This window comes from Rhinolophus sinicus, chromosome 1 (genome assembly GCF_057876585.1).
Source record: "Rhinolophus sinicus isolate RSI-liver-muscle chromosome 1, RSI-T2T, whole genome shotgun sequence".
In the NCBI taxonomy this organism is placed as follows: Eukaryota; Metazoa; Chordata; class Mammalia; order Chiroptera; family Rhinolophidae; genus Rhinolophus; species Rhinolophus sinicus.
The window spans coordinates 23,749,055-23,893,233 of record NC_142501.1 but is presented as its reverse complement, the minus strand read 5'-3'; the positions used below and the strand labels follow the sequence as shown (position 1 = coordinate 23,893,233).

The 144,179-nt window shown below is 38.0% G+C and overlaps 1 protein-coding gene, 1 long non-coding RNA gene and 2 pseudogenes across 3 annotated transcripts; 1 reads left to right on the top strand and 3 right to left on the bottom strand.

Annotated features, from left to right (window-relative positions):
- Window positions 1–32,074: 32,074 nt before the first annotated feature.
- NTN4 (netrin 4) lies at window positions 32,075–127,107 on the bottom strand. Of its 2 annotated transcripts, none has more exons than XM_019732200.3 (10): window positions 126,599–127,107; window positions 123,291–123,820; window positions 89,313–89,591; window positions 65,338–65,464; window positions 63,203–63,391; window positions 48,180–48,393; window positions 47,707–47,822; window positions 41,341–41,409; window positions 38,668–38,838; window positions 32,075–33,510 (listed from the first exon to the last, which is right to left on the bottom strand). In XM_019732200.3, exons 1-10 carry the CDS (start codon window positions 126,651–126,653, stop codon window positions 33,374–33,376), a joined length of 1,887 nt encoding a protein of 628 aa, XP_019587759.2. In that variant the 5' UTR covers window positions 126,654–127,107; the 3' UTR covers window positions 32,075–33,373. The 2 variants fall into 2 exon arrangements, with proteins under 2 accessions (XP_019587759.2, XP_019587760.2); XM_019732201.3 differs by having other exon boundaries at window positions 47,707–47,819.
- LOC141570153 (uncharacterized) lies at window positions 50,999–92,550 on the top strand. The gene is made up of 3 exons (XR_012494065.2): window positions 50,999–51,130; window positions 82,035–82,103; window positions 92,421–92,550. It is a non-coding gene; the product is annotated as an uncharacterized LOC141570153 (long non-coding RNA).
- Window positions 83,794–86,189, bottom strand: LOC109447582 (aspartate aminotransferase, mitochondrial pseudogene; annotated as a pseudogene).
- On the bottom strand, window positions 86,183–88,725 carry LOC109447581 (small ribosomal subunit protein RACK1 pseudogene; annotated as a pseudogene).
- Window positions 127,108–144,179: the final 17,072 nt, after the last annotated feature.

Here is a 144,179-nt window from a genome sequence, read left to right as displayed (position 1 = left end):
TTATTTACAAAAGCGGGTGACCTGCCTATTGACTATAGTTTATTTACCCCTGCCCTAGTGGAACAATGACACATGTGAAATTTGGGTCCTTGGATGACCTCATGGAAGAAAGCCACCCTACACTCCACTTCATCTACCAGCTCAGACTTATATGAAGAAGAAACAATTTTTCATTCTTTTTTAAGTGACTGCTATGTTGGATTCTGTTAAGGTGTTCAAACCGGCCAATATTTTAATGCAACTTATGTTACTGTGACAAATCCCTAAATATTTATGATGATCATGATCCACTGGAAACATCATTAGTTTAATCAATAATCTATTTCTAGAAAAAGGAGCAATGATTGGGAAAGTAACTTTCTCAAAATCCCGTGGTAAGTCTGATGGTGTTGAAAATGCTCTCATTTCCCTTGGTTTTGAAGATGCCAGTGAGAAGTAACAACTAAAGATAAAGTGTTTTTAACCAGAAATCATGGTGAAAGTGGTTAGGAGATGTCAAATGACCTCCGAGCCACTTATTTAGGAGTAAGGATACTATAATGAATAACATTTCATTAAATGTATGCTAGTTGCAGGTAAAGCATAAGTATCTCAAAGGCAGCACACTTGTAAAGGAAATTCCAATAGGTTGCACCACATATGCACATTTTACCCATCATTCGAGGCATCATCATATGTACTATTATCAACTTCCTTAACCACCTTTTTATTCATAATCAGTAGGAAATTGAGAATAGTGAAATACTTCCTTTCATATTGCTGACAGCCTACTGTTTTCTGAAGAACAAGATAATCAAAACAAAATGACTGGTCATTTTGAAAAAGAAAATTTACTAAATGAAGCAGGCAATTGAAGGGAATAGATTATGATTACTTTTGAGAAAGTCTGCATCAATTGTTCATGTTAAAAAGTTGATCTTCAAAGTATTCTTTTCTCTGTTTTACTTGCTTCAGTGAAGACATCTGCATGTACTCTCTTCATGTTCTTATCTCTGTAGTAAAGACCTTCATTCATTTACCTAATTTCATCTTTGGCTCCATGGTTTTAAAAGTGCCAAGTGATGTTTATATGACCAGTTTGAAGTTTTGTAGTAGTAGGTATAATTGCCTTATAAAAGCTCTTTTGATATAGGGAATGTCATGTTCCTTATTTGTGTGTTATTTTCTAAAGATATTCAAGGCAGCACCTCCTGAGACAGCTGTGACAATAATGCCCCACCATGACAACAGAGGAACAGTGCCAAAGCTTAGCAAAAAAAAATTTACTTGGCAGAGGAGCGAGAATAGAGGCTTTTCACAGCTCTTTGGAAATGCTAATAAGGTCTCAACCTTGAACCATGTTTGCTTTTTATCTGGGGGAAGACTTTCCAGTTACGATACCATCTGTATAAGTAGAAGGAAGAAATTCCAAGTTGGGATTTTATACAGTAGCAGATTTATGAGAAGGGCTAATCCAAAATCCAGGTGCTTTCTTTTCACCTAGAAGAAGAGTGCATTTGGGGACGTTTTAAAGCCCCAAGTTAAGGGTCCTTAAACTTGAGAGAGTCTGGAGCTTGGCAGCCATCACCACCAGCGGTGGTGGTGTGTTAAAGAGGATGAAATATATTTGCAATGTGTAAACAGTTGACTCAGCTCAGATTTTGTTCCTGTGAATAGCTCTTTTAAGCTTCCCTGCCCTTTTTGTCCTACGTTGCACAGTTGGAGAAAAATATTATTATTTGATAGCCCAATTTAAAGATCCACACTAAACCAACTAAACTCGGCCTTCACACTCACAGCCTTTCTCCAATATCTGCCACTCATCTTTTCAATAACTTGTCAGAGGAATACTGTTTTGTGGGTATGTTAAGACTGGCAGTACTGTTATGTCCCAACAACACATGAAGGTTTAAAGCTGGGTTGCTGGGTGGAAGCTCTCCCCTCCCTTTCTCTGCCTCATCCTCATTGGAATAATTAGATGGATGGTGCTTTTCTGCTGTGATTTATGTTTTCAATGGCATAAACTCCATGAAGAGATGAGCTATTAAGAATTCCAAAAGTCAACACTTTAAAATATGTGTGAACACTTCTATTCCTTCTTTGATGTTTATAAAAGTCTTAGAACCTTGAGGAGTTATAAGAAATAAGCTGTTATAACTCCCCTTTTGATCGTTTTTAGAGTTGGTAATTTATAGCCCAAAGAATTATATAAGCTGACACTCTTTAATATAAAGATAGATAATATAGGATTATGGGAAACCTGAGTTGAATCATTGCATAGCAAAAGTTATATATTGATTATAATTAACTGTCTTAAAATTTGTCTTTTCCAACAGAAGAAACAATATTATTATTAGCAGGCCCATTTGAATACTCATTATTATTATTCTTTAGTACTGGATGTCAGCTAATATTTTTCTCTTTATTATTTTCACGTATACTCAAATAATAAGAAAAGCAGATGGGATAAAAACAACATAGCAATATTATTTATGTGTCTATGCAAATGAATAAGGCTTAAATAAACATTTTATGATAATTAAGTTAGTAATGTGAATAATATGTACACACTGAGTAGTCTCCATAATAAAATGTTGAAAGGGAGGTTTATATTGATTTTCAAATTAAAGTAATTTGGGGACCAAAGCATACTTTCATAATAAAATCATTTTTTAGTGTTTCAATAAACCAATATATACATGTGTATCTGTATCTACAAAAATGCTTATTGTAGACAATTTGGAAAAATTTCACCTGAAGTGTTATCAGAAATAATTACCAATATTTTGTCATACTCATATATCTTTCCAGTCTTTTAAAAGAAATTCACACAAGCATTTTCTCTTTTACAGAATTGATATCAAAATCTGTAGAAATCCAACCGTGTTTTACTATCTGTTTTTCCTCTCACCACATGATATTTTATACATTTTGCTATTTCTTTAAATATTATTTGGTAACATGATTTTAAAGCTTAACCAAATGGACATACCACAATTTTTTAAACAAAATTCCTATTATTGGACATTTAGAGTGGGCTCAATTTTTATAGTCACATTCAGCAGAATACCATTGAACATAAATCTTTATATGTATCTTTATTATTTCCTTAAGACAAATTCCTAAATTTAAGATTAATGAGTCCAAAGTTATTAGTCGCCTCCGTTTTAATGGATAAAATAATTTAAAAACTTGTTATTTTCAAGTCTAGTTTCTTGTAGTTTCTATATGTGAAAAATGAATTTGCTAAGAAAATAATCTTTTTTTTTTTTTTTTTTTAAATGAGGAAAGTAGTTTTGGTTTGTCCAACAAATGAAACTTTACCAGTGGCTATGTGTATGTGATTCTGTAAGCACTGCAAATGTGTTTAGTGAACAAAAAGGCTTGGAGTCCCCTCCTGCCATGAGTGCCCCATTGCTCCCTTCACAGCAATCCATGTGCAGCTATAGGCCTGATATTATCACTGCTGTCATTTGGACAGGTGTTTTTTTGAGGGTGGAGGTAGAAACAAAGACTGGTAACCAAAGACAAATTAGAAATTAGTACCAAATCAAGCAAGAAGGACTTAAGTAAATGGTGAGGCTGGTCAGAGTGGGTCAGAAAACCAGAGTAAATACTTTAATCTATTTTAATGAATGTTAATCATCTGGCTTAGTGAAAATCTCTTCTTGATATGTCAAAACACAATGGCTTAAGCAAACATTTGATAAACTATTCTCCAGTGTGGATACAGTTTTGTCATTAAGACGTGGCCCTGGAAACGGATTGCACAGTTGTATTCTCAGTCATTTACAGTACACACACGTAGCTGTGCAAATCAAACTAATTATTAAAAATATTTATTTCAGAGGTGGTGGTGTTTTCAGTGTAAATGTGACCCAAAGGTAGTGGACAAGAAATAATTTAAGACTTTTCTGCACTGAGCGCAGTGAGACGCTCTTAGAGCTATTTTGTGTTTGCACTGCTACCAGGGAAAGAAGGGGGTAGCAGATCAGCCCCCTGAGGAAGTTGTCTGTTGTTCCCTGGGACAGTCTTCCTAGACATAAAATCCTTTAGAGACTGTATTCTCTTCCATCTGAAACCAAAGAGTAGGGATAAATGATACCTCCTCCCAAAACAGAGCGGAGATCAGAAACATAATTGGAATCTGTGAGCCAGAGTGTATCAGGGAGACGAGATGGTCAGGGACGAGCCCCGTCAAGGCGAGGCCGTAATGTTAGTACCAAACAGCTGTGATCACTGTGGTTACTGGCTCTGTGGGCCTTTGGCCAGGGTTGGGTCTCTTAGAGCAATGGTTTCCATAGCACCAACCACACCTGGGGCATTAACCTGTTCTAAGTCAGAATCTTTGGGAGTGGGGCTTGAGATTCTATCTTTTTAAAAAAGTTTTCAGCTCAGCCAGGTTAGGAGCTGCTGTCTTGAAGATTTATCATTTTTACATTTTGAGATCGCTGACTCTGGCCATTGGGCCTCGTGAGAGTTTCTTAGAGATTGTCCCCAAAGCAGGGATGCTGAAAGAAAATATTAGAAATATTTATACATTTATCTTTTGAAAATCTCATTTTAAAAGAGGTATACTTTTTTTCGTGAGATATTTGATATATGAGGACATATTATATGATATAATTTGTAAATATTTGTATAGTAGGACTTGTGCTCAAAATGTGTTACTGATTAAGTTGAAAAGTCAAAACAAAACTTGGGAACCACTGCTGTAGAGGGCTGGGAAAATGGAAATTTACCCTTAAAAGGCAGGTATCCAAAAAGAATGTTTGGCTTTTAGAAGCAGATATAATGGACACTTCTAGAGTCACTGGTATCTTAGAAAATGACTAATCCACACAGGACAAGGGTAAAATGCCAGGAAAGGAGGAAACCTGGACAGGAATTTGGGTTCTGACCACTGATAGCTCAAGAGGCAGCATGAGGTAGTCAAAAGAGAATAGGCTTAGGAGTCAGCAGATCTGACCTAAACTTTCAGTTCTGCCACCTCATGGCTATGTTAGCCCATCTCTCAGTCCCAGTTTTCCCGTCTCTAAACAGGGATAGAAATGCTTAACTTGCAGGAATGCTTCGAGGATTAAGTAAGACAATGCATGTACGTAACAGAGTTCAGCACATAGTAAGTGCGCTATAAAATGAAAGCTATTGTTATGAATAGCTTTTGTTAACTGTACCATTTATAGAGGCCGCGTAAGATAGTGGTTAATGGTATGGGCTCTCAAGTTGATTTGCCTGAGTTGGAATCCTGGCATTTCCACTCATTAACTGTGTTACATTGGACTAGCTGATGGTAAAATAATAGTAATAATAATAATAATACCACCACCATCTCCTGGGGGTGGTTTTGAGCTTTTAAAGGGATTATAAGTGTAGAGCATGTAGCATGATATTTGATTCATAGTATACGCTTAATAAATATTAACTATTATCATCATTGCACCAGTTTTTGTTTTAGATGAGGAGGTAAATGCTTTATTAACCCATTGTAACCATGTGGTTTCAATTCCATAATTAATAACCAAGTAAAATGACCATTAAATCTGCTGGTCTGGATCTTAAAAGTTTGTACGTTAAAATCATCTATGGGGCTTATGAATACCATAGCTGGGTCTCAGTTCAGACTTTCTGAATCAGAATTTTTACACGGGATCCAAAGCAGCTGTGTTTGCTACAAGACACACGGATAATTCTGATTCATAAGAAGTCTGGGAACCACTGATTATAGTATCCTCCTCTTAATAGTTTTAGTTCTCAATTACTTCAATTTTTCCCGAGCCCTAAGAAGCTCATTTAGATAATATTAAGTTAGAAATACCTCCATGATCCAGTTGACCATCTGGTGTCTAGATAAACTGTACTCCAGATTTAGACTATTAGGCCACTGGTTGGGAGTTCTAAAATGTTTGCCTTTCTTTTAGAGGTTACGTTTTACTTTTTATTTTCACTGACCACCATCTTACTATATACTTCATTGTTAAAGATAAATGAACACATTCATAGTCAAACTGGGAGGAAATTTAGAGATTAACTAATCCAGTGTCCAGATGTTATTGATCATGAGACTATACTTTTCTCTATGTATAGTTAGTAGCAAAGCCAAAATTAAAATTCAATTTCTTTCTTTTCTTTTTTAAGATTTTATTGGGGAAGGGGAACAGGACTTTACTGGGGAACAGTGTGTACTTCCAGGCCTTTTTTTCCAAGTCAAGTTGTTGTCCTTTCAATCTTAGACGTGGAGGGTGCCGTTCAGCTTCAAGTTGTTGTCCTTTCAGTCTTTTAGTGTTTTTTTTTAATTTATTGGGGTGACAATTGTTAGTAAAATTACATAGATTTCAGGTGTACAATTCTGTATTACATCATCTATAAATCCCATTGTGTGTTCACCACCCAGAGTCAATTCTCCTTCCATCACCATATATTTGATCCCCCTTACCCTCATCTCCCACTTCCCACCCCCCATTACCCTCTGGTAACCCCTAAACTATTGTCTGTGTCTATGAGTTTCTGTTTCTCATTTGTTTGTCTTGTTCTTTTGTTGTTTTTGGTTTATATACCACATATCAGTGAAATCACATGGTTCTCTGCTTTTTCTGTCTGACTTATTTCGCCTTTCGGTCTTAATTGTGGAGGGTGCAGCTCAGCTCCAGGTCCAGTTGCCATTGCTAGTTGCAGGGGGCGCTGCCCACCATCCCTTGCAGGAGTTGAACCGGCAACCTTGTGGTTGAGAGGACGCACTCCAACCAACTGAGCCATCCAGGAGTTCAGTGGCAGCTCAGCTCAAGGTGCCGTGTTCAATCTTAGTTGCAGGGGGCGCTGCCCACCATCCCTTATGGGACTCGAGGAGTTGAACTGGCAACCTTGTGGTTGAGAGCCCCCTGGCCCATGTGGGAATCGAACTGGCAGCCTTAGGAATTAGGAGCACGGAGCTCTAACCGCCTGAGCCACCAGGCCGCCCCAAAAATTCAGTTTCTTGATTTCTGACTTTGTGGTCTTTTCCTACAACACCCTGCCTCGAACAATTGAAGGATTTAATCTGTCACTGAAAAAAAAGGCAGCATTTTCACCGTTTGGAACTCTATTTCTTTCAAGTCACTAAAAGCATCATTTAAAAAATTATCTCTCCTAAATCTTCAAAGCTATGAAAGGACTAGTGCTTTCAAAGTGAGAAGAGTACTCCTAAAGAAAAACTAATATGAAGTTTTCTTTTACTAGTTCTCAATTTTAAGCTTTGTTGTTAAATGAAAATAATGGAAAATTACTTTCCTTTATCACTGAACTCGGTTGAAATGATCAATATGCTCGAAATACCTAATGAATTATGCTGATGCTTTAAAATACTACATCACAGGGAACGTTTGACTTACTTGCATTTATCTACTTGGAGTAAGTCTCATCTACAGTGAAAGACAAAGCTAACATTATCAATTATACATGAGTTGTCTTCAAGTTCTGTTTTACTATCTTACAGTCTTTCCCCTTTATAAAATTATAAAATATTTTAAGCATATAAAGTTTAGAAAATAATATGACGAATAATATGTACCCACTGCCCAGCTTTAAAAAATATTGGCATCTTACCATATATCTTTTAGAACTTTTTGTTTCTTCTTTTGAAATAAGAGTACCAAAGAGTAAGATATAGTTGAAATACCCTGTGTACCCTACTCGGTCCCTCTCCTGTGATAACCACTATCCTGAGTTTGGTGTTTATCATTCCCATGCCTGGTTGTTTGTTTTTGTTTTGCTTTATTTTGCCTGTTTTGTATTCTTTTATTATATGAATTATGCATCCATAAACAATAGGTAGGCTTGTTTGCACAATTTTAAACTTTATATAAGTGGTATACTGTACCTATAGTCTGTAAATTGCTTTTCTCTTTTGCTTAACGTAAAAGATTTATCCATGTTGATAGATAAGCTCTAACACATTCACTTCAAGTGCTGCATAGTGTTCCCTTGTTTAATATACCATAGTTTATCTATTTTTTTGTTGGTTGATGTTTAGAGTTTTACTTGATATGTTTCCTTATGGACATATGAGAGCTTTAAAAGTGGGATGTACCTTTAACTTAATTAGATACCGCCAAATTGCTCATTGTACAAATTATAGTGCACTAGAGTTCCTATTTTTTCAATAACACTGGGTATTTTCAGACTTCTTAATTTATATCAATCTGATGCTATCTCATTCAGTGTTTAAATTTACATTTCTCTGATTGCTAGTGAGGTTGAATATCTCTTCAGATGCTTATTGATCATTCTTCTAAATCCTATATTTTTTATAAGTTGAAGTTTTGCTTTTCATATTTAAATCTTTAAACTTTCTGGAAGTGATTTTGGTGTGAGTTGTTTTTTCTAGATATAAAACTACTGATCCTTGTTCTGTATGTTAAAAAATAGCTCCTAGCTCCTTTATAGTGCAAGTAGAGTTTTATCTTTGCAGGGTTTTTCTTCCCCTTTTACATTTTAAGGATTCTGAAATTACCAACTGGCCATCAGAGCTATGCATCAAAAGAAATTTTTACATAGTTACCATTTTATATGTACATGGAAAGTTAGCCCGGTATAGAAATTTCTATCATCTATTGTCACTTTAGTTGAGTTATTTGCATAATACCATAAACATTTAAATTTAGATTTGGGTCCCTTAGTTTCACTTAAAATAACTTCAAAAAGATTATACCTTAATGTAGCACTGAAAAGAAAAGTCACTGTGCATTCAAAAGGGCATGACAATAGATCTATGGGATATAATTTCTTTTTTTTTATGAGGGAACAAAAATTTGTTATTCTAAGACTAGCTTGCTGTCCCTATTTTCTTCATTAGCAGAGCCCACATGCTTTACAGGTTCCAAGAAGGGAAGCCACCCACAAATACTTTATTTGCTTTTGTCACTGTGACACATAAAAAGGGTTATGTGTTGTGGGCCTGGCAATGCAATGAAAAGCAGTGGAAATTGCTAAACACAGGAGAGAGTGATATGACTGATTCACACATCATGAAAGACCCAGGCACTAAAAACATGCCAAAATTTCCTGGGTAATACTCAAGGAAAACTGTCCGACTTCCAGTCATATATAATTCAACTAAGAAAATAAAAACAAATGCAGAGTGTAGAATATATCCTGGTCTTCTTTAATTAATATGCTTTGAAATTATCCTGTTAATCCTAGAAGTGGTAAAGAGGGTCAGCAAGTGTTATGCTGAACGAAGGTCGCTGTTTGATGCCACGTACCATGATTTGGAAGTTAAAGAACAGGAAAAGACTCAAACTTTGAGTGTAATACTGCATAAGAAAATATAATATAATTGTATGGATAATTATATGCTGTTGTTGATTAGTAAAACATTTCTGTGTACATTTAATATATTCTTTTTTTGAATAAAACTGCATTATATTTATGGCTTGACAATTGATGGCGTTTTAGAATCAAAGATTTGCAATGCCTCTTTTCCAGGCGTAGATCAAGACTTTTCTGTCTGCTACTTCTTGGTTTTTCTTGGGGAGATCTGTTGTGTTCTAGTTAAGCAGATTCACCACATAGTCTAAGCCAGGACCAAGAGAACTGTAGGAAAGGGGTATAGACATTATCTTACAAGGAAAGATGTATAAAGAGAGGAAAGACTATGAGAACTGGATTGGACTTGGTGAAGCGCAACTTGGACAGTTAATGCCTGAGCCGTGGTTGTTATTTGGGAAAGGAATGACCCAGGCTTTTGGACATGGATTGAAGTGATTGTCCTTGAGACTCTCGGAGCAAGATCATACCTTTGTGGATTGGGGGTGGTGGTTTCCATAATGATAGTGGGAATTTCCCTGTTAGTCATCTCAGAAGCAGTTCCTATGACTGGGAACAAGGCAGGACTAGTATGAGTCTTAGACTGAGAATGAGAGGAGAATTCTTTTGTCTCGCTGGACCTTTTGGCATTTTGTCTGGGCTTTGCTTTATGGACATGCCATACACTACCAGTGGTGGGGGCAATCCAACGCTTGGCACATGAATGCAGGTTGGAATCTAGGCATGGAGGTGCCCTAGGGTCCCCAGTGTTGGTTCCTTGTCCTGGAGGCTCTTAGGAGTCTCATCTTACAGCAGTTGCAAATCGCTTTCCAGGCCAGTGATTCAAATATTACTGTGCAAATAGATCTCCTGGGGAGCTTGTCACATATGCAGGTATCTGAGACCCACTTCCAGAAATTCTAAGTGTTAAGGGGGACCTTTAATCTTGTTTATGACGAACACTCCACATAATTCTAATGCACTTAATTCACGTTTTAGGAGATAATCTTAGGATGCCTTCTAGTTGGTTACTTTGGACCCTTTGTTAAAGTCTCGTTGTAGGTGGTAGTCTGTTGTGAAGCATTATCAGAAGGGCCTCTTGAATGCTTTAAAAGGTGTGGCAAAGGGGAGGGAGGTGCTGTACCCCAAGGCCAGAGCAGTGGGAGCAGTGGTGGGGACCAAGCTGAAAAAGGCTACGCTTAGTAGAATGGCTGTCCCATTTGGGACCTCATGCGAGGTAGCAGCCTCAGTCAGGTTTCTGGAGAGGTGGCAAAGTTGAAGTCTCCAAAGCTTTTTCAGGCGAATAAATCAGAAGAAATAGTTTTAGAGTCAAGGATCCAGACAATTTAGGATAAAAGGGCTCAAGAGCACAGAGTGGTTTCCAAAAGAAGGAAAGACCATCTTTTCTCCCTTTCCACTCTACCCGTAGCTATTAAGTTGCCAGTAAAGACAGACTTCAGTTTCCCTCAAGGGTGACAAAGAAGAAGGGAAGGCAGGGCTTGCCACGACTGCTCTTGGAACCATTCTTGTCAACCAGGGCTTCCTTGGTAGCTCCCAGTGGTGCTGGTGGTCTGGGGTCTTTCTCAGTTTTAGAGTTTGGTAAGCCCTCCTACCCCCAATCTCCCCAAGCATCCTCAAGCAGCACTGTAACTGGAAACCTCAGCATCACCTCTAGAGGGCGCTTGAGTCTCTACCAAAATCCTCAGTGGCCTCACTGGTTTGGGATTCCTTTTATCTTTCAAGAAATTCCTTTTTAAGGGTTACCCAGGAGGGGCAGCAGGCCTGTGGAGTTCTAATCGGTGTCTCGCACTTTCTGTCTTCTTCAATGTCAGGTTCAGGGCAAGGTTCCCTCTCTCCCCCTGGACTCAGGAAACATTCTTGAATTTTCCACAGATATCCCCTTCTGGATGTTCCCCCTACAATGCAGGGTGTTGATGGTAGAGCCCATCACTTTCCCCTGACAAGAGCCATTCTCAAGGGTCTGATGGTTTTGGCAACAGCCCTAATTACCTCTTTCTGTGTTGCTCCAACTAGGGCATAGAACCAGAGAAGGCAGACCTGGCTCAGCTTCTGCTGTAGGGAAAGATCACAGAGAACCTTACGGTAGAGTTGCAAACTTAACCTTGAAAATCACCCCCAGGAAGCACCAATAATGTCAATTTCCAGGCAAATGTATGTCAACCCCAAAGAAAGGCAGTTTTGACCTTTTGTCCTCAATAGATTGTTTGCTTGAAGTAAAAACTGTTCACCTGCAATAGCTGTCGTTAACATGGGTGATCTAAAGGTTAATATAGCCCAGGGAATGCTTTTCATTGTCCTGTGTTATTTATTTCCCTTTTGTGAAATTCTGTGGCCAGGGAACTGCATAGTTTCAGTATGCGGTCCAGTAGCACATAACTAATTGCATTCTTTAAAATACAGATTTATGTTGGATTGTTTGGCCGTACCAGGAGAGAAACCAATGTAGGGGGTTATAAAGCATCAAGGTTATAAACTTCATGGGGCTTACAGGCAGATGAGGAATTTTTATTAATTCTTTAAATGCAAATGTCCAGTAATGTGTACACTTGTCACACCCCCTGCAGCGCTCCAGGTAGGAAAGGATTGCAATCTGCTCAGTTGGGGGCCAAGTAGAAAAGAAGAAAAAAATCTGATTATTCAGAGGCTCTCTGTTGTCAAATAGTATACCTGAATATAAAAGACCCTCATTTTCCCCTGACTCCTTTCCTAAAAGGACATATATCAAATACAGATGCAAAACTGAAGAATCCTTCTCATTTGTAGTCTCTGGCAGGACACGTTTTAGAATGAAATCAGCAAGTATCTTGGCAGGCACCCAAGATATCAGGTAAATTGTTAACTATCTGACTATTCTTTTACAACACCAAAATTGAATGTGATATTAAAGCAAAGCCTCTTTATTTTAAACTAGTAGTTCATAGTCCTAGTTTGGATGCCCATAAATAATCCTTCCTAAGAACTGTAAAAAGTGTGCTTTCCCCCACCCCCTTTTTGTACAATAGGAGCAAAAGTGCAAACCTAGAATGGCAAATTAACATGTATCAATCACCTTCATATTCCAGTCAAGGGCATATTGGGTTACTATGGAAAAGATCCTAAAACCGTGTTCTTGTGACCAAGTCAGCATTGGATGAACTTTTCACACCTTATCACATTACCTGTAGCTGAGTATTATTCCTGACCTGTGTTTTTGTTTATGATGGTCAAAGAAGGAGATTGCTTTATACTAGTAGTGCTTAACTTGTGGGCTGAGGGCTCCTAAGAAACTGGACAGTGAGAGACAGGGTTCTCCAATCAACGTGTGAACCAGCATTGTTTGTAGATCAATGCATAACAAGTCTTGCATATGTATTTGTTTGATGGTCGGGTACCATATTGGTTTTTACTCATGTTTGTATCTTCAGTGTCTGCCTCATTGCTGGATCACATTAGGCATTTTGTAAATAAATGATAAAGGAAATAATGAATATGGTTTTCCTAACATATGTAAGTGCTGTTATAATAAATAAAATATAAATTTATTTAAAAAGCATTACTAAATTGATATTTTTGTCATCATGATTTCTTTTTTTATTGTGGTAAACTATTTATAACATAAACTTTACCATTTTAACCTTTTTTTTTTTTTAAGATTTTATTGGGGCAGGGGAACAGGACTTTATTGGGGAACAGTGTGCACTTCCAGGACTTTTTCTCCAAGTCAAGTTGTTGTCCTTTCAATCTTAGTTGTGGAGGGTGCTGTTCAGCTTCAAGTTGTTGTTCTTTCAGTCTTAATTGTGGAGGGCGCAGCTCAGCTCCAGTTGCCGTTGCTAGTTGCAGGGGGCGCTGCCCACCATCCCTTGCGGGAGTCGAAGAATTGAACTGGCAACCTTGTGGTTGAGAGCCCACTGGCCCATGTGGGAATCGAACCAGCAGCCTTCGGAGTTAGGAGCACGGAGCTCTAACCGCCTGAGCCACCGGGCCGGCCCCCCATTTTAACCATTTTTAAGTGGACAGTTCTGTGGCATTAGTTATCATGGTTTCTTAATATAATACTAAGAGCACAAATGCTAACTTAGGGGAGTTCTAACTAAACCTAAAAGGGGTCCTCATACCTACAAAGGTTGGAAACCACTCATATTCAGTTTTCCTGGGTGAAGCCATCTAATCTTGACTATGTCCAGCATCTTGCAGCTCATCTCTTCAAGGGGCTGACATCTCTTTATGTTTCATGATTGGCTGATAAAGGTGTTAAAATGTTCTTGCTTGTCTTGAGTTGAAATCTGTCTCCCTGTATTTTCCTGTTAGTCTTATTGATTCTAGTTTGAAGAAACAGAATCAAAACATTATGCCTTCTTCCAAGGAACAGACCTTATCAGTTGCCAGGTTTTCTTTTTTGTTTGTGTGTTTGTTTTTAAGGCAACTTATTATAGAGTCTTGGTCAAATATAACCCAAATTCCTCCTATTGAAATTTAAAATCGAGAAGTTTAAAAATGTTGCTGCTTTCTATCAATTTGGGGACTTAAAGGACATAGACAGTAATATAAAAAGTATATGTAGGTTGAATGGGCTGGGCATATGTTCTCCATGCCCCAAAGACCAAGGCCCAGTGGGACAGCTCAGGCCTTTGCACATGCAGGGGAGGCCTTACCCAAGACAGAGCTTCACTTACTCCTCTTGGCATTTGTACTGATGACGCACATGCTGTGTCACCCTGGCTCTCTGCCACTCTTCCCCACAGCCAGCCCAGCGTGGAGGAGACTTGAAGTTTTACCTCACAATCCTAAGTGTCCCAACTTTTAAAAACATCTTTGAACCCAAAACTGTCGCTATAATTTCTTGTCCTTCATTTTCCTCCCTTTCTTCTACTTTTCTTTTTATCAGATATTTGGGATAGTGAAACTAAAAAATAAAAACGTTCTTTCTTCTTCTTCTATATTTTTCTCCCGTCACCCTTTTCTCTCCATCACTCTGCCTTAGTGTCCCTTAGACAACTGGTTTCCTTCTGTGATTGATTTGCCAAAATGTCTTTCTGAATTATCCATCTTAATTAAAAGTGAATGTCAGTGTTCAACCAGACTCCTGGCTTCACGTTTTGATGAAGAATTATTATGCTCAGAACACAGTGGGCTTAGTACTATGTCACATTCTAATGAAGGCCGAAGGAAGGTTGAGTATTGAGTGAAAGACAAAATAACAAAACAAGCTTGTTGGAGCTGCCAGTCCATACTTGGCTGCCTCCTGTGTTTCCCTGATTACCAATGCCTGAATTAGCTGTGAGTGGGAGACCATGCTTTCTTTTTCCACCTCCCACCCCATGTTGACTCACATGGACATTTCAAAAGGATCCCTAAGACCAAGATAATTTGCAATAACTAAAAATACTTCATTTCTAATTTTGGCCTTCTATTAAGATCTGTAAAGGTGTTTTGTACTTGATGGTTAAATAAAGTATATGGGAACCAATATCTCAATTTAAGTTTAGACTTGCTTCTAGAAGTGAATTCTTGGACAAGATCTTGAAAGTGTAGCACCTCAGTAGTTATTTCCACGAGTGATCCTCCTTATACCAGGATGTGGAATCAACAGGGACCACCTTTATCCGGTTTTCTTTTCTCTCATCTCAAAAAAAAAAAAAAGAAAACTTCTGCTCAATCAGAATTTATCAGTATCCCTTTAGTTCTTTTGGGTCTTGTTCTAAAGTATTACCTGAAAGAACTGAGAAAGTCAACCAGCTCTCTGTATGACACCAGAGTTGAATTTAGCTAAACCAACCCAACTGGGCCATCAATTCTAAGGGCAATATAGGCCTTCCATAGCAATAACTGACCTGTCCGGTTTTCACTAGAACAGGAAATACTCTTGTCATTTCTTACCATCAAGGAAAAATTTCTGATTGCTCTTTAACAGAAGACAAGAAATTCTGCTGGTCATTATCCCTTGGTGATCATCCAAATACATATCTAATGATGGGTTCCAGAGAATGCTAGGCCTGGAAGGAAACCTTCCAATAATATGGTCTGTTCCCATGACAGTCCTTTATATCCGTGTTAAAAGAGTCTAAGTCTGCTCTTGGCCATCTCTTCACCATATTAAGTGGCATTTCCTCTACAAGAATTGATAGTGTTAATCTCCTCTCTTGGAAGCAGAAAATATTCCTCTCACTCCTCTCTGAAAGCACTTGGAGTGTGTCTACAGTACAATATGTTGGTTCTTTGCACATGGAGGCAGCATTACTAACCTGCCATTAATGGAGCATATTATTCAAATGACAATTTCTTCAAAAATAGAAATCGTGGTGGGGGGTGTAGGGGGAGAAACTGTCACAGATAACAGGAGACTTGAAGGCCATACCAGCCTGGTTTAGATCCTGATTTGAAGCAAGACAATTGTAAAAAGATACTTTTGAGACAGCTGGGGAATTTGGCTATTAATTGGGCACTAGATGATATTAAGAAATGATTGTTAGTTTTGTTATATATGATCATTATATTGAAGTTATGCTTAAAAAAAGTTTTTTGTTAGGGACACAAATTGAAGTATTTATAGTTGAAATGATAATATTTTTGGGGTTTGCTTTAAACATTCCAGAAGGGGCCGGCCCACTGGCGGTTAGAGCTCCATGCTCCTAACCCCGAAGGCTGCCGGTTTGATTCCCACATGGGCCAGTGTGCTCTCAGCCACAAGGTTGCCAGTTCAATCCCTTGAGTCCTACAAGGGATGGTGGGCTCCTCACCCTGCAGCTAAGATTGAACACGGCACCTTGAGCTGAGCTGCCACTGAACTCCTGGATGGCTCAGTTGGTTGGAGCACATCCTCTCAACCACAAGGTTGCCGGTTCAACTCCCGCAAGGGATGGTGGGCTGCGCCCCCTGCAACTAGCAACGGGCAACTGGACCTGGAGCTGAGCTGCGCCCTCCACGACTAAGACTGAAAGGACAACAACTTGAAGCTGAACAGCACCCTCCACAACTAAGATTGAAAGGACAACAACTTGACTTGGAAAAAAGGCCTGGAAGTACACACTGTTCCCCAATAAAGTCCTGTTCCCCTTTCCCAATAAAAAATCTTAAAAAAAAAAAAAAATTCCATTAAAAAAAAAAATTCCAGAAAAATAAGATTATATAAGATTGGATAAATACTAATTATTGACACTGTATACATGGAGATTCATTAGATTCTTGCTTTAATTTTGTATATGTTTAGAAATTTCCCAAAATACAAAGTTTTTTTCCAAGAGAGAGAAAGAGCACATCTTTTATGGTTCCCACTATTAATTTGTTATTGTTGTTATTTTAGTAGCAGAGAAGAAATATTGTTCAATCCAGGTCTTGACTGTATTATTTGTAATAATGATAAAATAACCCAACAATTAATCACTAAATTAAATAACTACAATGGCTGATTATTGTTATTTTTTTAGTGCTAACTGCTGTATTTCAGGTGCTTTGCAAATATCTCATTTAATTAATAACTCTGTAGAGTAGGTTATATTATTCTCCTTTGGGACTTGAGAAAACTGAGGTTCAGAGAGGAAACTGAGGTTCAAAAAACTATGTAAGGTTAATAAAGCCAGCAGGTGATGGTGCCTGAGGTTTGGACACAGATCTGTCTAATTCCAAACCCTATATTCTTTACATGGCTCCTACTTCTCATTCTATTTGTAGTTTGGGGCCTTGCTGTCCGGTGGCAGCCAAGTCAACTGGCTAATTAAGAGTGATTCTCTTAAAGCACACCAGAGCATGTCACTCCTCCACTGAAAATCTCCCAAAGACTCCCATCTTACCTAAACTGAAATCTAAAGTGTTTACAGAATCTACAGGGCCCTTCATGATCACCTCCCTTTCCATCTCATCTCTTTCGACTCTCCCCTTTGCTTACTCTGCTGCAGCCAGGCTGGCATTCTCAGTGTTTCTCCTTAAATGTACGAAGCATCCTGCTTAGGCCTGTCACTTGGTGTGCCTTCTGCCTGAAATGCTCTTTCCTCAGATAGCACATGATTTTCTTCCTTCACTTTCCCCTCATTTCCTTCAGTCTGCTCAAATGTCTTCTTATCAGAGAGGATTTCCCTGGCTGTTTAAGTAGAATAGCACCCCTACTAAAATTCTGTCTTTTCTTTTACCCATCTTTCTTTTTCTTTGTACAACTTCTTACTTCCATGGTGTTATTTCGTACATATTTGTCTGTCTGTTTCCCTGAGTATAATGTGAACAGTGAGGACAGGGACTTTGTCCATTTATTCACGGCTGTACCCCCAGCACCCAGAACAGTGCCTGGCACATAGTAGTTTCTCAGTAATATTTGTTGAATCACTGAATCACACTGGGCCTCCTCACCACAGTCATGAGTCACCAGATGACTCATGCCCAGACTAGGCAGCCTATGGGACTAAACTGGAATCACTGGTGATGACCAACAGTGCCCTCTGATATCCTTCCTGTTTTATGATGTGAACATTGTGGAAAGGTTAGCATTCCAGATCCATCATTTCCTAGCTGCCTACCTATAAGCAAGTTTCTTAACTCTTTTTTAGTCTTAGTTTCCTCATATGTAAAATGAGATAATAATTATTAGATAATTAGATGATTGTTAGATATCATTAGATACTCATGTAGCATACTGAGCAAGTTGTCCAGTTCATCTTCTTTTTATGGTAAAGCAGAAGTTCCTCCCTCAGCTCCAAAAACTTTCTTTGCTTTCATAGTTCCAGACATCAGATCGGGCAGCCAAGAGCTCTGAAAGGCCTTTGGCTGGAAACTGAGGATTTATTAAAGCCAATGTGCTCTCCCTCTTGTTTGAGCATGTAGATGACATGGAATAACCCCTCTGATTTATTTAATTCGCTTTTCCAGTGTAGTTTATGCTGCCAGATGATCACTACTCAATTTGATAAAAATCACTTCATTATGGGGATTAGATGGTACAAAAATGACAGTGGTCTCTGCTGGATCTGTTACCTTTGTTTTTTTTTTTTAACCAAAAATCTCTATCATGCCAAAAGTTTCTACAAAGACTTATTGTTGTTACAATTTTCCAGGACTTAATAAATTAGCCATTGTTATGAGATAACCTCAAAACATTAAGACTCCTGACTAAGAGGTTTAAAAAAATCATTTTAAAATGGAGCAAAGTATGAACCATTGGTTAAAATTTTTTAAATCCCACGTATTTTTTCAAGTTTGAGTGGAAAGTGGTATAACCACAGGAATGTACATTAACAAAAGCAATAAGCTAATTAAATAACACACAAATGTTGTATTGTCTGGGCATTAATGGTTGAAGGTCATGTCTTAGTTTACAATGGCGAAGAGAATTTATTAAGGGAGGGTTATTTGACAGGAATATTTTTGCCCGACAAGTTATGTGCAGATTAAGATAATCAACAACTTTTTTTTCTATGCGTAGAACCATAAAGAAGAGAAATCTCTGCCTCATATACTTCTTGCTTATTAAATGATGTTTAGCCCACAGGATCTTGGGAAGAGAAGAAAAAAAAAATGAAGAGAGGAGGAAAACACACTTTGGGCATTAAGCTGGGGTTAGTGTTCTAGTCAGTTGGCTATATAGTAAGGGAGACTGAGACTTGCACAGGTTTCTGGGGTTTAATACCTAACAGAGCAGGAAGCAAATGAGCACTGAGCCATGTGGCGCCTTTTCCTTGCCATTCTAAACAAACATAGCGATAGTCCAAACGCACAAAGGTGGGTCCGGCACATGGAACTGCGTTTCCTGGTGCCTTTATCTCTGTCTTAGCATTCGGTCTGTGTTTACAGTCTATGCAACAGATATGAGGTAATGAAGCAAAGGAGGGAAGTACAAAATAATGACCATAACATAAAGGTATTGTTTACTCTCTGGGTTTTGGAGGATAGAGAAAGGATGAAGGAGTCAGCTGTATTATATCTACCTTTGGTTCATCTATGGCCCAGACTTGCTCCATTCAACACTCCACAGTTAGCCAGTATTGCACCATAGCTACTGGAGGGCAATGAGGGCTGTGAAAAGCATGTGATGTAATCACACTTTCAAGGAAACCTGTCGGGACTAGTGATAATAGCTGCTGCCAAGAACTTCTTAGTACTGAACATAAAGAAGGTGCTCAATAAATATTTGAAGGGACTTGACTGACACAGGCCCTAGTCACAGACTCCATTGCTTTACCAGTATAACCCACAGTGTTGTGGGTCTGTGTTAGGGAAACTAAGAAATACTCAAGGCTAGTTTTGCTCACGTGTCGCTGTTTCATCTGGGGCTGGTAGGAGTCATGGAGGAAAAGCCAAGAACATACTCAAAGACATGAGGCTAAAGAGAGTCAGTGGGCTCATGTCCTGCCTCAAAGACCCACATGACAGTGTCAAGTGAGAGCTTTGAATGTGATTGCTGTGTGTTCCTTTAGTTAGCTTCCCTACTATAATTTTTTTAGGGCCTCACACAAGTTTCACTCAAAAGGGTTTTTTGGAAAGAGGTATGAGATAGGATCGATGCAAGCAATATAGATACTCAGTGGTAAAACTGATATGAGCTCCCTTTGACAAAGGTATTACAGAGTCACTCCAAGAAGAGCAACGAATTCCTTTTGTTTTTTTACATTTTTTATTAGTTTCAGGTGCACAAAACAATGTAATAGTTAAACATTTATCATTTATATCCCTCACACAGTGATAACCCCCCTCCCCCATCTACTACCCCTCTGACATCGCACACAGCCATTACATTTCCACTGTTTCTATTGCTAATGCTGTACTCTGCTTCTTGTAACTACATATATATATATATATATATATATATATAAAATTGTAGTTGACATTCATTATTGTTCAGCTTCAGCTTCAGGTATACAGTGTAGTGATCAGGCACCTACATCATCCCTGAGGTGGTCTCCCTAATGAGACAAGTATCCATCTAAATCTCTTAAGGCAACAAAAGATATTAAAGTATATGAGAGCTTTGCCCCTGTGGGAGCCACGGCTGAAGGGAGCATCGCGGAGCATCACACTGAAGAGACTGGTCCCTACCAAACAAGAGTCATTCAGTTTGGGTATCACACAAAATCTGAAGTAAATCAAGGAGTGAAATTATCTGAAGCAGAGCCCGGAGTTAAAGCTCTTTCTGAAGATGCCTAATGTAATGAGAACAAGGACACTCTGAATGGCTCTGTCATCAGATAGATAACATAGTTACTCTTTGCCTTATTTGCAGAGCAAAGCATGAAGGAAGAGGCAGAGACCACAAAAGGATTCTGTGGCAAGGAAATACAGCTAGAACCCAGGAATGGTGGAATCCAAGAGTTCATTTGTCACTGGAAATTTCCCATTGAGCACCACAGCCAAAGGAAGTACAATTCAGTTCAGGTAAACACATTTTTACTCAATGGTAGTGACCAGGAAAAGTTAGACGTCTCCTATTTTGCCAAATTCAATCCTTTTGTTAATAGTGTAAACCAGGATTATAGCAGATTATTTGTTTTCACCTTGTCTTTTTGTGATGTCATTTACTCCCTAATTGCCAGTTTTATGATTCTCTGCATTCCCCACTAGGACTAGTCAGCTAAAGACTATTTGGTTAGCAGACAACAGGAAAATACCATGCATAGCAACTGAAGATGTTTGTGTTATATATAAAAAAAATCATGGCCTTATAAAATCAACAAGGACAATCCTAGCACATATCCAATAATGACTTCTCATTTTTAATGATAGCTCATTTTAAGTAATCTTTGTGGTCTAGAAACAACACCATCTCATCTTTCCGGAGATCTGTTGGAAGCCCCGGTGTAAGAATGTAGGAAAAATTCTCCAAGCCAAACTACTACGTGATACGAATGGTAGTATTTCACTATGTGAGACATTTGGTGGTGTATTTGCCTTTTAATCTCGTTGGAACACGGTGCAGATTGAGCCACACAGTGGTCAGAGTGGCTCCTTTTCAGGATCATTGCTTGGTCGCACCTTCTTCTCCTCTCCTTCCCCTGCTAAGAGTCACTAGGGGCCAAGGGGGCCTTGAAGTGGGAGCAGCACTTGCACCAGGTGGGAACTCTAAGACATCAGGCCTGAGGGGACGAGGACTAGAGAAGGAAGAATAGAGCCTGTGCCCGCAAACTGGGGGCTGTCACCATGTCCGAGCTCCGCGACATCCAGTGTCTTGTGAGCTCTCTGGGAGAACGGACAGGGATAGGCCTGGGGAAGGAGAGCAGCAGGGGCTGGGGACAAGTCTGAGCTGCTGCCTGGAATCACGAACCTGGCCTCCCAGGCGGGGCTGTGGTCCGTGCTGCTGGGTGTTCGTGCCCAGAAGCTCGGTCATTCTCCGTTCTCCTTTCCTTCACCTGCCTCATGCCATCCATTAGCAAGCTCTGTGGGGTTTCCGACAGATCCTGCACTTAAATCCAGACTCTTCTCTCTGCCTTCATCAACATACCGCCTCTTGTTTGGAAAAACCGTGAGAACCTTTTCATTGGTCTTTCTGCCTTCACTTTTGTCCCTTCTTGAATCCACTCCCCACATATCAGCCAGAGGGATCTTTTAAAAGAGCAAAATTGCCCCTTCCTTCCAATGGCTACTTATCATTATCTGGGATATTATCTAGACTCTTGCAAGATTCTCATGTTCTGGCCCCTGTACCTGCCTCTTCGTACCTCACTTTGTACCACTCTTCAGGCCTGACTGGTCTTCATGCATTTTGAACACTCCCAGCTTGGTCTGACCTGGGGGACACTGAACTGGATATTTCCTTCAGTAAAAAGGCTTTCTCCCATCTGTTTGTATGTCTGCTGCCTCCTCACTGTTTGGCCATCTGCCTAAATATCACCTCCTCAGAAAGGCCTTCCATGACCGCTTTATTTTAGGTAGTGATACCCCCCGCTTCCTGCCTCCCGCCATTGTATTTGCTGGGTGGAATGCATACTGTGTTGTGCTGCTCCATGTCCCCTCATCGGGGGCCCTGCTGTCCCTGCAGCTCTGAGTGCAGCTGGCAGTCTGCAGCTGTCAGCCCCTGGAAGAGCTGCTGCCGTGCAGAGAGCAAGGCCATGCACCTTGTAGGATGGCCCATATCCAGTGCAGTATATAAAAGTCTGGCCACCTCAGCCCAGCTCAGGACAACCATGAAGGGTCGCCCTACTCCAGCGTTCCTCGTGGGGTGGGCTGAGGCTGTCGTGGGGCCTGCTTTGCAGTGTGACCTCCCTCTGCCCACTTCTGATTCCTTCCCCTCCCGCCCAGGACCCTCCTTAGTAAACATTCTGCATGCCACATTCTCCCCCAGTGTCGGTTTCTCTATACCAGAGAAGCGTTATTTCCTTTATAGCATTTAAAACTATTTGCAATTATTGTACTAATTTTGTTTGTAGGTTTACTGTTTATTTCTCCTACTAGAATGTAAGTTACACGTACACCGAGACTGTCTGACTTCTTCACTGTTGTTTTTCCTGTGTCCTAAAATGTGGTTCATTATCATCATCATCATCATCACAAACACCCAGTACTTATTACATGGCAGGTGCTATCTGAATACTTCACCTATATTAATTCACTTCATCCTCACAACAACTTTGTAAGGTAGGTGCTATTATTTCCCCCATTTCACACGCTGAGAAACTGAAATACAGAAAGGTTAGTTGGCTCGCCCCAGGGTCACACAGCTAGTAAGTGACAAGAGCCAGTATTTGAATCCAGGCAATTATGGTCTGGATTCGGTGTACTTAACCACTCCATTATGCTGGGGGCTTTTTTTTTTTTTTTCTTTTTTTTTTTTTCAGCAGTTGTTCAATAAATGTTGAATGATTGAATAAAGAAAAGGGAGTTATTTTATATGCTTTTCTAATTTGGGGATATCACCTATTTATTCATTGGATAAATATTTCCTGAGCATTTATTATATATACCAGGCACTCTGGTACTATGCACAAGGGATACAATGTGAAAAAAAACAAAACAAGACATATGCGATCGCTGTCCTCAAAACGCTTGTACAATCTACGAATTGTCACTTTCTTTCCTAAGGTGGTGGTCTAGAAGTGGAACCACCATCATTGTTATTTTGGTTTCCTTTTCAATCAGATGTTTGGTTTCCTTTTCAGACAAACAGTACCATTCATACCTGTTCAATAGGATATACTAGTAGGTAACGGGGCTGTGATGACATCATTTCCTACACTCAGTGATTTATTTTTTTCAAAGATTGTGGTGCAGTCATCATTTCTCAACCTTAGTAGGGAGAAGAGAGTGGAGATGCTGAAGCTTTTATTGATGGTGGATGCCTAGCTGTAGGAAGAGTCACCTGGTTCACTGTCTCAGGACTTACTTCCTGAGTCCTTCTGGCAAATGGTCCATAGGACCAGAAGGAAGAGAGAGATGCCGGGAGAGCCAGAGCAGTCGGCTTCCTCTGCAGACTGAGAAGGCACATGTTAAGGAGGCAGTGCCATAGTGATGACAAAGAGCTCAGACTGGGGCTCCACCTGGGCTTGTATGTGTCGCTCTGTCACTTACTGCCTGTAAAATGATGGCCGATGGCTGAATTTCTTACTTGAGCTTCCTTTTTCATGAGTAAAATGGGAATAATAATAGCAGCTGCCTCAGAGGTTAGCGTCAAGTTGTGGTGAAGATAATGCATATGAAGCAGGCCTCAGTGACAGGAGTACTTGGCTTTCAGGGGAGTCTGGGCATTAGAGTCATCCCAGTTGTTACAAGCCACAATGAAAGCCTGACCCTTTGCCTAGTGGAATCTGAAAGCTGAGAAGTGGCTGATAGACCTAGTTCAAATCACCTTCTCTATAATGTCTTCCACAGTCTCTCATTCCGGGCTTCCTCACCACTACTAATTTGTATAGTTCATTAATAACACTTCTCCCGGTGTGACATACTATTGCTTATTTGTGTTATCTCCTGAATTAGACCTCTATTTGCTAGTGTTTGAATCGTATTCTCCCTCTTCCACCTCTCCATTATTAGAATGAGGGCACATGCATTCTGTATTGAAGGGAATACATGCTGAGTCTGTGGCATAGTGAAGAAATGGATTCTCTTTTCTGAGTGTAACAATTGTCCCTGCCATGTTATCAAGGTCAGTGTTTTTGACTCCTGGTATCAGTAACCTAAATTTGTACTAGTTGAAGCTGCTCAGGGACACTCCTTAATGATGGGAGATTTTTTTTTTTTTCCCTCGGAAAAAACTGGAGCGACTTTTTCTGTTTTTCTGTTTATTTTTCTCCCTTCCTTCATAGAGGAAGAAATATGCACAACAGAATTAGGAGGTAAGCCGGAAGTGAGTCTTTGTAAATAGAATCACAGGTGAGAATGTAATTTGCAGGGGAGATTCAAGCAGGGTGATTTGGGAGATCAGTTGTGCCTAGAAAAGGACACACGAATATTTGACTTTCTGGACCTCGAAAGGAGTGGAGACTTCTCCTTACAACAGACATAAGTAGTCATGGATGTGGATTTCCAAAGCTTAAGGGATAAAATATTTTGGAAAAACATTCAGGTCCCTGATGATTGGCAAAATGTCTGGAATAGCTATGCTTTATGTAGAGAATCTTCAAATCTCTGAAATCTGTCACTGCCCAAAGCCTGAGGATAATTCGCCAAATTCCAAATTGACCTCCCCTATCGAATCAGCTTGCAGTTCATGATAAAAAATGCAGGGAGAGAATTTGTAGAGTTAATTACTAGGCCTTGGTGTATTAAATATACAAAACACACAGGGATGGCGCTGGAACTTGGACATGAGTGGAGGGACTTAAATTCTTTCGTAGCTGGAATGTGCTGGAAGTTCCCAACGGCTTGAAAGAATGCCTAGAATTTCTTTTTCTATTATGGTCACTGTTATTTCTCATAGAGGCAAGTGAATCTTCCCCAGCTACCATGACTCTAGTGGATGGGCCCCCAGTAGGCTTGTGGGGAGCCAAGTTGGCCAGTGCTCCGTGGCTTGGGCACAGGGGGACCCCTGTGTTTCTCACGCATGGGTGTCGACAGCGCTGTTGTAAATCTTTAAAGCCAACAGGAAAATTAATGAGCAGTGCACAGAGCAGGACCTTGTCAACTGCATAATGGGCGGTGGGAGGAAGAATTCTGCTCTTTCCCTCCAGGCATTTAGTGTAACTCAAAAAACGCCTGCTTTGTGGTCATTAGCCAATTATAACAGCTTTCCACTCTGAAGAATTTAGTCATTTATTGCTTTCATTTCATCAGGAGGAAAACAGTGTTCAATACAATCCAGGTGATGGGGTCTGTTGCATTGAATTTTTCCTTTAGTGGTGGAAAAAGAATATTTCTCTTAAATAATTTAGGCCATTGAGTGCTCGGTAAAGAAGCCCTACAATCTGGACAAAGAGCAGGGACTATTATAGCTATCTTGTGAGGTCCTCCCACTAGAATGCAAGCTCTATGAGAGTAGGGGTTTTGTTTTGTTCACTGCTCAGTCCCCAGGGCCCAGAACAGTGCCCCCTGGATAGGACGGTCATAGGAAATCGTTGGTAAATTCATGCGTGAAGATTTACAATCTAACAACTGATGTTGAGAAAGGAGCTCATAGCTTTAAGACAGCATGATGCACTTGAAGGAACATAGAATTTGGAATAAGATAGACCCCTATTTTGAATATTTGGCTCAGCTAGTCACTGGCCCTGGGCAAGTTACTCCACTCCTCATAATTTCACATTCCCCATCTGTAAAATGAGATAATAACACTTACTTCAAAAGATTGCTCTGAGGATTAATTGAGATAATGATTTCAATGGTTTTTGGCACAGAAAATGCTGTTCCTGCCCACTACCCTTCCATAAGTCCTGTTAGCAATTTACAGAATGGACTACCTACTCAATGGGAGAGTAAGACAAGGCAGGCATCTATTTGTTGCCATGAAAATGGGTTATAAAGAACTTCTCATGTTGTAGAGCATTTATTGTTCTGTTTCCACACATGCGTTATTTTATTTCTGCTTAAGAAAAGAAAATACATTTCATAAAGATATTGGAGTCCTGAAAAATCAACCATGGCCAATATGAAGCTTTCAACACCACTTCTCAAAAACCTTTTATCTAATCCTCGTAGGATAACATTGGGGGGCACGTGAAAACTTGGACGGGGGTCTTTCCTAAAGTTAATCTTCTTTCTTGATACATTTGGTGAAACCTGTAAAATTTTGGAGGATGCTAATTAAGTGTACTTATAAATACTGCATTTAAAAAAATGTGTTCACTGTGTTTTTGTTTCAAACTGCTTGGTGTAACTTTTATCAAAGGCAGAGAACACAGAGTTGTGCATTCTCAATTGTCATACACAGCTCTCTTAGTTGCTGAAGGTCACTGCTGGGCAAGTCTCCATGGTTAGGAGGTTGGAACATGAAAGTGTGTATAACATGAGTGTTTCTAAGGTTAAGGAATTCCATTGGTTAGGATGCAAGCAGTGTACATCTCCTTGATTTTTCCTCCTCATACCTATCAAGGAAAATGTTATCCTGAATTTTAATTCTCATTTACAGGAATGGGAAAGAAAAATGTGAAATATGTGTGGATTATTATTATATTTGTGACTTGAATCTTCATTTCTGAGAGGGTCAGCTAGGCCATCCCCCATATTTTCCTTTCCCAATGTCACTGCTTTTTCACCCTTCTCCTTACTTCTTAAGCCTCTGAGTGGAGTACAACTGAACATGTGAGCAGGACTGGCACTGCCTAAAGGGAAATTAGGAAGCTGCCTAAACAGTCTGATTTGTGAGGCATCGAAAGGTTCAGTCGACTGAAAATACCTCCATCGCTGGCCTGCCATCAGTGCCTGAAATTTCCAGGATACGAGTCAATCACTCATTGAAAGTTTTCTGCAGACACGCATGGTTTATTTGGGTCAATGAAGCATTGTGTAAGGGAGAAGGAAGGGAACCGGGAGAGTATCTCGTTAGAATGATTTATTGTGTCTTATCAATCTGTCAGTCTCTTGGTGAAGAGCAGCATCTTGACAGGGAAGTTGGGAGTTTATAGAGTTTGTATAGTGTCTTCGTGTAGACTCTGAGCCATGCGAAGCCAAAGCACCTGCGAGGGTGTTGCCCAACGTGGATTGAGGAGCTAAGATATCAAAGACCAATTTAGGTATTTCACAATTCTGTGTAAGGCCAGGTTAGGAAGCAGGGTCCATACAAACTGGAGGGATCCACTGTTCCACTGTTTAGTTCTTGGATAACCATAACTTGTTCAATGATTCTGTTATTCATAAAATAATATTTTTATGAAGGCCAACTAGATGTATGACCAGAGGGAGATAGATACATTTGCAGAAGCAGAGCTAATGAAGAATTCTGTGATACTCTTGGGACTATTCTGTAGGGGTGTCTACAGCAGCGCTTCTTTAAGTTTTGTCTATGAGACCACCTGTATGTGGGTGCTCACCCAGACCTTCTGAAATAGGCGTTCTGAGGTAGGGGCCTGGACTCTGCATTTTAACCACCATGTCTGCTGATTTTTCTAAGCATGTTGTTTGAGAATGATTGGTATAGAGGTTTCAGTAGATCATAGAGGTCAAAAGTATGAGTTCTAGAGGTAGGCAAATCAGGGTTCCAATTCTAGCTTTGCTGCTTCTTTGCTTTGTGACATTAGACAAATTGTTTAAGTTCCCCGGCCCTCAGTTTCCACCTAATAATAGTGCAGGCTTCGTAAGGAGGTAAGTCGTGTAGAGCTTAGCACAGCACCTGGTACCTAGGACGGCAAAAGCAATAACCACTCTTATGATGAGTACACATATTGAAAAACACTCTTAGGCAATGCTATTGATAGTAAATATTTTGTTGACTATGTATTTTGTAAAATATAACTTTAAAATTTCATTTCAATAAGTGGCAAAACCATTTTTTTCTTAAATTTTCTAAAATTAAATTGAGAGCATCAATTTGAAATGCTGTTGAGTTTATTCAGGGTCACTATTTATAAATGCAAAATCAGACCTCATGCCTACATGGAGTTCAGGAAACCCGACCAAGAGGAAAAAAGCAAAGGTAACAAATGGACTGTTACTCTTTCATCTTAGCATAAATTATGGTAAGCAGTATTATCCTAATGGCAATGTAATAATGAGAAAGATAGTAGAAAATTATGTAATCACAGAATAGACTATTAGGATACATTATAATATGGAGTATGGAGAAGGACAGTGGGAGAAATGCTGACCTTTGGTGCTCTTCCCTCAAATATGATCTAAAAGAAACAGCCAATGAGGAAAATGTCATAGTTGGCACCACCTCACCTGGATTCCTTTCTCAATGCCAGAATTCCCTTTTAGTGGAAATATGAACTCTGAGAGTTAGAATGCTCAGGTGCAAATCCAGTTTCCACAATTAGTATTAGCTGAGTGTCCTTGGACAATTTAGTTAGTCTCTCTGTGCCTCAGTTTCCTCATCTGGGAAATGGACATAATAATAGCATGCACTTCAAGGGTGCTTAGGAGGATCAAATGAGAATAATACATGTAAAACACTTTAAAAAGTACATAGCTTGTGGTAAACTCTTAATTATTGTTTGCTATTGATGTTATTATCTTTCTTATTTCTTATTCACCGAGTTTGAAATCCTAGGTGGTGTCCTGGCTGAGATGGATGTGTCCAGGGAGTTTCTGAGCAGACCATTTTGCCCATATTGTGAAAATTTGCTGACAGTGGTTATTTTTCTTTCAGGAAAGTAAGGATCCCTGCCTGGCTGTCAATCCTCTTTGTTCAAATAAGCGCACTATGATTTGATCATTCCTAATAAATCTTAGCTATCCTTGGGTTTATAAATTCATTACTAGTGATCATACTTCAGAACATGGTCACTCACCTGTGAGTACATATTAAGAAATTGGAGCTGTATTCAGCATTTACAAATACCCTCTTCTTACAGAATATGCATCTCACAGTTTGAAAATACCTATTTGGCCCAGTGCATATTTCTTTCTTTCTCGTGACTAACATTCTGCTTTTTAAAAAATTGTTCAGTATGAGCTGACTAATAATAAATCAGAGAATTTTTCATTAAAAAAATTGCAGTTCTCAAACATGGTCAGTAATGCTCAAAAAGTAGAAAAATGCTTCAATTCCTTTAGTGAAAGGGTAGGAAAACAGGGACGAGGGCATCATTTTTTAAAAATAAGTATTCTCAGGGCCGGCCCGGTGGCTCAGGCGGTTAGAGCTCCATGCTCCTAACTCCGAAGGCTGCCAGTTCGATTCCCACATGGGCCAGTGGGCTCTCAACTACAAGGCTGCTGGTTCAACTCCTTGAATCCCGCAAGGGATGGTGGGCTCTGCCCCCTGCAACTAAGATTGAACACAGCACCTTGAGCTGAGCTGCCTCCCAGATGGCTCAGTTGGTTGGAGCGCATCCTCTCAACCACAAGGTTGCCAGTTCGACTCCCACAAGGGATGGTGGGCTGTGCCCCTGGCAACTGGACCTGGAGCTGAGCTGCGCCCTCCACAACTAAGATGGAAAGGACAGCAACTTGACTTGTAAAAAAAGGCCTGGAAGTACACACTGTTCCCCAATAAAGTCCTGTTCCCCTTCCCCAATAAAATCTTAATAAATAAATAAATAAATAAATAAATAAATAAATAAATAAAAGTATTCTCAGATAAATCATTCTCTGAGAGACTTAAAAAAAAACATCAGTCATCCAAGGCACACCCCTTTGCTTCTATTCCATTTTTATCATACCAATCTCCCTTGCAAAATTGAGGTTATTCATAAATATTTTCCTTCCAAGCTGTGGGAAATAATTCTTGAGTAACTTTGGCTCTTTGATAAAGTTAGGTTAGGAGACTGCTTATCATTGAAACAATGAACAGAAAAACAGCTCAGTCCTGGGGCCTCTGGAAAACTCCCCAGCAGCCCAGGCGGGGCTCACGCTTCTTGTTTGTAGGCATTCCAGGGGAGTGACAAAGGGACAGCAGCACAGGAATTTTCAAGGTTCTTTTTCCCACCCTTTAGAGTTGATAAGTCTCTGATCATTCAGAAAAGGGTTTGTTTTGCCAGAATCCAAAGCATCCCAAAGAGCTATGTTTACCCATAATAGGCCTTGCTCTCTGTTTAATATAGCCAGATGGATGCTGCCTTTTGGACTCATGGTCACATCCCCACAGATTTGACCTCATTTAGTGGACACTATTAAAAGATTATCCTATTATTGAGAATTTCCATTGCATCAAATACTAAATATTAGTAACATTCCTCTATGGGGAAAGTGATGTAATGAGAGGGCACCGAAGGGGTTGACCTCAGGCAAATTTTACAGAGAGGTATGTGGAGATTATGCAACTAATCTGTTGACTAATAAGCCCCATGGCACAGGGCGTAAAGCTCTGGGGGCAGAGACTTTCCCAGTAGCTCTTGAAGGAAGTGTTCAGGTTTGTACGCAGCCATAGATGGAAGTTTTATTTGACTCTGTTGCCTTGGTATCAAGACGGTTATTTTGAAAGATGCCAAAGAGGAAAAAGTGTATATAGGAGTGTGGCAGAATGATGGAATTATGGAATGGAAATGGGGTCATGGGACGGCTAGCTTGCACTCCATTTCGTTGTTTACTCTTACAAATGGGAAACACAGGATTTTCTTTTCTTTTCTTTTTTTTTTTTTTTCACTTTGGAAGCCAAATGATGCTCATAAGAAATGAAAACTGCAGTGGAAGGGCTGGAACTGATTTGAGAATCAAGACCTTAAGAAATGAGTATATACCAGTGACCTTAAGACGTGATTATACCAATGATTATATATTCTTGGAATGTTGTCAGAAAAGGTGCTGGAAAGAGCAACTAGGAGATTCTAGTCCAGGAGGACTGGAAAGACATATGAGGCCCAACAATTTGGTAAACTAGACAAAATTAAACTTTATAATTTTTCTTGAACATGCTTTTATAACAATTGATTGCATTTTAATTGTTCTAAAAAACAAGTTACAAATGTAGTACATGATCAACAAAAAAAGTCAAGCAGTACAGATATATGCAAAATAAAAAGGGAAAATCTCCCTCTCTCTTTCCCCTCTCAGGGCAAATACCGCTATAATCTGTCTACCTTTCAGAACAGTTAAAACACTGTGTATATTACAAATGTGTTTTTGGAGTGGGGCTAATGCTGTTTGTATTGTTCTGCACTTTTTTTCCCCCCACTTATTATGTCATGGACATCTTTCTACTCCTAAAAAAAGACATTATTTGAATTTTTAATGGGTAATAGTTGTTTTAGATAAAGTGAAATGGAAGAGAAGGCAACTTGGCAATTTTGACATGTAAGAAAATCCTATATTTGATGTATTTAAAATATTTTTGGGGGTATGATTTACTTACCAACATGTTTTATAAGTTGCTTGTAAATCATTCCCTACTAGATAGCATTCCACCTGCTAGGATAAGACAGGACTAGGTAAGAAGCTGAGGAACATGCTACAGGTGGTAAATGTGGGTTTCATAAGAAAATGTATAATTCTAATTCTATAGAAGGTATGTATACGCATAGAAAACAGTCTACAACATAGACACTAAAATGTTAACAGCTGTTATCACAGGATGGTTGGAATATAGGTGTTTTTTTCCCCATTATGGTTTTTTGTGTTTTCAACAATGAACATTTCTTACTTTTAAAATTAGTTAAAAAGTAAATGCAATATAAAAAATAAATTCAGTGCATGTGATGAAAAAGGCTACAGAAGCTAAACTCTTTTGAATTAGTATCTTTTCCAACCCCAAACCCCAGAGTAACAGTAGAAACACTAGTCCCTTGTTTGATTTTCTTAATTTAAGGAATTAGATTTGAGTTCCCTCATTAAAACCTTTAGCATCACTGAAAGAGTTGATCAGGAAATGAGACAAAAATCAGGAGATAATATTTCTTTATTACATATAAAAAAATTAACAAAGCAATATATATATATTTTTTGCAAGTCCACAGGACCTCAGGAAAAAAATATGTTCTGAATATGAAGTTAATCTTATGGCACTGTGGTTCATGTTTTGTATATTCAAGTACAGAAGAAAATATGTAGAGTGATTATGCATGGGAACAGAAGAGGAATAATAATGAAAAACTGTAATTTGGTGAACTATCACAACATACATTGTGTCAAAAATATGAGTAAATATAAATGACCATATACTGTAAATAAAGAAAAGGAGGAAACTGTTTCAATATTCAGGTTTAAATACTAAACACACAAATAAAACAAATTCTGTGTCTATAATAATTTTTGAAGTGTATACAAGTGCATTGCAAATAAATGAGCTTTTTAAAATTTAAAGTCCATTTCCTCTTTACCAAAGCATATTTCTACACTTACGATTTCTTTTCTCTTATTTTAAAACCTCTTTTTCTTCAGTTTTTTAAAAAGTTTCATCATGGCCGGTATATGTGGAATCTAACCTCTAGCCTGAACCTGGACTTCATGCAAACATATTCTTTAAGGTTGCATCTGCGCATACTTTGTCCAAGTGTTCAGAGTTAAATAGTACCACTTCCTTTGTACAGTCACTTTTGTTCACATGTAGTGGCAATGCTTCTGTTTCAGCAGGTTTTCTTACACACCCTTTTCTTTTCTTTTCTTTCTGTCCACAGCAGTCTCCAAACTTTCGTAACACAAGTGGTAGGTATTAAAGTGCTTTATACAAAGAAACACTACATGCATGTGGAGAGGTTCCATTTAACACCCCACAGACCAATGTTCACACACATCACGCAAGAGAAGGCTCTTTTTAAGAAACACCTTTTCTGATAGAAGAGTTGGGGATTCCTTAAAATCTCATTAATTACTTTAAGTAGTACAAATGTAAGTAGTAACATATCTGAAGCTGGGAAGAGTCCTTGTTACATGTTTTGCCTTTAATGGATTATTGCTAAATATACTGCTATTAAAATATTCTTAATAGTTATGAATTTCACAATCAGTTCCATAGAAAACAGGTATCAGCACAGGATTTTTCATTCCTCTTCATGCAAAAAAATATTTTTAAACATGGGCCCAAAAGAGAAAGAGAAAGGTTAGACAAGACCCATGCATTGGAACATTTCTATACATTTTGGCACTTAAAAACAATTCCAGTTTCATTTTTGAGGTCTCCTTTCCATTGTTTGTAGTTTCTACGTAGAGAAGTGCCATTATGTGCTATACACCTTTATTGCTACTTGCACTCTCTTTTTAAAATATCCATGACTTTTCTTCCAAGAGATGGTTTCCAGAGCTGGACAAAACTTTTCATATTCACAACTAGTTTCCCTGTTCTTACATCCTCATGTCCTGCTACAAGGTACTCCAAACCTAAAAGAGAACAAAAGGGATTATATAGTATCATAATTTATTGAAGCGGGGAGATGTGACTTCAGCAGTTTTATATATTCATGGTTCATGGTTTTATATATTTATGGTCCAGACAGGGAGTAACAGACAATACCAGCTGGCATTTACTAAGCGTGTACTAATTGCTTTACATGTATTATCTCATTAATCTTGAAAATAACCTTATGAAATAGGTATTGTTTTTCTTCTTGTTTTATAAATGAGGAAACTCAAGTCTTGGCAAGATGAAGAAGCTTGTTTAGTGTCTCTCAGTAGTAGCAGGACTTTAACTCAAGCTCGGGTCTGTCTGATTTTAGAACTTTATACTGGACCACCCTCTATGGTAAAGAAGTAAGGATTCCATGGGACTTAGCAGTTGACTACTACACATCAGTGTTCCTTGGGAACTCACTAAGTATTGTAGTACAGATTAAGGAGGGTTTTATAAAAGTTTAACAACCATTTGGGAAAACATATTGGAAAAGAACTGTGGATTATATAAAATAACACATATTCTCTATGTAAAGTTGATTATGTTTTTAAGAATATAGGATGTTTGTTTTACATTTGAAAAAAAAGTGGTAAGACTTGACCAGACTTTGTAATTCAAAATTCTTCTAAGGCTTCAAATTAAAAAACATTTTGGCTAACAAACACATGCACAAAATGAAAAGACAGTCTCATTATCTATATATTAATAAAAAGAAATGTGATAATCTCCCTCGGGAGATGTTTGTAGTGATATTAATATTGGTGTTTTGAAACAATTTTTATTAATATTATAGGATAGGGCAAATAAGTAATTATGTTTATAAAATTAAAATTTCCAGTGTAAGATAAAGAGATATATTTTTATTGTTTTTTTGGGGGGTACTGGAAACTATTATTTTTAAGTTATTTTTTTTCAGTTATAGTTGATAGTCAATATTATTTTATATTAGTTTCAGGTGTACAACACAGTGGTTAGACATGTATATATAATTTATGCAGTGATCCCCCCATTAGTCTAGTATGCACCTGGCACTATGCATAGTTGTTGCAACATTATTGACTATATTCTCTATGCTGAACTTTAAAGAGACATATACTTTTAAATTCAAATGAAGAGAAAACACTAGATGTTAAAATTCAATAGAAAATATCCATTTAAACTCCTGGTTTGTATGTGTATATATATATATATATACACATACATATATATATATAATTATATTATATTTACATATAATATATATATTCTTGTTTATTCACTGAATGACCTAGAAAAAAATGTCATCCCAGTAGTAATGAACTTCTGTAAGAGACATACTGTGGTCTCTAATAACAAATCTCACTAAAAACAAAAAAAACAAGGCTTCTTGGAGAATGGCTTATTCCAGGTCCAGGGCAGGAAGATACAAGGAAGGCATGGGATATCTGATTGAACAAGGAAGCTTTCAAATATTAATGAGGATCATTTTAAAAGGATACCAGAGTCAGCAAGAAGAGGTTATAACTTATTGAAGTCGGGATAATTTGAGCACCAAGAAACATAATGGTGTGTATTGAAACACACCAAATCAACAAAAATCCATAATTCCAAAATGATATTCAAAAAAGAAAATTTCAGAGAAAAATTAATTTGTCGTCTTTTGAGGCAGGTCTTTAAAACCACTCCTTACTTTGAAATAGAAATTAAAAGGAAAGAATTTAGCATTTATCCGGCCTTTACAATAGAATTGTATTTCATGGTAACATAATAGCCCAGCTTGGAAAAGAATGTCAATTTACAGAAGAATGTCAACTAATAAATGAAGGGAATTAGAATAGAAAAACATCATTTCTCAAACTCTAATGAAATTATTGGTTCAGGAAGGGATTACCAATGGTGATAAAATCATTAAGTGAATAGTTAATGGGAAACTTGATGTTTGTATAGTGACTAAAGTAACACCACACTCATTATTTTGTAGTCTCAAAAGGGAAAACAAAACTGCCCAATGGAGAGACCATCGTTATCACTCTAACCCAAGGGTCAAGTTTAGCAACCCTGATGGTGGGTCGTTCAGGTACTATATATCTTCTAATGTGATTTAACATGAAGTACACAACATGAAATATACAACATGAAGTGGAAAGAATTCTAGTCAAAATGTTTATCTTGAATCAATCGAACTTTTCTTTAGAGATTATAGGAAATATAGGAGGCAGAGGGACAAGCTAAATGACAGCACAAGGAACCAACCAGACAAACATAGAAGGGTAGGATAAACTACAGGACAGCTGGCCCGGTTTCTTCAACAATATGTCTTCAACAACAATGAAAAGGGAACTGTACTTGAATAAAAGATATTTGAGGGACTTAAAAACCAGATACAATGTGTGGTCCTGGATTGACTACTGGCAAGGACAAACCAGCTCTATGAAACACTTTGGAATCAGTTGGGAAATTGGAACATGGTCTGTGTATTAGTGACAATAAACTAAAATTGAAGGTAAAGATCATTAACTGAATAAAGTGGGTTACAGAATGGAACATATACTAAGATTTCATTTTGGTTAAAAAATACAATATATATGTGCACAGAGAAAGGTATGGAAGGATTTGCACTAAGTAATGTTAACATCTTGGGGAGCAGAAATGTGAATTAAATTTCCCCCTAAATTTCTATAACATGCATATATTGCTTCTATAATAATAAAAAGGTTATTTAAAAGGTTATTAAAATAAATCAATCCTAAATTTAAAGATAGCTATGATGGTGTTTTCCAAAGAAGAGAACTAAAAGGAAAATATAATAATGACGTAAAGAGGTTTAACCACTGGAGAGCACAAATGTCAGATGGATTAAAAGGTATTTTAAATTCTTTAAAGGGTAACTTTAGCTCTGCATGAAAATGAATCCCAATATTTAATTAACAGACTAGTTAAAATATAATGTTCTTGATATTGTTTGTTTCATCTCTGAAATAGTAAAATTCTCATTAAAAATACAATAAATAATTTTTAGGAAACTTCAATGTTAAGTCTAGTATTTTAAATGAATTTACTTTGAAACTATAAAAAAAACAAATGTTATAGGAATTTGCCATTAATTTAAAGTATAAATATAAATTGAACTCATAAAAATGATACTGAATAAATCCATAAAATATGGAGCAGCATCAAGCCGAAAATTATCATGGAAAGCAATGTTATCTGTTGCATTGCTTCTTAGCATTTACAATTTATTTTCCTATCTCTATGCTTCCGACATCTACTTTGCTACATGCTTGAGGGCACAAATTTTATTTTATACCCATAAAAAAAGAAAATATAATATTTCAGTGCTGGTCTTGACATTCTAAAATATATGATTGATGAATGAGTAAAAGTGTGTATGAATGTAGGAACGAATGAATTTGCAGGGATGCCCATTTAGATCGCTCCTTTTCAAAAGTAGCAAAGGAAGCAAGTTGATGTGTAAGGTTTCAGAATTTTCTTATCAGCTTTCTTTGGCCTTAGCTATTGAACTTGTAAAAATGAAAAAAACAAAGTGAAATGAAAGAGTGTCTGGTTTTGCTTTGGCAGGTTCCAGTCTTTTCTTCAAAGCAAGTAAACATGTTTTCAAGAATTCTTTGAATAATTACGTTTATGTTTTCAATTGTGATGAAATCAGTTGATTCTTTGACTGTTTGGCAGGAATCTGATTAGGAAGTATAGTTCACTTCCTGGAGGGTGGCTCAGATGGTCAAAGCTTTTGTTTTTAATGTCTTGCTAAAAAACTGGGCAGATTTTTTTTTTTTTTCTTTTTCTTTTGCCAAGATAGTAGAAAGTGCTTTATAGAAAGAGCCTCTGTACACAGATGGTTGGGAAAACGAACGCAGATTAATGACTATTTCCCGTATTCAAAATCTAAGATTCTGATGACCTCATTTGTTTTTTGAAACTTTATTTATTTTTAAATGACTTGTTTTCTTTTCTTTATTAACATTTAAATTGATTAAAATACTGAAGGGGTATAAAAAGGTGGGAAAAATTAGTTAATAGTAGAACTAAAATCAAGAGTTTGTATATCATTGTTCAGGTGGTTTAGGTTGGGGGGATATTCAATTGATAGTTTTTCTTTTTCTCTCTCATTGATCTGTTTGTTTCTCTCAAATTTATTTATCAAAGACCACAAGTGACTTCTTACTAATATGACTGTGGTTTCCTGGACTTATATATGGAAGGCTTTATATCCAGAAGAGAAATCATGCACCTGTTTCAACAGTGCCATTAAGACACAGATGGCAACTACAGGAACAGGGAAATAGGGGATTTTTAAAAATATTATTTGTTTGCTAGAACTTACTATCTGGGAACTATGTTACTATTATTTGGGTACTAATGGTAGGTACTGGGACACTATGGTCAAAAATCTAAATCCCATCCTTAAATTTAAGGAGGGAGACAGAAAAGTAAGCAGCTTATGACACAGTATGAAGAGTATACTTGTAGAGTGTAAAGGTATGGATTCCATGCTTACTTGCTTGTCTCTACCTCTGCCATAACATTTTGAGGTGCAAATTTCACTCCATTCCAAGTTTCTCTAAGAGTCTAAAGGGTTGTTTTTTTGCTTTTTTTCTTTTCCTTTGCTTGTTTGTTTATTTCTGCTGTTTCTAGTTTGAAACCAGAATGATCATTTAATGAAAAACAAGATGATGAGAACTTGAGAGTTGTTTTCTCTCCAGGAGAAACAGATGCTTCTCATACAATAGTAAAAATGAATTCAATATTATTTGCACAGATGAAATTTTGCATTTGAACTTCCTTTGGGAGCAACTTCTACCCAGGGCACGGTAATAGGACCTAGCTTTCAGATAAAGTGTTAGTGGCAGATAAATTCATGAAAGTGCTTTCTGTGCTACTGACACCTGGAACCAATCTGAGACTTCTCTTTCAGGACAGAGGATATTATATTGCTGGATTTTAAAATATACTTTAATAGAGCACCTGGAAGAGAAATAATTTTTTGATGTCAGTTCAAAGAATTCCATTTGGGTTTTCCCCAGAATTCAGATGTGAAAAGGAGAGATGCTCTTGCTGAGTTTATTTAAGTTGTGGTTCAGAGAATGTAAGACAAACAGCAAATCAGCAGAGACAAGGTAGTTTAATAACTAGAAAAGTCGAATGCTCACCAGGATTGAGGATTGGACAAGTGCAGCCTCTGTTAGTCCATGATTCTGGATATAATGTTCGCTTTCCTCGTAAAATTTTCAATTTGGTAGATTTTAAGACTTTTTTTATCTTCACATTGACCTCAGCATGAGATCCTTTATCATGAGCTGATAGAATCTTTATTTTTATCACTGTAACAACACAATTTCAAAAGTCAAAATGCATAGAATTTCGTATTACCTTCATATTATCTTTTCGCGGTTTGAACAACTTAAATATGCATTTCAGAGTACAATGGAAAAATGAATTAATGATGATGAGAATGTGGAAATTTGCTTTAACAATCATCGATTTTGCACTGGCTTCACCTCATTAATATTAATTATACTCTTCCTTCTTAGACATTTTCAACTGCTACTCATCGCCATTTGCCTACTGCAAATATAATCTTCAACACATTCAGCTATCAAATCAACATAGAAAGAAGGTGCATAGGGAGTAGAATTATATCCTGATTTTTATTTAGATTCTAACTATATTATACTCTTCTGCCTAACTGTGTATAACGTTATGACGAAGGGCAAATATTACTCCCAGGATATATTTTAAATATTCTCAAGAGATTAAATAATACTATTGATTACTTAAGCTTCCACTGGTGTAAAATGCAAGCGGAGTGGGGTTAGGGAGGCAGTTCCACGTGAGGGCAAAGCTCCAGTGTTCTATATGACTCACGAGTCTATTGTGCTCTAACATCTATGAAATGGATGCTGGGGGCGGGAATTAAGTAATGGAATAAGTTGGGGTGGGGAAGAAAGTAGACCTAAGGAACACTGGATGCACTATTCTATATTAGTAAGAGAGTTCTTATTGTCTCATCTATATCTTGATGGAAGATGGTGTGTAATGATAGAACCCTATCCTAGCTGGTCCCATATCCTGAGAACATGGCTGTCAGACAGCTGTCTTCATGGGATCACCAAATGTTAGACTTCTAAGGGGTCTTAAGAGCTCATCCAGTTTTGTTTTATGTATAAGGAGGCAAGTTTTAAGAAATGAAGTGAACTGCTCAAGTTTGCATGCCTGGTTGACTAGAGGTAGAGTTTGGATTAGAATCCTGATGAGAGCTGCATGAAGGGTACATAGCCTAGTGCCTCACACGTGGCCAAGGCTCAAGAAGTACGTTTTCTTCACTAGACTATAAGCTCAAAGAGAGCAGGGACAGTGTCTCTTCATTACGATAGCGCAGTTAAGTATTTGCTAAAGGAATAATCAAATAAATCAAGTTTTTTCCTTTAAGCCAGAGAAAGGGAGAGTGAAGGAGAAATCTTTTATCTCCAAGTCTGTAGGTATGTTGCACTTAATAAGACCAAAGTATTTCATTACATTATTAAGAGCATTCAAGTTCTCGTAAGCAGAAAATAATATCATTACATTAAAAGATGCCCATGTGGTTGTTTGTAAGTTCAGTCAGAGACCTACTGAACTACGTGATAATGAAAACCAGTTGATATTTCCACTGGACCGACTGACTTTGAACTAACTGGTCATTTTTTTTTTTTTTTCTGTAGATAGTAAATACCATTCCTTCTAAACGGATTTTTCTTTATTAGGTACTATGCATTTCATAAGTTTTTTTCTATTATTTAGTCAAGTTGGCAGGTTAAAGGAGGGAAATATGCACGTAATTTTAGATAAGATTTATGAGGTTTTTAACATTTACTTTTTTATCTCTTATGAGATGAAATACAATGTTATCAAGAACGTAAACACTTGGTTTTAGAAATCATGACTTAAAATTTTCTCTTCATTGTAATGCATATTTCAGGCCCTATAAAGTATGGAACAAATAAAAAGCCTAGACACAAGGATATGTTGGCAAGATAGGGTATCTTTAATACACTTAATAGCAAACATAAAGCTATTTAGAATTTGAAGATAGCAACAGTATTTAAGGAAGTGATAGTTTTCTTTGTCTATGTGCTACATTTTCCTGTTATTTGAGAGAGAGAGCAGTTTCTAGACAGAGAGGACAGGGAAGAAACTCAGGCAGACAGCTCCTCTCAGTACCTCAAAAATATATATCCTTTGCTCCCTCCCAACCATTTACTGAGCATTTAGTACATGCAAGGTAATGTGCTATGTGCTTTTCCAAAATCGCATTTCATGGGGAAGGTGACATCGTCCGTATTTTACAGATAAGGAAGTCTGGAGAGGTTAAGTTACCCACTCACTAAACCAAAAATCAGACCCGTATAGGTCTGAGACCGATGCCTGAGCGCTTAATCTCTATGAAATACTGCTTTCAACTGATTTCTGCTTAGTGTTACCTGATAAACTGCCACAGGAATCATTCAAGTGACTAGAGACTTCCCTTTTAGATAGATTACTGAGATAAGAAGCATCTATCAGAAAGGTTTATGTACCATGGATTTTTCTTTTTGTTCTTTGCTTCTTCTCCTCATAGGAGGATACCCTTGCCTTTGCTCTACAAGCCTCTTGCCCTCACCAATCAATGCCATCTGTATTAGGAAAATCTAGGCCAAGGCCAGATTACTGTGTTTAGTATTATTGTATAAGACTAATGCTTTGATTTAGTGGGGATGTTATACACTAGGTGTTCCATTTCCTAGAACACTCTTTGTACTTAGTCTGAATAGAATCTTAGAGGCATTCAAAGACTTCAGACTTACCATATGAATATTTCATTCCACAGAATGCCTTGGAGTTTCCTAACACTTGCTCCTTGCATTCACATTTACCTACAGAAATTAAATGAAAAAAGGTGTTAGTTATTTAAAGGAACAATAACAAAAAAAGAAACAGCAAGTAAATCTAGGTAGCATAACGCTTTAAGGCTTGAGTGAGTCATATAATTCATACCTACTAAGGAAGCATGAAAAGTCATTAAAGAGATAGAGTCACTTTCTGAATTGAACTATCTATTATCCAATAAAGTATTGACCTAAGAGAAATATAGAAATGTAGAAACAGTGATATATTTTAATGCTTGTAATTGATGTTGTGATATAGTCCAGTATTAGTAGCCCATGCTAATGGAAAGGAACAACTGAATGGATTACCTATGGAAGAGACAATTATCTTTTTATAATTTTTATAATGTTCACCAAAGTAAAATAACTGGGCAGTCCTTTGAAGGTAATGCCATCTAATTTAAAAGTATTTATGAGCACCTATGGTATGCAGGACATGATGCTATGTACTTCAGAGTATATAAAGATGAACAAGACACAATTCTTGTCTTAAGGGTTACAATTCAGTAAGATGAGGACAGCAAGTACATAAACAGTGGTAAGGGTTCTAAGACAGGTACAATACACTTGGGTGGGAAAGTCACATGCTTGGGGGGATGGGAAAAGTCTTCATGGCTGAAGAAGGATTTGAAATGGACTTTGAAGAATAAGTAGGATACTTTATACCAACAGTTAAAATCATGTATTACAAATATGTGTGAGAGATTTGCCAGACCTTGTGGAAGACTTTCAAAATGCCTCTGTACATAGTCTATATATAGTATTCTCATATTTATGTATCTGTTTCCTCTCTAGTCTGTGATCCTTGAGGACACTGGTTATGTCTTATTCACCTTTATATTCCTAGAGCCCAGAATGGATAGGATTTTGATTCTTACTGATTTAACAGTTAGATATAATTCCCTCACCCATCCCCTCTTGCCTGCATGCATTGCATTTCACAGGCACTGAGTGGTAATAATGGCAGGTAACATGTACTGAGTATTTACTGTATGTCAGGCACTATTTTAACTGTTTTATATTTATTTACTCATATAAGATTCTAACATAGTAGAAATTTGACAGGAATATGGAGATAAAAGAGTGAGCAAACAAATATAAGAGAGAAAAAGCAGAGTGTATTCATGGAAGAGTCAGCGATTCTGTTTATCCTGGATACAGATTGAATAATGAATAGTAGAAGGTATCATGGGGACCTTGAGTGAGAAGCAATTAGGGCCTGAATTTAATTTGTTAAATAAAGGGGAATTTTCAAAGCTATTATCTTAAAGAAGTTACATGAATTAAAAAATATACATATATATGAAAATTAATCTGGCATTACCATATCAAAAGTATTGGAATGGAGAGAAAATGGAGGCAGGGATCAATTACAAAACCAGTGAAACTGATAACAGCAACAGGAACCAAACTGAGTGTCAACTACAGACCATAATCCATATAAGGAATTTTATCCCTATAATCTTTAATATTTATAATAACTGTATGAGGTAGGTAGTATTTAAAAATGAAGGCTCAGAGCAGTTTATTAGCTTGTTCAAGGTAGCATTGCTAACAAGTAGAAAAGCCAGTTTTTAAGCCTGGGTTTGGGAGAATCTGAAGCCCCTGCTCTTTCCCCTACACTGTCTCTCTAAGACAGATGGATTGTGGGTCTGAGAGGTGGCTACGGATCTAGATAGGGAGAAATATCAAGGGAAGCTGGAGAGTTTGGGTCTACAAATTTTGTCAATGGATTGGATGAGGTCAAGGGAAGAGGAAACACAAAAATGGACTTGAAGTTTTCAGCTCAGATGACAGAAGATTTAGCATCACTAACAGAAATTGGGAAGTTAGGAGGAGAGCATTCAGGGGTGTATAATTTAAGGGTTTTTTTGGTAGCAATCAGTTGTCTCACTTAATTATTGAAAGGATATGGAGTAGCTCATAGAAAGGAGAAGAAGCTAAGGAACCGGAACTCTGAAAGCACAAGAATCAGGAGAGCGCCAGAGATCTAGGAACTATTGGGTCGTCTCTTTCATGGCTTTCCCCGCTGGAATCATGAACGCCAATCATTTTCAGACTTTGTCACTTTAAGCTCAAGATTTAAATTCCAGGGACAGAACACCTGATTGGCCTCTCCAAAACTATTAAATTGGGGAAGAACGGTTCCTCAAAGAACACATTGGGTTGAGTTGCCACAGAAATAGCAGGAAAGAAGAGGAAATGGGTCTGATCAGGCAAAAACACACCAGAGGTCTAGTACGAGGAGAATATAATGGATTAGAGATGCTGACAGAACATCCAAATGGAAATGAGAGTATGATCCTGGTGAGACTGGATAGGTAGACATAGCAATGTGGGAAACAGTGACATATTGGCTCTAACGAAAGCTTGTCTAGAAATCAGAGAATGAGATTTGCAAGTAGAAAAATCACAGTGGAATTAGGTAGTGAGAAAGAGAAATCAAAGGTACTTAAAATGAGATGTTGTGTGATCTGTTAAATAATATTGCTTATAATCTAAACATAGCAGAGAGGATTACTCAATCAGAAATTGTAGTAACTTAAGTGGAGAGCTCACTGCCTTGGAAAGTTCCACTAAAGCAGGAGAGCATGGCCAATACCATGCTGTAAAACTTAATGAAACTCCACATGGCATATATTGTTCCTCAGTGTAATGTTCTTCTCTTTAGTCCTTCATCCTGTAAGAACATACGTAGGTCTGTTATTGGAAGACCTTTCTTTGGCTGCTTTCCAGTGCTCTCTTTTCATAAGAAATCAGATATTAAAATTTGTTTTTGAATGGATCTTTGTTGATCAGGCTACAGCCCAGATGTGTTTTGTTAAAAGAAATCTGAAAGAGGAGGAAAACCTGTTTAGAGACACTGGGTATTAGGATGAGAGAGAGAGAGAGAGAGAGAGAGAGAGAGAGAGAGAGAGAGAGAGAGAGAGAGAGAATTGTTTACAGTTCTTTGGTACTAGTTAGAGCCAGTTTTGTTGTATAAGAAGTGAAATTGTACATCTGATGTTCTCTACCTCACAAGAAGTGATAGGAACTAAGAGTATCTTATTGGTATAGGATATTACCTTCCTAGTCATGGAAATGTGTGGTAGGGAAATAGGTAGGTAGGCACATGTATTTGAGAATGCACCCCGGTGCTTAGGAAACTGATTATCACTTTTTTGTTGAAAAGAGGGGCCCAGGAGTACTATTCTCCACCCAGTGAGAGTATTGCTGTTTAGAAGGAAACTGAACAATGTCTTCCTCGATCTGGAGCTCACCCAGATTAATTTCAGCGGCTCTCCGGGGACATCACAGACCTAACAGCTGCTGTGTACGTGAGAGTCTGGAGTCATTCTGCTGCCAGCACGTTATGGGCTTAATTCGTGTGCTGCCAGCTCCCTGGTAACATGATGCCTGGCTCAACGAAGGTCCTAAAAACTTGATTTTTATAGATTGGCTTAGCAGACAAAGTTGGAGAATTATGAAAATCATTGTTTTAGAAAAATAGAAGGAAACTTGCAAAAGTGGTTATTAATATCGTAGAATTCAGATAATGTAGCATGGAACCCAAAAAATTAATGGGAAAGATTTTTTCTTTTCCGAGTATGCAAAAGATAAATATGATAATGTCACATTGCCTTATTTCCCACCTTATTTCTGTTGTGAATTAAAATGAAACCATTAGGAAAATGGTCATAAGACTATGTTAAGTGAAAAAAAACAACAACAACCCCATGATATGGAATTACAAATGCCAGTGTTTATCAGATTTGGGTTTCTGATTCTTGAAGGGTCCATAAGTTCTTTAAGAGAATGTATTTAAATTGTGGTTTCTTACTCTGCTCTAGCCACACTGGGCTCCTTGCTGTTTCCTGAATAAGCCAGGCCTAGTCCCACTTCAGGGCTTTTGTACTTGATGTGTCTTCTGCCTAAACTCTCTTCCCTCTGTTATCTGTAAGCTCACCCCCTTACCTCCTTCAGGCATTGTTCTCAAATGTCACCTAGGACTTTCCCTGATCCCCCTATTTAAAAGTATGGCCCTCCTAAGCACTTCTTATTCCCAACCCCTGCTTTATTTCTCTATTACACTAAACATCATTACATTTTTAAAAATATTTTTCTTACTTGTTTATTACCTGCCTTCCTCTGCAAGAATATAGACTCCTGAAAGCTCAGATTTTTGTCTGTTTTGCTCAGGTATTACATTTACAGCACTGGCACACCGTATGGGTACTCAACAAATGTTTGTTGGATTAATGAATTAATTCATAAAGAACTTCTACAAATTAGTAAGAAAATTGCAAATAGGAAGTTCACAAAAAAAAGGAAAACTGACTGGCTAAGAAACCATGAAAAGTTACCAAACCTGTTAATAATCAGGAAAATGCAATTTTAAATGGCGCGATACTATTTTATACCCACCAGGTTAGTAAAAATTGACAAGTTTGATAACATTAACTTTAGAAGTCCAATAACTATTAAATGAGTTAAACTGTGGCTGGGTTGATGAGGTAGAATAGTGAGTGTTTGGCCCGTTGTATGTGCTATATAAAAGTTTGTTAAGTAAATACAGAGTATTAATGAGGATGTGGAGAAACAGAATGTCATACTTTGCTGGTGGAATGCAAATCTGTACAACCACTTCAAGGAGCTATTTGGCAATATGTGGTAAATTGACAATAAGCACACCCGTGACCCAGCAGTGTCTAGGTTGTACCTTACGGCAAAGGTCGGTGAACATTTTCTGTAAAGGGACAGATGATAAATATTTTAGGCTTCGTGAGCCAAGAGACCAAATTAAAGATGTTATGCAGGTGCTTATATAACCATTTAAAGTGTAATCATTTAACCCTTAGAGCAGGTAGCTTGCAGGCTGTAACAAAACAGATGGCAGGCCAGATTTGGCTTGAGGACCTCAGTTTGCCAGCCTCTGCTCTAGCGACACTCCTCAAGAGCTCAGTCACATAAGAGAACATTCATGGTAGCATTACATATAACAGTGAAAAACTGGGAATTGGAAATATCCTAAATGGCAAACAACAAGATAAAAAAAGTTTATTCATAGAACGGATAAACTAAAAAATGTACATATTCAGATCAAAAAATAATTTTGAAAGGGTAGGTAAGTCATTATGTTAATGACATTAAAATATATATATACCGTAAGACCAAGGAAGGGAATGATAAACACCAAAATTCAGGTTAGTGGTTATTCTATGGAGTAGGGGAGACTAGTAAGCTTGTGGATTGGTGCACTGGGGGCTCAATTGTATCTGTTAACACTTTAAAATTTAAATCAGAATATGAAACAATATGTCAAAGTGTAAGATTTGGTAACTCTAGAAGGTGTGTATATGGGTTTTCATATAACATTTTTGGCATTTGTAATGTTTAATAATAAAACATATTTTAAACTTATTTTCAGTTTAATTTGGATTATTTTAGTGAGCACTTTACAACCAAACACTGACACAAGATTCTATGCCCACATCTATGTTTGTGTTAAGAAGCAAATTGGTGCTAAATAGAACCATGTGATTTTCCTACAAGCAAAGAATAGAGTCAGGGTGAACACAGAAATTGTGTTCCCACCAATATCATGCCAGGTTCTTCAAATAAAACAACAGATAAACGTCATAGGAAAATTGAGTCAGAGGAAACAGTAGTATAGACTGGGAAATTCAAAGAACCATATTTTTGTGTTTTGGCTTCAGTGAAAAACTTATTTTTCATATTTAATTAACGTTAATTTGAATTTTATTAGTTTTTATCATTTGGTTTATATTTAGTTTGTAAAGTTATTTTTGTTTTCTAGTAGTGAAAAAGGTATAAAACCTAAGGAGTTCACAGCTAGCTTTTACTTTGTACATATTAAGTTACACTAGGTAAGGATATTTGTCCTTTAAATGGATCTGTGCATTTCCTAATCTGATACCCTCAGTTAGCTCTCAATTGTGTAAAACAGTATATTTTAGGGAAAAGGAAACACACCAAAGTAGTAACAGTGAGGTAATGAGATTTGGGTGACATTTGTTTTTTTTAATGTGATGTTTTGCATTTTCCAAATTTTCTATACTAATTACTTATGTTACTCTAATAATAAAAAAATAAACAAAAGTTTGTTAAAATACCCCTTAGTTATGTTTAACAGTTTTCTATTTACAGGGGTCATTACTTCATTAAACCTCAGAACTTAAGAGTTCCCATGTTAGAATCCAAAAGCTGTTCTATGGTTTGTTATGAATCACAGTCAGCCAGGACCAGCCCCGGAAACACGAGACCCGGTGACACCTATACTCTCACCTGAATGTCGAAGCGCAGAAAACCCTTGCTCGTCTTCCCACTCCCAGGTCGGCTTGCTCTCATTGTGCGTGGAATGGAAGTCAGGGATTTCATGGTACCATTCTAGGTCTGTGCTGCTAATAAAACAGAAAACGATGAAGAACTCAAGGAGTTTCTCAGCTCTTCAATGAGACGGATTTATTTATTGAGATTTAAGCCTTATCAGTCACCTTCCCATCCTTTCACATTTCAGCGTTTTAAGGGCCTATTGTCAAGAAGAATAATTTATTTTGCAAAATGAACTAGATCATTTCTAGAATCTTGCAAGAACAAAGGACTTGACTCTCCAACGTGACAAAAATTCTTTAAAAAGATGTGCAAAAGACATCTTTGCTCCACCAATGGCACGGTACGTAAGGTTTTCCAAATCACTATCAGATCTCCAAAAAGAATCTGAAAGGCACATCCCTGAGCAAAGAGCCATGCGCACTCACCTGCTGATGCAGTCTCCTGTGAGAGGGTCGCAGCTCCCTGCGCAGTCACAGGGCCTGCAGCCGTAGTCGCCAAAGCCCCAGTATCCCACCATACACCTGTCACAACGTGGCCCTGCCACCCCAGGCTTGCAAGGGCAGTCACCATTGCTGGGGTCACAGAAAGTCACTGAGCTGAAAGGTAGGACAGCTGATCCAACCGGATGGCAGGAGCACACTACAACAGAGAGAACACACAAGAGCTGATGAGTTACTAGATTACCTGTGGGGATGCAGCCTGGCAATCCCAAAGTTGCTTCCCTTCACCACACGGCGTATCTCTGAGGCTCCTCCATTAGCCAGTTGGTACATGCTTGGAGAATCAATGTCAGTTTATAGATGCGAAGATAAAACCAGAAAAGCCTATCTGCTGTAAAATGAACCACACAATTTATTCTAAAATTGAAGGCACTAAACATGAATGGATTTTGGTTGGGATGATTAGAACAAATCAGCAAAGAAGACAAAGAAGGAGCAATTTGTGAGAAAGGAAAAAATCATGAGTGTGTTATTCTGGAAGCCAAAGTTTCAAAGAGATAGGACAACATCAACTGTGTCAAACGCTGAGAGGGCCAAGGTGAGGAATGGGAGTGGATTATTGCGTTTGACAGCACGAAGGCCACTGGTGTCCTGGATAGAAACAGTCCCAGTGTGATATTAGTGGCAAACCTAACTGAAGAGGACTTGGGTGAGAATGGTCGTAGACGAAGTTGAGCATAAGAACAGACAGCTCTTCTGAGATTTTTCCATCAGGGCATAGAAATGTGGTGGCAGCTAAAACTGAGTGGGGATATGAACTTGAGTGAAGGTTTGAGTTTTGTTATAAGACGGGAGAATTTACAGCATGTTCGATGTTTGATGTTGATAGAAATGATTCAGCAGAAAGGGAAAGATTGATGACCAAAAGAAATGGGAGAATTGTTAGAGGAATACTTGGGCATACTTGAGAGAGGAAGAAAGGACGGGATCTGGTGTAGAAGTGGAGGCGCTGGCCTTGGGTAGGAGCGTGATCAGTTCATAGTAACAGGATGGAAAGCAGAGTATTTGGACACAGATGCAGGTGAGTGGACACGTGCAGTGGTGGGAGCTGGGGGTGATGAGATCGATGCCCGGATAAGGGGATGAAGAGGGCAGCGCTCTTTCCTCTGTGAAGGATGTGAGGCTACAACAGAAGTCAGCAGTCCGCCCCAGAAGGACTTTCACCAGAAGCCAACCACGCTGGCAGCATGATCCCAGACATCCAGCCTCCTGAACTGTGAGAAATAAATGTTTATTGTTTAAGCCACGCAGTCTGTGGTATTTTGTTATGTAGCATATGTTGCTGCTCACAGGCTGGGACTCCCTAACACTTTCTTTGTTCCTGGGATAGCAAAAATAGTTGAACAAAGTAAAAATAATGTGCTTATTGGATTCGTCACAAATTTGTATACCCTAACCTCAGTTGGGTTCCTTAACTGATGCTCATGAACCCTATTTATTCAATTTTACCTCGCCTCTCAAAAAAAAAAAAAAATTCTCACAGTGGCTGTCCCAAAATATCCCTTTTTAATTCACACTAACCACTTGGTCTGGAATTTCTAATTAATTGATAATGTCCTCTGGATAATCTTTTCTCCACCTCAAAAATCTCTTTATTTTTCCAGTCTTCTCTAAGAATCACATGAAAAATGTCTCAACTAACTCCTTCCTTTATTCCCTTGGAAACTTCTTTCATTGATTATTTTCTTTGTCATTAAAATCTCAGTTTGGCTTCAATCTGTCTTCAGAGCTCAACTACTAACTGTATGACTTTTGGCAAGATACCTAGACTCTCATTTTCTCAGTGTTCTTGTCTGTAAAGTGGAAATGAGAACAATATTTACCCACATAACAGTTGTTAGGATGAAAGGAGATTATGTATGTAAAACAGTGTGGTGTCTGGCACATGGTTAATTAATAGTGAATTAACTAACTAATTCAATAAATCTTGTAGAGATATAGGATCTATGTTTGCATAAGTAATGATGCCAGCCCTCAAGGAATGCATACTCTTGTTGGGGAAACAGAAACATACACAAAAAATTTCCATACACTGATAAGTACTCCAATAGAGGTCTACATAAAGTGCTACAGGAGCAGAGGAAGGGAAAACGGACTGAGGGAATCACATAAGACCCACAGAGGAGGGGTCATATAGACCTTCGAGCTGATCCTAAAAGATGAGTAGGAGTTTGCAAGTTGACAAGGAGGGGAAGATAGGCGGTTGCTTATTTCAGCCTAGGGAGATACTCTCCCCATTGCATTTCTTTTAAATAATTTTTTAAAAATGTAATTGTGGTTAAAAAAACCCCACATACCATAAAATGTACCATCTTAACCAATTTTAAGTGTACAGTTCATCCCCATTGCACTGTATGTGGAAGCACTTGCTGTTTCCTGAAGATGTGAAGGTCTTTCCTCCCTCGGTTCCCTTGGCTGTGCCTGCGTTGCCTTTCCCCACCGTGTCCGTCTGGACCCTGACATGTTTCTTGTCCCACTCCCTCCAGACCACTGTCTCCTTTATGCTGCCTCTGGTCTTTGTATATATTTCTATTTTGTGTATATATCACAGTCCATCATTATTATTTGTTTATATGCCTGTCTCCCTTACTGCTAGACTCTGAACTTATTGACAGAAGGATCTTTGTCTTATACTGTTGTTTTCTAGGCCCCTGAAGGACATTCCAGGCTGTGGGAATCATACGTGAAAGGGCCTGGCCATTTGGAGACTGAAACGTTTAGTGTGTCTGGAGTGTACATTGAGTGGAAAACTGAAGACTGAAGTTTATTATACATTTGGAGAGAATGTATAATATGTAACATGAATGTATCAAAGCGCAATGAGAAGACTTTAAAGGAAATCACATAATCCAATATAAACATTTCAGTATTGTGAGGTGAGTAAACCAACAGTTACTGTATCACTCAGTTCAGTCAATTTGGTTTTTGACAGCAGATAGGGGAACTAGAAGAAAGACATTGTAGGACCCACATTTAATGTAATATATGGTATTCTACCACCACTATTATCTTTTCCTTTAATACAAAATTCAAGCCTTTCTAAGATTTGACCTCTCTCTACTACCATATATCTTAAAATGTACACACATTTCTGGAATGGCCAGAGAAGAATGTGATTCTATCACATGTGCTAGTGGATTTCTGTCAATGTGACTTTTTACATAATTAAGAGATAAAAATACCATTTGGAAACTATGCAGAACTAGCTCCAGGCAGAAGGCCCTGACACCTTTCACGGCATACTTTTTCAGACTTCACACTGAGGCTTGCCTTGCATACCTATCTCCTGAAGATTGTGTAGCAGACAATATCTGACACACACAATCTGCATTTCTTATTTTCTTCCAAAATGCAAATATATTTTCTTCTTGCTTGGGGAAAAATATGGTTCTTCTTAGATTGTGGTTCAGGTTCTGATTCGCCAGCGTATATTCCTTATTGATTGTTGAGTCTAAAATGTAACCCAAGCATTTACTTTTGCATGTTCCTTGTGATGAATGTCAAAGTCACAACCCAATTGGACTGATATAAATCCCTCAGTTTTATCTTCTTCTTGTTAGACATAAAACCCAATAGTAAACATTTGCCCTAAGCTGCTATCACAACCAAATTAGTAAGACAAAATTATTTAAAATGTCATTTCTAATTCCTAACTATTGTCACAAGATTTCTTTAAGAATGCAAATGACTAATTTAAAATAGTGTATTCTCTACTGATATGTCCTGTTATGAGAAAAGCTGAAATAGTAATATAAAACATTCAAAACAGATGAGATAGGGGAAATTGATACTTTTACAAATGATCTCACAATAGGTTCCCTTCAAATAATGAATTTAGATAATTGCTAAAGGCTATATAAAGTTTACTTACAAATATACAGTTGCAGCAAGACATCTGTGATATGAAGCACGTCCCTCTACAGAGCATTAGAGAAAAGTCTTAGGACAATAGGCTGCTCTGGAGTATCTTCCACCAGGAAACATAATTGTTAATGAAACAATGAATGAAAACGTTTTAAAATAGCCTAGTGCATCTGTAAGGCTCTAAAACTAATATTTATTTCAACCATAAAGGCTGACAATAAATACAGCTGTTTGGAAATTACCTGTAGTATCTTAGGAAGACAGAAAATAAAACAAGGGCAGTATAATAGAGTTGGTAAGGGCACAGGCTTAGGAGTCAGACTAGATGAGTTCAAATTCTGTTTATGACACTTATTCCTTACAAGTCTTTGTGAAACTAACCACCTCAAGTCTCAATTTTCTCATCATTGAAGTAAGAAATAATACCTATGTCATAGGGTTGTGTGAGGATTAAATGATAGATTGTATGTATGTATCAATGTATCAGGCATTTAGTGGCACCAAATGCTGAAAGAGTAACTATCATTATTATCTGGATAAAACATACTACCTTAAAAATGCCCACCATTCATTCATTCATTCATTCATTCATTCACACCCTTCATCAAAGAGTTGTTGAACTTTAGTGGTAACATAAAGTATGCCAGGGGCTGAAGATACACAGATGAAGACAGGGTCACTAGCTCTTCAGTGAGGGAAGAGAGATATGCCAATCATTACAGGGCAGTAAATGTTATAAAGAGGTAGTGCAGGGGGCATGGGAGTGCAGAGGAAAGAGCAGTAACTGCCTCATTGCAGATATGGGTTGTTTTTAAAGGAAATTAATGATCTAACTGGCTTTCATAATTGTCTGAAATTCCTTGCTTTGCACCTGGGAAGAATTACTCTCCTTTTGTGGATCAGAGTATGCTGCAAAGAAGTAGGGTATGATCTATGATCTTGCTGCTTATAGGAAGGTACCCTACAAAGTAATGTAGGACAACAGTCACAGATGGCAACCTATGTGAACATAATAAGTATGTAAATATGAATGCAAAATGGCCAGGAACTAATAGGAGAGTTACGGCTTCCTTTATTCTGATGGGGTTGCTACCACCTTTGGTTGTGGAGTCAGAGGAAACCACTGCTGCCGTTTCATTTTTATTCCCACCTTCAATAGAACTCTAGGCGTCTGTTTGCACACCTTTCTCTCAGCGAGTGACCCATGATGCCAAGCGTGCTGTAGAAAGAATCAGCTGAGTTCAGCATCTCACCCCTTCTGAATTGCCAGGACTCCTTAGCATTACCTTATGGCTCTAGCTTTTGCTCTGCTGTTAGTAAAAGCTACACTGGGAGCAAAATACCCTGCAAGTATTTGCTCCTGATTTAGCCTTTCTAAAAACAGAACTCAAAGTTCAAGGCCCTCAGCTGGGAAAGGCTGCCTGTCCAGCCCTTTCACCAAGGCCCCGTGGCCACTCCTTCAGTGCACAGCCCAGGCTCCCAACATTGTTTTCTCCCGAAAAGGCCAAGGCCCTACAGAACTTCTGATGGGGGATTTTTAATATCAAAGCTATTTCAAAAGCTGCGCAGCTGCCTGGGGAAGTTCTCAGAGGAATTCAGGGAGATGACTTGGAGAAGCTGCTCTTAACAGAAAGAAGACAAAATGAACTGTTATGACTATATTAAGTGTGAAGTTAAATGTTAGATAAAACAAAGTCTTCTACCTTTTTTGGTACTGTTTTTTCCTTTCCTTCTACTGTCAACTCTTTTTGCTAGTGGATGAATAGTTATAAAAAACATACAGGATAAGCTGTAAACAAACTGACTCTGTGACAGGCAATACGATTTACCCGTTTACTATCCCAGGGAGCAGTTTTCCAGTCGTCCTTTAAATGTTATGTGCATTGTGTTCAAAGAGAGCTAGTTCCACACTATTCAAGGTATATGTTAATTTCACACAAAATTATGCTAGAATAAATCTAATAATAATCTAAATTAAGACTCGCCTGTCCCTTACTGAAATGCAGTGTCTCCTAAGTTATTACTGTACCTCCCACCCAATAGAAGGAGATCCATTTATACATGAAATATAGCCATTCCTGCCTCTATTTAATGCTTTAACAAATACATGTAAGGTATTTTTTACATATTTTAATTACATATTTACTTGGGTACATTTATTTATCGCCTGTTTCCGTGGGGTTAGGGACTGTTTTATTGTATATACAGTGACGTATACTTACTATCTGTCTTATATAAACTTTTAAATGAGCAATGCAAACAAATACAAAAGTCATACCCTTTATATCTAACGCTTCATTGTGTGAGCTCTGTGCAGACCCTCAATTTGATTTCTGTATCATCCTGTCCTCTTTACAGGTTGTAATAGAGCTAGTTACGATTTATTCCTGGGTATAGCTAAGAGATCTTAGATAGCTAAATAGCCAGCTTTATATTCCTGGGGTGCTACTTCAGTCAAAACAGAAGAAAAGTACTTTCGAGTGTACAGATTTTATTATGGAAAAACTTTTTGGTTTAATTTTGGACACTGTATTTTGCTTTGAAGAATTTGGTTATATCACACACCATTACTTTGTTGTTGAAGAAATCCTCCTGTAGTGCCAATCCTCTCAGGCACCATCCTCCCAGGAACCTAACCAGGAATTGTGGTCTTCCCTAGCTCCTTTTTCCTTTGGAGAAAGAGCCCTTATTTATGCCATCTGTCTTAGATATCTCTTGGAACTGATGTCACGAGTCCCTGCTATAACCTGTCATGGTACTCTTCTCTTCATAACACTTAATGGCAGTTTTTAATTACATATTTACTTGGGCACATTTATTTATCATCTGTTTCTGTGGGGTTAGGGACTGTTTTATTGTATATACAGTGACTATGACAGGCCTGCCACATGGTAGGCCCTGAGTAAATCTATGTTGAGATTTTAATAATAGATGAATTATAGTCAGTAAGTATTTCTTAATGATTAAGGGTCTTCTGGCATCCAATGTAATCTCGTTATGATTTTCTGCCTCACTGCTGTCTCTGTAGGACCCTGTGAAGGCCTAGAAGGTAGGAACCACATCTTTCCATCTCTGTATCCTCAAAACTTAGGACCATAACTGACCCATTTTAGGGACTCACTCAATCTCTCTCTCTTGAATGAATGTGCCTCTCAATAAGCAACAACCATGAAATGATTTTATGTTTTGATGAACCTCCTAAAAGGCTCATACTATTTCTTTATAGGTTTTTAGTATCTTTGCACCACAGCATTTGTAGTACTAAGATACTAGGAACAGAAAAACAAAGCAAAATAGGAAATCCATAGACAACTGAAATGGTAAAGTAGGACAGATTTATTCTTAATTTTGCCAGTGAAAGACTGTTCCCTACATGAGTGCAAGACTACTTCCTACATTTAATGCTTCACTAAGTTGAGTTTTATTATTTATTGTTTGTAATAAAAGTTTTTTAATTCTAACTCTGTAGGAGACATTCCTTACCTATAAATGCCTCTCACTGGCAGCAAAATTTTTTGTCACATCAATCAATCTGAAATTCCTTTCCTCACTTTCATCCAATTATATCTAATTATGACTCTTTGTTCTAGGGAAGTAAATTATTTTTTGCCACTCCCTATATCCCGTTACATCTTTTGAGTATGTGTAGAAAGTTATATTCTCTCCGAGAAGTTTCTTTCCTAGTTGGTCTGAGAGTATTTATCCTTTTTTCATATTTATTCATTAGTATCTCTCTTTTCTTGATTGTTTTGCTGGTCTATCTGGAACACTCTCCAGTTACTTTCATCTTTCTTGTACCAAGATTCCTTAAGATAAATGCAGTTCTCTATATTTACATTTTACATGGCTATTTATCAGTAAGCAGGGTCTCACTCAAAACCCAAAGCCATAATTTAAAAAAAAAAAATTCTAAGTTCTTTAATAATTATTTTTGACTCTATATGTCTGATTATTTCCACCTTTGTTAGTTCATTTTGTTTTCATCATCTAGGTCAGAATGTGGAATCAAGTTTTTTGGATCTTTGTAGGTCTTTGGATCAAAGTCTTTGGGGTCAGACAAACCTGGGTTCAAATCCCAGCCCTTCCAAGTTCAGCTGTGTGAACTTGGACAAATTATGTAATCAAATGAAGTCTCAGTGTCCTCATTTATAAAGTATAAAAGATACCACCTACCTCATAAAAGTGGCTAAAAGAGAGAACTTATGTAAATTGCCCAGTACAGTGTCTGGCCCAGAGTAGCCACTCAACAAATGCTACTTCTCCTTTTTATACCCCGTCTAATTTTGTCCAGACTTTCTGAGGGTTTCAGTGTTTTATAACAATTTGCTTGATTATTGAATGCTTGTCCTCCTCAAATGCAGAATGACATATTATTTATTTATTCAGTGAACTACTTTCTGTTTTGGAAACTTTTTAGAGAATTCCATGAACTCTGCTCTTCCCCAGTTTGACTGACTTTTATTATTCATCAATTCATAAAATTTCTCCTTTTTGGATGAACTCTAATATGTGTTATTTAATCTTTTAAAAGGATAGTCCTACTATGAATATTAGATTATGACATGTATGTTTTCTCTATCTTTTCCACTTCTTAACCCTCTGGTCTTATATCCTAGATTTTTTAAAAAGTTGAGATTGAAGCTTCCCAACTATTATTGCCAAATCACTGGTTCTATTTAAAGTTTGCTTTTCAAAAACAGTTACTTCATATTGACTCTATGCTGGAATCATTCACAGTTACTTTCAGTATAAAACAAAGATGTCTATGTTGTTTATATGACATAGAATGAACTCATGTGGCTTTTCTAAAACTGCAGTTTGAAAGAAAAAGCCCACTAAGCTACCACTGGAAGAAATGTCAATGACCTTTGAGAACAATCCTTTTCTGAGCTAGACCAGAACACAGGCACAAGAATGAAAAATGGAAGGTGCTCATGGGTTCCGAAATGTGTCACTCTGGTAAGATATTCTGGATTTAATTAATTAAAAAATTTTACTTCTGAGACAATTTGAAAGGAAAGAACAACCATCCAAAAGGTAGAATGAAATAATTGTTAAATAGAGGTACAAGCAAACAGACAAACACAGAGATTCTTCTTGGGAGCATCATGAGAAGGTAATATCTGGTTAGAGTGTGAAGGATGGAAAGGGAGTCTGTGGGAAGATAGCCACCCACTTAAAGCACTTGTATTTTTATCAGTTGAGCAGTTCTTACCTAAGCCAGAAAGAAGAGGGGGAAAAAAGAAAGAAGAAGAAGAAGAAAAGAATTGGATGAATGGTAGAACTCTTTCTTTATACAGTTAGCTGGCTAGTTAGGGTAACAGTAACCAAGTAACCAGACAATATCTTGGTAAACACTTGGTTTGGGTTTTAGGGCAGAGGGACCAAGTTTATTTTTATTCTGCTAAAAAGCAATTGACTACATTTATTTTGGCCCACCAGGGAGGAAGGAAGGGCACGTCAGTTTTTCAAGAAATTATTTACTTTGACAGGGAATAAACTCTGCTTTCTTTTCCATTTGCTGACTTTTCTTTAAATATGGAGACAGACTATGCAATAGTTAAAAATATATCTTGACGTAAAAGTCAATAAATGAATTATTGTAGAGTTACTGACTGGCTCTCTGCTTCCTAAAAAGAGAGCTAACTCTGTTCTACAAAGCAGTTTCTTTACAAATCTGTATCAAACCATGTGTTTTACTAAAGTAAGGGAAATTTTCTATAGCTGTTAATATTCCATAGCCACTTTCCCAAAGTCTAACATTGAATATATCTTTTGGTTTTAAAAGGAGGGGGAAGGGAAAAGAGACTTCATGAAGAACTGAATTCAATGATTATTTAAATCGAACACAATAACATAATAGTTTAATGCTATGTTCGGAAATATGTAAATATGGATGTAATAGCAAATGGTCAATGTAGTAGTAAACTAATTTTATTATAAATTCCAGTCACATAATAATTCACTTCAAAGTGTGAGATACTTACAGTAAATAAATTTATATACTATGCATAAAAGGGCATTCTCTGAATAGAATTGTTAGGTATTTATTTTGAAATAGTTACATGAAAAACAGACATCTTAGAATTCTGCCGGAAATTTTTCTTGGAGAAAAGCAGAGGTTCTAAACTAGGCATTCTTAAGTGGGAGAAGATAATTGACATGAATGCTCACCAGCTTTCATATCTATCATTGTGTCAGGAAAAACATGTCTAGCCAGAGTTTTAGTAATCCTTTAGGATTTTCTGTCAGAGATACGGCTAATTCAGTGAGAAGATTAAGTTATAGATGGTTATTATCTCAAAATCTTTCATCCAAAGATGAAAGTGAACAGAGCTCACACTGGATACAGGAATGTATATATTGTGGTTCTTAAATGCTGGCCAGGAGGCTGAATCAGAATCACCAATGATGCTTTTTAAAAAATACAGATATCTGTCCCCATCCCTATTGGAGATTCTGATTCAGAAGGTCAGGGGCAGGACTCTGAGATTTCGTATTTTCTGTAAGTGCTCCCAAGTGATTCTGATCCACGCACAGGTTTGACTAGAGAGGAGAAGTGCTTGGGCCAGAGAAGGGGGCTGTGGAGATGCAGGCGAGGCTCTGATCAAAGGAGAGAAACCATCCCACTTTTGGTTTAGAGTCTATCTGAGTTACTGACATCCTGATTAAAAACAATGATCTGGTAGCTTGAAACTGGCCATGGTGGGAAAATTTTAAACCACAGAAACTGGCCAGTGCTACAAATCAGGGCTTTTTGTTTTGTTTGGTTTTTCTCCTTAGAAAGTCTGCATGCCACTTGCCTATTAGGGTTATTCTCACATTTATAATATGCCTGCCATGGAAAAGGCGACTTAGATTATAGATACCAAAGGCTCATAAGTGACTTTAGAGATTTCAGATGAGTTACTCCAAGAGAGACTTCTCTTTTGGAACAGAGAGACAGTAGATCCTCAAAGTACCTGAGTACACCGTGATAATTATATTTTCCATTATGTCTGTCCCTTAGTGACCAACCAGTTTGAACCTCCATTGCTGCGCTCAGCCCTAGATTCAGCTGGAGAGATTTCACATTGTCCCTTGTGTTCACAGACCTTAAATGCACTGTCCTTTTAAAATTCTTTTTCTGAGTTGTAGAAATAAATGCAGTTTCAATGATGCCCAGTGACCTTAAAAAAGCAAACAACACCTTTGGAACCCTCAGAAGTGATTTCTTGGCAATGGCAATGCGTAGTTGATTGTTTGGGTCCCACAGTTGACTCTGGTTACAGTTGAAATAAAGAGGAAGTGAGAACAGAGATGATTTAATTGCGCACAAGACTAAATCTTGTGATTTAGGCTAGTAGGTTTGGTTCGAGGCCCTTTTGATTCAGGTTTGATGCATTTATCACCATCAATTAAGTATACACAAAAGGACCACAACAATTAGCATAGTGCTTCTCAGGAGAGTGGGAGGAAAAATACAGCCTGGAACATGAATGGAGCCAACAAATCTTTGGCTTATTTGGCAGGGAGCTAGCTGCCTACCTGTGAACAAAGTCCCAAGATTAGTGTCACCAATATTTATTGAATGAATTAATAGGCACAGGTAAGTACTCTATTAAATGTGCAGTAGGCTGAATAACATCAATTCATTCCATTTTCTAGATCAACTCATTAAAGGCAACAAAGGCAGTCATTGGTTAGAAAGTAGGACAGATCTTGTGTTTCAGCACAAATAAAAGCAGCCACCAAAGAAGAATTGGAGGCTTCTCATCAAGGAAGTCTCTCTTAGCTGCCTTCACCCCACCCCCACACTCTTCCTAAGGCACTTGGTGTATCTTTCTCATTGCACTTTCCTCATATATTGGGGATAACAATAATGCCTTCATCAAAGTGCTTTTGTGAAAGTTAAATGAATTAATACGTATATAGATAGACTTTTGAACTGTGAACAGAAAAGAGTAGGCACTCAGTAAATGTCAGCTATTAAGATTATATGAGCACCATCACCACAGTGTATCAAAATGACCTGTTATTGTAAATTGCTCTTCATCTAGAGTGTAAGATCTTTAGGGAAGACCTTTTCATCCTTACCACAGTGCCTGGCACAGAAAAACCACACAACAAATGTCTCCTGAGCTAAACTGAGATATAATTTATATACTTCTAGCAATTTTTGTCTGGGCCGCTGCTTCAGGTTTTCAATGGTTCCAACTCCTGAGAAGACATGAACTAGGAAATAAGGACAATAAGTGTTTTCATATATCATTGCTCACTGTAGATTGCCCAGGCTTAGTTTTTGTTTGTAATTATTTCATTGATAGAAATAGAAGGTTTATTATTTCCTTGCGTACAGTTGTAGGTTCTGGCACTTGGAAATGAGGACCAAATAAACAGAAGGAATCTTCTAGGCTAGGTCTTTCCAAGTGAAATCTTCATATAGATATGGCCACTATACAATAGCAACATTTCCCAGTGTGTTCTGCAGGACGCTGGTCCCACAAGATGCTCTGTAAGAAAACCATACTCTGGTTCTTACATTCTCCAAAGCTCTATAGGAGGTGTATTAGGAACATTCGCATATGAAAAGCTCTGAGAAATCCTGAAGTAAAGACGCCTTTGATTAAATCACCATTTTGTAACTTTCTAGGCCGTTAGAAAAGTTTCCCCTTATCCTAATTCCTATTAACATCTCATGGAATTAGTATTCCATGGATCAAACTTTGGAAAGTGCTATACCATAGAAACACATTTATCCAGATTTTCTTTTTTTTCCCCTCAGTATATCTTCATGTAGTTCATTTAAAAAAAAATCTAAGTTCATATGCACATAGGTAGAGATGCAAACCTTGGTTAATTTGGATGCTCAGGGAATGGTAGGATGTTCTGGCTAATTTAAAAAACTTAACCTTAGAACAAGTGCTAAAATGCCAAAATTTAACGCTTGTTGATTGAAAGCATTCCGAAGCATTCTCAAACTTTAAAATGATACAGTCACCTGGGAATTTTGTTAAAGTGCATGTTTGATTCAGTAGGTTTGGGTGGGATCAGAAGTTCTGCATTTTCTAATCAGATGATGCCAGTGGGATTTCTCTGGACCACACACCGAGTAGCGGGTTACTTTTCTGCCTTGGTGAGCACAGTAGAATAAATATAATAAAATTGTTATTTTGAATAACATTGTACATGTTGTTGATGGAACCACACACTGAAATGCTTTAAATTTTTTAAAATATCAACTTGTTTTCTTGATGCTGCCTTCCTCATGAAAGTAAAGAAGGAAATGGGGAGAAAAGTTGTGGCTGTAGCAACATCTCTGTCAGTACCCAGCATGAAATCTGGTACACTCTAGGTACTTAATAAATGTGAAGTACATTAACTTATTTGTTATAAAATTTATTATCAGAATTAATAACTCTAGAGGTGACATAGGGCACATCTGCCAAAGAGAAAGTTAATGATATGAGAACATTACTAAATAATAATGAAAATGCTGCCAAACATTGCCAATTAAACAATATATTATGGAGAGAATTTAGGTAGAGAGAAGAACTGGATGTGCTAATAAGTGTTGGGATCTGCCCGGCTCAGAAAAGGGAAAGAAGGACCAGAAGTTGTCTGTAAGGAGAACCATGCTAGGAAAGTGACTGGTCACAGGCATCTCTGTTCCAAACATACGCTGAAATAGACATAAAGTGAATGGAGATAGCCCTTTCTTGAGCAGTCTACCCAGAGGATCAGGGATCTTTCTATAGAAGGAAAGAAGGAAATATAGATCTTCCCTACCAATTCGTCTGCCTCCTACGAATTATGCTAAAAGGACTAAATTGGTGTCACTTATTTTCATAATCCCCTACTTGGTGCATGTAAAGCTGAATCTTTTCTATATGAACCGGGAGAGAGTAACAATGTGATTTATTAGTAGCAGTTCCTAGCTTCAAGTCTGAGTAGGCACAAGGAGCAGGAGTAAAACAGAATTCTCTGAAAAACATCATGATGCAAATCTAAATTTTGGGCTCAGTGTTGAAAGTAAGCTGTGCCACAATCTGTCTTCTACAATTTAAGAGGGAAAGCTGGCAACAAACAAGCCTACTCAAATTTTCATGTAGATATCTCCTGCCTGATGTGAAAAAATATGTATTTTCCAAGAGCAATAAAATATTTCCTTGAAATTAAAAAACAAACAAATAAACAAACAAAAAACCACCAAGATTTTAAAATGATTGTTTCCTATTGTGTTGCTCCCTTCCTGTCACTGTTTTGAGCTAGAACATGGAGTCCTTTGTAGGGAAAGGAAGGGCGTGATCATCAATCTTCATTAACAGCCTTGAGTAGTTTTTGTCCTCTAGTAATTTCTGAGTTGATAGACATGTAAATACTCATGTAATTAGATGAGCTATTCATCCACATTGGACATTTACTTAAGATCTCTATGTACCCTTTATAGTCACATGTTTCAGATAATTGGACAGATATTTTAAAATTCCGCCCTTTTTTTCAAATAAACTTCTTGGAGTTATGCCCACCAAAAAGCTGACTCTATTCTATATGAATTTAGTATTTTGAGAAAGAGTAGGGAATTATTGTTATGTTCTAAATTTGTTTGATACAGGGGTACGCTAGAGGAGTGTCAACAAAAGTGCACTCATATCGAAACCAAAACAGGTGTTCAAGTTCACTCTAGAGACGAAAGCTAGAGTGACCCAAGCACAGGTAACCACTCTTTATTTCATCAGTTTGAGTCCATTCATTGTCTATGCTCTACCCATATATTTAGTCTTAATTTTAAACGTATCACCCTCTTTATTATTGTTTTTTCACTTATATTAGTCATCTTGTTTTCCAAAATCTGGTTTTATGGTAAATAATTTTACTTCATGGAGAGTGAGAAAGGAGAATTACTGTTATGAATATCATACTGTGTTCACCTAACAAGTAGAAAATTCTTGCCCCTTATCAATGACGAAATTAACTGATGTGTTTGAGTTTATTGTCTGAAATTTCACGACCACTCTCTCTTGGGCCAGCAAACGAAGGATGGAAAGATGCATCTCCTTTGTACAAGTCTTCCCTTTTTTGCTGGTAACCACGAGTTCACTTACCTTTGCAAGCATCTGGAGCAGAGAAGGGTCTGCGGAGGTCGCGGTAGAAGCCTGGCTTACACCGCTGGCAATTCTGACCTTCCGTGTTGTGCTGACAGTCAGTGCAGACGCCACCGCTACGATTCCCGGATGCCTCCCACACGTGAATGTCAAAGTGGCACGTATCTGCATGTCCATTGCACTTACAGGCTGGAGGAAAGAAGCATGGAGGGAAAACAAATAATTAAAAATGAAGTGGCAGGTTTTCTAAGATGTATTCTGACAGTTGAAATAGGGTAAGCTGTTGATAATTTAAAATTTTTATTTTTAGTTTATTGACTAGGGCACATTTTCACGGTACACAAGAATCAAAACAATATAAAAAGGTACATATTAAGAACTCTAGTTTCCCATCTCTTTCTTTTTTCAAAGTTTTTTGGTGTGTGTTTCTTTGTAAGTATTTTGAAATATAATTGAAGTATTAGATTTTTAATTTTAAAAGTTTCAGGATATGCCTGATAGTCAACAAAGTATAGATTTGTCTACTGAGGCAGTGATATCACAGTTACCTTAGCAACTGGAGTTGACAATTATTTTGGAAAGACTATTTGGGTGGCCACCATTTTTTTTCCTCATTAATGGTTACACATCGTTTCCATTCCTGTTACTTCCCAAGGACCACTGTCATGACTGTGGGTCCCAGGACCTTGCTTAGAAAACCCTAGATTGTCAAGCATTATTTGAAAATGACAATTCGTATTTCAGATACAGGCCTGAATTCATGCTCACTGATGAGCCTGGAAGGAAACTTCTGGTTGACAGGGGTTAGTAAACTGGCAGGTAGATTGATTCATCTTTCTATTCATCAGCTATTGTACTAGTGAGTACAACATAGTCTATAGAAGCTCAATTTCCTTATAGAAGATGCTGGCAGTGTTTCTTATGTAACAATTTCTCAAAGGCATTTCTAAGATTATCAGTCAATATTGCCAAGTGACAAGTCTCTATGTTCTACATGTATTTAGATGTGCAGTTGGTTTCTCTGGAAAGGGCCAGAATGGCATTCTAGGAATTTAGGAGAAATTCTTTAGATTCTCTAGATGAGTGATTTAGAATAAGAATCCAGATATTTTCCTGGAGGTCCACTGTTTAAAAATGTTTGTTCTATTGTTTTTCATTGTTTCCTTGATGTGTTATGATATTTTGAGAAGATTCATAATCGTTAAAGAACACATCATAAGATAATTTAAGATTTACGCTTAGAGGAAATCCTTTATATTTCCTAGAAACTAAAATAAATCAGTTATGATTCCAAATTATGTATGAGAAGAGACACTCACAACTTTACCCACAGTACTTGCCTTGAAAACCTAGTAAAATTGAAGTTTGTGAGTGTAAACATTGTTATGGGCATGCGTAGCTCTCTGAACATTTTGAATTAAAAAAAACAGAAAAATAAAACAAGAAAAACGTTCATATTCCCATATTTTTAACCCTCCTATCTAATCTCAAACCTCAAACCCAGACTTAGCCCTGGTAATGCAGTCTCCTTCTTGACTGGATTAATTTCAAGTCTGATTTGTCATTTCAAGTAAAGTGAAAAGAAAGGCATTACAGTATTATAGAAAAAAATATGTAATTTGGAGTCTGAAGATTTGGGATCAAGTCCTGACTCTATCATTTACTAATTTTGGCAACTTACTTAACCTTATTAAGCCTCAGTTTCCTGATATCTAAAATGGGATTAACACCACCTGCTTTATAGGGTTGTTTTGAGAAATGAGTTCAAGACAGCTGTTTTCATGATTATAATTCATTATCTCATCTATAAGGGTAATTGTACACCATAATCCTCAGTTGTCCTTGTATCTAGCCATGTTTTTATGATGTCAAATTCTCCAGAAAGGTGCTTGGGACCTGTAAAGTGGCCAAGCAAATGGACAACACATTCTTGGCAAAACAATCACATCGGCAAATTTGCATGCAGTAATTATTTCCGATGTCTGAGGTCACAGTGGGCAGTGATATGGGCGATGTTTGTGTAGGTTACAGTGTCTGTCACCCATCACTTTACTCGTATGTTTCCAGAGACAAGAAGTCCACAAATACATTTCTTTTACAAAGAAGTCTTTGCATCTTGTGGGCTCGGTACTTACTTCTGCACTCTTTAGGAGATCCTGTTTTGCCATCGGCTGCCTCCCAGGGGCGGTCATTGTATAATGGTGCACAGTGTTGGCAGTGGGTGCCTGCTGTGTTGTGTTTACACATACACTTCCCATGGACCTACAAACAAAAATAAGTAAGAGCTACGAGCACAAACGATGCTAGGGAGGAAGATTCTTCCCACAATCTCTTCTCATTGGTTGGCTTTAGCCATACGATATCCATTCACCTATTTTTGGTTATGTAGGCTTTTAAGTATTTTTACATATTATATTTTAATTCTCTAATAAATATCTTTGTAGCTACCTATTTGTGTATATCTTTATTTATTTGGAATATGTTTTTTAGAAGTAAAATTAAATGGTCAAAATATGTATATTTTTAAGGCTTTGAATATTTTTTTTTCATGACTAGGTCTTTTCTTTTAATCCCACAGTTTGGAGTAGTTGAGGGCTTACGAAGATAGTATTTCTCATAGAAAGGAATCCTGTGTATTCTCTGGGATCTAAGAGATTTATGAGAATTTTAATACTTTTTGTATTAGCTCACTGAATTTCTAAAAATTAATATTTTAGGTCATCTTGAATAATTCCTAATAACTAAGTATCACCATGAATCCCAGAACCGGGATGCATTTATTGACACATGATGTCATGACTAAACAAATGAAAGTTTTCTAAAGTAGCTCAGAATTCCCAAATTATCCAGGTTCCCAAATTTGGATCTATCAGATGTTTTTATATTTATTATTTTTTCCCCTTGAGAAACATTATAAAAGGTAAATCAGCGTAAACATAATAAATTATATCAACCAGTCAACACATATTTAATGAATATCTACAATGGAGAGTCATTATGTTAGGCAATGTCTGGTATGCAGAGCATTACAAAATATAATTTCTGCCTTTAAGAAAAGTATATGTAGCTGGGGAAAAAAAAGATTTACTAGAAAAAAAAAAATTACAGATAAGCTACAGTAAATAAATACGTAAGAAACAAAATGATGTTGGAATTCAGGAGATGCAGAAATTACCATAGGTTGGTGGTTCTGGAGGGCTTTATGAAAAGGGTTAGTTTTGAGTTGGTCCTTGAAGATCAGTATTTCTGACAGACAGAAGGGAAGAAAGTTCCCAGGATGAGGAAATAAAATGTACCAAGGTGTGGTGCTAGGAGGCTAGGGAAAAATCTAAAATATTTTGACTGCAATAATAAAGGACCTCCTAAAAATGACATGTCTTAGAGTGGCCAGACTCAAAATGCATCCCTAGAGTTCAATAAGTCTGGAAATAGTTACACCAATACATTGAGGTACTACCGCTTGACCTAATTTAACATTCCAGTAAGTTGTGCTATTTTACCCAGAGCCCTTTTCTCTTTTAATTCTCTTAGTATATATGTCATTGGTTCTACTTGTGAAGGCACTCTGGAAATAGCATATGCATTATCCAAAAGTGTTATATAACTATTATGGACCTTATACTCACATGATATTCAAGCGCAAGAATTATATAGGGCTTGGAATACTGCAGGCTACATGAGGCCTAAGAGTTATAATCTGGAAAATTTCATAAAAAACGATTTTGGTGGCCATCTTGCTAACTTTCATTTCTGTATATTGTAATGTAAGGTTTTTTGTGCTTAATTAAAATTAATTATAGCTGTTCTTTTAGCTTTTAGGGATTAGTAAGCATATAGATTTTTTTTTTTTTTTTTTTTTTTTTAATGAGGGTGAAATTGGTTCTCCTTAGAATACCGTGATATTGCAAAAGTTTTTGTTGACTTTCTTTGTAGAAACTCAACTAATGTTATATATTCAATTTATTGGTTTTGGTCTTGGAGTGCTCAAGTGTGAGTTGAGTTATAGTTACCTATTTTCTTGGGCTTCTCTTCATGACTATCTTTGCTAGGATCTGTTTATATGTAAAGTCACATGGAGTTGCAAGAGTTTACTATACATCTCCATTCACACATCCATGCAAGCTCTAAAGACAAATTTGCACTTAAATTTGGAGATCTGCAAGATTTCAATTTCTACTGCTGTATAAGAGTGAGGTCTTTTCATCTTAGTCCCTGAATATCTGGTTTTTCATATATATTCTGGTAAAAATGCTCCAGTTCTACTGCTTTTATTAAATCTTTTAAATTCAACATTCCTTATTATCACGAAAAAAGAGAAACTCTTTATCAAATAACTTCTGCATGCTAAGATTCTTTAAAGGCTCTCAGTAAAAACTGGACGATTCTTTGTTTACTTGTACTAGATGCTGATTTCAAACAAAATGGAGTCTTTGGAGAAACAGAGTAAGAAAAATCTTCCAAAGTTAAAGAGTTTTGTGAAGTGAAGGCATACTTATATTAACTGATGGAAGTTAGTAGCATAATGAAGATTAGTGGGAAAAGAAGATTGTTAATTGTCTAAATTTTATAACCTGTAATACACACACACACATAAAAGGCCAGGAGACAAATATTTGACAGAATTAGAGTCAAAATTATTAGAATAAACCATCCCTAATCCATTACTGCCATTTAGGGGATTATATAGAGTATTATCTGAGGAGGGCATTTGAGAAAATGTTAAGAAATCTGAAACAAATATGGTAGTGACCAAGGTCAATACATTCTATCTGTATAAAACTTCTAAGTGTAGTCCCTGAGGCTGCGTCTTAAAAAGAGTATATAGGATTTGCCTTAGAAAGCAAAGTCAAGAAGATAAGAACCCCAGAGGAATATTCTTGGGATAGTCAATAAGTAAATCAGAGAGCATGTGTTGGAGAGGTAGGTTCTAACTAGACCATGGAACACATAACATATCAGCTTAAGAATGCTAGCTAGAATTTATCCTGTAGGTACAGAAGATCCATTGAAGATTTTCAAATAAGGAAATGATTGAAAAGTATATTAAATACTCTTCTTTTTTTTTTTTTAAAAATGTCTTTCTGCCTCACTTCTATCTTGTCTGTTAGTTTCTCTCTCTCTCTCTCTCTCTCTCTCTCTCTCTCTCTCTCTCTCTCTCTCTCTCTCTCTCTCTCTCTGTCTTATTAGTTTCATTAGGTGTACAAAACAATGTAATAGTTAGACATTTACACCCCACACAAAGTGATAACCCCCGGCCCCAAACTAGTACCCCCTCTGGCATCGTATATAGCTGTTAAAATTCCATTGAGTCTATTCCCTATGCTGTACTCCACATCCCATCTGTTATGTTATTTCTTCCCCTTCCTTCTCTACTATTTCTTTTCCATATTTTTTTACCATAGCTTATGCTTTCCAACAGCCAGTGGGATCCACAAGTATTTTCTGATAATGTTCAGAATTTTAAAAAATTGTTAATTTTTATTTGCTGCCTTTGGCATTCTTTTTGCTCTTTAACAACCATTTATAGAGTACTATATTAAGGTAGATGCTGCAAAGTATTGTTAGTTTTCTTTAAAGGAACTAAACTATCATTTTAGGTCAGTTTATGAGGTTTGGTGTTGGAATGTCCAAAGCCTATAACTTATCTCACCCAACTTAGAGGTTAGCTCTGTCCCACAAATTCCAGGCATCAGGAGGTCACAGACATTTAGGGAAGCCTCATCAAACATTCACATGTATCACAAGATAATGTGGACAGGTCACTTCCCTCTGGAGTAAGGATTTCAGAACATGCCCTTGTTCCCACATGCTGAGAATGGGGACGAACCTCCCAGGGTCTGAAAGATGCTAGCCCAGCAAATTTTTCTGCACACAGAACAATTCAAGGAGCTGTCATTTTGAGTATTACCAAAAATAGCTGTAAATCATTGCCTAGGTCATTTGAAACAAGAAATCCTTCCTCAGCGATACAACTGTTACTGTTCAAGCTTGAAAGATTACCCACTATTTGATGCTCGTGAAAAATGTGCAAGTAAAACCAGGTCTTCATTGAAAAAAAAACAGAAAAAGGAAACTTTAGTAACAAGTTAAACATAGCTCATGTTTGGTACACAAACATGAACTAGAGACAGGGCAGGAGAATGGGATGATGAACTCAAGGCCTGGTTGAAGAGCAGTGGTGTCTGGCTGTCTAATTGGAAAATGAGAAATCTACTTTAACAACAAATCTATAAATCCCAATTATGTAAAAGGCACACCTTGGCATTTTGGATATTTTGTGAGTTTCATAACCCCCTCTATTATACCAAGAGTACTTTATTGTGTTGATGTCAAAAATTTTCATACCTATATCTAAAATTATTTATTACCAATATTAGCCTATTTGTAAGTCATTTTTAGCATATTTATCTTACAGGGAAGGCCTCATATAAATTTTGAGACAGTAATTTAAGGTATTATTAAAACTGCATGTTCATTAATAGCTGTGCAGTTTGGTGACAGATATATATTAGAGCAAAATAGACACAGAAAAGAAAATACCATTTTTTCATATTTGAGGTGACAGACATAGGAATCTAGATGAGGGGCAAAATAAGGAAATCATTATCTTTCAAATCCCTCATTGTAAGATATACAGATCTTACCTAGAAAAACTGCTTTTTTATTGTTCCTGTGTGTGTGTGTGTGTGTGTGTGTGTGTGTGTGTGTGTGGCGGGCGTGGGCAGAAGACCTCCTAATAGTCTAATAGTCATGGAGCTGAGGAAATTGGCTATGGCAAGAGGTTGTGAGAATGCAGACAGTGTCAGGCATATGGGTTGCACAATTACTTATCAAGATATTGCAGAATATTTAAACATTAGACGGCAGTTGGCTAAGACAACTTTTGGGGTCCTTCCAATCTTAAGGTTCTATGATTTTAAGGTTTCGTGCTCTATGTTGTGAATGCTGCTTGGCTGTAGGCAACTACCCACCATCCTTTCTGAACTACCAGAGAAAACGTCACATGGCTGGGCCCTGTTGCCATCTCATCACTGCATAACATTTCCAGATCATCTGAAAACCAAACAAGAGAGAGCCGGGAGAATATCTCTTCTTTCCTGCAGCACTACTTGTGACACAAATGAAAAAGTGAATGTTAATAGATAGTCTCTGAAGACAGACTTTCATTTGTCAATACTGACTATACCTAAACTAAGTTCTACTCTTTCTGATTTTTCTCCTACCCTTTTCCTCTTTCTTTATTGCATTTTCCCCATTGTTTGTGACTAAAGAAATCATAGGCTAAATATTCTAGCTCCCGCCTTCCAAATAAAGGTATACGTCATCACCTAGTGACATTTACCATAATGGAATTATCAAAGCAAAAAATCAGTCTGATGAATGCTTTGGAGGAAGCACAGCAACTAAATTCTTTTAGGAATGTGTGATAAAATTTGCTTCCCAACTGCTTTCCAAGAAACTTTCCACCTAAAAATTATAATGAAAGTTAGTGGGGAAAAAGAAGATATTACAGCTAAGTATTCAGAAAGTCTTGAATTTCGTAAATTGAGTAATTTCCTAGTGCTACTGTGCCATTATTGTTTACATATACATGATTTTATTTTCATTCTTTACCATTCGACTTTGAATTCCAATGAAAAATGAATCTTCTTTCATACTGTCATTGGAACTTGAACAAATGTTTGTAAAAAGAGGATGCAAACAGTGCCTGTTGTATGAAACAAAGAAAAATGCTCACTTAAAGGCAGCTGCAGCATTTCAGGGACCTCCGTTTGGCTATGACAAATGATTTAGAAGTGGAACAATGCTATGCAGCAATTTTAAGACAAAAGGTGAAGGCAAAAGCTGATTAATTTCTAAAGAGATATGTCCCTTTTAGAGAAAAGGATTAACCTTTAAAAGAATGAACTTCTTATGCATGAAAAGAGATAAATTCTAATAACAGCCTAGCCTGTTACAACCTGCTTCTCGTATGCAGGACAAAAACACGCACAACAATGCTACAGCACTAACCTTTGAATAGAAAGCATTGTGAGGAAAACATGTCTTTTCATTAACGAATAAAACATTCCTTTTCCCCACGAAAGGTTTGCATGTTTTAATTTAAAAGAAGAAGAGGGAATTCTATGGTGAATCTGAAGCATAATAATTGAGTTTGATGGAAAAGGGGGCTTGAAACATACTGTCAGAGGCGCAAAATAGGTTGAAGCCTGAGTATTCCAAAGCCTTGCCCAATAATATATGTAGCAAGAATGCAAGTAATTGAAAAGCTCTACAATCTATTCATTGGTCTGTACTTGAACACTAGAGAAAACAGCTCTTGTCAGAAAGCCTGGGCAGTAAAATAAAGGTAGATATAGAGCAGAAGCAATTATGATTCAAGAATGAAAATTGGCCAGTACTTTGAGACTTCTCTCTTCCCAGCTAGCCAGTTGCCTGAAATTCTTCCTCTGGAGATTCATTCCTTTAGCTCTTCAAAGGTATTTTAGGAGCTCCCTACAAGAACGCACTTACACTCAGAAGGAGAAAATCCTTAAATTATTAGCAACAAACATGGCAGCAAGGGATTACTGTCATCTGTTCTCAAACCTAGAACTGGACTCAGAGTTGCCTAGATGAGGAAGTGACTTCCGGAAGGAGGGAAAGGAAATGTCTTGAGGGGAGAGGGAAGGAGCCAAAGATAAGCTATGCCTACTTCACTATTTTGCCAAGAAACTTGCTCTGGCTGACAGGACTGGAAAAAAGCATGAATGGAGCCAATGCAAATTTCATAAGGAAACTGCATTTAGTACACTGTATGGTAATCATGCGTTTATCTGCCTTTCTCCACTAGACTGTAAGCTCTTGCAGGAAAGAAACAGTGGCCTAAATTTCTCTGAATCCCCAGTAACTGACATATAATAGGTTTTCAACAAATATGTGTTACTATTTTTCATTCAGCCAATATATATTTAACGGAGAATCGAGAACCTTAGGTATGGAGTTTAGTTCCATTTTAAAAACTTCCCAAGAAGGCAGGTTGCTAATTATGCATTGGAAGTGGGAATGGGATACTTTCAATTGTTTGTCACAAAGCAGGATTTGGGGTAAAGTGGGATTTAAAGACATTCACTTTTGCCCAGACTGCTTCCTATAAGAGGTATACTAGCTTCCCCCGCCCCCAGCAAGGCATGCTGGGATGTTCTTATGCGTAGTGGTCACTGTTTGTTGCTCTGAGAGACTTACTGTAAGCCCAAGGAATGTGGTCAGTCATGGAGGGAAATGGGAGAGAGAAGAATGATAATGATGATAAGTAATAACAATAATAGTAGTAGTAGCTAATATTGGGTAGTACCATGTACCGGGCACTGTTCTAGACATTGTATAAATAATAACTCATAGGATTTACACAAGGTACAGTAGATACAGTTATCATTGCCATTTCACAAATGAGAAAACTGAAGTTCAAAGTTAAATACTTTGTCTAAGGTCACAAAGGCAATAGGTGGTAGACGTATTTGAATTCTAGAGTCACCACCTTAATCCCTAAACTATGCTATTATAAGACCCTGGGAAGTACGATTTTTGAGGGTTGCACTTTGGCCATCCCTCTTCAGGGTGTTACCTAAACAAAATTCGTGTGTTCCAAACCAATTTGTGCATGAAAAGTTCTTCAGGACAAAGGCTGGAGTGTACTCAAAGTGAGCCATTGCATTTCATGAGTGCTCTGTTCTTGAGTAGATTCTTAGTCCTGTTCCTCTGGGAGAAGCCGAGGAGCTTTGCGGCTGGGTGACTACAGGGAGATTGGCCCCCATTTCCCACACCTGGCATAGTAAGTTCAGGGCATGTAGGGGTAGAGAATCCTTTTAGATCCTGATTGATTCAGTGTAAAACCTATCTGTGCACTGATCATGCAAGTGTTAACAAGCCCTACGTATCAGAAATTTAAAAGAAGACGATAACAGGAATGTAACTGAACTCTAATTAGAGATTTGTTCCTTGTAGATAGCACCTCCTTTATGTTATCTACTCTCTGTATCAGCTATGAGCTGGTAGGGAGAGTAATATCATTGCGTGTGATGGCTTTTACAGTCAGTTTTAATTTAGGTTATGAAGAATGGTGAGAACACTGTGCATAACCTAATAATTTAGGTCACTTTTGCTGGCTTATTTTCATGTACAAAATTTTGTGTGCCTCAAAGCTTTGATTTATATGGCAGTTTATCTGGAGTTAAAGGAGTATTCAGAAGCATGCATACACACATACAAAATTTCCAAATACTACCAAATCTGTGTACTCCAAATTATGAGTATTAATTCCAAAATTGCTTAAAGATATGGTCCAGCAGACCTTTGTTTTACAGTATTACAGCTAGAACTGAGAATCAAAATCAATTTTTAAGGTTTATCCTTTAACATACATCATGGCCCCTTTTGTGAAAATTAGATGATTAGTCAAAACCAAAACAAAATAAAGCAAAACCAACACCCCCCCAAACCCACCCATCAGAAAGGAAGGCAGAAAGGAAGGCAGAAACTGCTCCAGGGCAGAGAAAAGCATAATTTGGGCCTTTCAAATAAATTGCAAAAAACACGTTTAAAAATATTGTTAATTAACCTCACTTAAAAAGCTAAGTGAAAGAAGATTTTAAAATATTCCTAATTGTTTTAAAATGTACTGTTGGTTCAACAGTATATTTTTTGTTAGTGAACACTTTCAATTGTGGGCTCTTGAGTAATTTTACGTCAGATTCTATTATCATTCAGAGTAATGATTTCCTAGAACAAAGCAAGTCTCTCTTTTTCTGAGTCCAGGGATAGAAACCATTTTTATTGATAACCATGGTGTAAGTGGTTCAAATGTAGCATCACTTGGGAAACCACATTATCAGAATATCCTTTCTTTGCATATTTCCCCTAATTAATAAAAAATATTCTCTCTGTTGGGAAAAATTGTGAAAGATCTTGAAATGACCCCTTCCCTCCCCTCCCAAAAAGGTGACTGAGTGTTCTATCATGTTCTAAGTTATCTCTGCCTTTTATTAGCATTGAAGTATCTTATAGCTCTCTAAGTTGTAGAAAATTAATAATAATGCAAATAATTCTTGTTCATAGAAATGCAAAACAGTTGTCTGGTAGAATGCAATTGATCGTTGCCCTTAGTATTGACCTTTTTTGCTTCTATTTGTAAATATATTTCAGCATTCTTTATTTGCCTACGTATGTGTGGTTCTTTGCATTTTCCCCTTGAACCACTTATAATGTCTTACCAGTATTTTATTAATTAATGAGGTAAATAAAATTGTGGACACATGTTTATTTTATATCTGTGTTAGAGTCATGACTTTACTTTTTAAAAATGTATCCTTTATCACTGCCATTTCTTATCCTCCACTAAAGTTCTTCTATCAAGACTACTTGTGGATGTACTTCGAAAACTGGAATTTCAACATGCTTTATATAGCTAAATGGGTTTTGAATAGCCTATATTAGATTGGTGCAAAAGTAATTGCGGTTTATATTGCAAAAACCACAATTACTTTTGCACCAACCTAATATTTTCACAGATTAATTCTACTCGCTTCCTCTTTTCCGTATCATCAGGCACTTTATCTTTCCTTTGGTGACTGTAATAAATATTTCTGCCATAAAAATCTAAATAGCATTGAACTGAAAATTGAGTGCCCAGGAAGCTTATGAAGATTACATTTAGATAAGATCATACTACCACCAACTTAGGAGACATTTTTCTACCTGTTCTTTGTTTCCAATGGGTTTTAAGAATTATTTCTGATGACTGGGCTTTCAAAAATGATGTCTATCCAATAGATACCTTTATTGGGCTAAATCCATTAAGTTACCTAGGTTAGACACATAATTTCATTTCAGATGTACTTATATACAGTGGCAATAAAGTAAGGCACTCTGATTTTAAGACGTTTCTTTCAGTATATCTAAGACTTCCTTGCCTTAAAATATCAAATTCACTTCCTTTCTCCTCTATAAAAGCCATAATTTCTTCAGCTGCAAGATATAGAACAAGATTGACAAATATCACTGAATTCTTGCTATAGTTCTTGTACATAGACAGACTTTAAGTTTCCTATATAAGAAACTATCTCAGTATATAGCGTAACTTTGCTAACAACTGTCACCCTGATAAACAGCTAAGTAATTTGAAATTTCTTTTAAACCAAATTACGACCTGGTCACTGTGTGGAGTTACTAAGGACAGTTACAAATAGTCATCCAACTCACTCCATCTCTGCTCTTCATTTGATCTCAGTTAAGTCTCTACATAATTTCACTTTATACTTGTCTTTTTATACTTAAACTTTTCTAAGTCACAATGCAAATCAGTGGCAGAACAGGGAACAAAACTCCCAAGAGGGTCTTAAAATATCAGAGGCTCCATCTTAGAACAGTGATGTCATCAGGAGGATTTTTTTCCCTTCCACAAACACCTAAGACAACTTCCTATGAAAAAAATCCCAATGAAGGGAAAAGGGACCCTATCAATCTCAATTTCTTAGTACCTATTTAATTTAAATAATTTTAGAAATAGCAAAAGTGGAATTAACAATATAGAATTTCTACTATACTTTTAAAACTATTAACACAACTATAGGGCAAGAACCTGGGAAACTGAGTGAAGGCAAAAAACTGGTAGTACTCATTTTGTAAGCAACTTCTCTGTCAAGCAGCATTTGGTTGGATAATGAAAGAAGGTTTTGTTCAATGTCTTTTAGGATTTAGATGGGTTTTTATAATTAGTTGGGGGCCAGGTAAGTTCTATTAGAAATGCTGTGGGGGATTATTGAGTACTTTCCTCCCCATTGACATTCACTTGCTCAATGTGTTCACATAGCTTCTGGTTATTTTAAAGGAAAATTCCTTGTCACAGACTATTTTGCATTCTCTTAAAAAGTTTTTTTTTTTTTTTTTTTTTTTTAATTTGTCCTAGTTCACATTTCCCACTGTTTTCCTTTTTTCTTGACAGCTCTGTTTGACTGTCACTCAGTATTCTATACAGTGCAGAGAGTGTTACAAAAGTTGACTTGTCTAAGATAAATGAGGCCCTGATTGTAGTACAAGAAGCCAGTTGCTAGGGCATGTTTTCTTCCATAGTCTTTTGTTGTTGAATTAATTCATTCACATGCTTCTTTTCATATTGAAAAATTGCTTGTTTCTAGGTGAACTCTACAAAATATTGTCTTCATTACTGAGTATGCTTATCTGAAAGATCGTGGTGGAAATACTGATTTATTAAAAACTTAGGCTTGTTTGGCAGCTCTGTTAGGATGTGGAGACATTAACAAATCTGTGATCATCTGTACATGGCCAGAAACAACAGCCATAGCTAATGAAAGCATTGGTTTTCTTCAATACTCATCTATCCAGAGCTATTGCTCTTTAAAGCAGTCAGCTTAATGACTGGGACTTGAAAAGAAATATATTCATGCTATAAATTCGTATGTAACCAGTCATGGTTTTTTGTTCGTTTGCTTGTTTTTCAGTTATTGATTTTTTTAAATTGAGGTTATGTTCACATAACATAAAATTCATCATTTTAACCATTTTAAAACATGAAATTCAGTGGTTTTAGTATACTAGAAAAATTGTGCAATCATTACCAACATCTAATTCTAGAGCATTTTCATTGCCCCTAAAAGAAACCTTGTGCAATTAAGCAGTCATTTCCCATGCCTCCCTGAGTTCCAACTACTGGAAACCACTAACATCTTTTGTCTTTATGGATTTCCCTATTCTGGACATTTAATATACAATGAATAATACAATATGTGGCCTTTTGTGTTCGGCTTCTTTCATTTACCATAATGTTTTCAAGGTTCATTCACGGTGTAGCATGTACCAGTACTTCATTCCTTTTTGTGGTTGGATAATACTCCATTGTATGGATGTACCACATTTTGCGCATTCATTCAGCAGTTGATGGACATTGGGTTGTTTCTGCTTTGGGGCTACTATGAATAATGCTGCTGCGAACATTTCTGTACAAGATTTTGTGTAGACGTAGGTTTTCCGTTCACTTGGGTATGTACTGAGGAGTAGAATTGCTGGGGCATATGGTAACTCCAGATTAAACTTTTCAGGAGCTGCCAGACTGTTTTCCACAGCAGCAGCAATATTTTACATTCCTACCAGCAACGTGTGTGGGTTCCAATTTCTCCACATGCTCGTCAACACTTGCTATTATGTCTTTTTGATTCTAGTCATCCTAGTGGATGTGAAGGGGTATCTCATTGTGGTTTTGATTTGCATTTTCCTAATGACTAAGGATGTCAAGTGTCCTTTCATGTGCTTATTGGCCATTTGCATATCTTCCTTGGAAAAATGTCCATTCAAAGTTTTGCCTGTTTTTAAATTGGGTTCTTCTCTTAGCATCATGTGGATAAATGTGACATAAAGAGAATACATTTTGGAATTAGACACATAGGTTTCTAATCTCTGCTCTCAATAATCTTGGATAAGTTCCTTAATAACGAGATATATTTTCCTATCTATAAAATAATGATACTGGCCCCATGTGTATGTTTGAAGATTAAAAGAGAACATGTATGTAGATGGTGACACAGTCAGTCAAGAACAATCATTATTATCAAGGTTATTAACATTATTATCTGAAATGAATCTCTCATTTTAAAAATGTCGTTGATCCATTTATTCATATGTTGACCCAGGATGTTTTGAACCTATTTTATATTAGACATTGTGAAGGGCCCAGTATTTGCTATTAAAGAATTAGACAGTTTAGCAGAGAGGGAAAGTTGGACATGTAAGCAAATTATTACAATACAGTGAGGTAAATGTTTTAATTGAGTGAAGTACAGGAGACTCTGGAAGGACAGAGGAATAATTGGGGTTTTTGTGTCAAGTCCACTAATAACCTAAACCACAAAAGAGGCTGTAATTCCTTGCTTTGCATGTTAGTGAAGTTAGGTGGCAAAGTGTAATCCCACAGTCAAGTTCCCTTTTTTATTACATTTGAGAATTGAATAAACTACAAATGATAAGAAGATAAACAGGCTACAACTACTATTTTTAGCCTTTATTCAGCATATGGAAATACTAGGATTCCATGTTCTCTTTAATTTTAATGCCTATCAGGGCCTTACCTGGGAAGCAGTGAAACCACTGCCCTTTAGGAATTCTGGGAGCTGACCTAGCCAGCTCAGCTACATGTCTGGTAGTCGTGCCCTTAGAGATGCCAACATAAAAGGCAAGGACACTTGATCAGTGTTTACTCGTAACAAATTTGTAATTGTTTGTATTATATTTAAAATATTTAATAGTGGAACAAATATAATTTTTTCCCCATTTTTAATATGTGGGCTCTCTTAAAACTAAATAACTGTAGTTTTTGAAACCATGATTTTCTGTTTTTTCTCTCTATTTAAGAGTTGGAGAGAAAAGTTAAAAAGATATCAGAATTCCATATAACTGAAAAGAAATCATCTTATGAGTTAACAAATACTATAGTCCTTCTACACATCCACACATGCACTGTCTTATTCCATTAAAGTATTGACATTGCTAAGATATAATACAACTGTAGTTCCAACTATAGTAATAAGGTTAGAATGCCAGGGGTAACAGAACTTGTTTTCCTCACTATTTGAAATGGTTGTGAATTTTCTCTGTCCAGTGGAATAATTATGGTGTGTGTGTGTGTGTGTGTGTGTGTGTGTGTGTGTATTCTAACCTTATGTGTCTGGTCACTAAAAATTCTCCTTGTAAAAGGGAATGAGAACTTAAATTACAGCTTATCGTCTACTGAATGTCATTGTTTTAGGGCAAATTGAAGTACATTTCCAGCTCTTATAAAATTGGCAAGACACAAATGAAATACCATAGAGATAGGAGACCTGGGGCTGTGAACCAGAAGTCAGATACCTATCTGTAACCTCAGCTTTTCTCTTCCCATGAAGGTTCCCCTTCACCCCATTATATTAGCAGTTAAAAAGGGAAACTAGGCTTTCCGGACCTAGAGCTCTGACTCCAGGCTCCCAACTATCCATAAGCTGCACCCCAAAATGCTACACTGAAAAGCAATATTCATAAGAAAATAGGCAAAGTGAGATATCTGAGGAGCACCTTATAGTAAGAAACAGAAGTCAAATTTAACTTGTTTCCCTAATTTATAGAATTAGCAGCTTACACATGTTAAAGAAAGTCCTTTCTGTACCTTTACAATGCCCCAGTTTTGACCTAAATATACATGTGTTTCACATTCAGCAAAGCATATTCATGAAAAGTTGAATGTACAAATATTATATTTGGAGAATTAATCTTACTTTCCTATTGGCTTATATTTTACTTTCAGAGATGGCAGCTCTGAAACCAACATTTTAGCTTTCAGGCATTTTTATCCTTTAACCTCTCCGTGAAACAGTCAAAGGCCTATAAATAAATATTTAAATGTTCTGGGGGAACTCTTAAAAGGAAACTCACACGGAATTCTTTCATGAGTGCAAACATTTTTTTGTGATGCCTCTAGGTCTGAAGTCTTCTGGTTTCCTGATCATCGAATAAAAAGAGTAATCGCAGGCAACTTTTGCCATTAAAAGAGAGCATGTCTTACTGTCTAGAGAGAAAATAAGGCCAGATCCATTGGAAGTTTTGTAGTCAAAACACTAATAACTTCCAGCCATGGACATATTTTACTGGTTTGCCCTTCTACTAGGAAACAAGGTAGTAAATGAAGTATAACAACATTCTGTTCACCTTCTATGGTATCTGTAGTTACTCATTGCCAAGGGACTACTGGCAAACTATACCATACTAACACAGGAACACTGAAATAAGACGCTTAAGACCTTGAGGTGGATGGAGAACAATCTCACATGAACAGTATCAAGTTGGCAGGCTTTATATTTTGTTAATATTAGGAATACAATATTGTGCCCCCTTTCATAGTAGGATTACCTATTCCTCCAGATCTGATGTGACAAAACAAAATAACTGGGATAGCTGCTGCCTTTCATTCTCAGAGAAAATTACTACATATGGAAGTAAAGGATTGTAGATCAAGAAAATTCCTCTTCCTAATAAAACTAAAAATACCCATCAAAGGTGATACATACCCCCCAAAAGATAGTCACTTCTAAACTATTTACTTTGTAGATTATCCAAACTTATTGTTTTGACTCTTTCTTTCTTCCCTTTGAGCCACGTCATTAGTTGAGAATGGAAGAGAAGAGAGAATCAATGTTAATTTCTGGTTCCATATTAAAATGTAGATGACTTGGATAGATTACCACTCCCTATCAAAAGAGCCGTTTTAATAAGAGTTTTGTTTTGGTAGCCTATTGGGGGTGGAGGTGGGGCACAGTAGTAAGGATTTTGAGTGAGTAATTGCTCTATCACTGTGGCTTCAAGCAAATAAATTAATCTCTCTGTATCTGGTTCTCTTATCTGCAGAATTGAAATAAAAATACTTACCTTCCAGAGTTGTAGTAAGGATCAAGTGAAACAATGCACGGGAAAGGGCTTCATAAAATATAAAAGAGCAAACCTTTAGCAGTGGGAATAGTCTTTGCTGTCTCATGTCCTCACTTCCCTCCTCGCTCAGTTCAGATTTGATGGTCCGTCCTGATAATCACTCCCTGGAGCCCGTCCCCATCTCCCTTGCCCCTCCTGTCCTTTATCCTTTCTGTTTTCTCTGTCCTTGGCATAATGTCAACCCTGGTCAGATCCAAATCTTTAACAGTACAACAATAGCAAAAAGAAAATGGGCTTCAGTGTCTGACAGGTGAATATAAATTGTGGCTCTACTCTTTCTTAACTTTTGGGAAGTCAGTTAACATTTCCAAGCTTCACTTCCTTATTTATGAAAGAAAATGATGATGATGCATCATCCAGGTGTTGTGAAGATGAAATTCAATAACATTTGTAGCATGACAGCACAGACCTGGTGCACGGTAAGCACTCAATAAGTGGAAACTATTAATAGTAGCACTTATAACCCATGGTCGTTTTTTCTCTGCTGAGAAGACCTAGAACTAATTTACAGGTGTTCATTTCCAAACATGAATGCACATTTTACAATATAAAAATATTTTAATATTCTGATTTAATGTTCTCATTTAATAACTTTATTCATTGTTTTTAAGCCCTCTGTTCTTTTCCTTAATTCCTTAACGAGTCAAGAGCTTTCTAATTATTACTTTTGGTTTATTTACAGCACAGTAAAGAAAACAAAAACTATGGTCTTAAAATCTGTTCTGAATTTACAAAATATAATATATAAGATGTGTAAACATAAATACATGAATAAATGTATTCAGGTTCAGATGAGGAAAACTTCTGTAATGAAACTGTATGAATGATTCTAAAACCTGTTTCACACAGCTAGGTAGCTAAGTAACACTTTCCTCAAACCACACTATATGGTTCCACAGGTCTCAATGTTTACTGTTAGATTTCAACACGTCAGTCACAATATTGATGTTCTTTTATAATGAGTTTCTGATTACAAAAGAAAAAAACCACACACCTTAACAGGTATAACTCAAGAATTTAAGTAATTCTCCATGATATTCTAAGGCTTCTGTGTTATCCAATGGATGTTTTACTAAAACAATGAAAATTTCCATGTTCCTACTTATTACCATCCATCAGCCAACAGCTGTAAAATCACCAGCTGCTAGGAAAAAGAGAACTAAATCAGCCCTCTCCAGCTGCAAAGAAAAAAGCTTAAGATCTCCTCTTCCCATAATTTCTGGAATCCCAGCAGGCTAGAGTCAAAGTATAGTTTTCCTTGCCACCAAACCCCTACCCCTGTAAACACGTCAAACAGCACCTAAGCTCTGGTTTATTTTTGACGTTTTAGGGGAAGAAGAGTTTGTGGGAAAAGCAGTGGAAGTGGCTGAGATCATGCACTATAACAGCCGCAGTAACAGTGAGTAGTGCCAATCATATACCGGGCATTGGCCAGCATGTTTTTGAATCCTGACAATAACTACATAAATATTATCCTCATTTCCTTGGGAAACTGAGGCTCAGCGAGACTAACAGTACATGGTGTGGTGAGTCAAATCCAGGTCTATTTGACTCCATTGTTAGGGTACCGATCACTACACTGTTCTGCCCTCCAGTAAAATGAACAGATGAGGAAAAACTGAACTGGTGAAGGATAAATGGAACAGATATGAGAAGAAAGGGAAACATGAAAAAGGTGGTACTACTTTAAAAAACACAGGAGGAGTGTTTTCAGGTAAATGAAGTAGCCGACTTATATCCCATTTCGTACCATTTCCTACTTTCTTCTCCCAAATATAGAAAGTGACCCTAAAATCTTTACATAGTTTAAGGAACAAAGTATCATTTCCATGAACTTTCTTCTCTATCATCAGCCATCAAAAATTCGAGCCCGTAAAATCAGATTTTATTAACTAACTAGTTGTCCTCACAACAATATTAGTTGTCGCTGTCTATAAAGCAGCAACTTTCAAACTTCAGCAAGCATTGTAATCACTTGGAGGGCTTCTTAAACACAGATTTCTGGGCCCCGTCACTAGAGGTTCTGATTCAGTAGGTCTGGGGTGGAGCCTGGGAATTCGTAATTCTAACAGGTTTCCAGGTAATGCTGACGCTGCTGGTTCAGGGACCACACTTTGAGAATGACTGCTATAAATGAAGCTAAAGAAGTTAGATTTACACACACATGCCTAGGAAAAGACGACTATTAAAAAAAATGGCATTTCTTAAGAGGCTGCCTTCCATTCTGCAGGCACAGTGTACAAACCCAGCTATTTATTTCTGCGTACCTCTAAGGAACGGTGTTCACAGATACACAGATGTGGGAGAACAACAGACCTTACGGCCATGCTGTTCATGAGGCAAAAGACAGTGCTTTTAACGTGCAATTTGGTCAGCTAAGCAATCAGAGGGACCCAATATCACATTCAAAAGAGACAACCATATCCAAATTTGATACCAGCTCTTCATGATCCAGAAAAAGTATATGTATAAAAATAAAATGCACCTAAGCTTTGCGATGGAAAAATCTGAAGCCAGAACCATTCATGTTTCCAACTCTGAGCGTCTGCTGGTCCAATTGCTTATGACTTTTTTTTTTTTATAGAATAGAGATAGCAAACATTCTCAAGGAACTAGATCCCTGGAAGCCAACATAGCCTTGGTCAGATAACCTGTTTCTTACCTGTACCTGGCTCTAGCTCCAGATTTGACTTGTTCACGCCTGGTGTCAGGGCGTGCCATAGTTACAGCACTAGGGGCTACCTCCACTGCTGCAAAAGTTGAAATCTATATGAAAGCTGGGGGGCAGGAAGCCACAAACTAGCATTATTTTAAAAGGAAATTGCTTCCGACTTCAAAGCAGCCTGAGATTAGTAAGGAAATGAGGTTTCTATCCCATAGAGTCTTCTAAATGGAGACTTCTCATTCTAACATCCTTTTGAATGGAAAAACACTTACTATATAATCCCCTTTACTTGGTTATCCAGATTCTCTTTAGAGGTTGATAGTTCTCTCTCTCTCTCTCTCTCTCTCTCTCTCTCTCTCTCTCTCTCTCTCTCTCTCTCTCTCTCTCTCTCTCTCTGGAGGGGGTGTGGTTCTACAGTAACTTTACTGTAACTGAGAAACCGGGCTGCAATAAGTCTACACAATTAGGGCAGATGGTGGTTATCTTTCCAAAGTGTGAAGCCTGAGTCCAGCTGGCAGCACACACAGCTTAAAACCAAAGCCCAGAATCACCTCTTTCCTGGTTCTACCCTGCATCGCCTGACTCATGATGTGAGAGGAGCAACTGCACAACAGCACTGAACAGAAGCACGAGGTCCACCTGGGCAGAGGCAACGACCCAACAGGAAACAATCACTGAAGAAGATGCCAAAATAAAATGCAGTTGCCTACACTCTGCTATTCTTTGCTGAGAAAGGCGAGGGTGTGAGCTGAACAATAAACTATGTTCTTCATTTTTCAAATAAGTAAGTCCTGAGAGGATGGGGTTGATGTTCAATCAAGTAGTAGAATAAGATGAAAGTCTAGGCAAGTTCTAAACCTTTACACCTAACGAAAAGGACAGCAGTGATAAGGGAAGAGAGAGGAACATGAAAATGCCTGCAATTATTAAAAAGGAGGGCCTTCTTTCTTTTTTTCCCCTCTCAAATGAGACAGGAAACAGCATCTTGTATTTTCCTTGCTGCAGTGGCAGCAGATTTGCTGGTTTTCATAAAACACAACTTCTGTGATAGGGTCTGTTGATAAGATTGTTCAATCACGGGAGGACAAACTGTTAATGTTAGGACTAGGTCTTCTCCCAAATCCTCTAGTCTAGGCTATTTCTCACGCTGGATCCACTGAGGAACCCCCACATCATTATAATGTGCCGCAGTTAAAGCTCCTGCAATATTGCAGTGGCATGAGGGACAGGTTTGGGGGGCGGGGCATGATTTTCTTGCACGTGTAAACTCTTGGAAAAGCTGGAGATAAGAGGCTGGGAAAGAGTTTGGTTTAGAGCCCAAAAGTCCCAGACGCCAGCCATGGATGCCTCTGCCCCATTTCATAACATGTTCTTTTCTGAGAAATACATTCCATCACTGTGGTTTAAAGAAATGTTCCCCCTACCACTGTGCACTCTCCCTCATCCTCTGTGTGAATCTCACAACAGCAGACTGAAAACAGGAAGGCTGTCTCTGTTCCTTCTCATGAGGGAAATCACTTGGTGTCCTGGTGGATGGATGGCATGAGCAAGGTAGCCCAGTTATCCTAGGCGACCTGTGTCACAGAGAGGCGGCCAACCTTCGTCCTGTAGAAGGAGAACTCCATCTTGGTCAGCGGCTCCATCTGTTCAGGCGTTAGCCACTCAGGTCAGGGATGTGCTGCCCGTTGTGGGAGGAGCCCTCTTTCTTGGGCTTCGAGACCGGCTGAATCTTCATGCTAATGATGAGGTTGGCCACTTTAACGTCTTGCAAACACTGTTTTTGACAATGTGAGCTGGTCAGAACGGTGGAGGAGGGTTGGAACACACTGAACGGATCAAGATCTTTAGCTGTGACTCCACGCTTGTGGCTGCATTAGCGTCTTTGCAGACTGCAGTGAAGGCTCCCACAAGCTCACTGTATAAGCCCATGTTCTTGGCATAGAATTGGCAGAGACAAGCATTAATGCCCTTTTTGATGACGTGGTGTGTAGCCCAAGCATCCTGTTTGCCATCCCCACAGGCGAAAGCCTAGGTAAGTCATGTCAAGAAATGCAGAGGGATTCTTTTTCCACACTGCTGTTGCTCTTTCCTTGCACTGCTCAAGAAGAGGTCCACTCGCATGAGACTGACGGCACAGGCGTGCAGAACACTTTACGCTGGCATTTCTGCAGTACCCTTCTTAGCATCTGTGAAGTCATAGCCACAGGTCTTGGGGTCATAGTATAGATAAACATGTAGCTGCATGCCAGCGTCTGTGGAGATGGGTGTGTGAGTTCCCCAGGATGGTTGGGGCAGAGAGACATCAAGACCGAACTTAAAAATCTTTGCAGATAACTGGCTTTGATCCTTAAGGCTCCCGTTCCAGAAATGACCTTCATGCATAGTGACATACCGGCCACTTTGCAGCACTTTGCTGTTCTCATCCAACACTAGGTCTGCAGACGCCTTGCAAAATTCAGCCGTCTTAGCATTGGGCAGGTATTCTCTGTCCAGATTGTTTTGCAGCAATCTGGGCCTCTGCTTCCAGACACTAGGAAGCATATGTATAAGGTTTCCAGGCACCACCTCCCAGGCTCATCTTTTTGCTGTTGGTGTCTCTCTTATAGGCCTCTGTGACCCTAGGATGGGATCTGGGGCTTGCGTCTCCACATGGGCCCACCAGGCGCTGGCTGTGGCAGAGGCCGAGGCAGCAGGGCCTGGGTGGAGGGTGTCAGTGACCCCAGACAGGATGTAGATGGAGTACAGCAGATCCACAGTGGGCGGCAGGAGGGCAGGGGGTACAGGAGGGAGCAGAGGGTCAGCAGTCACAGACATGGGCATGGGCTCATGGTTGACAGTTTTCTTGCTGGGAGAAGATTGAACAGAATAGTATTTTAAGACTTTTGTAAGTCTCTGGTAACTCAGCGTAATTATCCCTTGTTGAATTTAGCTGGCTTAATAGAATTAGTTTTCTTTATAAGTCAGAAAGGCAGTTTTCATTTCTGAAGCTCTGGCATATATTTACAGTGGGTGCTGACGGTCACCTGCCGTACCTGCACCAGGTTGTTCGCGTAGCCAGCAAACGGGGTCTGGCCACCAGAAGACCAGGCCCGAGAAGTGTCCTGGGGTGGCTCCGCCTTGCTGCTGGGATGGATAACTTCTTGTTTCAGTTCATCTACAACAAGCTTGCCCTTCAAGTCTCAGCTCCTGAGCTGGGGCCCGTGGCAGCACAGAGCCAGCTGTGGCTGGGGCTGACGCACAGGGTGTTGATGATGTCCTCACCATCTAGCACATCAAGGTGCTTGCCTTTGCTGGGGTTCCACAGCATGGCTGGCAGTCCTGCCTTCCAGAAGCATAGAGGGATCCATCTGGAGAGACGTTCACAGTGGTCAGGTGACCCGTGGCTGTTGTGGCTCGTCGTCAGCTTGCAGTGGGTCAGGTTCCATACCTTGTGCAGCTTGGCCCAGCCACAGGAGAGGATGATGGGATTGCTGCTGTTGGGTGAGAAGCAGACGGAAGACACCCATTCCGAGTGGCTCTCATCCTGGTCAGTGTATTTGCATACTCTCAGAGGATATAACAGAAACGTCTAGAATTTTCTCTTCAGCCTTAGAAAGTGTTGCTAACTCTTTGAAAGGTAACATTCAGAAGACTTTTAAAAAAGAGAGAAACTGTTTCTTTTAAATGCATACTCATGAATGTTTTATAAGGCTCCTGAGGACTCGAGTAATTTAGTTGGGTTGATCAGAGCCATTCAGGTTGTCTCACAGGTCACTCACCCCACAGATATGGGCTACGCTGGGCCGTGTCTGAGGGGCCGTGTCTGTCCTGTTGCTCAGGGCTCTACTCTGAAGCGACCCTATCAGGCTTGGGTTAAAGGAGACAGTGGAGGGAACAAACGGCCAGCATCTTAGTCAGTTTGGATTGCCACGACAAGAAAACACAGACGAGGTGGCTTATGAACAGCAGAAATTTATATCTCCCAGTTGTGGAGGCTGGAAGTCTGAGAGCAGGGTGCCAGCATGGTCAGGTTCTGGTGAGGCTCTCTGCCAGGCTGCAGACTGCCAGCTTCCTTCCCATCGTATCCTCACGTGGCAGAAAGAGAGCGAGCTAGCGATCTGGCCTCTTATAAGGACACTAATCCCATTCATGGGGGCTCCATTCTCACGACCTAATTACCGCCCAGAGGCCCCCCTTGGGGCCATCACACTGATTTTAGGGGTTCAGTGTATGAATTTAGGGGACCACAAACATTCAGCCCATTGTAGCCTATAAGCTCTCCTTTTACTAATGCATGTAAATATAATGGCAGCAATTTACTAGCACTCTACCTCACACAAACTACAGTCCAGTAAGTTGACATGTCTCTAGAATATCTGAGTTATTTTCTACTTGAATCATACCCGAACTCAATTAACTTAGAAAAAACAAATTGTTCCATTCTTTATCTGAAGCAATATCGTTCAAAGATCCATTAGTGTCTAGAGACTAGTAGGTGTTTGTTGAATGAATGCTGCACTTTCTTCAACTCGGGAGCCCCAGCTTCCTTTCTAGAAATAACAGCATTGTTTCTATTTTTGTTACTCTCTGGCAGCTGTCCTAGTTGTTGTAGTTACCCCGTTGCTGCCTGCACCCCAGCGATTCAGCCCAGTACCGTGTTTCCCTGAAAATAAGACCTAGCCGGACAATCAGCTCTAATGCGGCTTTTGGAGCAAAAATTAATATAAGACCTGGTCTTATTTTATTATAATATAAGACAGGGTATAATGTAATATAATATAATACAATATAATATAATGTAATATACTATACTATACTATCGGGTCTTCATAATATAATATAATATAATATAATATAATATAACCGGTCTTATATTAATTTTTGCTCCAAAAGACGCATTACAGCTGATTGTCCAGCTAGGTCTTATTTTTTGGGGAAACAGGGTACTGACTGGGCTCCTGGTCCCTGCAGACTCTGTCCTACATTGGGATGGGAAAAAGAAGTCAAATGGAGACGTCTACCCTTTAGGATACTAGGACGCCTTTTAATTTTTGATTTTTTTTGTTTTGCTTTGATCATAAATATCAGAGCAAAATATAAAATTAAAGAATTAGAGTGCCCTCCTCCTTGCCATCCTCTTGTCTAACCCCCATCATAGATGCATCCCACAAGGGGCTGGCTGTCTGAGCCACTTTGTTATCTTGTTTGGAACAAGGTGAGTTGAGAACAAACAATGACAGTAATTTTCCGTCATCTCCCTATGCCTACATTGCTATCATTCAATCAAACGCCTACAGAAGACCTACTGCTGGCTCAGGTGATGTACCAGGTCCTGAAAATACAAAGATGACACATTCTCTGTCCTCAGGGAGTTCATGATCTCCTGGGAGATGTAGACAAGTAACAGTTCAGATGAAAGCACAAGGAGATGTGTGGACCTAGAGGGAAGAAAGCTTAACTCTGTCTTAGGGCGAGAGGAGGTCAGGCCACTCTTCACAGAGGAGAATTATTATTCATTTCATTGGCTGGACAGCAAAAGATACCAGGCATTAAACTGCGGTTGTTATTTTTTTCACTTTAAAATCTACTCAACAATAGTCCCCATTTATTGTCAAAGCTGGCTTCTGGGTGATAATGCCACTAACATGATTATGCCAACCTCTCCTACTGCTCATTTTACACTTTATATCTGAAGGTCATGGGTCTAAAAACTGGCATGGATGTTTTCCAAGGAATCTGGTTATCATGCTTGACTATTTATAATTCTAAAATTGACGATTAAAAAAACAAGTTAATAGGCACTTTATAGGATGGGGATGAGGTTGGAGGAGTGACTCAGCAGAGGAAAAAATGAGAAGCACCTTGCAAGCATAGACCAACTCCAAGGGCACTTAGACTACCAGTGCCCAAAGCAGAAGGCAACTTACGATTTGTTTTTCATTGGTGAGGACGTGTTCTACGTACCACGTGGAATGCTCCTGGGGCCTTGACAGGTCTGAAGCCATCGACAGGTACACACTGATCAGCGTGGCCATTACAGAAGCAGCTGCCCTTGACAATGAAATCATAGATGGCATAGTGTGTAAAATGTTGAGGCTTTGCGTTCAGGTCATTTCTCTGACAGGGACAAGACTGCCGTTTTAGCAGCTGGACACGAAGGTTGGTGATCTTCAGCTGCTCCTGTACTTTGGCACTGTAAGGGTTCTCCACATCATACGGTGGTGACAAAGCTCTGAAAATAACCTGTAAAGAAAAAGAAGATACCATCAGTGTACAGAACTGTGTGCCCACCTCGAGTTGTGTGCCCCACGTAGTCCTGGTTTGATTTATACCTTGTGTCTATAAGTGATAAGATCACAAGAGGTTTTTCGGCCTTGATCACACCTGGGGAAGAGCTGCCCTGTGATGCGAAGGAACAGATGTGCTGCCTGTTTGGATGCAGAACTATAACTGAGTAACCAGCAGAGAACTGACTGTTGAGGTGAAGGCAGCCAGGCAAAGGTCTTGGGGGAAGAGCATCCTGGGCAGAAGGAACAGCAAGTTTAAAGGCCTTGAAGAGAAATAAGTCTTGGCTTATTCAAGGAGGAACAACAAGGCCAGTGTGACTGGAGAAGAGGGGATAAGGGGACAGTGTTTGGAGAGGAGGACAGAGCCAGATCATGAATGCAGCCCTTTTAAAGGCCATCGTAGGGTTATTGGGGGAATAGAAGAGTAATGGGGGAAATAAAAGAGGCCCTAGGGTGGGGTGATGCAAAATTCTCTAGTGAACCTGTTACTTTGAGGGAGTAGAGGATGGTGGAAGAGGAAATCACAGCCAGTAGAAAACAAGGAATATAAAAAGGAATTCCAAAATACAGTATAACATGAAACAGTATTATAAGGAGGCTAACACTAAGTTATACCTTATGCAAATTAAAAAACCCAATAGAACAAAGCAATCTTGTTAATTTATATAATAAGAAACACAAAGTCCCCCCCTAAAAAATTCTTAAGTATTTCTTGACTTTTTAAAGATATGTTAAAACTACACACACACACACACACACACACACACACACACACACACGATTTTCTTTTTAATTGAAGTATAGTGGACATACACAGAAATATTTTGAAAACCAAATACAGTTGACCCTAGAACAATGAAGGGGTTCGAGGCATTGAACCCACCCCACCCCCATGCAGTCAAAAATTCAAGTATAACTTTTGACTCTCCCCAAACTGAACTACTAATAGCCTACTACTGTTGACTGGAAGCCTTCCCAATAACATGAACAGTCAATTAACACATGTTTTGTATGTTATGTGTATTAGGTACATAACATTATTAGGTATATTCTTACAATAAAGTAAGCTAAAGAAGATAAAATGTTATTAAGCAAATCATAAGGAAAAAGAAATACATTTACAGTATTTATTGGGGGAAAAAATCCACATATAAGTGAACCCACGCATTTCAAATCCCTGTTGTTCATCAACCGTAGTATGAAAGTAATTATTAAAAAGTAGGCTTTAGATAAAGTCCCATGTAGAGAGAATGTATCTAAAAGTAACTTCCCAGAAAAAATGTATTTAAGGAATACTTTAGATGTAAAAATTACATTGTAGAAACTGATTTTACATCAAGAGTATGAAAAGGTGAGAATCAACTGTAGATCACATCTCCGGGTCTACTGGTGGTACAGAACTGTCCTCAATGAAATACAACTTTGGGGGAGCGGGTGATAATTCAAGGGGCACTTGGCTTCCTACAGCAACTCTCCATCCAGCAGCCCGAGTGATTCTCTATAAACAGAAGTTGGATCATGTCACTCCCTTGCTTAAATCCATCCCCACCCAAAGACCTCCCATTTCTCTCAGTAAAATACAAAGTCCTTATAATAGCCCTGCCTTAGTTTTGTTCTTAGTGCTTATTATAATACTACCTGACACATTATATTTGTAGTTGTTTAATGATTCACTGTCTTCCCAGTCTGGAATGTAAACTTCTAGAAAAGGGTCACCGACGTGTCCCAGGACAGTGCCTAGCACTGTCAATACCGTTTTGGTAAATTAATTGATTAATTATAATATTGTTCTTGGCATTCAAGTAATAGCTGAGAATTTCAAAAACCTTAACTTCCTTTTATATAGTCCTAAACAGATTCATATACTGAATTCATGTTATAGCACCAGAATGTGAGCGGTAAGAATGTGTATTTTAACAAGTTATAAATAACTACATCATTAACCAGCATCTACATTTCTAGCTATTTTTGAACTTGCAAAACTTAGAAGTTGTGCCTTAAATGCAAACAATATTCTGCCCCATTTATTCACATGTAAAGTGGTGGAAAGCAACATATTACAGAATAAAATTTTCCAACAAATATGTCACCTATTTGAAAGTCATTATAGAAGTAAGGTCTCTTTTAACAATAGCTTAACTCAGAACATAATTTTACATTTTGAATCATTTTTTAAAAATTGACTCCATTGTGCACTTTCTATGGAATTCGTTTTCAATATGACATCCTAAACACTGGAATTCTGATAGACATCCATGAGGTACACTTGCTCTAAATACGATTAATGATGTGACTACCTCCTAGTTTATCAACCACAGTAATGCAAGGACATGGAAAAGGGTAACCAACGCCAAGCAAACAAGTATTCCGCTGCAAAGTCTATGGCATACTTCTTTGTGCTGTTGCCCACCCTTCTTTTCCCTGAACATTGGTGGCAACTGTTTGTTCTCTCTGTTCCTGTCACATAGTCACCCTTGACATTTGCTCTGTTCCCTCTCGCTCCCTTGCCTTCACCCACCTCCCCCCTGAGAACTGTTCACATGCAAGGCTAGAGGAAGATCTGTCAAGGTTTGTAGGAAGTTAGAAGCTCTTTTGCTTCCTGAACCCAGACTGTGGAAGCTGAATGGCAGCTCTGTGTTTGGTGTGCATGACACCACAGTTGGCACGCTGATATCAGCAGGGAAGGGACATCATGACCCCTGAGGCTGCATGTTGGAAAGGAGACAGCAGAGTGCCACAGACACAAAAGTGAACGGGAATTCAAACCATGAAATCTTTTTTCCAGAAAGGAGACGCCTTAATCTGATACCCTGGGAAATGGATCTACCCTGCATCAGGAAACAAAGCGTGCGCCAATCCAGATGCTTCAAACTTCTGGCAGGTCGCCCTTTGGGTCCCACCCAGTTTTTCTTCAAACATCCCCAGAAGAAGCCTGTATGGCACTGCTGAAATAAGAAAAAGTGTGGAAGCACTCCATAGAACGTCAGCCTCTTCTATTTTTGTTCCCGTCAGGAACAGGATGTATCTATGGGCCCATCACTGTTCCTCTGTCTGTGATTACTTCGGAAGATACACTCCCAACCAGACATAGTTAAAAAGCCAGACAGGGACTAGGATCAAACCTACTTTGATGTTTCCAGCTTGTTCGTGCTTAGCCGGGATTTCATGATCTTATTATTTAAATTAAGAAATTTGATTATGGTTTAGTGATGAACACTACGCTCATTACAGAAAAATCTGTCACTCAACAACGTAGAAGACAGTAAGAACCTACAATGCGATTCACCCCAAAGACAACCAGCGAGACCAACTTGATATGTTTCCATCTAAACTTCTGTATGTATATACGCAGGTGCTATAATGTAAACAGCTTTGTTTTAACTTAACACTACTTTGTGAATATTTTTCCTAGTCAATAAAAACACATCAGTGGGTCTCAAAGAGTGGCCTCTCAGACCAACAGCACAAGTATCGGCCTGGGAACTTGTTAGAAACGCAAACTCTTGGGCCCTATAGGAGGGCCTATAGGAGGGCCCAAGACTGAATCAGAAACTCTGGAGGTGGGGTGTTTCAACAAGCCTTCTATGTGATTCTGATGTCCAATAAAGTTTGAGAAACATGGCTACATAATTGAAAAACCCGCTTAGAGTTCCATTGTGTGGCTATGACATAATTTATTTAGCCAGGCTACTAGTGTTAAGCATCTCAGTTTCCAACTTCTCAGTATAACCAACAACAATGAACAATCTTATAGCTCAAATGTGGGAGTGTATAATATTCTGAAGATAGATGTCCAAATGTGAAATCAATAAGTTAAAGGAAATGCGTAGTTTTAAAACATAGCTGAACTTCTGAATGAATTATGGACCCTTTCCTAACTAATCTTTGGAATCTTCAGATTTCTCTAGGCTTGCCTCACTTCTCGAAGCCTGGAATCCCTCCAACTTTGCCTAAAGATCTGGATTCTTGGCTTAAGTTTTGCCATTGCTTATGCCCTAGTATATAACAAACAGATCCTTGAAAAGTTCTGAACAAGTAAGGATCGCCTGTATGTTCTGTCTTTTCTAGAATACTTACAACCCCCCCCCCAATAATACAGAAAATTAGTAAAAATAGCATTCTATATGTCTTATACTCTGAGATGAAAATTTCAATAGAATATTAATACAGTGTGAACAGATTAAGAAGTAATATTAGCTGCATAATAGTCACGGGATTCTTTCAGTATCAAACTCATGCATTACATATTGCTCCATACCTAAAATTGTGTTGCCATTGTTGAATCATAATAATTCAAGAAACTTAGTTATCACATTAAAAAAAATTCTTTTTAGATGCTAGCGTGAGGAATATTTCAGTTCCAAGTCATTACCCAACCTATGGGCTCCATTGGCACTTGTTCTTTCCATGATAGCACTTTTACACTTGTACACTGTTATGGCCTATTTCCTCATCTGTACCTCATATTAAACTTCTCAGTGGGCAGGGATCTTATTTGATTAACAGCTGCGTCCTCCTGCATATCCCACAGTCCCTGGCATACTGTAGCATTTCATAATTATGCTGAATGAATAAATGAATTAACTATTTCTCCAAATAAAGTTTTTAAAAAGGAGAAGCCAAACACAGAATAGGGTTTAGAAGAATAAAGAAAGCAAGATGTTCTTACCACAAGTTCTGCTCTCATGAGAAGTATGTGAACACATATACACGTATAATAAATACCTATTTAAAATACATAATTTCAAATGACTTTGTTGATTCTTTTTCTTCAGTAGCACACAAGATCTTTCATATTCTTAAGAAAACAGGTTAGGCAGGCATGAGTAAGCACCAAAACACATACAAATATTAGATATTTTCTATGGTTTCTGGCCTAGTTTTCTTATCTATGAAAAATGAAAGTTTCAGTATCATAACTGCAGTTGTTCTTTAATGGTTTTTGAAATCCTAGACATCTTCATATTATCAAGAAAAGCAGCTTTGGTTGCAGTGGTTTTCTCTATTGTTTTTCTATTTCATTTTTGCTTTTATCTTTATTATTTACTTTCTTCTGTTTCCTTTGGGTTTAATTTTTCTCTTCTATTAGTTTCTTAAAATAGAATCATAGATCATTGATTTGAGACCTTTTTTCGCCTAAGTACTTCTTTAGTTGCATCCTATAAATGTTGATAATAGTTTTCATTTTTAATTCATTTCAAAACGATTTCTAATCTCTCCTTTGATTTCTTTATTGACCGATGAGTTATTCAAAAGTATATTATTTAATCTCCAAATATTTGGGGATTTCCCAGATACCTTCCTGTTATTGATTTCCAATTTCATTCCTTTGTGGTCAGAGAACATATTTTGTATGGCTTGAATGCTTTTACCTTTATTAATACTACTTTATGGGCCAGTATATGAATTACATTGATAAATCCTCCTTGTGACCTTGAAAAGATGGTGTATTATACTGCTGTTGGTAGAGTGTTATATAAATAAATGTTAATTAGGTCAAGTTGATTGAAAATGTTATTCAAATCTTCTGTATCTTTACTGATTTTCTCTACTTGTTCTATCAACTACAGAGAGAAAGATACTGAAATCTCCAACTATAATTATCAACTTACCTATTTCTTCTTGCAGTTTTTGCTTCATGTATTTTGAAGTGACATTTAGGGTTGTTATATCCTCTTGATGAATTGGCTCTTTTGTCAGTATAAAATATTCCTCTATCCCTGGTAATATTCTTTGATCTGAAATCTACTTTGTCTGATAATAACATAGCTACAATCAAAAACTTTCTTTTGATTAGTGTTAGCATGGTATATCTTTTTCCATTCTTTTATGTTAATTTAGTTATGTCTTTATATTTAAAGTGGATTTCTTATAGGCAGCATAGTTGTGTGTTTTAAAAGATTTTATCCAACCTGATAATCTATGCTTAATTTGAATATTTAGGCCTTTGAGATTTAATGTGATTGTTGATATGGTTGTGTTTAAATCCACCATCTTGCCTTTTGTTTTATATTCTATTCCCTGTCATTTTCTGTCTTCTGTTGGATTGAATATTTTAGAGTCCCTTTTATTTCTTTTCTGTTTATTAGTTATAACTATTTTTTAAAAAAGTGATGGTTGCTTTAGGGTTCATAGTATATATCTTTAACTTAACACAGTCTATCGTTAAGTAATATTTACCAGTTCACATATGGTATAAAAGACTTACAACAATATACTTGTGCACCCATTTCCTCTTCTCAACCTTTAGGCTACTATGTCGTACATTTGACTTCTACATATATTATAAACTCCACAACATATTGTTAATATTTTTGCTCTGAAGTCAATTATCTTTTAAAGAGATTTTAAAAATAAGAAAAAAAGTTATTTACATGTCTCCACCTATTTTCCCTTTTTGATAATCTTCATTCTATTGTATAGGTACAGATATCCATCAGGTATCATTTTCCTTCTGCCTGAATTACTCCTTTTCTTGTAATGCAGGTCCGCTGGTGATGTTTTGTTTTGTTTCATTTTGTTTTGCTTTTCTCTGCCTGAAAAAGTCTTTATTTCGTCTTCATTTTTGAAAGATATATTTGGTGGATATAGAATTCTAGGTTGACAAAATTTTGTCTATCAGTACTTTCAGGATTCTGCCCCACTGTCTTCTAGCTTGCATTGTTTCTGTAAAAACGATGTCATTTTTATATTTGTTCTTCTGTGCATAATGTGTTATATTTTTCCCCCTTTGGCTGCTTTTAAGGCTTTCTCTTTATTATTGGTTGTTAAATGATCAGATTATGATGTGCCTGGGGATAGTTTTCTTCTTGTTTCTTATGTTCAAAGTTTATTATACTTCTTGGATCTGTGGATTTATAGTTAAAATCAAATTTAGAAATATTTCAGCCATTATTTCTTAATTTTTTTGTTTCATTCTTCTCACTTCTCTCCTTTGTGGATTCCAACTACACATGTATTAGATTGCTTGAAGTTGTTCTACAGCTCACTGATTTATTTAAATAACTGATTTATTTATCTATTTATTTTTCTCTTTTTCCCAATGTTTCATATTGGATCATTTCTATTGCTAGTACTGAACTTCACAAATCTTCTCTTCTGTAGTGTCTAATCTACTAATTCTGTTCAATGTAGTTTTCATCTCAGACATTGTATTTTTCAGCAATGGAAGTTCAGTTTGGATTTTTGTCATACTTTTCATGCTTTGATTAAGGTGGTCAATCTTCCCTCTATATTCTTGAACATAAGAAACATAGTTATAATAACTGTTTTAATGTCCTCGACTACTAATTCTGTCATTTGTGTCATATCTGGATCTGTTTCTATTGATTTATTTTTCTGCTCATTATGGATTGTATATTCCCACTTTTTGCACAGCTTGCTTGGCTGCAAGACACTGTGAATTTTACATTGTTGAGTGCTGGATAGTTTCATATTCTTGAGCTTTTTGCTGAGAGGCTGTTAAGTTACTTGGAAATAGCTTGATTCTTCTGAGGCTTGCTTTTACGTTTGGCTGGGTAGAACCAATGCATCCTTTACTACAGGGCTATTTCGGCCCTTTTACTGAGGCAATACACTTCCACTTACTCTATTGATTCATTACAAAGTTGAATTGTAAGGTTTTACACTTCGGCTGAATATTCCTGGTGCTAAGTGACCTCTGAAGGTTTGTTCCCTTTGTCCTTCAGGGTGGTTCTTTCTATGGCCTCAGGTAGTTTTCTTACATGCAAGTGTTGTTCAGTATTCAGCAAAAGACTTGAGGGGGACCATCTGTAGATCTCTGGAAGTCTCTCCCAGTGCAGCTCTCTTCGCTCTGGTACTCTGCCCTGCAAACTCTGCCACCTTGGCCTTTCTAGACTCTCAGTGCCTTAAGGATATCCATTAGGCTCCTCCTTGGTTCCTACACCCTGCACACCGGACTGGAAACTCTCTCTAGGAAATAAGCTGAGGCGCTCACAGGGCTCACTTCATTTGCTTCTGCTCTCTCAGGGATCACTGTTCTCTGCTACCTGACGTCCAATACCTGAAAACAACTGTTTCATATATTTTGTCCAGTTTTTTAGTTGTTTCAGGCATCAGTGTTAGTCTGGTTCTTGTTACTGCATGTTGGCTGAGAGGTGAAGTCTAGAAAACCAAGGCAGCTTAACTTTTATGAAATACAATTCATAAAACTATAACTGGACTAAGCCCTTATTTTTGTATAGAAATATCATAGAAATGACATATTGAAAGTTTATAATAAAGTTAGAAGTGGGTTACATTTAGTAGATAAAAAGGCTTGACAAACAAATGAGTTTTCTTATTGAGTATATCAAACTAAGAAATATGAAAAATAATTTAAAAAATAAGCATCTAAATTTTGTAAGTTTATTCAATAACTCTTTTTTAGTATCTTTTAATAGATGGGTAAACCCTCATTATAAATGTTTTTATAATTTATGATACCTATATAATTTTCTACTTTATTTTTTTGTTTATCTTATGTTCTTATGCATCTTTGTATTCCCATTTAATCCTGTCTTAAAGATTCTCAATAATACATATCAAAACAGTGAGTCAATATAGAATCGTGGTAAACAGGTTTATTTTAATTTTATGGTGTAAGAATGATGATATAAATATAGTAAAATTTTATTTATATGATGATATTTTATTCATAAGAGAATATACTAGGTGCATAGTACTTTACAATAATCTTACAAAATATCTTAGGTGTGTGCTAATTTTATACCACACCCAATAGGACTAATAAAATTTTACTTTGTAGAAAAAATGGATTTAATATTAATCAATATTAAAATACTTTTTGAGTGCCTACTTTGAATAATGCATTTTCAGTAATAAATTTACACCAACCACAAGAATAATACCACATTTAGAGAAGAATCCCTGGAACTTTTGCCTAAAGTAATCTAATAAGAAGACAAATCACCTCCACAGTAAAAACTATTTCTGTATAAGAAAAAGAATCACATTTCTTCCCTACTCTGTTTAAGCCTGGTTAGAATCACATCTATATGGAGAAACATTTCCAATTGTATGATAAAGTCATCATTTGTTTTATCTGGCCCTTTACTAGTTGATTACAAATAGCATGTGGTCAATTCAGCTGAATCTTGTTATTACACATTGACAACTGCTCTGTTTATTGTCAGATTGATGACACACCTAAGAGCTAAACATAGAAACTGATGTATTTGTCTCCATTTCTACTGTTTATCAAGCTATCCCAAAACTGAAAACGCTCATATTTTTAAGTTTTTAAAATTTAGTGGGATTCACACACTCTAGTTTTGTGTTGCCACCTCACTAACAAGGAAGTGAGGCAGTTGATTATGTCAGTTGATTTCTGAAGCCAGTTTACAGCATTTAGGTTGAAGTTTCAGATATTTGAGATGACAAGCTTAAAGAGCATAGATTCCTAAAGTGAGTGCAGGAACCCTAATAGGAATATGTTCTTGACACAGGCTTTCTGCTCTCCTGGATAAGTAACCTTTTGGAAAGCATGTGAAGTTTCACGCTTTTAAAGGGTTGTAGTGAGTGGGAGTTCTGGAAGAGAGAAGGTTACAGGAAGAGAGAAGGCTAGGCAAGGAGAAGATAGCTTGATTGGCAGGTGGGCGTCTGTGTGGAACAGCTGGTTGGTTTAATTTTAGAACATTTGTCCTTGACTGAGCCACTTTAAGTGGAGCACCTACTTGTCTTAGAGAAATGTGTCTGTCTTTTGGGCAGTACCAAATCCTTTTGCTTACACTCTGGAGCATTAGGCACCCTGTTTCATCAGATAGCCCACCTTTTAAAGTGGGAGAGTCTTATCTACTCAACTAGTCCTTCTAAGATAGGACAATATAACCTAATAAAGCTCTCAATGGAGCTGAGGAATGCAGTGCACTCAAGTGACTTACTTGTACGATAATAACCTCGATTTGTAAGTACACAAAAGCCTCTTTGCATGTTTCAAGGGCATATTTACAGTTTTAAAGTGATGAAAAGGCAGCTTCTTAAATATCTTCAGGGGGAAGGGAAATGACAGAAACACAAGGAGGAACAAGAAACAAGACAGAAAACCAAAATACAAATTAAGATTGGGGCTAAAAATAAATTTTAAAAATCCTCCAAAACATTTAGACTCCTAGATTTTCTTTGCTCTCTGTATTTGGAATCATAGGATTTGAGTGTCAGAAGACTCCTTAGCAATCAATGATCTAGTCCAGCTTGAGAAACTGAGGCACAGAGTGCGTAGAGTGACCTGTCAAAGGTCAACCAATAGGTTTGTGACAGAGCTAAGAGTAGAATCCAGTTTCCTGATCTTCAATCTAATGATTTTTCCTCTATATGATACTTTTATAGTTGTTTGGCAACCAGCCATTCCTGGATTAAAGTTAAATTTAAAATGTAGGATTAAAGAAAATAATATATATGAATTATCCCACTTCCACTTGTCATCCTAATAATGGATGAGACTAACTATACCCTCGATAAAAGCAATACCTGCTCCTGCTTGGCTCACAAGGATGCAGTGAAGATTTTTAAAAAGGTATCAGATGCAGAAATACCTTGAAAAGTCAGTGCTCTTTATAAATAAAAGTGGTTGGTGAATAGCCTTTTACTGGGGACCTGCCTTGTTTTTGCCAATCTCCTAGCTTTGGGACTGAGTCCTATCAAGGAACATTGCCCAGCGACTAGAAGCTAAACGTTGATTGTCTACCTGAGTAACTTCCTAATATCGATCACCTCTGTTTCTCATCCCCATGCTTGGTGCACAGTTGGAGAATCCTCTACTTCATCTTGGATTATCAATACCTTCTGTTTGCCTGACCTACGCTGGAAATCGCATGGATTTTTCCCTCTGTTATCACTGCCCAGCCCATCCAACTCTTACTCCTTCTCTGTGCACTCAACTTTCTACACCAGTCACACTGAACTCCTTTCTGTTCCTAGAAAGCTCCATGGCTCGCTCTCCCTTCCTGGCCTCATGCTATTATTCCCATTGCTTGGAATACTTTTCACACTTCTTTGCCATTGACACCCGCTGCTCCACCCCTTATTTGGCCCACTGACCTCTCTTTTAGGTGTCATCTTAGATGTCACTTTATTCAGAAAGCTTTCTTCACCATTCCTCTCCACTGTTAACCTAGATGAGACATTCTTTCTATGTGCTACTTCAAGCACCGGTTATTTCATCCAGACTTGAAAGTTACCATGTCTCTTTCGATTGCTTATATTCCTCTCTAGACTGTGAGCTCCATGAGTACAAAAGGCCTTTCCTGCTTGCCCCCTGGTGTATAGCCAGTGCTTGGCACATATAAAAGTAAACACATGTTTGTTGAAAGATCATACTCATGCTTAATGATAGTTTACATTTTATAAACTGCTTTCAGTTCTATTTATCTTATTTCATTCTTAAACACATGGTGTGGTATTATTCATTCCCATGTTTTAGATACAGAAACTCTGAGAAGATAATTTATTTGTCCAAGTTCACCTCGCTAGTAAGTGGCAGAGCTCGTATTTGAACCCAGATTATTGGAGTCCAAGTTTAGTATTATTACCATCACAGCACAGCTAACTTGGTTTGGTTATGCAGTAATTGAAGGTGTTAAACTGGTCTCCAAGGGAGTGAAATAATCAGAACTTTTTTGTAGGAGAATCAATCTGGCAAAGAGAAGAGCCTGAACTATGGTGTATGCAGCGGTGATGGGGTGGGCAGAACAGCCATACGTGAGAGGCAAAGAAATGAGTATCAGAACAAAAATTAAAAACAAAGGGCTCAGCTTTAGGGGCTACTCATAAGATCAGAAGGAAGGAGATGGGCCAGAAATAATCCAGAAAAAAAAAAGATCAGTGAGCAATGTAGGAAAATAATGAAAATTCATCATCATAGAAGCCAAAAGAAGTGAGAATGCAAAGAAAGAAAGTGTAATCAATAATAGCAAATGCAATTCAGGAGCAAGAAACAAGAAAAAATTAAGGGGTTTGGCTGGCTCGCAGAAGATGTGAGAGCCTAGATTGAATAAGGGACAGTTTATAGGGTTTTCAAGAAAGAAAGAGGACAAGGGAAAGAATTGAAGAATTTGGGCTGTGTGTTTCTTCATTCATCAGTTATAGACATTTGGGTTGTTTACAGATTTTGGCTATTATGAATAAATGTGCTATGGACATTCAGATAGAATTCATGGTGAGAACATAGGTTATTTTTCATGAGTACTTAGGAGGGGAGTTGCTAGGTAATATGGTAAGAACATATTTAACATTACAAGGAACTGCAAGACTTTTTTAAGTGATTGTACTATTTTGCATTTCTACTAGCAATTTATGATGAAAGTTTTAGTTACTATACACCCCCACTTGGTATTGCCAGTCTTCTTAATTTTAGCCTTCATAGTGGACTGTGAGGAGTATCTCACTGTGGTTTTAAGGTGCATTTCTCTGTTGACTAATGGTGTTTAGCATCTTTTCATGTGTCTATTTGTCATACATCTTCTTTGGTGAAGTGTCTGTTCATCAAACTAAAGATTTTTTGCGCAGTGAAGGAAAACATCAACAGAACGAAAACACAACCTACTTAATGGGAGAACATATTTGCCAATGATACATCCAATAAGGAGTTAATATCCAAAATATATAAGAAACTCATACAACGTAATACCAAAAAACCCCAAACAATTTGATTTACAAATGGGCCGAGGACCTTAATATGCATTTCCCCAGAGGACATACACATGGCCAATAGACATATGAAAAGGTGCTCAACGTCACTAATCATCAGAGAAATGCAAATAAAAACCACAATGAGATATCACCTCACCCCTATAAAAATGGCTATCATCAATAAATCAACAAACAACAAGCATTGGCAAGGATGTGGAGAAAAGGGAACCCTCGTGCAATGTTGGTGGGATTGTAAATTGGTGCAGCCTCTGTGGAAAACAGTATGAAAGTTCCTCAAAAAATTAAAAATATAACTCCCATATGACTCTGCAGTCCCACTTCTGGTATTTATCTGAAGAAATACAGAACACTAATTTGAAAAGACGTATGCATTTCTATATTCAATGCAGCATTCTTTACAATAGCCAAGATATGGAAGCAACTTAAGTGTCCATCCAGTGATGAATGGACTATAACTCGGCCATAAAATAGAATGAAATCTTACCATTTGTGACAACATGGATGGACCTAGAGGGTACTATGCTAAGTAAAATAACTCAGACAGAGAAAGAGAAATACCGTATGATTTCACTTATATGTGGAATCTAAAAAAAACTAAATAAATAAACAAAACAAACAAATTCATAGATACAGAGAACAAAATAGAGGTTGCCAGATAGGAGGAGGGTTGGGGTAATGAGTGAAAAAGAGGAAGGGATTAAAATGTACAAATTGTCAGTTATAAAAACAGTCACAGGGATGTAAATTACAGTGTAGGGAATATAGTCAATGATATTGTAATAACTATGTGTGGTGCCAGGTGGGGAGGAGACTTAATAGGGTGGTCATTTCATAAGTTATATAAATGTCTCATCACTGTGTTGTACACTTCAAACTAGTATAATATTGTATGTCAACTTTAATTGAAAAAAGTTTCAAAAGGTTTAATTCTCCTACAATAGTAAAAACACACACACACACACACACACAAACTCTGGGTCAATACTATGAATAAATCAATTAACAGCATTTTTAAAATGAGAGATTCATTTCAGATAATAATGTTAATAACCTTGATAATAATGATTGTTCTTGACCCACTGTATCACCATCTACATACATGTTCTCTTTTAATCTTCAAACATACACATGGGGCCAGTATCATTATTTTATAGGTAGGAAAATATATCTTGCTATTAAGGAACTTATCCAAGATTATTGAGAGCAGAGATTAGAAACCCCATGTGTCGAATTCCAAAATGTATTCTCTTTCTGTCACATTTATCCACATGATGCTAAGAAAAGAACCCAATTTAAAAATAGGCAAAACTTTGAATGGACATTTTTCCAAGGAAGATATGCAAATGGCCAATAAGCACATGAAAGGACGCTTGACATCCTTAGTCATTAGGAAAATGCAAATCAAAACCACAATGAGATACCCCTTCACATCCACGAGGATGACTATAATCAAAAAGACATAATAGCAAGCGTTGACGAGCATGTGGAGAAATTGGAACGCGCATACATTGCTGGTAGGAATGTAAAATATTGCTGCTGCTGTGGAAAACAGTCTGGCAGCTCCTGAAAAGTTTAATCTGGAGTTACCATATGCCCCAGCAATTCGACTCCTCAGTATATACCCAAGTGAATGGAAAACCTACGTCTACACAAAATCTTGTACAGAAATGTTCGCAGCAGCATTATTTATTCATAGTAGCCCCAAAGCAGAAACAACCCAATGTCCATCAACTGCTGAATGAATGCGCAAAATGTGGTACATCCATACAATGGAGTATTATCCAACCACAAAAAGGAATGAAGTACTGGTACAGGCTACACCATGAATGAACCTTGAAAACATTATGGTAAATGAAAGCCGAACACAAAAGGCCACATACTGTCTCTTCAAGTAACTGAGACCAGGGGCTCTGGGTTTCCCGTGCTATGGGGTAGCTTAGAAATGCCGAGGCAGTAAACTGGGCAGTCACAGGCTTCACTGTTTGCTTCCCTCTCTCACAGATTAGTCTTGTGCTGCCTATTGTCCAATGTCTGAAACAATTGTATCACATATTTTCTCTGAATTTCTAGTTATCTTACTGTGGGACTATAATTACTACAGCAGTTAATCCTTCATGAGCAGAAACAGAAATCCCATTTCAAATTGATCACTTTTTAACATGTTGCAACTTATGGAATGTCAAAAATCCGACAAAAGGAAAAACCTAGCTGATTGATCAGTTTGAATATGAAATGTAATTATTCTTTCTTATTTCTCCCCTACCTCTCTAAAGGATAGAGGATTCTACTGGAGATTTTTCCCTTGAGCAAATAAAACTTGCAAATAAAATTGCTTTCCATATGATTTGTTGTATTTGGAGGCATACTCAGTATTTAAGTAGCAGAAACTATAGTGTTGCAGATATCCCCCCCTTTTTTTTCAAAGTAGATGAAATTACAATGGCTCCAGGTGGCTATTTCACTTATTAAGTTAAAAGTTCCTAGAATTTCACGTGGGCCCTACTATCATTCAACACGATCAGAACAAACCTACTTATACTCTTCTATGCCTCAGTCACTTACTTGTAATATCAAGCTACTTTAATGCAGATTGTAAAATTATGCATATAGTAAAAGTGAATTTTCCTGTGGCAGGACAATAGAGGCTTTAAATAAAGGGCACTAAAAGAGTCATCCTTGGATCGCCAATGAACTTACAAAACCTAGTCACATGAGAAGAAAGATAAGCCATGAACACTCAGGTGTTCACATCCAGAAGAAGTCTCTAAGTCTACCTAACTACATCTACGTTTCTATAAACACAGAGTTATTTTCTTGTAGTCCCCTTCTCTAAGAGTAAGACAACTCTTAATCACCAACAAGACCAAATGCTAGTAAAATTATCCATTCCGGCAAAAGCTTCCAGCCATTTTTCACATGAAAGGCTTTAAAATGGTTTTATCACCTCTGTTTATCCCCTCAATTAATCTACCTTATAAAAATGCATATATATGTATAAACTTTCCCTGACAGGGTGCCATAGAAAACCATAGCTGGCAATTGCAGTAGTCTCCCCTTTATCCATGCTTTCTCTTTTTTTCTTGGTTTCAGTTACCCATGGTCAATGGTGGTCTGAAAATATTAAATGGAATATTCCAGAAATAAACAATTCATAAGTTTTAAATTGCACCCCATCCTGAGTAGCATCATAAAATCTCGGGCTACCCTGCTTGGTCCTGCCCTGGGGTCCATAGTATCCATGCTGTATAGACTCCCCGCCAGTCACTCAGCAGCCATCTAGCTGATCAGATCACCTGTCTCGATAGCACAGTACTTGTGCTCAAGTAACCCTTATTTTACTTAATAGTGGCCCCGTGGAAGCGGAGTTGAAACTTTATCCTAGGTATGTACGTATAGGAGAGAGCAGTATATATAGGGTTCAGGACTATCCACAGTTTCAGGGGGTCTTGGAACAACATATCCCCTGCAGATAACTGTGTGGGGGGGAACTACTGTAGTTTGACTTTAAAACTAGCTTTCTTGTCAAACATGTGTGTGCCTATTGGGATTTCCATAAGGCAAACATCTGCTAGAATGTGCTTTTAACTTTTCATTTAGGAGACTTCATCAGGAGCACCCAAAATGTCTTGATTAAGGTTTAAAAAATATATCAAATTTTAAACATTGTTACCCTGGTGAGGAGATCCTCGCTACGAAACAGACAGACTTCAAAGAGACCTCCCAACTTTCCCTAAACCACAGCAAATATTTGCTGTTACTGTTGCACTAGGTAGCATAGGGTCACTTTGTCCTTCATTTGTAGGAGACCTTGAAGACAGCTACTCATCACCACCATGAAGTTTTCCCAGTAAAGATCAATCTCATTTACCTCCTCCCATTAAGTTCCAGTCTCACATAGAAGGATTAGTTGCAAGAGATGAATTAAGGGAGAGAACTGAAAGCTGAATTAGAAAGAAAGACTTGCAGAAATAAAAGCCAGCAACCGGCTTAAAAAGTGAAAAACAGATTTTTTTTCTACTTTGACCTACATTTAATGCATTACAGTCAACTCTACTGAAAGACTGGTAGCCCAAATTATGCAATTCATAAAGACAGAAAACAGTACATACTATAAAATTAAGTTTGTGTCCTTTTGTTCCAGAGTAGAGGTTATATAGAGAAGAGCTGGAAGTACAGAATTATTCAGGATGTTTAAGCCACGGGGCTTACAGAGCAAGAAATCCCCCAAAATAGAAATTCTGACCTCCAAGGAGAAACAATTGAAATCTCATTTCAGTTTCCAAAAATATTTTTTTCCTATACTTTAGATGAGAAAAAACATTTCCAACCTGGATAGAAACTTGGCTAATATAAATTCTAATTGTATCTCTAAACATTAGTGTCATTTTTTATTCTAAATGATGACTAGGCCATGATTAAATATGATAAAATCCCGGGTCTATGTGATACTAAGCTTTTTAATAAAGGAATTATAATCATTTATGTATTAACTTAATTGTTACTTATTGAGAAATCCTTTGTATCAGGCACTGTGGTAGGTACTCTGGATACAAAACTGGTAGAAAACATTAATAATGCATTCATTTCAGTTGTCCCCTAATTCTCGAAAATTATGCTCTGTCAAAAGTGGTGTTAGAAAACAGCTCAAAATATTGTTATATTTAAAAATCAGAAGAGAACGTAAGGCCACTTAACCCAAATTTCTCAGTGTAGGAAGTTCCACTAGACTAGCTGATACCAATCCGTTTCTACTAGATCACATACCCTCACAGGCAGGATGTTTCATTTTGTGATGGTCTTAATTATCAAAAAGGTTCTCTGTGTTAAGCAAGGATCTATCCTCTGTAACTTGTAATACTAGTCTAGGAGCTATACAAAATAAGTCTATTTTATCTTTAATATGGAAGTCCTTCAAATATTTAAGGGCAGCTATCAACTTTCATTCTCCGGGTAAAATATCTAGTGGCTCATTTCACATGTTTTCTAGACCATTTACCACTCTGGCTCAGTAACAAATGACCTCTGTTTTTTTCTTTCTTTTTTAAATTTATATGTACATGCTGCCGATGATAATATTTTCCAGTCCTTTTATCCTCTAAGGTGTCAAACTCTAACCTCTATATCTGCACATTCCTTTTCCCAATTTTATTTTTTAATCCAAATGTATTTCAAAGGTTTTTCCATAATGTAAAGAATATTCAGATTTTAAAAGACCTATACAGTATTTTCAGTACAGCAGTTTGGAAAGAAGTGGAGTTGATGAGTGGAGACAGGGGAATGAGAGGGAAATATTAGTTCTCTATGAGAGTGTCGTTTATGTAGTCTCGTGAGTATTCATCTCCAATCATGGTAAAACGGGGAGGCAAGACTGCAGTTCCTATGTCATTATTTTGGGAGGTGGGGAAGGGGACGAAAGAGTTACTTCTATATCCAAATAGAATGTTGTGATGTTATCTGCATATTTCCATAACACCTGTCATTGTATTATTTAGTTCATGAGAAAATAATATTTCTGGCTACATGCCAACTGAACTGACAGGCAAACTGACAGGAAAGGCTGAGGTAACAAAGGGGTGGGGCCTGGGAGAGGTGGGTGGCAGCAGTGTAAATACTCGGTAGCTACCTGAGAAACAGAAATCAGTTTCCCCTGTCTCCCCACACAATGCAGTGATGAAGGGACTGGCTGGACACCAACCAAGAGATCGAAATGGCCTTTGAGGACGACAGTACCAGGGGCCAGCTCCATAGGTAACACATCCTCCTGGGTACACTCACAGAGTCTTCTAGACCATCCAGAAGTAGCTAAATGCTTTACCAAGTGGGCTTTTAAAGGAGAGCTAAAAAGGAGCAGAAATAATACATCACTGAACTCCTGTCCATGAATCTCCATGTGTGCCTGGGACAAGTTCTTCGTAAACAGGTACTTGCAAGTTCTGGTTACAGTATTTCAAATTGATAATCTTATAAGTATGTTATAAGTCCCTAACTAAGCTGAATAGGACCTCCAGAGGGACATTTGAGGGGGCACATATTATTTTGAAAGACCATTAATCTTAACAACGAATCTGCCATACAAAATCACAGAGAGTATCTATTCCTAAGAACAGAATCAAATCCAAATAGGGAATCGGGATGAGGAGCAGGAATCCAACTCTGCTCACTCGCTCTAAGTTCACTACAGAGCAACCACTTACTGGAATCACTTGGAAATTCCTCCCTGAGTCTGAAATACCAACAAGGTGAAGGTGGATACATTGTTTTTCAGTTTTGATAAGAAATTTTACTTGAAGCTCATACTTGTGTCTGACCGTGACATTGCCATCTAAAAATATCTTTAAAATCTTAGTTCCTTATCTTGTACTTGACATTCATAGTATAGTTTAAAAAGAATTTCTAGAGTCACAATGGAGATGTAGAACTAAATATAGAAGCAAGAGACATGAATTGTCCTTAGTACATCTGATTTGTTCATTTTTCTCTAAATCTAACTCCTTCCAGTCTGCTTTTTCCTATCTATGAAGACTACTAGGTTACTGCTTTAATAAAAAGTATATAATTCTTTATATTAACTTAATCAACTACTAAATGACCAAGACTGATACGCTTCTCTGATTAAATATCCATAAGCACTAAGCAAAATTGTAGACCCTTGATCCTCTTGGAAACATTGACAGTCGACCAATGTTAGCACGGGAAGTCCCAAGCTTACAAATGATTTGTGTTCTGCAAGTTTATTTGTAAGTCAATTGCTTACACATAGAATGCATTTTATGTCTATTTTTGTTTGCTGCTATAGCCCCAGAGTCTGGGATACTGCTAGACACATAGTGGGTAGCCACATATTTGCTGAATGACTGAATGAACTGCCTAAAAGTCCACTTCACTAATAATGTAGTTGAATTATATTATTATTATTAATTAATATGTATATAGTACTTAGCCATTCATAAAACACATTTACATTTGCCTGGCATTATTCTTTCTCATATTGATTCAATTTACAAATGAAGACTCTAAGGCCCCTAAATTAGAGAAAGAGTCATTTAGGCTACTTGAGAGGTTCAAGTGTGAGGTGAGGGAGCTTGAACTGCACTGGTGACAGTGGAGGTGAGAACCAACTTAGAGGTAGAACCACCAGAATTTGGTGATGTACTAGACACGGGACTCCCAACTCCAGTGTTACGATACAACATCACATCTAGTAATATTATATACTATAGATAAAATGTCATCTATTAATATAAGATAGAGATTCAAAGAGTAGGGACTCAATTTTTCCCCCCACTTCCCCTTTCTTTGGCAATTAAGTAACTTCCTTATGTTAAATGGTTATAAAGAAAGACCACTCACTCTACAAGAAATGGTCTCTCCCCCAAAATATTACACCAAAATTGATGGCTCCTGCTTACTTAGCAGGAAGACTAATGTGACTAGCTAAGCAGTACCCAACTTATGACCTCTACTATTGGAGTAGTTTGGATGTAAAGGGTTTTTCTTCAGTCATTTACTCACTCTATGGAATAATTTGTGTATTCAGAAGTGGTGAGAAATTAGAGAGTCCTGAGACAAACCTCCAAATCTGTATATGAGTTTTCTCTGTAACATCTCTCACTGGGGATCATTCAGCCTCTGCTGAAACATTTCATGGGATGAAAAACTCAAGGGAGCTCACTTTGTCTTCTGGATACACCCAGTTTTTAAGAAAGTCTTTCTTTGGTCATATTCTTGCCTTCTGAAAGTATCGGAGTCCATTTAATCTCTCTGTAAACATCTGAAGAATGTTAGCAATGCCTGAACATCCGTAAATCCTCTCTCATAGGAGAAATATCCCAAGTTAATTGTTCATTATATAATGAACTGGACTGGTGACAGTGGAGGTGAGAACCAACTTAGAGGTTTCTAATTGATCTCACCAGGTCTGCTCAGCTTTCTCTAAATAGGAATATCTTGACCTGAACATAATATTCCAGCTATGCATTGACTAGAAAACACAACAGGACTATTCTCTCCTTTGTTTGGGACATTATTCTTCTGTTAATGTAGCCTAAGATTGCATGAGCTTTCTTGGCAGTGATGATATATTGTTTATTTGTATTGATATTACAATCAACAGAAACTCTTAGGTCTTTTTCACATGAAAGGCTGATAAGTCACACCTCTCTGGTGGCAATACAGCTTATTTTTAAAATGAGAAATTTATGTTTAACACTAGTAAATGTAATCCCATCAGTTTTGCTCCAGAATCTTTCATACTGCTCCCTGAGTTGTGTTTCTTAAACAGTTCTGATTATGTGATCTCTTCCCAGAAGAACTGCCGATTGGTCTCCACTGCCCACAGGATCGAGCCCAAGGCTCACCAGAACTTGTATTGACTTGAGTCTCCAGGGCCAGCTCATTTCCCTGACCCCTCTCTTTTCCTCACTCCCCACCATACCATACTGTACAACCATTTTGACGGATGACCTTCTTACACATGTGCACTTTTCCATGGCAATTCCCTTCCCTACCTTTTGATTGTTATTTAAAAGTCCCACTCAGACTGTGAACTCCTTGAAGGCAAAAATATACTACAGTGAAGTTCAGGTAACAGGAAAGAGACATCGCTTACAAGATTTTTGGTTTTTGTAAAAAAAAAAAATTTAAACCTCTATCTTCAAAGCTAGTTTCTCTTCCCAACTCTATAAATGCAGGTAAGTTGGATTTGGCTTACTTGAAATAGCAGTTCTTACTTAGGGAGAGGTAGTAACAAGCTTGGCAGTGTATCCCACGGAAAAAAATAACTGCACAAGTGTGTCGAGAGGTGTCACCAGGCAGTTGTTTCCCAGAATCACAAAACAACCACCCTTGCACTGAACATAGCCTTGTGAAAATCCCAGCTGGAAACACTGCAGAAGCAGAAGCACGAAGCCCTCTATCCAGTCATTTCTAATAATACTGATGGAAAATAAAATAAAACCCCCAAGTTAACCTTTACATGCACTTCCACCCTTTTTCAAGAGGTGGTGATAGATTTGTCCTTTCCATCTAAACTAGAACCCTCTATCCCAGGCCTTCACAGGTTAGGAATAGAGCCAGTGGTCTGGATTTGCAAAGGGACGGAACCTATGGCATTGTCCTTGTGAGAAATTATACTGATCAACTGTCTCCCTTAGGATCTGTCATCCTAAACGGCTAACTTATGAGACACTTAGCAAGTCATTTCTCAGACTGTTTAGTGGATCTGCATACCAGATACTCCGTCAAAAAAAAAAAAAAAGCTTCAAACCACAAAAAGCAATAAATAGTTATTATCAATAATATTAACAGATGATACCTCAGAGTTCGTTTATTTGATAAATATTTAATATGCTGGGCACCATGTTAGATGCCAGACGGTGTTGCTCAAAGTATGGTGTGGACTACCTTAAGGAGCTCACAAAGCAGTGTGATAAATGTTATGACAGCGGTGAGCGTGTGCTGTGATGCACGTGTGTGACACACGCAAATAGTGCACCTAACCCAGGATTTGGGCAAGAGGCGAAGTTTAAGCAAAGTCCTTAAGAATAAGTAGGAATGATCTATCCATCAATCCATCCATCCAAAAAATATTTGAGTGACAACTTAGCTAAGAGAATGTGAGGTAGGACTGGGGGAGGGGAGGAGAAGCACATCAGGAAAGGAAAGTATGGGTGCCCAGGTCAGAGGATAAGACAGAGCATGGCACCTGGGCGTAATACAAGCAGTGCCATAGATACAGCTGGAGGCTCAGGTGTAAGTGGCGGTGATGAGAGAGAAGAGGCACCAAGGGGCGTTCAGAAAGGGCCTAGATGCCACATTAAAGAATGTGGACTATTTTATGAGGGAACTGGGGAATTCCTGAAGAGTTTGAAGCAGGGAAGTGATATTTGGATTTTAACAAGATCCTCCAGAGTGTGGTATAGAGAACAGATTGGGGAGCAAGCAAGACAGAATAGAACATTCAGGAGAAGACTGCAATGATGTATACTGATGAAAAATAATGGCGGTTTGGACCAGGATAATAGCTGCAGGGATAGTAAGCGTGCGGCCTCCAGAGAGACTGCAGTAGCCGAATGGGATAGGACTTGGTGAGTGACGGCAGCTGGCTGAGGAGAGAAAGGAACTGAGAATGGGCCTCAGCTTTTTGCCTCAATGGGCTTTTCTGGGTTAGACAGTGATGTCGTTCATACAGGTTTTATTTTCCCACTCAGGTGAGAGGTAAGACCTTTAGCTCAGAGCAAGCAATGGGTGCGAGGAGGGGTGTAAGGAGAGGAGAGTCACTGAAGGAATGAAAGAGAGCGAAAGAAGAAAGGATTTCCAGGGAAGTTTGAGGGCCAAACTGAGACTGGGAAACATAAATTTATAGAGGCATCTCTCAGTACAAGTGTGTTACTATTTTTCCCATTAGAGTTCAGCTGTGTAGCTGAAGGAGCAAGAAGGTAAACAGTATGATTGATCTAGAACTGGGATGTGACAGAAAGACAAGGGGGCAATAGAGTTGAGAGAACTGATGGAAGATACCAGAGTGAAAATCATGGGGGCAGGCTAGATATCATGTCCATTTTTTTTGCAGACAAATAGGTATTTTTCAGCCAGACAGGAAATATAAGAAGTGGTCTAATGTGACATAAATAGATGGTTGGAAGAAATAAATGAAAATTAGAAAGGAAAATGGCCAGAAGTAACAAATAGGAACTGGTAGAACACATGGAAAGAGAACTGGGGAGTCAGGAAGCAGGAGTTGACGATCATCTTGTTTTTGTTTTTTGTTTTTTGCAAACTACATCTCCTCACTATACCCCCTCCTACAGGAGGGATCCCCCCAGGGGCTTATATTTTTCTGAACTTTGCTAATCATCAGAGAGGGAGCTATTGTTACAAAAGGGTGAGTGCTGCATCCCTTTGGGTGTGCTAGGACCCCAAACAAGGATGAGGATTCCTGGAGAGTGAGGTGCCTGGTTCTACTACAGCATTGGTTTGACGTGTCCTCCGTTGACCTTTGCTTATTATTTGGAGGTGGGGGCTAGGGTCAGATGTCATTTATTGGGATATAAGATATGAGAGAAATGTAGGAATCGATTACAAAAGGGGTTGATGGAAAACCTCAAAGACCTCAAAAGGGTCAGATTGGCTGAAACAAAAAGAAACAATAATTCTTAATGGAGATTAAGAGAGTCATTACATTTTCTCTTCAATTTTAAGACCAAGAAGTCTCAGTAGCATCCAAAAGATACAGTGTTAGCACAAATAAACATGATGTCATGCAGAAAGCATTTGAATATCTTTCATAATTTGTGTTTGTTTTTTTAGGAACTGTGATTATAAAGTGTAAAGTAACATCAGCAAACATAGCTGACACGTGGAAAGACTTCTGCTTCTCTCTCAGTTTCAGGAAGGTTAGGAAGAGAGGAGAAATATGACGAGAGAGGGTCGGTGGTTTGTTTTTGTTCGTTTGTTAACCAGACAAACCACCCAGGAAAAGAGTGTGCTTCTTAGAAATAAAGTGAGATGTGTGCAAAATGCCCAGCACAGTGACTGCACTTTCTGCTGTGATCTTTAAGTGTTGATTTTCTCTTCTCCCCTTAACAGAACAATTCAACATCAGTGTAGTATATATTGATTTCAACATTAATAAGCTGTTTCTTGACATTGTGAACATGTCAACACTTACTGAAATGGGATTAACGGTACAGTTTTCCTGCCTGAGGAAGATACTCTCCATCACATTCTGCAAATCAAACTTCACAACACACTATGCAGAAAAAAATGTGTATAGCGCTATATTTTAATTTCAGTTCCAATACTGCAATGGTCCAGGGGCATTCCATAAAAAACATTGCTCCTATAGCTGAAATTCTGACTCTAAAAAAGATGAAAAGTTGAATGAGCCAAAATGAAATGAATACGAGGCCCAACACATTTTTTGTGGGAAACGAGTAAACTCGTCATATCGCTTTTTATACCAAAGCGCGGGAGACGAGAATAACACATATTTTGCACCTCTTTTTAAACTAAAACACTGAAAGTTTCATAGAAAAATATCAAATAGATCGAAAGATATGAATATTTTATGGAAAGTCTAATTTTGGCGAGAAAATGTCAAAAAAGCCCCGCGTTAGGACGCGATTTGGCGGGAAAATGCCCGCTTACAATTAAAACTCAAAGGTCCCTGAAATCAACATTTCTCTTTCAACATGGTATTTTCAAGTGTATCTTTCTCCTCCCATGCTGTTCCCTCTCTCTTTTCCATCATCAGTCATTATCCAATCAGTACTTTCTCTTCCCCCTAAATAGGTTCATCTTTTTGGTTCATCTTTTGAAAACCTGAGGTTGCAGCTCTCACGCTTTCCTCACATTTGTCATTTTAGAATTTGCACCCACTGGTAAGTCATGTTGTGGCTTTGTTTAATTAACAACTGTTGGACCAATAGGTTGGTGACACTGGTTTTCTATGTATAAGCCTTGGCAGTTGCAAAAGTGATTTTGGTAAAAGTGAGTTTGATCCTGCTCTGGGCTCAGTTCTTGGACCTTCCTCTTTCCAATCCACACCCACTCCCTTGATGATCTCACCCAGTTTCACAGCTTTAAATACCATCTCTAAACGGATGACTCCCAAATTTATATATTTAGTCCAAACCTCTCCTCTGAACTCTAAACTCACAAATCCAGCTACCTACTCAGTATCTCCACTTGGAGGTCTCATGGGCAACTCATACTTAATGTTCTAAAATCGAGGCCCTGGCATCCCTCTCCAAATCTGCTCCCCCAGCATCTTCTCCATCTCAGTAGATGGCTTTTCTATGGTTCCACAGCTCAGGCGAAAAACATCCTTACTACTCTCTTTCTCTCACACTCGACACCCAGCCTTGCAGAAAATGCTATGGGCTCTCTCCAAAACATAGACCCAGAACTCGACCACTATTCCCACTGCTACCCTCTGTCCATGCACCATTAAGTGTGGCCTGAGTGATTTCAGCAGCATTCTAGCTGGTTCCTCTCCTTCCCACTTTGGTCTTTTTTTGACATGCAAACCAGAGTGATCCCATTCAAAATAAACTGATCGTATCATTTCTCTGCTTAAAACCTCAAATGGCTTCCAATATCATTCAGAGTAAAAGCTATAACACCTTATATTTCAAATTAGGACCTGTTTGAGAGTGATAGGAGATACTAAAAATAATCAATAGGCTTTAACTGATCCAAGTGTACATTATGTGCCATCTTGGACACCTACTTACAAGGACCCACATTTTCTCCCACAGCTCCCCATTATCCTTGACCTCTGACCTCACCTACTATATTGCACCTCAACCCCTCTGCTTCAGCACCAGCCTCCTCACTGCCCTGATGTCACCAGTCAGACTTCCTGAGGGCCTTTGCTCTTTCCCTAGATAGGCCCACTGCCCATTTCTGCTTTCCTTCAGCTCTTTATTCAAAAGTCTCAGTGAGGCTTTCCCTGGGAGCTCTATCTAAACACTTACAAACAAAACAAACAAAAAAAACCTTCCCCACTTCCTGGTCCCTTTACCGGCTTTCCGCCCCCCTTACACTTATCACTAGCTAACATTCTGTATATTTCACCTTGTTTAGCACCTTACATTTAGAATGTCAGCTCAAAGGCAGGAATTTTTGACTTTTTGCACTGTATCCCCAACTCCTAAAATAGTGGCTGGGACATAGGAGACATTTTTAAATATTTGTAGAAAGAATGAATGAATCATGACTACTTTGAAAAGATCAGTACTTGGTAGATGTGTAACATCCAACACAATTAATAGACAGTTTTATTATTGTATAGTTATTTTCAAATAATTCAATTCAACAAATGTACTTTTAGACATTTATGCCTTGTAGAGGATGTGTGTTAGGTACAGTTTGGGGGGCGCGGAGCCACAAAGCACATACACCGACAGAGCGGACGAAGTTCCTCAAGAAGCAAACACTACAGGAGTAGAAGAGAGGGGACATGATGCCATAGTTACATGTGTGTGACACAGAGTGGACAGCTGTGCAGAGGATGGAGAGATTATACTCACCAAGTTTTCTGGTTACTTTTGGTATCAGAATTAACCAGACTCGTCTGATTACTGATCAGAAGCAATAACCGCCATGTTCACTGGCGTGATTCATTGAATCACATCTTCCACAGTCCCCAATCCCCCAATCCCCACATTCTGATTTGTAGGGTTCTCCATTCCTTGGTGGGAAGCTGCCCTGTGTGCCCAGACAAACCTGACCCCCAGATGCCTACCCCTCACCTACTCTTCACTGTCCGGCCTTAATTATTCAATGTGAACCATTCGTTACTAACTCAGCATTTACAATCTGATGTCTCAAATGTTCCAGAATATTTTGACCAAATATTGGCAAAGTTACACCATCAAATCAAACAAATACAAAACAAACAGATGCTAAACAGATTTTTTGTTTTTTAATAGCTAGAAAAGAAGGTATTTTGGGAGGAACAATTCACCTTTTGAAATCAGTAAATCAAAGTTTGATTTAATCTCTGGGTTCTAATTTTTATGTCGCTTCTTTAAATAATTTTGATTGATAACTACTCTGTGGATTTTCTTTAAACTAAAGGCATTTTTTGGAAACGTGTTGTTATAAATCTCTAGCCCCATCCCTACAGGAAGGATGTGGATAATTGAAGTACTCTAAACAAATATATACAATATTCTATTTTCAAGGAAGTTCAACAAAATTGTAGCAGAGAACGTGCTTCAAAGTGAAACATTAATACATGGGATGACTAACTTAGAAAAATTACTTAAGGCAATTACTAGCTAGATAAAAAGTACTCCCCTTTGAAGACCCCGAAACAAACCAATTACATAAAAGTACGCTAACTGGTACTGAAGAACTGTGATTCTCGTTCCCATATAGCTCGTTTTAAATGATCTTGAGTAACCTTAACTGCAAACAATCTTTACTTGTTATAGATAGTTTTCCCATCTAATGTAAAAAACTGTCAACTTTCTTTATGCAAAGTTCATGAAACCATATCACAAATTATCAGTTAAACAGTAAGTTGTATACAATACCAATAATTACCACAGAAATTTAGTTTTAGTTTAGGTTTGTGTTTTTTTTTTTTAACATTTGGAGTTATAATAAAGCTTAATCATGTAAATAATTTCAATGCAAACTAATACTTCCAGTTCTGGCGCAGGTTAGCTCATTACTTATTTGACTCTCACCAAGTTACTTCAACTCATGAGGTCTCAGTTTCTTTGTTTGTAAATGAGCTTAATGCTGATACCCAACCAAGAGGGTTCTTGGGAGAATAAGGGATGCAGTGCTCTTTACAGAGCACCTGACACATGGGAAGGCTTCAGTGGACATTAGCTGCCACGTGACTCAACTGTTGCTGCTGCAGAAATAGGCATGAGCGGATTTCAATGACTAAAGAAACAAGTAGCTCACCAAAGAACAGTGCTTAGAAAGCCGTCTACTCCTGCATTGCTTTGTTTTATCTTTTAAGTTAAAAAACCCTAAATATCGCTTAGCACATTATAAATGTAAATACCTGTAAAAACCTGATTAAGTAATTTATCATTTTCTGCACATTTGTGCCGTACTGACTTTATCATGAGGTATTACAACATAATCCTTCCGATGGCCTAAAGAGACAAATAAATACTCAAGTTTTGAAAGGCATATTATCTGTACAACGTGTTGGGGAAATCAATCTTGCCCTATCTCGTAATAATTAATAAATCAATCCATAAATGATCCCATTTAATCTCTCACCCAGTAGATTGCAAGGACTGCGAAGGAAAGGAATGTAAATAGTTTTTGAATCTTTCACACTACCTGGCTTGGCACAAAGGAAGTTTAACCTAGTCTAGTGGAAATTGCACTGGGCTAGAAGTCAGGAAATACAGATTTCAGCTGAGTAATTGTAGACAAATCACTTAAATCTCTTTAGGCTTCAGATTACTCATCAGTCATGTGTTTTTTTTCCATGGATGACATTTAGGTTCCTTTTCAAATGCTCTCATTCTAAGAAACACTAGCCAGAGGGATTTTTACCAATGTTTGTCATTTTAATACACAACTTCATTTTCCATATCTACAGATTGAAAGGAATGGGACCCTTCATTACAGATTTTGTTCACTCTTGAAAACTTGCCAGAAACTCAAGAGTTCTCGTCACTGTGTCTTCCATCCAATACAAATTCTTCAATCTCTTTTAAAGACAGCAAGCCTTTCCCTGCCAGCACTCCCATCCCCTACCCTGTTTCATTTTCTCCTTAGTATTTACTAGTATCAAATTCAGACATACTGTATATTTTAATTTATGTTTTCTATCTCCCCCTTCCCTCCACCAGAACCTAAACTTCACGGGGACAGGAATTTTTCTCTCTTTGGTTAACTGCTGTAGCCACAACAGCTGCAATGGGATCAGACACATAGCAACTCAAAAATTATTTGATGACTAAATGGACGAATAAACATTCTTTGAGATCCTTCATTAATTGCCTTTCCCCAGCCACAACGTATCCCATGTTACCAACTCAGCTTCTCCACGTTAACCAGGGTTTCTGAATCATATCCCCTACCCAAAGCTTCCATTCATTCCTCCCTCTGTGTCATTTAAGGATATTCTCCTACCCCATCCGTGCTTATCACAGTATTCATTTGTTCATTCATTCAGTTACAGATTCATTAATTGCCTACTGTGATCCAAGCAATGTGCTGGGTACACAGGCACAAATAAGACGGACACATTCCTTACTCGCTTTAACAATCCTTGCCTACTGCTTCATTTGAGACCCAGTCTCCCTCTGTACTTGGTGTCTCTGTGCTGCTGCCTCCCTTCGAATGTTATAAATTTACAATGCCCTGGAGAGAATTTCAAAAGTCTGTGTGGTTTGGTTGGTTGCTATCCAGTTCTGAATAGAGTTCTTTCAACACTGAGTTAACAGAGCAGGGAGCAGCCATGCTCACTTCTAAGGAGATGAGAACTACTAGGTCACTTTGGAGTTGCTTTGGGGCTATTAGCACAATGCTGCTTCCTAAACAGTGATGACCTGCATTCCAGTTCCTTGAGGCCTGACTGTGAGGACCTAGAACGGCTTGCTACGTCTCCCCACTTGGCTTTGCGTTCTGTACCCAGACGTGATCAGAGGTGCTCCTTTGCATCCTGAAAAAGCCTAATTAACCTGTTATCTTTAGCTTCATGGTTATTATTTTCTCTTGCTCCGACTAAGTAGGAGACTAAGTTCCCAGTGACAGAGAGCCTCGACGTCTAACCACGCCAAGCCGCAGGCCTCTCTGCACCTTTTAAACAAAATAGTGAGGTATATTTGAAAATCAAAAATTGTATGTATTTAAGGTGTACAGTTTGATCACTTGCTATTCATATACACTGTGAAATAATCACCACGTTCAAGCTAATCTATCCATCAGCTCCGAGGGCTGCCACTGTTTGCCTGTGGGCAGTGGGAACACTCAGTTCTACCCTCCCAGCAAATGTCAGGTATACAGGACAGTCTTGTTAACGATGGTCTCATTGCTGTACAGCTGCTCCCCAGAACTTATTCATCTGGCATAACTGAAACTTTGTATCCCTTGAACAACATCTCCCCAGTCTGTGCCTTTTACCAGGATTTTGGGAGCACGTCATGCCGCCACCCCAGCATTTCCCAGGTGGTGCCCTGGAGGTCTCTGGAGTTCTGAGAGATAGCAACTGGAGTTCTACAAAAAGAGGGTTCCATGGTTTAATAAGTTTGAGAACGTCATATCCTATATTTCCCACTTGGGACTACAGGACACATAATAAGAATACTTACAAGCGCCTGTATGTATATTTATAAATGTTTAATTTTGTTAAACCCAGTTAGTGTTTCGCAACCTGGTTTGGCCATGGAACCGTTTATTCCCAGAATACCACTGACATCTCAGAGGACATTCCTTCTCAGGAGAAAGCTGTTTGGCAAATTGCTTTTTACCTTCATGTCATAGCCAAATGAATAGCAACCGGTTGTGAGTGTGAACAAAGAGAGAGGCATACCTCTCTCTGCTAGCGGTTCTTGGTGGTTAACAAGAGAGACCCTAGTTTTATGGAACAAGCACTAGACTTAAGGTCAGAAGACTTGTGATTTAGTCCTAACTCTGTCACATAACTAATTGTATGCTTTTGGGCAAATCACTTTACCTCTGAGCCTCAATCTGCTTCCTGCAAGGAGACACATTTTAGGGTAACCTTATCCCTTTCTTTGAAACTGCTGGCGGCTTTAGGAAGTTTCTATGTAGCAGACTTAACTTTGATTTAAAAAAGTGTTCTTCTGGGTGGATTTTTAGGCCCATATTGTGTAAGTCCTCTTTCAGGTGACTGGTGCCTTCAATTCTGAAGATATAGAGATCTGGTTTCTTAGACACGAAGCTATAGGCTCTCTAAGACCTTAAAAGCCTTAAGAAGTATTTTAGAATGAACAGAGGACACAAATTAAGTCTGGACTACATTTGTGTTGGCCCGAGTAGTAGGATAATACCTAGAGAAGTCCTCAGAAGTCTTATATAGAATGGGGCAAGATATAGGTCTATAGTATTACAAATATGCAATAAATGAAATATGAGGAAACGCCCTGGAGAAAATATTTGACACTAGGTTCATTGGCTTATTTTTCTGATCCCTCAATTCCCAAAGATGGGGATTGAGATATAGAAGTATACTGCAAAATTAATTCATAACTCAGAAGTAATCGTATATATTCCAAAGCAATATGGGAGAGGCAGGTAATAATCATTGCCAGGGAGGCTTGCTCTGGTCCTTCCTTTGAGGGAGATTTTCTTCTACTCTCCAACTCAGTAGGGAGACTCATTCCCAAACCTGTCCTCTAAAGGGAAGAAGTTCCATGATGGTTTCTTTAGTGTACACTTGCAAACACTGCTTTAGAGGGAACTAGGTAGCCCTGATGTTTTTCTTGCCTTTGTTATATAAGTCAGCTGAAATAACAACTATAATGAAAAAAAATTTTTGAAACTGGATAGAAAAGGTGACTGCACATTGAAATAACTATCTAACAAATTTTAGTCTCTATCTGCTTGAAATTTGATGTAAGCACTGATGACAACACGTAGATTGACTCTCAAGAAGACGAGATTTTGCTTCTGCTATAGATTAAACGTTACCTTAGTCATCTCTAAGTAATTGCTGGGCCATTGGAATACATTCAGTGCGATATTTGCTAAGCAAGCATGCCTGCCATCTGGTTACTGAAACTTTATTTTTGCTGCTTCATGGATACACATGGCCCAGTAGCACTGAGATGTTAGGGAGCTGATATGAGCCTGTGGATCGATTCCAAAGCAATTTGAGAGTTCAAGCCATTCATTTGTTTGCAACACAAAGTGTTCTCCACATAAGAAAACAATGAGTCCAACTTATCTGTCTCTTTCCTGTCCTGGTATCTTTAAAAATGTCCATCACGACCAGGTGCACACAGGTTTACAATATTAAGCCAACTTGAGGGACCATGAAGAAGAATGGAAAACAGTCTGTGTGCTGTTTGTGCCACATCCTTTGTTGCTGGTGCCAGCAGCACTATTCCTGGTCTGTAGAGTGCCCACAGAGGAAGCAGCTGGATCATATGGCAAAAGCCCATATATGGTGGTAGGAGGAAGAAAGTCCCACACCAACCTTTTCATCAGGCTCCTGGCAAGCACCCCTCTCCCGAAACCAAAGGCAGAATTGGTAGCACTGAGTACAGTGCCTGACACATAGTAGGGGCTCAATAAATGCTTATTAAATACTATCATCTGGAAAGTCTGTGAACAGTAATATAAATGACCACCAGAAGAGTGCTTATCTTAGTCTCTGTAGCCATTGTACCTCGTGCGTTGGATGTATGCCTCACAACTAGTCTAGGCGTTCTCAGCCTTGGTACTAGTGACATTTTGGGCTAATAATTCTTTGTTGGGAATGGGAGGGGCGTTGACTTGTGTACCATAGGAGATGTAGCATCATCGTTGGTTCCCACCCAAGGGACACCAGGAGGGTCCCTCCCCCCAGCAAAATGTCTCCAGATATTGCCAGATGTCCCCTGGGAGGTGGGGTGGTGGCAAAATCACTGCTAGTTGAGAACCACCTATTTAGTCTGTGTCTTCGTGAAATGTACTAGAATTAAGAAGATTATACTCTGTCTTCTCTTTTTTTCCAAATCGATATTTCTTGATCTACATGTTGAAGATATTTTATTCTCTGAATCTGCTTTCACCCAATGTTCTCTGAATGTTCTCATATATCTGGAGGTACATCTAGGTACATCCATATAAGTTAAAAAGACTTGTTTCCCTCTTAGAGGAGGGAAAATATGAAACAAAGAGAAATTCTGCACAGAAATTGGACTAGTAGCTAAGGAGGCTGTTTTGTAGAATTAAATTGAGATGGTCCTGGGCCCAGGATAGACATAAGATCCTAAACTGGCGATGTGTCTATGAATACAGAAAGAGCTTTTGTATCTTAAAAGAAACTATCTTCATTTGTTTGCTATGCACTCTTGTAATCTTAACAACAACAACAAAATGCCACTGTTATACAAAGTATTCTTCTGACAAACAGATTGTTTTCTCCCTTGGCTTTATTTTTATTTACTTCCTATTTATGTTAACCGGTTCAGGAAGATACCAGCACGGGCTCCAGGAGCAGGCTGTCTCAGTAACTCCTGCCCCTTCAGAAGCACAGTAAGTAGTCCGGCTGGCAAAATCTTTAGCCTTTCAAACCTCTAAGGCAAAGTGATGATGTTGAAAAAATGAAAATCTTAGAATTCCAACTTAAACTGAGCCAGTGGGCCACCTGCTGGAAAATGACTACACGTCTATGTCTAAGGGTGAGAAATAATTTATGACAAATAAAGCTCATGAAAAATTCTAATTTCATTCATGTTGCTACAGGTAAACCTTCATGCTTTAAAAAAAATGTGGGCTGGTAACATTTTTCTACCTTACTTACAGTGTAGAGTTAAACGTGTACCCTTACCTCTCCTCCAGTGCACGGAAATGGATTGGAGTATCTAGAAGTGCAAATAGCTCCCTTCTTTACAACATCATCTTCTAGGCCAAAAGTAGCCGAGCAGTTAGTTGCAAAGTATTTGTAAGGCTTCCATGTCTTCCCAAAGTCCTGGGAGCGGTCCAGCACCATGGCTGCCGGCCTGGGGGACTTGAACACCATAATTAGATGAGTGAAGTAGAATTCAGCTTCCAGGTCTAACTGGATCTTTTCTCTGTGCACATCCTCAGCCGACTGCCACCACGTGCGAGGAAACCTGAAGGACGAGTCTGCCATGGCAGCTGGCAGGTGAGCCAGGTGAGGCTGGGCAGCATTGCATTTGTCACATTTGGGCTGCTGACAAGTCAGATCAGTGTTCTCACTATAGAAGCAGTACAGTTCCGTGGCATTCTGACCACAGGTGGTGTCTGCCCAGAGTTTTCTCCCTAAAGCCAAATTTCCCATCTGAGGGTTACAGGCTTTTTCACAGCGGGAACTCACTCCAGCTACTCCATTCAGTCCTAGGGAAGGGAAAGCATATGTTATTGAAGACAAGCCCATCTGGAAAGCTTCTCTGTCCATCTAGTCCCTCTTCAATAATCAAGTTATCCCCCAAAGAACTTGAGACTTTCAGTAAAGAGGAAATTCTACCAAATTTGAGCGTGAATACTGGTCTGCATTTACAGAGCAGTTTTGTCTGCATATGTGTGAGTGTGTACATGTGTGTGCACATTTCATGTTCAGATGTAAAATGCACATGAAAGACGATAAAATCACTTCAGGTAAAGGGCAAGAGGAAGGAAAATGGAAACACTGGGGTAAAGATAATGGGCCTAAATCTTGTCAAGTACTTGGCTTTCTAAACATTCTCTATATTTGAAATATACTGACTTGTTTTTGACATCATAATATCAAAGAACAATGTTTTTAAGATCAGCCAACTTAAATCTTTCTAATATAATTTGAGTCCTTAGTATTATCTCACATATTTATAAGAATGTATTAAGGAGGAAATGTAGAATTTATCATATTTTTATCCAAAAATATGAAGGGACAGATTCCCTAGGGAAAGCAATATGAAGTATTTAATAAATATATGATGGGACCTCATTTAGGGAGGCAAAGCTAGAGGCCATTGGCGCTCAAATGCGCCATATATATTTTTAATATTAAGTAAATATAACTTCTAAACTGCTAAATGGCAGAAAAGCTTATTTGGCATGCTCTTCGTCTTCTGAGTGCTTCTACCTGTGATAGGTTATATAGTAGTTACCTTTGCTTAACAGGAGAATGTTTACAGTCTGGCTGCCACTAACAGCACCTTTAAACATTATCCGTGAACTAAAACACCTTCTTAAAGAAACATGCACTTCCAGCCAAACAAAGGTCCAACAGACTTCAATGTTTCAAAATTACTTACAATGATAAACGTTATCCACTTATTAACATCCTGACTACATATTCTAATCCTTTAATTTGGGCTTCTCATTTTAATTATGAATGCTTTAAGCAAAATCATCTATTTAAACGTTAACACAGACAGGGAAAGAAAGAAAAGTCAAACCCCAAATTCTGGCTAATTGAACATTTCTGCTTCTTAAGAGGGAGCACCTCTGAACTGTTATCACCATACTGTTGGAGAAGCCAAATGACAGCTTAGACTACAACAGAGACATTTCATTCACGGATGGTCACCAGTCCCACATTGCAACCAAGAGAAAGGGATTCCTGAGGCAGACTGTTAAAATGTCACGTGCAAGTGTGCATGATGACTCTGTATGCTACTGTTCCGATGAGCTGGAGCAGAGGTTGCTCGTGGCTGGGATCACCCAAACACACAATGTGCTATGACTCACCTGTAAAGCATTTCGGGGAAAATCATATACTGCCCGTACAAGTATTTTTGACTTGAAACACTTGGCTTGTGATATTTATTTACAACCTCTTGGTTGCTTGCATGTTTTTGCCATAACATGGTTTGAAAAGGGAAAGGTTTATTCAAGTTCACTTTGTGACTGGGGCCGCGCGTGTAAGTCCACGCGGGGTACATAAGCAGGAAGAGCTCAAGTAAAATCTTAGACCTTTAACGGTTCCTTGGGGGAAAGTACTGAATAATTTCAAATGCCCCGAAACTAATCAGAAGTCCAGAAAAGATGGGAGCCGGATGAATAATGGGTGGACAAAACACTTGGAGGTCACTAAAGAAGTGATCAGCCAAATGTATAGCAAGGATGCTGTTATGAGCCTGACTCGTTTGGGATGTAGATTCTAAAGCCTGGCTTTTACTGCCGGCCGGCGTCTCTGGGGGCAGAGTGATAGAAGCCGAAGGGAAGGGAGCAGTGATGCTTTCTATCTACCCGTCTGTTTCTCCAGCCCACACTCCCCTTTCTGGAGCGCGATGTGTTTGAGACACCGGATGACCGATGATTTCCTCACTTTCTTTCCCCCTCACACACTGGGCTGCACTTAACGCCCAACTGGAAGCCAGGTGATCCTCAAGAGGGAGGGAGAGGAACAGAAGGGGCTCCGGAATTTAGAAAGGGCGAGCTAAGAATGGTTGGCCAAGGGCAGCCCAAGAAAGCCGGAATGGGAGAGGGAGAGAGCGCGCAGCAGACGACGCCTCTGCTGGTAGTCCAGTTACCGGGACACGGAGCAGACCCGCCTCCGACCTCCTGCGGAGCCTCGGCCAGGGTACCAATTCCCCAGGGGCGGCCAGCCAGCTCTGGGCAACCCAAAGTGATCACCACCGACCGTCCCAGACCCGGGTCTCACTGCGTTCCAGCCACTGACCCGGTGAGAGGGCACTCACCCCGCCCCAGGTGCCCCTACCTGGCTCCCTAGTACCAAGCACGAGGTCGTGGACGACGGCGATCGCTCTCAACGAGAGAGCGGCCCCGGCCCACGCGCGCCCAGGGTCGCTGGGCCACCCCTCCCTGTTATTCCTCAGGCCATGAAGTGCCGGGGGATGGCGAGCTTGGTCCTTTGTTCCCTCACAAAGTGGAAAGGCAGTTTTTTACTAGTCCAAACCCAGAAAGAAACTAAGGTCGCGGTATCTCCGGCAGGGCGCACCCAGGATATCGGGTGATCCAAGGGCATGTGCATCGCAGTTGCAAAAAAATCAATAGTATTTTAAACTGCGAAGAGCGGGGAAAGGAGGCGGAACATGGCCACTCATTCCATCCTCGGGAGCTGAGCTCGGCGCTCCCAGCCCGCACTCCCCTGCACCCCCGAGTCCCGAGGTGGAGAACAGAAGGAGCGATGGAAGTAGGGGGTGGGGGCCCGGCAGAGTCACCACCCACCTGCGGCCACCGCGGAGCAGCCCCAGAGCAGCAGCAGCGGCGCGCAGCTCCCCATGGCCGGGAGGAGCCGGGAGGACCCGGGCCGGGCGGGTGCGGGAGGGAGCGGAGCCCTCTCGGTTGCGGAATGAAGCGCCAACAGTCCTTGGGAGGAACCGGGGCTCTTTATTTCTTCCTCCTCCTGGGGCGCCAAGCTCGGTCAGTGCGCGCCGGTGGCGGGGAGCCGCGGGCCGGGGCCGCGCCGGGAGGTGGGGTGACTCTCGCGCACCGGCCTGGAGGGGCCGGGGCACCTTTGGGGCGGCGGGAGCCCCGGGACCATAGCCGGCCTGGCGGCTCTGCCCCGCGGAGCGGTCCTGCGGGCTCCTCAGCCGCTAGCCCGGGGTTCGGCGCCCGCAGCAGCTGCTGAACTTTGCGAGACCTTTCACTTCCCGGCCGCCGCCGCCGCCGCCCGGGCGTCCTCCTCGGCTTTTACCACCTCCTCTGGCTGCTGCGTCTCGGTGCCGTCCTTTTCCATGGGCAGGTCCATGGGATGCATTTTTATTGCACCGACACCGCGGCGCTCCGGTGCCAGCCCTCCTCCCCTAGCACCTCCACCCCTTCCTCCAGCCCGCCCCTCACTCCCCGCGCTCGCTTGACAGCCGGGGCGGCGCAGCCCGCGCTGCAGGGTCGCCACCGCGGCCGGGGGAGAGAGAGCCCCTCGCCCCGCTGGCCGCCCCCGCTGCTTCGCTGCCAGCTGGTCCCGCCCGCCTCAGTCCCCGCGCACGCCCGTCACCGCGGCCCCCAGCTTCCCTCGTGCCCCTCCTGGCGCTCGCCCTGCATCTCCCTGCGTGACCCCCCTGGTGCCCTCCAGCACCCACAGGCCTCCTCTGGGAAGCAATCTACCACCTTCTCCCGGAACATTCCAGAGAGCAGTTGACTCCCTCTTGATCAGGTCAGGGCATGCCAAGGGGCTTAAAAAACCGCGAAACAGGCTAGCGCCTACTTCTCACATCCCCCAGCAAGACAAGCCCTCCCTCTCTCCCAGCACCCCGGCCGCCCCTTCTCCAGGAGTCTCACCACCTGGGGAAGGAAGCCCCCAACCCAGCCCGAGGTGACCGGTGTCCGAGAGCACTAATTGCTAAGTGGTGTTCGCTGCTTCTCTGCCGCCTTTGTGGGTGGGGGCGGACATTTCAGCTAAACAATCAATACTTTATCCCAGGTATATCCATTGTGACATAAAACGTATTCCCTATTTCAAACTCAAGGTACTGAAAGAAAGGGGTTTTAGGATTAGCTGGTGGGCAGTTGAAGAACATCGTAGTATAGAGACGGGGCGTGACAGAAAGCAGGTCCTCGGCCCTTGTGAGCACGCTCGCCCTGTAGAGTGTCTTGTGCTGTGAAACAATAATGCTGTGAAATAGTTACCGGGAAGAACTTAGTAGCAACCCCAAGTAGCTAATTGCGGGTAGAATGACTCAAGACTGCTGCTTATGGAAGGAGATTAAACAGCACTTGAGTCTGGAACTGTTTTGCAAGTTCTACGACAACATAATTCGATGTACACATCCAGGGAAATTTGCAAAAGTTAAGTAAAAAGCAATTTTTTATTGCAGTGTTCATTTTATGCCTTTGAATATTTTCCAGAAAATTGACTACTTTACAGATATCATTCAGTTGTGTGTGTTACTGATGAGAAAAATTCAGAGCTTTAGGGCACATGTAGATATTATTTGTCATGACTCCGCTGGGGATATATAAGAAGTTTATATTTCACAGGAGAAACTGGGGTGAGGTCAGCATCATCCATTTGGGAGACATCAAAATTATTCTTCTAGTCAACAGTGGGAAGTGGCAAATGGTATGGGAATGCAATGTGTAGTAACACTTTAGAAAATAAAGCTTTTGGGTTTTCAAATATTAGCAGTATTAGGACTTTTTTCATAGCTTATAGATAATCTTCCCGATGGAGTCACTGAAACCAAACAACTCTCCAAATTATTCTTTTTACCAAATAAATGATAGGAAATCATTTTCTTACAGGTAAAGCAGTCTTTTATAATCTACACAAAACATTATTATGTTTTTCTTATATTCTTCATTATTCTTAGCTGAGAACACCTATTTGGTATATAGTAAATTTTCATTAAATATTTTTGACTGAGTTATATAAAACTATGGCTATATACTAAGAAACAGGGATTAAGTAAAAAACAGTGAAATCAGAATGATTCTTCATATTCTAAACGAATCTGTCCCTTTACACCAATACTTTATATATGAAGCAGTTCAGGAGAGAAAAGTAATTAGCATTCCAATCAATTTCATTTGGTTGTATAGTCTAATTTAGTTCTAAATTCTAATTTAATTTAATTCTACTTTAGTTATAAATTCTATTTTCATTTTGAAGAAGCTATCTGGGAAAAATTGGCCTGCATAAGGAAATCTTACTCAGTGATACATGTATCATTGCCTATAATTGTTTTTGAAAATTTCAGTAATGGATTCAGAATTTATTTTTAAAAAATTTATGAATTAGTAGGAAGCTTAACAAACCTATGGATTTTCAACAACAAGTTTCCAGAAGCCACATAATTGACAAATTAAATCTAGAATATTCCTGAGAACTTGGAAGAAAGCTAAAAGGGCCTTTAAGAACTAAAATAGATAGAAAAAATTGACGTGCCAAAAACTTTATTCATGGGAAAGCTCTTAGGTCTTCACTTAAATTATTCATGCAATGTTAATAAGTTTGGTTATGCCATTTTCCTAGGCAACAGCATATTAGAATTAACAAATTAGAACGGAGCAGGATGTCGTTAAAACAAGGAATGAGCTGAGGCAACCTGGTAATAAGGAGGATGAGAGAACTATAATAAGTAGCCATAAGGACGAAAAAACCCACAGCAGTCTGAGGCCTTTTAGTGCAGAGGCAAAGCACCAAAAGGCTATGAAGCTGTCACTCTATTATAACTTAGTACAATATGTGAGGTTCCTAATGGATCATAGGATATTCAGCATCAGAAGAGACCTTAGGGATCATTGAGCCCAACTTCTCACCCTATCAGGAACCCTCTCCACAAAATCTCTGTCCAATGGTCATCCAGATTTTGTTCCAAAAATCTCAGTAAACAAAGCCTCAGAAGCAGCCCTTTGCATTTTGGGTACTGTTTTATTTAACTAGGACACCTCTCATCTTAAATTTCTACCTATGTTTACAGTTTAGTCGTCTGCAACTAAACAGAATAGATCCACTTTCTTTCCTTATAGGTATTTAAAGATTTTTATAAATTAAATTTATTGGGGTGACATTGGTTAATAACATTATATAAGTTGCACGTGTACAATTCTGTATCATCTGTATATTGCATTGTGTGTTCACCACCCAAAGTCTAGTCTCCCTCGGTCGCCATATATTTGATCCTTTTTGCCCTTTTCATCCTTCCCCAACCTCCTTCCCCTCTGGTAACTACGCTTCTGTTTTGTCTGTCTATGAGTTTGTTTTGTTTGTTCATTTGTTATTTTTATTTGTTATAGCCCACATATGAGTGAAATCATGTGGTTCTTGTCCCTTTGCATCTGATTTATTTCATTTAGCATGATACTCTCAAGATCTATCCATGTTGTCACAAATGGCGGTATTTCATCCTTTCCTATGGTTGAATAGTATTCCATTGTATATACTATGTACCACATCTTCTTTATCCAACCAAAGGATACTTAAATTGTTTCCATGTCTTGGTTACTCTGTATAATGCTGTGGGTATTTGAAGATTTGAAGTCAAGTTTTGTTGCTCTTCTTAACTATTGTCTTCTCCAAGTGTTTGTTTAATCACCCATGTGGTATGATTTCCAAACCTTTCACCATCTTAATCACCTCTTTCAGATATACTACAGTTTGTCAGTGTTGCTTTTATACTGTGCATCTAGAATTCAACTCCAGGTTTGTCTGGATCAGTGTAGAATAAAACAGAACTGGTAGTTCCCTTTACTTAGGTCTAGGACTTATATTTCTGTAGGCTAAAAATGCATTAGCAGCTTTGTGATTGTCGTGCGGGGCGACCCTGCTCGCTGCTCCATTTGTCGTGCAGGGAGGCCTGCAGGGTCTCTGCTCCCGCTCCCCATACAAGAACGCAGGATATGGTGAGGCCAAAAAGGAACACCCACGGAGCCATAGGTAGGGGAGTCATACCACTATATTCTCTCTGGCGGCACTATACTCTCACTGGAGGCTGGATCCACACTGTCCGCAAACCGCCATCCACGCTTGCCAGCCCAGCCGCCATCTTCTTGCTAGCCCCCATTCTTCTCTCTCCTCTCCTCTCCTCCTCGTAGCCACAGCAGTTATATTGTGGCCAATGGCTCACTGGTTACAGCTGACGGCCAACTAGCCACAGCTGATGGCCATGCAATCACAGTTGGCCATTTACTACCTGAGCCAGCACCTGTCTATGTGAGGCCGAGAGCCTGGAAACTACTCTCTGGGGCTCCGCCCCCACAGTGATGTTGGCTGATATTAGGCTTGAAGCAAACTAAAATTCCCTTTTCATATATTGATGTCTTGAAGAGTCATTAATAAAAGGTAAAATATATTTTGTTTAACCAGAGAAAGAGTTCCATTAAAATATGTTGCAGGTAGTAAGCATTCAATAAATATTAATTTAAAGAACAAAAGTTAACAAAGTTAAATCGTAAAATTTGAAAAGTGGTTAAAATTTTAAAAAGAAATTGTTAGTCCTGAATGGGATTAGTATTTGTTTTCTGAATAAAAATCACTTGTGTGGAAAACTTGACTCTTCAACAACACTGTATAAACATGGTATTCCTATATACTTCCAAGGGAAGGAAGGACTTTGAAATAGTGATTTTATTTTTAGTATACCTAGTATCTTTCTTCCATGGAACTATAAACATGATCCATTTATCCTCAAAGCATCCATGTGTGGGAAAGAACAGGAATATTTGCACTCATTTAAAGAGAAAGAAAGTGATATAAAGGGTGTAAGTGCCAAACTTACACTTACATTCAGTAAGTACACACAGGAGATAGAACATGGGTTTTCAGATTGTTTTAAAAAATCATTGCTATCCATCAGTTTTCTACAAATATGACCTTACCTCTCCTTGAACTAGAAGAGTATTGGGAGAAAATGAATTGTTTCCATTGACATAATCCTATGTTTAGTTTTCTACCCTGTCTATGTCCTTCAAATGCCATTTAAAAACATCATCTTGAGAATTTCCTTAAATTTTAATCTAAGCCTTCTGCCACTGGCACTGTTTCTTATTTCATGTGCTTCCTGGCTACAGCTGCTCATTCCTAGGAAGGGAGTGAGAGCTTTTGAAAATACATGTGCTCTTCCAAGAAGGTAAGCGGTACTTTTCTTTAAAAAAAAACAAAACTGCACGCATGCTCTCTCATGTTTAAATTAATTATATGGAGCCTAGAAAGTTCAAACAAACAAGAACATTTCTGTTGTTATTACAGAGATAGCTACTCTGGGCAGCACTGTATTGACACAAACTTTAAACACTTTCTCTTCTCCATAGCTCTTAGCTAAAACTTTCTATACATGGTGCTATTTCTGACATTGATGAAAAGATGCTTGGAGTCAAATTAGTACTTTCTTTTAAAATGTAGGGAAATAGAAAAAGAAACAATTGCCTATGGCCTGGTGAGGATGAAAGAATAGTAAACAGTATGGGTGATTCCTTTTATTTATATCTTGTACATTGTGGTGTAGTGGTTAGGGTCGTGGACTGTGAGGGCTGACTTCCCAGTTTTGAATCCTGGCTCTGCCACCTCCTAGCTGTATGACTGTAGGCAAATTATTTAACCTCTCGGTGCAGCCATTTCCTTATCTAACACACAGGAATAATAATAGTACCTAATGTGAATATTAAATGAATAATATTTAGAAGTGGTAGGAAAGAGCAAGACACAAGAAACACTAAGTTGTGTTAAATACATAAAATAGTGAAATACAAATCCATCATGTACATACGATCTCTTTTGATCTGCCCTGGGATTTTTGTGTGTGCGTGATTTTTTCCCAATTTTTATTATTATTTTAAATTTTGTTTACTGATTTGTAGTTGACATACAATATTCGTTTCAGGTGTACAACATAGTGATGAAATATTTATATACCTATGGAGTGATACTGTGTCCCCGAAAGTAAGACCTAGCCAGACAATCAGCTCTAATGCATCTTTTGGAGCAAAAATTAACATAAGACCTGGTATTATATTATATTATTATTATACTATATTATATTATATTTCATATTATACTCAGTCTTATATTATAGTAAAATAAGACCAGGTCTTATATTAATTTTTGCTCCATAAGACGCATTAGAGCTGATTATCCAGCTAGGTCTTATTTTCGGGGAAACACGGTAAGTCTTGTACCCTTCTGCCACCATACAAAGTTATTATTTTATTATTGACTATATTCTCTATGATGTACATTACATCCCCATCATTTATTTTATAACTGGAAGTTTGTACTTCTTAATCCCCTTCCCCTTTTTCCACCATCCCCCCACCCTATCCCCTTTGACATCCATCAGTTTTTTTCTCTGTATGAATCTATTTCTGTTTTGTTTTGTTTGTTCATTTGTTTTTTTTCAGATTCCACTTGTAAAGGCCTATAGTATTTGTCTTCCCTGGAATTTCATCTTCAATTATATATAGATATTTAATAGGCAGAAACTAAATCATTGTCCCGGCCTAATTGTACATGCTGCTGTACATCTATAAAAGGCATTACACAGGAGATGAAAGTATGAAACAACAAATCTTATCTAGCTAGAGGGAGAGGGGAATTGGCTCTGATGGAACAGCTATAATTTACCCGGCATGACGTTGAATACTTTATAATTCTAGCACCTCTTTAAGGTTAGGTTGTCAGCCTCTTGATGAGGAAAACGAAGCTCAGAGAATGTGAATAACTAAGCCAGGTTCACACAGCTAAGTAAACTAATAAGTCAGGATTTGAGCTCTGCTGTGTGTGTGACTTTAGGTGGAGAGTTCTTCCCAGTTCCTCTTTTGAGAGAGGTGGCATAGCAAGGCAATTAAGGAGGGGTTCAAAACTAGGCTGCCAATGTCCTTATCAATAAAAACACTCCTAGAATGTTTCCACCTTAATAATCACAGTTTAACCCATGTAAGCCATGGGTTTAACCACCACCCACCTTACTTATCTCCAAATCTCACTCATGAGCTTCAGGGCCGTATATCCAGTTGTCAACGGAGAGCTCTACTTAGACACTTCAAATTCAACATTCAAAACGAAACTCATTATCTTCCTTCCCTAACACGTTATTCCTGCTGTATCCTCTCTCCTGCGGAACGTCACAATTATCCATCTACTGGATTAGCACATAAACAGTCTGCAAACCTATGCAAAACCAAGTGTTCTGAGGAAAAAGAGTTCTGTTGTCAAATAACTTGAACATTAGGTTACACAAAGTGAAAGAGCACTTCTCAGAAGCTTTACTATGCTAAGTTCATTGCAAATCTCTGAGAAATGAACATATTATTATCTGAGGTAGGATTGCATTCAGTTGTATGCACCCAACTCAGTAGCTTAACCAAATTGAGAGTGATTTTCTTCACGTGACAAGAAATCAGGAGGCGATGGTCCAGTACAAGTGCAGCTGCTTAGTGAAGCCATCAATGACCTGTGTGGTTTTCTTCTTCTTGGTCACAAGATGCCTGCTTCACCTCCAGGACCTGTGTCCCCGTTCTAGGCAAGAGAAATGGAAAAAGAGAGACGGGAAGAAGCTATATGCCAGCTATGTCTGAAAAAGCTTTCCCAGCAGCCTCACCCACATGCTTATATCTAATTGTCCAGAACTGGGGTATGTGGCCTCTCCAGACCATGAGGAAGTCTGAGGAGGTGATTATTTTAACTGGGCACATCGCCACCCTTAACGAGTTCAGGCTTCAATTAGAAAGAAAAAGAGGTTAATGTCAAGTAGACCACTAACTACATGTGTCATCAAAAGTTAGCAGTTTCATCAATGTATTTGGCCCAAGCACTTATTAACATGTTCTGCAACTTTCCACCATTGACAGATGGAAGTCATTCTGCTTGGCTTGGTACCCAGACCTTTTATGATGTACCAGTTCCTGCCGCAGGCTTTCTAGCTCCATCCACAGTGAACTACCTGCCTCTGAGATGGACAGCAGTGCTTCCTGCCTCTCGCTTCTGCAGACTCTCCCCCTTTCCATCCGCTTCTCTCTTCCTTCTGGCTAATTCTGGCAGATCCTCAGAAGTTTAGTTCAGACAGTAACTTCCATAACACCTTTCTTTCTTACTCTCTCCTCTACCAACAGGATTACTTCCCCTCTCTCCTCCTCTGGATTACTTCATTATCCTCAATTATAGGTTTTTTTCTTCTATATTGAGTGGTGGAAAAAGAAGGAAACAAAATTATATTTATGCTTTAAGTATAACGATGGGAAACATGCATATAAAAAAGGCATGGGCTATATAAAAATATTAAAGATGATTGTTTCTCTGGCTTCTAAACTTTTAGCGATATAATTTTTATGATTACATTTTTATTTTAAAAATATAACAACTTAAGGCAGAATATGAAAAAGCAGTACCTGAAGAGTGACACATAAAGTGGAAATTAGCGCCAATTCCCTTCTCCATTTAGCTGGATAAGATTTGTTGCTTCAAACTTTCAGCTCCTTGTAGTGCCTTTTGTAGATATACAGCAGCATTTAAAATGAAGCCAGGACAATGGTTTAGTTTCTGCCTATTACATATCTGTGTATAACTATTAGCTTATACAGCTTCAGAGTATTAATACATTTTGAAAACCTGTAAATGAGTGGTAAAAGACATTGGAAGGCCATGCCATGTAAGGTTGCAAAAAAAAAATAAGTTCATTTATGTTCTGGCAAACTTCAAAATAACACCTCCAGTGTGTTCTAGCTTAAACCTTTTCTACTTATAAATGCTATTTATTGACATAAATGTTTCTTATTAAACTTAAGGAATAAAAACCTTAAAGCCAAAGCTGATACAAAATTAATATGAAAAAATTCATTGCTCTGGTGAAGTTTAAATTCTTTTTCATGCATGCAATTAGTTTCTTTAACATAACTATAGGAGGTTCCTTCATCATAAAGGAATAGTATATCATTTTCCCAGTTTCCTCACTCCTTCAGGAATATTTGAATGAATGCAAGTTTTATTACAAACTGAGAAGAAGGAATCTTCTTTTAAAATTATCAATTATTGTTAGAATACATGATATTCCTCGTATGGACAGAACTCTTTTTTTGGTTACAAAAGCATATAGAACTATATTAATATTTTTAAAGCAATACTAAAATTTATATTAAAAAGAATCCTGAAGCAGCAGGAGATTCTGTCTACTAATGTAATGACCCTCTTGGAAGTTTGCTCTGTGGAACTATCATTTTCTGGCTTCCCACTCACCCAACAGGGGAAAAGAGGAGGTACAGATTGCTTTCTCTTACTCTGAAAAAAAAAAAATCAAAACCTGCAGACTTGAGGTAATAAGTAGCTAAAGCTAGGAGCTTTGAATTCATTTCTCATTCTCATTGGTGTGGTCCTGGGTATAGTACTTTTAAATACACAAAGAGAGTTAAATACACTATGGTTTCCTAGTATGTCTCCCCCCACACCTTTTTTTGGTATATAAAAGGATATTTAATTGCCCCTTTATGGACTGAAGATATTCTGCCATCTTGAATATACGTATAATCCAGAGGTATAAGTAAATAGAGTCCTATATAGAAATAAAAATTCTCCTATGCAAATCTGAATGAACCTGTTCTAATGTGCTTACTTATGACAGGATATTCTTTTTCCTATTACAGCCAATGACAATAGCTGGTGTTTATTGGGGACTTGGTGTGTAGCAGGGCCTGTGCTAAACGCTGGGCATACATTATCACCTTCTGTCCTCTTAGTCACCCTAGGGAGAAACCTTCTGTCATCATCCTTACTTTACAAATGAGAATGGAGTCCCACATGGCAGAGCTGAGATTGTAACCCAAGCCACTGGTTTCCAAAGCGTATGAGCAAAACCACTATGTCCTCATTGGTCTTTGGGAAATAGAGAAAAGCCACAGGAAAGGCAAACCCATCACCCCAAGAAACCAGTTTTTATTTTGGTATGTTTCTTTCTGATCTTTATACAATATTTGTTTAATACTCTTTTTACTCATTATTATTAAGTTATTAGACATTCTCCCAAAATATCAATTTTCATGGCCATCAACTGTTCCAATGAGTGGATATGCCTTTTTCTACTTAATACCACATTTATTTGGACACTTAGGCTATTTTCAGATTTTTGCTATTATAAATAATACTTGTGTAGCTCTCTATGTGAATTAAATATTTTCTGAATATGGGATTATTTCTTCATGATCATTAAAATGGAAATACCAGATCAAAGGAAAAATAGATTTAAGGCTACATTACCAAATTTCTTTTACAGAAGGGCTGTAGCAATTTGTACAACTACCACTAATAAATGGTGCCTATTTTACTTTACCCTACCAGAACTGGATATTATACTTTAGGAATATAAATTTCTTAATTAAGTATGTGAAAAGCGATATTTTTTATTTGCATTTCTTTTATTGAATTGTATGTAAAATTGAACATTTTTTCTATGTTTGCTAATCCGTTTCATTTCACCCTTTTCACTAGTTTCCTAAGGTGGAAACTTAAGTTACTGATTTTCAGACCTTTCTTATTTTCTAACATATGCATGTAATGTTGTACATTTCCCTCTAAGCAGATTGATTTTGCTGTGGTCCACACATTTTGATTGTTATACTTTTATTTTTCTTTAATTCAAAATATTTTAAAATTTCTCTTGAGATTTCTTCTTTTGCCCATGGGTTACTTAGAGGTATCTTGTTTAATTTCCAGATATTTGGAAGTTTTTCCACTATCCTTCTGTCATTTATTTCTAGTTTAATTTATTGTGGTCTGAGAATGTACTTTGTGTGATTCCTATTCTTTTAAGTTTGTTAAGGTGTGTTTTATGGCCCAGAATATGGTCTATCTTGGTGTATATTTCATGTGATTTTGAGGAAGATGTGGATTCTGTGGTTGTTGAATAGAGGATGCTGTAAATGTCAACTTGATCAAATTGATTGATCATTCAGGTCGTCTATATCCTTACTGTTTTCACCCTTTTTAAATCGTACGTTTAGCAATGCAATGAGTGAACAAGACAACAGAAGAGGAAAGTAAATAAAAATAAAAATTACACGTAAAGGTTTTATTGTAGGAAACAGATTTCCATACATACTTTCCATGAAGTTTTTAGTTTTTGTCTATTCCCTCTTTTTAACAATGAAGAGGATGTATGAGAGGAAAAGCTGGGTGAGAGGGTAAGCCAGAAACACAGAAGAAAATGTTGAAAGGAAACACCAATCACGTCACTAGTCTGAGATTTTTCCATGTCCTAATGATGGTTTCATGACCATTAGAAAAAAACAAAAAACAAAGCTTATTGACCAAGGATTTTATCTTTATGTCTTCTTGAGAATTGATAACTTTTAATAAAAAAGCAATATTATAACTCTTAAAAAGAGCATCTATAATCTTCTGTTTTGAACTGACCCTTTTTTCACTGTAAAATACCACAAACTCACAGTTATAGGCTTGGAAAGGTAACTGTAGTACAGAAAGTTTGGCTGATTACACAAGGTTATAGTTTTAAGAGCTGCTTCAAAAGCAATCAGACTATTTGGAAAACCTCTTTTTTATATAACAAATGTGTTCTTCCTTTAAAATGTAAACACTGAGCCAATCTTAGAAGCAAACATTGACTGCATACTTATATCAAGTCAATTGTTGTATCTTAGTTATAACAATGCAAAAACGTGAAGCATAGGTTTACTTTTTAACTCCAACACTGTCCAAAGATCATTTATTGGCCTCTAAAGGAACAGGTGGCATGTCTGTTATAGTTTAACAAGTGGCCTTTGGGTGAGGTATAGTCATTCAGATACCTCAGGATGCTTTCAATGCTCTCATGTGTGGCAGGGCGCACTTGCTAAAACATTCTCCTCTCTAGATCTGGAAACATAGCGTCTGTGTCTTAGGCACTTGGGCAGGTATTCCAGACTTCCCTTCTGAGTCATAGATGAAAAATGCCATGTTGCAACTGAGACAGCAATTCCTTTGTCAAGAAATCGCATTCTTAATTTCCTTATGTTGACATAAATATTCCAGTTCTTGGTAAATAAAATAGCTTTTTTATTTGCAGTATATTTGAACATTCATCTTTTTGATAACAGAATTAACAGGTATTTTTTTCCTATCAGAGGTACCGTTAATTATACTAGACTCCCCAAATACCAGCAACTCAATTCTATTCCCACATCTGTTGGGTTGGGTGAATTGGAATTGTATTACATTTATCGTTGATTTTAGGAGTATTTACATCTTTAGGGAACTGAGATTACATTTTAATGAACGTGGTGTAACTTTCCATGTATTTAGGTTCTCTTTAACACAGTTAAATAAAGTTTTATAATTTTCTTCATAAAAATCTCATCAATATTTTATTAGACTTATTCCTAGACACTATTTTTGGTTGTTTTTATAAATGATTTCTTTTAAAAAAACAATATTTTAAAAATCTTTATTGTAGGTATATTGGAATGTAATTGATTTATTTTATACATGATCTTATATATAGCAACCTTACTAAATTCTTAGTTTCAATAATATAGTTTTTTTTATTTTCCTGAATAAACAACCATATCATATGCATGTACATACAGTTTGTTTTTTCTTTTCTAATCCTTATAGCTTTTATTTGTTTTTCACTGTTAATTACACTGGCTAGAACATTTAATACATTTTGAATAGTCACAATATTGGAAGACTGGTGATTTTCCTTATTATTTTATAAAGTAAGCAATGTATTTAAAAAGATTTTTTTATCCAGCACTAAGTGTTTTATGCGGATAGAATTCAAGCTATCTAATGTGAACTATTGCTAGAGTTATAGCCTATCATTAATCATTTCCCATATCTTTACCTTTTCTACACTTTATACACTTTCTAAGTTCATGTTTTAAAATTCATTTTTTCTCATTTCCAGTGGTATATTTTTGTGAAAATGAATATTGATTGTGAAATCAATTCCTTACTGAGAAATTATCTTTCTTCATTCAAATTACTTCTTAATCTCATGGCTTCCAGGAAAAACTTAATTACCAATGAAATTACTTTCAAAGACAATGAGATGACTATGGGTCCACCTAACAGTTCAGTGAAGTTTTCTTTAAATGTTTCTAGTATTTCAAACACGCAGGTTGCTTTGTTGCACAACATCAGAGGCACCATACATATCATTGTCTCTGTGAACACTACACCCTGGAATTGTGCAGTGCACAATTTGCTTGCCTACATATTTCACTTTTCTGTCTAATTAGGAATTTTGGGTCTCTCTCAAGCAAGTAGTAATAATCTGCAAATGTCTGACTCCAAAACCAAACCTACAAGTGTTTCAAAAAGACTCTTTGGCTGCAAGCAGAGAAATATTACCATGTTTCCCCGAAAAGAAGACCTAGCCGGACAATCAGCTCTAATGCATCTTTTGGAGCAAAAATTAATATAAGACCTGGTATTGCATTGTATTATATTATATTATATTATATTATATTATATTATATTATATTATATTATATTATACCCGGTCTTATAGTAAAATAAGACCGGGTCTTAAATTAATTTTTGCTCCAAAAGACGCATTAGAGCTGATTGTCTGGCTAGGTCTTATTTTCGGGGAAACACGGTATATCTGAGAGACATGTTACTATAATATAGCTTTAGTAGGGTAATCTTCTTCTACCCCAAATCAGTATTGCTTCAATGTTTTTTACTGTAGTATTATGTGATTAAGTGAATTGTCACTTCTGCTTATATAAACACAATTAGAATGAGGTTAAAAAATGTGAAGAGTGGGGAGGAATTCCTGGGGAAAAGAATCAACATAAAACTAATATAGTTATAAATCTCACAGTCATAATAATAATATTTGTAATGAGATAATGATAATAGTAAGGTGGTAATGATAATAATGAATCCTAGTTGTTTGGCTTAGTTCCAAATTTAAGCTGCATTGTAGCTTAGTTTTTGTCATAAAAATATTCTTTAAAAGAGAGAGAGACAGGATTACATAGCATAGCTGCTTCTTTCTCACCAAGGGAAGTCAGTGTTGATGAATGCCAAACATATAGTGACACCAGATTTTCAATTGTAACTTTTTGAACTGTCATCTCATGTTCAAGCAAGGTCAAAGTATATTTTATCTGAGTGAAATCATAAAGTTCTCTTTAGAAAGGCAGGTCTTTAGTTATTGAATAAAAAGGGCATTATATATATTCATTATATGTATTCATTACATATATTTGTGGAACTATTTTGCTCAGTATTCGTTCAGTATTGAATAGCACAGGTCTAGACCTCACAAGTGGTAATACCACAAAGGAAGTAACATGTGCTAGGTGCAAAGTAAGCACATGCAACTAGGTTGCGCTATTGGAAAAAAGCACTGGATGGAGCCAAAAGAGGAGTGAAAATCAATCATGACCTTGATAGAAAAGGATCAAGTTTAAATGCTCTGACCTATTTGCAAATGATGATACTAGCATAGGAGCTAAACAGAAGGCAAAAACAGAAATCACAGGTTATAAGAAAAAGTTATGAATTGTCACGAGTTGGAAAGCAACTTAAAAAGCAAAGGTAGTCTATACGGCAAAGTATAAGGCATATTAGACTTGATGGTACTGAAAGGTGGCCGGGGACTATAGCTGTGATTAATTTATCTTTATATCACCAGTGCCGGGTGCAGAATAAATTCTCAATAAATATTTGTTGAAAATGGAGGAAGAATGATCAATTAAATAGCTGTGCAACCTAGTTAAAAATATCCCAATTCACCAACGTCATATGTGGTTAAAGAAAATCTGTTTCTGAGTTGTTTTTGTGGGTGTGGTTCCCAGGCAGCATGGGTGACGCATCAGGAAAGATGGCAAACAGACTGAGAACAAGTGCTGTAAAAAGTGATCTCACTATAACAGCATGGGTGGGCCTGGTAGGTCAGTTCTCTTTACAAGCACATTCATTCTAGAAAGTTCTAATACGAATAAGAAGAAGCTGACAGAAATTGAACAGATTTCTTCATTACACAAATAGAAAACATCAAATAGGTAATGGAAAATGTTAATTGAGGACAGGAAGAAACATTTTTACTTTTATTACAACCTCTTGTCTCTTTCATTCCCTTTCACAGACTCAGTTCTCGCCTCCCTTCTCCCTCACCCCCTTCCAACCGTACCCAGTCAAGGCAGGGATATTTCCCTATAATCAATTCAAGAGCACTGTCTTTGGAGATTAAGTAACTTGCCCAAAATCACCAGAAAAGAGACAGCCAGGATTTGAAAAATTGGAATCTAGAGCTGTTGGCTATTACCATTCTACTAAATTAGATTATGCTGGATTATGCTGTAGTTGCATGGCAGGTAGAAAGCAATCTGCCTTCAAGCCCCCCCCCCCCCCGCCCCATTCCATCATTAAGCAGCAATTATCTTTCAACTCAATCAAAGATCCTGACCTTTCTTACCAGAAAAAGCCACCCAAAAGTTTCTAAATTACCCATCCATATAAAACAATAACAACAAAAAAACCACCAAAGACCCATAAATCTCCAGGAATAAAGAATAAAGGTGAGAGAGGACATGGTGAGCATGTTACCTCCCAATTAACTTAATTCATATTATGGGAATAATAACACGTATCTTATAGGTTTTGATATGATTAAATAAGTTAATTAAAGCACTTAGAATAATGCTTGGCACATAACATTTAATACAACTTAAAATATAATAAAAAAGTATTATATTTCTTTTTCCTTTCAAGTGCTGTGGAAATTTTTTTCTTTTTCCTAATTAGCTTAAAGAAAATTTCAATATCACTATATGTCTTTATATTCTGTAGTCCAAGAATGTGATTTCTAGCATGTCGTAATATTTCCAAAAACTCTATACAACTTATTTGGGTATTTCTTGTAGTGAAATACAACATACCATAACTTACTGTTCATATTTTAACAAAAGTAAATTAAAAGATTATTGATCATGCTACAAATGCAGAGGTGAAATGGTTATGAGCCCAGACTCTGGCATTCTAACTCTAGTTTAGAATCCCAGATCTTCTACTCACTAACAGAGTGAATTTGGGCAAATTGTCTATCCTCTGTATGCCTCAGTTTCCTCATCTGTAAATTGGGATAGTAGTAGTAGTATCTACTTCATAGATATGTTATGAGGATGAAATGAGTCATTATATGTAAAGTTCTAAGAATAGTGTCTTGTACATAGTATGCACTTATGTGAATTATTATTTCTTTTATACTTTTTCTATACAGCTGAAAATATATCTTGCCAATTAATTTAAAAAACATATCAGTAAAATGTTCATAAGGAATGTCCCCACTCATAAAGCTTGAAATATATTTAATATGTGGTTGAAATTCAAGCCTTTCTAACTATATGCCTAATTTTAGTATATTGTAATTATTGCTTTAATTCTATTTTAATCCTCAGATACTTAGTTGACTTTATTGTCTCAGCCTGTTATTTTTCCCAAAACCCATGCATAGGTTTAAATTACAACGTTTATGTAATTTTAGAGCAAATTCCCTGAAAAAGCAAACTGTTAGAATATAGTAAATGTGATAAATACTTACAATTTTTATCTTTTTATACAGACACTGCTAAACATCATAAATCTTAAGGCTCAAAGATTAAACAAAATACATGTACATATTTTTCATCTTTATGCTTTTGTTTATGACATATTGAAATTAACAGGCTCAAATCAAGCAGAGAAATATGCTAGTGACTCATCACATTTTAATGCTGCTTAATTTTTCAACTTCCTGTGTGCATTAGCTAAGAGATACCACAATTTAAAAAATAATGACTAAAACCTTTACTATTTCCTGTTCAATTTCCTTCTAAAGGAATGTATTGATTTTTAAATATTACTCAGACATTCTTTATGTAATGAAAAGCAGGGAATTTGAATTCTCTTAACAAGCATATCTTCTATAGCTAAGAATTTCGGATGAAGGAACAAGTGAATAAAATAAAATTATTTTCATACGTTTAGAAAGGATGGGTCTATGTACATCGAGAATTGAAAATTCAATCAAATATTGTCTGTGTCACATTGATAGAATACTATTTTGTGAACCTTACAATTTTATTCCAACATCAGGCATCAGTTACATACCTGCACACCAGGTGGGTGTAAGTGGCATTAGGGCAGCCCAATTGTGATAACCTCCCCTTGGGAAATAAGATGAATGAAGTGCCATTTACGTCACTCCTTGGAAAATGTCAGAAGCATAATACAAAAAAGAACTAAAACTACAAAGTCATTAAAATTTACTTATAAAGAAGTCAAAGGGATCAGCTTTCTTATTTATAATTATGAAAAACATTGCATTCACATTACTAAGGGTGTAGATAAGATTTTATTTAACTACAGCTAAGTCCTCTCAGCAAAGTGAAC

What these genes read in the sequence shown, in the direction of transcription:
- NTN4 (XM_019732200.3), bottom strand. Translation starts at nt 126,653, where the DNA reads ATGGGGAGCTGCGCGCCGCTGCTGCTGCTCTGGGGCTGCTCCGCGGTG. An exon ending in CTGCTCCGCGGTGGCCGCAG is followed by an intron (nt 123,821 to 126,598) that starts GTGGGTGGTGAC and finishes TCCCTTCCCTAG; the next exon opens with GACTGAATGGAGTAGCTGGA. An exon ending in ATCTCCTAAAGAGTGCAGAA is followed by an intron (nt 63,392 to 65,337) that starts GTAAGTACCGAG and finishes TCTTTCCTCCAG; the next exon opens with CCTGTAAGTGCAATGGACAT.